The 144,179-nt window shown below is 42.2% G+C and overlaps 3 protein-coding genes and 2 long non-coding RNA genes across 12 annotated transcripts in view; 3 read left to right on the forward strand and 2 right to left on the reverse strand.

Moving 5' to 3' along the window:
* The first annotated feature begins 17,121 nt into the window (after positions 1-17,121).
* On the forward strand, positions 17,122-21,398 carry LOC144339265 (uncharacterized). Its single transcript, XR_013414102.1, has 2 exons — positions 17,122-17,349; positions 19,508-21,398. It is a non-coding gene; the product is annotated as an uncharacterized LOC144339265 (long non-coding RNA).
* Positions 21,399-45,295: 23,897 nt separating this feature from the next.
* On the reverse strand, positions 45,296-118,197 carry EIF4E3 (eukaryotic translation initiation factor 4E family member 3). 6 transcript variants are annotated; one of them, NM_001266831.1, is given in 8 exon segments: positions 45,296-49,062; positions 54,311-54,466; positions 58,172-58,238; positions 60,737-60,797; positions 63,640-63,734; positions 74,392-74,464; positions 92,533-92,680; positions 118,169-118,197. In NM_001266831.1, coding segments are annotated over 5 exon segments (357 nt in total). In that variant the 5' UTR covers positions 63,666-63,734; positions 74,392-74,464; positions 92,533-92,680; positions 118,169-118,197; the 3' UTR covers positions 45,296-49,015.
* On the forward strand, positions 88,704-95,637 carry LOC144339266 (uncharacterized). Its single transcript, XR_013414103.1, has 3 exons — positions 88,704-88,828; positions 94,946-95,040; positions 95,499-95,637. It is a non-coding gene; the product is annotated as an uncharacterized LOC144339266 (long non-coding RNA).
* On the forward strand, positions 117,862-120,465 carry GPR27 (G protein-coupled receptor 27). Its single transcript, XM_002803084.4, has one exon. It carries the CDS (start codon positions 118,004-118,006, stop codon positions 119,132-119,134), a length of 1,131 nt encoding a protein of 376 aa, XP_002803130.4. The 5' UTR covers positions 117,862-118,003; the 3' UTR covers positions 119,135-120,465.
* Positions 120,466-133,179: 12,714 nt separating this feature from the next.
* The window catches only part of PROK2 (prokineticin 2), a 15,908-nt gene continuing 4,908 nt past the window's right edge, over positions 133,180-144,179 (reverse strand). The window contains exons 3-4 of one of the 3 annotated variants that reach the window (XM_015130419.3): positions 138,095-138,157; positions 135,299-136,472 (exon numbers count right to left, since the gene is read on the reverse strand). In XM_015130419.3, the coding sequence (XP_014985905.1) occupies positions 136,368-136,472; positions 138,095-138,157 (168 nt within the window). In that variant the 3' untranslated portion in view covers positions 135,299-136,367. Of the gene's footprint in view, positions 136,473-137,145; positions 138,158-144,179 lie in introns of those variants that run through there. The other 2 variants (XM_001083022.5, XM_077993327.1) reach the window with 2 other exon arrangements.

The raw sequence follows: 144,179 nt of genomic DNA on the forward strand, positions 1-144,179 counted from the left end.
CTCGATTGATAGCAGAGTGCAAATCACAAATAATTTTTGTAAGTGGCCTGTCACAGTGTGTGCAGGCAGCTCCAACAGGTCCTGAGCCGTCACCTGCACTTGCACGTGGGCAATCAGGACCAGGTATGTGCTGTTGCGGTAAAAGCACCTGTCATTTCAGCTTGAGTGGCTGCTGACGGCCTCTTCAGCCTGAGCGGATGTTTAGCATCATAGCTGCATCTCCCTACAGCCTAGTCTGTCATATTCAAATTTTAGCTGCCTGAAATCATCTCAAGTCGGAAACTTGGTAAAATCAATCAATTGAGCAAAAGGAAGGAACTGGAAGGCAAATCATGCAAAACTCAACAAGGAAAAAGAAGGGAAGAATTATAACCTGGGGATTAATACGCATACATTCTAAATATGCTTTTTTTTTTTTTTTTTTAGACGGAATCTCGCTCTGTCGCCCAGGCTGGAATGCAGTGGCACAATCACCAAATCCTCTGCCTCCCAGGTTCAAGTGATTCTCCTGCCTCAGCCTCCCGAGTAGCTGGGATTACAGGCACCCGCCAACATGCCTGGCTAATTTTTGTATTTTTAGTAGAGACGGGGTTTCACCATGTTGGCCAGGCTGGTCTTGAACTCTTGAACTCCTGACCTCAAATGATCCGCCCACCTCAGCCTCCCAAACTGCTGGGATTACAGGCGTGAGCCACCGCACCCAGCCCTAAATGTGCTTTAAAAAGGGAAAGGAGGAGCACTTTTCCTAAATGGGCAGCCCCTGGAGGAGGACTTATCTAACTCATCCCCTCACATCTTCTCTGGGGTAGCAGAAAGACCCTTGAGTTGCAGGTAAGATCCCTTCAGCTCTGCCATGCAGAAGCTGAGTGACCCAGGATAAAAACATGCCACCATTTCCCCTCTAGAAGGTAACGTAAACTTTCATGAAATGATCAGGTTGGATTAGGTTGATGGTTTGCAAACTGTGTTCCCTGGGGTACTCTGCACTTTACAGAAAGGAGAAAGAGGGAGAGGAGGGGTAAGAGGGAGAAGGAAGGAAGGAAGGAAGGAAGGAAGGAAGGAAGGAAAGAAGGAAGGAAGGAAGGAAGGAAGGAAGGAAGGAAGGAAGGAAGGAAGGAAGGAAGGAAGGGAGGGAGGGAGGGAGGGAGGGAGGGAGGGAGGGAGGGAGGGAGGGAAGAGTTGAGAGGAAAGCCAAAATACGCCTCACTCCATATAAACAAGAGCTGCTCTGTTTATTTTTGTTTGGTCATATGGCTTTATGTAAGATTTTGTTAGAAGGGGCAGCCTAATTAGCGTCTAAGATCCTGAAGACTGGAAACAGTTTGCTTGTGTATATATCCTGGCTTCCCCTTTCTAGCTGGGTGACCCTGGACAAGTGACCTAACCTCTCTGTGCCTCAGTTTCCACACATGAGATATTGCCATAACCTATTCTAGTGAGGTGGTTATGACGACTAAATACATTCATATTTGCAGTGTACCTGGAGCAGTGCCTGGAATGCAGCAAGCACTATAGAAAAGTTTATTAAGTAAATAGAGCTGTGTGCTGCCTTTTTAAAAGTTTTATAACTACAGCTCTAAAATAGGAGTCCCTAAACTATTTTGACCTCATATTTTTGTTGGAAAAGAAATTCTGAACATACAATTCCCATGTGTGTACACTTGTATACATACACGTCCTATTGTTCTCCTGTATTGTGCATTTGAAGGCATGCAAACAATTCTGGGGTGGGCATAAGGTGGGGACATGAATAGAGAGTGAAATTAGACCTATTGCCTTGATTCTCCTGTAGTGTTCTGGGTTCCGAATGCTTTGCACCTGAATCTCGTCTCAGGCCTTCAGAGAAAAGAGTTGTGAGTTCTGATTGAGCATACTTTGCAAAGTCACGGCAAAAAGCCACTTGCTTGTCTTCGTTTCCATTCAAGATGGGATGCTCTGAGCATCACCAAGCATGAAGTGAGCACCTTCTGAGTGCCTTGGAGGCAGAAACACACACACACACACACACACACACACACACACGCTGAGTTATCTGGTCCTACACAACAGGTGAGCAATGTTATGAACCACAAATACTAAAAAACCTGGCCAGAGACCTTACACTTCAGGATCTCTCACAGAAGGTCCATTCTAGCGTGTAAATGTCACAAGGGAAAGAAAAGACTCTCATGAAGACAGAAATTGTCTTTTACATTGGTATTCTAAGATTCAAAGCAATTTCTGAAATGTCCAGGTTGGGAGTCCAGGTCCTTGTAGTCTGTGTCCAAGAGCATTTCCAAAAAGACCATGCTCAGTTGTAAAGAGCCATGGAGGTGCCATGGGACTCCCATATTTGGACTTTCTTGTTCTGGGCAGGTTTACCACTCAATCCTGTGGCCAGCTTGGGGTGCATGAATTTTCCAGACTTAATGTTTGATCAGAGAAAGCCTATTAGAAGTCTGCCACCTGCTATACGGTAGGAAAGAGAGAATCCAGGAACTATTAAGAAAGCATCACATAGATATGAAACATTTCATTTATACCATGATAAATGTCCAAGTCACTCTCCTCTATGGATGTTCTTAAGAGCTACTGTTTCTCTCCAGAAGTAGCCTCCAGAGCTGAGCATATGTGTGTTACTGCAGTAGAACTATTCGGAGCTATCTGCTCAGCTGCCATCAACCTGTAAGTGCCCACCTCATACACAGAGTGGCGGTCGGGCAGCTCTGTTGTTTCCACAGCTCTAACGTGCATACTCATGACCTGGGGATCTTGTGAAAATTGATATTCTGATTCAGTAGCTTGAGGGGCGGCCTGAGAAGTCAATATTTCCAACAAGCTCCCAGATGAGGTCGCTGTCACTGGTCCAGGGACCAGTTTGAGTGACCCAGTTGTTTGTAACTCTACACCCTGGCCCCAGTTGATTGGACTTGGAATAAATACCTGCAAACTGAGCCAATCAGCCTCACTCCCTGAATTTAGAATTGGGTCAAAGAGGTTCTTTTTCTGCCAGGATGGTCTCCCAAATGTAGAGAGATGTAAAAACTCAGGAGCTGTGGGGGTGACCATGTTCTGCTCTGTGGATTGAGAAAACGGGAAACCAGGAAGCAGAGAGGAAAAGCCAGGAAGGCGTGTGAGATAAATGACACAAGGGAACTGCTTGGGCCCCAGCTTTTAATTCCTGGATCCAGATCTTGCAATTCTGTCCTCTGGGCTCCACAGGACACCAATTCATCATTATAATAATTTTCTCTTTTTTATTTTATTTTATTTTAGAGACAGTCTCACTTTGTGGCCCAGGCTGAAGTGCAGTCGGGTGATCACTGCTCAGTGCAGTCTTGAACTCCTGGGCTCAAAGGAGATCCTCCTGCCTCAGCTGAGTAGCTGGGAATTAGTGCATGCCGCCATGCCCAGTTAATGTTTTTAAAAATTGCTGTAGAGTTGGGGTCTTGCTATGTTGCCCAGGCTGGTCTTGAACTCCTGGCTTCCAGCCTTCACCCTCCTCGGCTTCCCAAAGTCCTGTGAGAACAGGAATGAGCCACTGTGCCCAGGCTTTTTCTCTTTTTTACTTAAGCTTGTTGTAAACTGCCTTCTGTTACTTGCAACCACAGGGTCTTAACTATACAATTTTATAGACTATAAACTGTTACTGAGGATAAACCCTGATTCTTTTCATCTCAGACTTCAGCAAGAGCACATCAGAGTTGCTTGTTAGATAATTGATGATTGAATGAATGAACGTGATGCCGCAGGCGTGATGTTCTCTACAGCTTCTCTGTGCCCAGATTTAGAGAAACTCTTTTAATTCCTGTCTCACTGTCAATCCTAGAAATCCAATCGTGAACACAACACATTGACTGCTGATTTTTCTATTTATGCCTTCTATCCCCTCGACACTCTAATTTCATTCTTCATATCTGGCAAGGGAAAAAGGGACTTGGGGAAGGTGTATTTCCCCTTTAAATACCATGAAAGTTATGAATATATCTTTCCCAAACTGCCAAAATAATTGTTTCATTTACAGAACTGAAATTCTCCAGGGAGCGTCCCAGCGATGTTCGAAACTGCTAACATCAGATATGCAGAAAACAAATATGGAGTGAACCATATGCTCCCAATCCTGAATTTAGCATCTCAGTGCAACAAAAACTTACATTTCAATCACTTTCCATCAGTTTTGTGTTATGAGTATGCACAGGGTTAAGGCTGGATGGAAGCCACCGGCCTGGAACCTTCTGTAGAGAAGGGCTCTGTCTGCACAGCCTGGGGCTCCAGCACAAGTTGCCATTTGGAGAGTTCACTTTAAATTAACACGTATAGGCTGCAGATCCCCAGTCAAAGGGGAAACCTGAGAAGGCACGGCTATGTGATTGCAGAAGGGGAAGTTGCCAAATTTCTCCCTCTTCTTTTTTATTACTACTCAAAAAGTCCTGTTGCTTGGGGGGGATTGGGGCATGGCCAGGAGTTTCCATTATGAAAACAATATGTAAGAAGGAACCATAGATCCGCAGCTTGGCATGATGATGATGACGATAGCGAATATTTACAGATTCTAGGCACTATTCTCAGCACCTTACATGTGTTAACTCATTTAATCTTCAAAATAATCCTATCATTCATGTATCATTATTATCCCCACTTTACAGATGAGGAAGCTAAGGCTCAGAAAGATGGCGTAACATACTAATTAGGTGTGGTGGAACAGCTATTGCTTTTTCCTGCCAGCAGCCATTGCTCCTCTTCTGCTAATAGTGACTCAATTTTCCTTTGGAGAACCAACCCCACCCTTACCCTTTACACATTGTTCACATTGTATTTTGATTGTTTGTTTTGTTTTTTGAGACACAGTCTCACTGTCGCCCAGGCAGGAGGGCAGTAGTGCTATCTCGGCTCACTGCAACTTCTGCCTCTTGGGTTCAAGCAATTCTCCCACCTCAGTCTCCCAAGTAGCTGGGATTACAGGCATGCAACACTACGCCCGGCTAATTTTTCTATTTTTAGTAGAGACAGGGGTTTCACCATGTTGGCCAGGCTGGTCTCAAACTCCTGACCTCAAGTGATGTCACCCGCCTTGGCCTCCCAAAGTGCTGGGATTACAGGAGTGAGCCACTGCGCCCAGCCTCTGCACCTTGTTTTGATGAGACAACGGTCCCAATTTATACTCTAGGGCCAAAAGATCCTATCTAATTCAGTCATGGTTGGACTGTTAGGTACCAAGAATAGGCACTGGTCTTTTTTACCTCAGACCCTAGCACAGGGCACAATTTAGGTACCCAGTAAATATCTGAAGGGCAAACAAATGAAGGTACCATACCAGGTGTAATATACTGGTGTGCTATTTTCTGCAATGGCTGTGTGCTTAAGAGGTGTCCTGATTGGTTGATTCTGGGTCACATGTTTACCCTAGACCAATCAGGAGCTGCCCTAGGACGTGACTGGAAATGACACACGGATAGAAGTTTTCTTGAGCTGATTCATCCTGACCCTTGTGCCCTAGAGGGGTTGTCATATCTATTGTGGACCTCACTCTGGCTGCTGTGCTTTCCGGGCCCAATGTTCGGCTTTTCCTTCTGTTCTCTGAAATATCCCTTAGCTCACACAAAATTCCCTTTTTGCTTAACTAAGTCAGAGTTGGTTTCTATTACTTGCAACTGAATCGCCCTGCATTCTGGCTGGAATATTTGTACCGTTCACGACATGACTAGACCCAGAAAATTTAACTACAGGGGCACATGGCAGGGCTGAAGGCCCAGGACCTAAAATTAGGTAAAGCCACTGGCATAGTTTACTCATTTATTCAACAAACATCATTCACTGAGTGCCTCCATGAGCCTGGAACTGAATTAGGCCTCTTCTCTAGCTTTTGCCTCTCAATCATCACAATACAATGACGTAGATATTACCATGCCCACTTTTCAGTGAGGAAACTGAGGCTTGAACACAAACATAGTGACATAGCCAGGACTGGAATCATGTCTTCTTGAGACCAAAGCAAGTGCTCATACCATGATACTGCACAGTCTTTGAGGGACTGGGAGCTGGGCTCACTGGCAGGGCTGAGAAATCCAGTTCCTAGGTCTTGGGCAAAAGGGCAGAGAAGAAGTGAATGGAGGCTGAATTCTGTGCAGGTTAACCTAGTTCGAAGGATGGGGACCTTAGACCAAGTAAGTTACTATACACTCAATTATTCAATGACATTTCCTTTCCCTCCTTCCTTCCTTCCCTCCCTCCCTCCCTCCCTCTCTTCCTTCCCTCCCTCCCTCCCTCCCTCCCTTCCTTCCTTCCCTTCTGAGACAAGGTCTCTCTCTGTCACCCAGGCTGGAGTGCAGTGGCACAATCATGGCTCACTGCAGCTTCAACCCCCCAGGCTCAGGTTCCACCTGAGGTTCCCTTCCACCTCAGCCTCCTGGGTAGCTGGGATTACAGGCACGTGCCACCAGGCCAGGCTAATATTTTTGTATTTTTTTGTAGAGATGGGGCTTGGCCATGTTGCCCAGGCAGGTCTCAAACTCCTAGGCTCAAGGGATCTGCCGGCCTTGGCCTCCCGAAGTTTTGGGATTACAAGTGTGAGCCACCATACCCAGCCTCAATGACTTTTTCACTTAAATATAATACTGTCTCATTTAAGTAGAAATCTTGTCGGAGCCAATAAGGGCCCTAGGAATTTGCTGAATGTCCCAAATCTCCCTTACCTCCATGCTCCAAGTACTCCAAATCTCCTACCATCATGGTCTAACATGCATATACAATCTCTTCTGTAAGACTCTGCTCACAATCGACTTAAAACTCATTACAACTCATTAAGGATAGTTGAAAAAATTTAAGCTGAAGAGCAAGAAATGACATCACACAGCCAAGTAGAATCTTATTTCCTTGAAAGAGTGAACAGTGGATGTTTTTGCCCTCACCGCATCCATTTCACCTTCTTTTGATTTCCCTTTGAGTAAACCTGGCATTTGCTCCACAGGGCTTAGTGGGGCTGACCTTAATTCCTCCTCTCTCCTTAGGTGCAGGATGGGCATGTGATTTAGATCTGCCAAACAAATGCCTTCTATGCCCCGAGCTACAACATTTGGTTCATCTGCTGGTCTTATGTGACTCAGTCCTGGAAATTTTGCTGGGCTACTGACAAAAAGAAACTCTCTTTTCCCTGAGATTATCAGTTATAACAGCTATATGGAAGGCACAATCCTAGAGCTGCCCAGGAACAAAGCCAACACAGGAGGTGGCAGAGTTGCTGAGAAGTGGAGAGGAGAATAAAAACTCTTTGCATCTTTTGAGTGACTGAATACGGTCATACCTAAAGTCCATGCCTTGAACATGGTAGTTTCAAAGAAAGCCAGAAGTTTCCTTCTATTCTTATGTAAGCTGAGTTGGGTCTCCGAATCTCATTCTCAAAAGAGCTCATAGTAATACCATAAATTCAACCACATGTTTTGGAATTGCATTGACCTAGCCTGACTTGCTCCTATATTTTCCCAAATCTTACTCAAGTTGCCTAAGATTTACTAATTTGAATGGATAGAACTGGAGATCATTATGTTAAGTGAAATAAGTCAGGCACAGAAAGACAAACATCGCATGTTCTCACTTATTTGTGGGATCTAAAAATGAAAACAATCGAATTCGTGGACACAGAGAATAGAAGTATGGTTACTGGAGGCGGGGAAGGATAGTGGGGCATGGGAGGGTAGGGAAGATAGGGATGGTTAATGGGTACAGAAAAATAGAATGAATAAAACCTACTATTTGACAGCAAAATAGGGTGACTATAGTCAAAAATAACTATACATTTAAAAATAAAGGGTGTTATTGAATTGTTTGTAACTCAGAGGATAAATGCTTGAGGTGACAGATACCCCATTCTCCATGATGTGCTTATTTCACATTGCATGCCTATATAAAAACATCTCATTTACCCCATAAATTCTATATATGTACTATGTACCCCCCAAGAAAATTTCAAAAATTAAAAAAATAGGTTGGGCATGGTAGCTCATGTCTATAATCCCAGCACTTTGGAAGGCTGAGGTGGGCAGATCACTTGAGGTCAGGAGTTCGAGACCAGCCTGGACAACATGGTGAAACCCAGTCTCTACTAAAAAATACAAAAATTAGACAGGCACGGTGGTGCACACCTTTAGTCCCAGCTACTTGGGAGGCTGAGGCACAAGAATCACTTGAACCTCAAGTTGCAGGGAGCCAAGATCGCATCACTGTACTTCAGCCTGGGTGACAAAGCAAGACTCCCACTAAAACTAATAATAATAATAATAATTTAAAAAGTAAAAAACCCAAGGTTCACTAATTTTCTAATCTTGCTTGTTTTTACTTCATGTGCTTAACTTCATGTGCCTGGGAGTTAAATGTTTCAACATAAGAAAGGGAAAAACACAATTCATTCCAAATGGGAATTCATTAGATAACTCGATTCTCTGTAGTAAGCCCAATTAATGATGTTTAGAAAAAAATAATTATGTGCCTTGCACATTATGCAATATTTGCTAAAAACCTACTAAGCTCCAGGCTGCTGCAAATAAGGCAGTGAATAAAGCCAGGAAAATAATTCCTGCTGTCATGGAACTCAGATCCTAGTAGAGGAGAAACTGATGATAAACAAACATATAAATAAGCAAAGAAGGGCAAAGTGAGAGAAAATGGTGCAGGAGGTGATGTGATTTTAGACAGATGGCCAGGCTCTCAGATAAGGTGACATTTTTGCAGACACTGACGCGGACTGGAGAAGAGCATCCTAGGCAAAGAGAATAGCGACTTTAGAAGCCAGAGCAGGAGTGTGCTTGGCATGGAGGAGGCCAGTGTGGCTGGAATAAAGGAAGTGAGGAGAACAGTGAGCTCAGCAAGTTAGCCAGGAGCCAGATCATCTGCGGCTTTCTGGTCCTGGAAGGACTTTGGGTTTCATTTTGCTGTGATGGGAAATCATTGGTGGGTGGGGCAGAAGAATGGCCTGTGTTTATATGACAAAAGGATCACTCTAGTACCATGTGGAGAAGGAACCACAGAAGTGCAAGAGTGAAAGCAGAGAGACCAGTTAGGAGGTCTCTGTGGTCCAGGCAAGAGAGAAATGGGCCTGGGAGGTTGAGGTGGAGGTGATGAGAAGGAGCTGGATTGCAAATTTTTTTATTTTTTATTTTTTGAGATGGAGCCTCACTCTGTCGCCTAGGCTGGAGTGCAGTGGCATGATCTCAGATCACTGCAACCTCCGCCTTTCGGGTTCCAGCAATTCTCCTACCTCAGCCTCCTGAGTAGCTGGGATTACAGGCTTGCACTACTACGCCCAGCTAATTTTTGTATTTTTGGTAGAGACAGGGTTTCACTCTGTTGGTCAGGCTGGTCTTGAACTCCTGACCTCAGGTGATCTACCCGCCTTGGCCTCCCAAAGTGCTGGGATTACAAGCATGAGCTACTGCACCTGGCTGTGAATATATTTTGAACGTGGAGCTACCTAGGTTGAGGGATGGATTGGATGTTCCATGTGAGCAAAGACAAGAATCAAGTGTGAGACTCCAAGTTTTTAACATGTGTCTAAAGGTGAATGGAGGTGCCATTTCCTAAGATAAGGAAGATGGCAGGAAGAACCAGTTTGGGGGTGAGACTTAAGAATTTCATTTTGGACATTTTTTTTTTTATTGTGGTAAAATTTATACTACATAAAATTACCATATTTACCATCTTCAAGTGGACCGTTCAGTAACATTATATACATTGACAGTGTTGTCACCATGGACCGTTCAGTAGCATTATATACATTGACAGTGTTGTCACCATCGCCATCATCCATCTCCAGAACTCTTTCATCATTCCAAGCAGAAATTCTGTACTTAAACTCTAACTCCCCCTCCTCCACTCCCTGCAGACCCTGGTAACCTCTATTTCACCTCCATCTTTATTGCACGTAGAAGTTCAAGATGCCTGCTGGACATCCAAGTGAAGATGTTGAAAGGCAGTTGGTATACTGATTCCAGGGCTGAAGGGAGAGATGAGAGCTAGAGACATCGATCTGGGAATCATGAGCAGATGGAACAGTGTGCATACAATTCCCATTGATTCCATCGGATGTTTGACTTAGCTCCTCTCACTCCAGTGCAGCCCAGAAAATGAACATGGTGCAAGACACAGTACCCAGCATAGAGTAATGCTTCAGTCAATATTTATTAGGCTGAGCAACGAAACCTTTTGCCCTATAGTTTGTAGGAACCTTCACTCATCGAACACGAATTTTTAAAACTACAAGCCTTTAAAATAAATAATTTTCTTTCTTGAAAATAAAAAGTCTCAATGAATTTTAAATACACTGGCACTTCTTTTGCAATTTTCAGAAATAATGTTTGATTTGTGATCTCTTTGGCTGATGGTTGCGCCAAAATCCAGCACCACCTGATACCATGCTGTGCTACATAAACAGAATGGGAGTGACACGACCAGATGTGTTGTGTCAAGATGAGGACCAATCAGCTTGAGAAACAAGAGAAGAGCTTCTGTCTAAACCCAGGCATACAAAGTGTGTTTCAAAATTGCCAACCTCGATTCAAATTACCCTGGCGGCATTTAAAGAAAAATGTGGTCATGCAAAGAGGTAAAATTATGGCTACCAAGATGAGACTCAGACAGCAATTTATCTTCAGTCGACAAATGTTTTCTACACAGAATAATCTTCAAGTGCCAGATCCTGATCATCTCAGTTACATGCAAGTATTTAGGAACTGCTGAGCCTAAGTGGGCAGCAGCCCTTTGGCATGTCTACGTGTGTAATGCATAACTGGGGTGTGGGAGATATTGGAATTTATCTTTGGGTGATAACATTGGAATCAGCTTCTCCAGCCATGCAGCCACAAGTATGGAAATGCGGGGATATGTACTTGGTATGGGAAGATTTCAAAAGCCTCAGCTGTGTATTGCATTCCCTTGGCATCTGTCTCCTGTCACCTCTATAATTAACCATAGGTTATTAATCCACTAGTGCCATGGCTACAGACTTGAAGTTGAATGGAAACAGTCTCTTCGCCGTAAGTAGAGGCTGTGAAATTCAAAGTCGAGAGGTACAAGATGGGCAAGACTTCATATACTCCAGCTTCGGTGTTTCATTGAAAAGTGAAACCTGTTCACACTAAAATCATTAAGTGTTTTCTCTCAGTCCTCATACCTTCTCAATTCACACTGGCTGTGTTGGTGGATGCAAAAGTATCTGAATTTGGCATTAATAATACTTCAAGAAACCAAACGGTTTCTGGAAGGCATATAAGAATCTTCAATTACTTGAGTTGGAATTTGAACTTTGAAAGCTAGGATGTATTTGCCTACTTTGAAAAAAGATAACCTATCAGCTTAAAAGGCTGGTACTCCAACTCAAATTATGAGGGAAACATTTAATTTCCCTCCTCCCCTAATTGTCATCACTGAGTTTGTTCATTTCTCATTAAGTCAGAGGAGGAAGGAACCAGTATTTCCCCATATTCTTTTTTTTTTAACAGTGGAAAAATATATTCAGGATGGATTCCACAAAATACTTCCTTAACCTGGTACTATGCTGACTCACCACCCACCTCCAGATGTGAATTTCCTTGTGGTATGTGGGCCTCCACCTATCTTCAATGATGATAGGAAAAAATTATTTTAATTGCTATTGTATCATGAAAGGACTTACGAACCAAAATAAATGCGAAAATTTCTGCTTCTGAATGTTGGCAAAACACAAACTAGTCAATGAAGGAAACTAGCATGTCCTTAGTGATGCACCAACAGCATTTTCTAACAAATTCCACTGCAAAACTGAAAGCCAGAAATCTTTTCCAACACACAGAATAATTTCAATTGCCCTAGGGTTTTTGAATGAACCATATATTTGATGTAAAACCATAGTTCAGTGATGTGTTCCATTCTTTAAACTATTTTTAAGTTCTCATAGCTCCATTAGACAATGCTGATGACCACTATTAGAAGAAAATTTAACCTTGACTTTCCTGCTACCTTGGCGTGGTATATGTCATAATCCATTATCAGTTGGTGGCTCTCACCTACAGGCTTATTTAGCCAAATGCACAGCTTTTTAGCATTTGCTCAGGAAATAATTAATGCAATAAAAAGGCTTTATATCTATTTAAAGGCCATGAACTCCTCCTCTTCCATTTTATCATTGGGAATGCATTATAAGACACAACATATTCTAGGAAGTCCAAGTGGAGATTTAAAAAATCTACATGGCATAACGCTATCCATAAATTGGTCAAACTACAGCAACCGCATCTTAGCCTCTGAGTATTTAAGCAAGCCTTCAATTCAGTTAAGAAGGAATAACCTTTGGCAGGGTGCGGTGGCTCAAGCCTGTAATCCCAGCACTTTGGGAGGCCGAGACGGGCAGATCACGAGGTCACGAGATCGAGACCATCCTGGCTAACACTGTGAAACCCCGTCTCTACTACAAAATACAAAAACTAGCCGGGTGTGGTGGCGGGCGCCTGCAGTCCCAGCTACTCCGGAGGCTGAGGCAGGAGAATGGCGTAAACCCGGGAGGCGGAGCTTGCAGTGAGCTGAGATCGTGCCACTGCACTTCAGCCTGGGCAACAGAGCGAGACTCCGTCTCAAAAAAAAAAAAAAAAAAAAAAAAAAAAGAAGGAATAACCTATTTCCTGCCAGAAGATATGAAGTGGTCTCAACACATAGTCTAGGTTTATTAAACCTATAGTGTACACAAATATTTAAGAATCATGGTGGCTAAGATTGAAAATATGGTAGGTTAAGGTTCTTGATAGCTTTAAAGCTGGGTAAGGAGAATATGGAAGGCAGTGAGAAGTCATGGGACAACCTGGCACCAGCATGGTTGTTGCTGGGTTTTAGAAACTATACGTTCTTGTTGGATAGACTTGAGGGAACAGCAGTGGTAAGAGTGGGGGAGGTGCTGTCAGCAGGGGTGAAAAGGAACCATAAGTGAGATGGACCCTCACGTGCTGAGTCACGAACAACTGGTTTCAATTCACTTATCTGAAAAAGGAGGCTGGGAAAAGGAGCTGGCATTGATTAGAGAAGGGTGTAGCGGGTTGTATTTTGAAGAGCTTTAGTTTGAGGGGCCTGTGGAATATCCAGCTGGAGGCTCGGTCTAGATTGTGAAAGGGCTGCGATAGAGGCGCTAATTAGGCTCTGGGAAAGAATTAAGAAGTTGAGTCTAGAGAAAAAGAAAGCTGGGCTGGGCGCGGTGGCTCACGCCTGTAATCCCAGCACTTTGGGAGGCCGAGGCGGGCGGATCACGAGATCAGGAGATCGAGACCACCCTGGCTAACATGGTGAAACCCCGTCTCTACTAAAAATACAAAAAAATTAGCCGGGTGTGGTGGCGGGCGCCTGTAGTCCCAGCTACTCGGGAGGCTGAGGCAGGAGAATGGCGTGAACCCGGGAGGCAGAGCTTGCAGTGAGCCGAGATCGCCCCACTGCACTCTAGCCTGGGCGGCAGAGTGAGACTCCGTCTCAAAAAAAAAAAAAAAAAAAAAAAAAAAGAGAGCCGAGGCCAGAATCCAGCAGGAGGCAAATGGAGTGGGAAGGGGAAACATGGAGGGACCCCAGCACATGTTGGGGCGTGGACACCAGGGAGGAGGGCATTTCAAAAGCTCCAAATGATTTGGGTTAGTTCATGAAGAAGAACCCGGAAAGGGCGCATAGGATTTGTTAGTTAGGGGATTGGTTTATTCTGTTGAGTCAAATTAAAAGTGAATAAGGAGAGGGGTCAATATCCGGAGGCATGATTAGTTGTGGCTCTTCAGAAAGACGGGCAGGTGAAAGAAAGGAGAAGACAGGAAGACAGCATGAAGGCTTCCTGGGACTGGAGACTTCAACAGCTAAGAAGACCTATTTCTTGCCAGAAGAGGGTCTCACTCTGTTGCCTAAGCTGGAGTACAGTGGCATGATCTCAGCTCACTGCAACCTCTGCCTCTCAAGCAATCCTCTCCACAGTAGCTTGGACCACAGGCAGGCACCACCACACCCAGCTAAGTTTTTTGTATTTTTGGTAAAATACATGTTGCTCAGGCTGGTCTTGAACTCCTGGGCTCAGGCAATCTGCCTGCCTCAGCCTCCCAAGGCGCTGGGATTACAGGCGTAACCCATGGCACCTGGCCTAGTTGCTAACATTTAAAAATTGGGAATACCTCCTGTAAAAGATATTTTTTTTTCTGACTTATCTTGATAAATGAAATGACCTGGGGTACTTTCCTCCTTGGCAGCCCTCGTCAGGAGCTGCTGGTGGTGGCACCTGCCTTGGATGGTGCAGGTGCTCTCCTCTGCCCTGGTCCTCACAAGTCCCTGTCGTCTACCCCAACCCACTCCATTCACATGATCTTCTCGGCCCCTTTTAACACATGAGTTTGCAACCCGTGGGCTGGAAGTTCTAGTCAGTGAGAAGAAAAAAGTCAAATGCTAATGAGCCATGGAAGGGGTTACGATTAGACTCAAGTTTAGAGCCAAATCTCAAAGGCTATTTTCAGTAATCCATAGATTTTGAATGTAACTTCTTTATTGCATTTCTTCAAAAATATAAACCTATGTATACAATATAAATACAGATTCACAGTCCCTTATTCACAATTTTGAAATTCACAGGTTCCAAGGCACAAAGTTTTATTTTTAAAAACTAACTCAACGTTGGCAAGACCTGAGCTGATGTGGGGCTCTTTATAGAGTTTAGTTAGCCCACTTAGTGTGAATATTCACACATTTAGCTGCAGAAATATTAACGCATAGGTTATGGCATACATAATACACAGTCTATGCACCAAAGTACCTTTAGAAAATTCTAAATTCTGGCCCCAAGGCTTTCAGGTAAGAGTCTGGGGCTCTTAAACAGCAACTTTCACATACTTATAAATGCAGAGATCACTTTCGCCATTTGAGGGGGGAGAAAAAGGACCCTCTTGGGAAACAAACGAGAAGTCCAAAACAGTATTTTCAAAACAACATCTATGAAGACAATAAGCAATACTTGGTGGGGGGTGTAATTCAGTATTCTCAAACCACTAGCTGGAGGAACAAAGCATGCATGTGATTTCACAAGGGTTTTTTTTTTTTTTTTTTCCCAACAGAAAGCAGAGAACACAAACAAGTTTATTAAGAAGCAAGTCACTTCTCTTTTCCCTGTCCCCAGACAAACCTCCTCTTAATGTTCCTTACATACCAAGAAACAGACATCTCTACACCACAGTGATCTCACAAGGGGAGGTGAGAAGCTGCAACCATCCTCAAGTCTACTTGCTACAGTAAGACTGTTAAGAGACTCTGGCCTGTGGCTTGCCCAAAACACTAACCAAGCCCGCAAATTGAAGCTTAATCCACTCTGGAGATAACCTGCCTGTGTTTGTGTCAACTAGAAGTCAGGCTCTGCAGGCTTCCAACACCACGTTACCCTTGCATGGGCCTTCCAGACTACCACACCTCCAGGCCCATTTCTGATTGGACTTTGACCAGTATTCTCAGTTGCCTGATGTTCTATTTTCTTTACTAGGGTGATGGCGAGAAACATCATCCAGAAAAGGAGGCTGATGTTACTGCAGAAAGGCAGGCTCCCCAGCGTCCTCCTCTTAGCCAAGGGTAGTCATTCCGTTTGCAGGGATGCTAAGCATTTCAGAAAACCATCTCATGGATGTGCCAGCAGCATCCTCTACCTCTCCCCTGAGTGTACGCTACTGAACAGGGCCTGGATACCTGCTTGCTAAGCAGAAAAAAGCATGTACCTGGTTCTATGCCAAGCCCAAGAGAGGACCCACTTGGTATGACAATAACCTAAGATCTCCGAGAAACTGTGATATTTTAAAACGCTTTTCTATAAAGCCAGAGAATATGCTGGCGAGTTAGCTGTTTTCAACTGCACCTGAAGGTATGGAGCCCCTACAAAGGAATTTGGATGACTTTCCTCTTTAAGGAATTGCCACTAAACCAAGGCCACGTCGGCAGAGGCAGCACCAACTGAGACTTTCTCAAAGACGGTGTAGAAACAAACAAACAAAAATGCCCTGGTGCCTCAATATCCTAGAATACATTTTTCCCCCAATGCCCCTCTGTAAAAGGCAATGCTCACTTTGTGACAAACAAGGAGATAGATGTGCTGGCACTGAAATTCAGACTCCACAGCCAGGCCCTGTGGGGTTGGCCACTTTACTGAGAATATCTACAGCCCCCCTCCTGTAATAACGGGAAAGCAGGGAAGGAGAGGAGAATGGGTCCACAAGGTTTTCATTTTGTCTGTAGTTATTCTACACCTGAAACAGAACCAAGAGTGGCAAACACCTTTCCATGTTTTGCACTTGCGGTTTTGGTCTGATCTCTCTTTCTCTTAGTATTTTTTTAAACCTTTCCTTTCAGGTTAGATTTGAGTTTGTTTTCTCTGAAAATGCAAAAGGGCCTGTCCACATTGAACTCCTGGATCACCTCTCACGCATGAAAGTCCAGTGAGAATGTAACAGGCAAGTAACATGTTTCCTAGTGAATGTATCTCTCTGGGAATCATTCCTGTGTGCTCAGCCTGCAAGCCTGGCAACCTACTGGCAACGTACTGAATCTGTTCAGTCCTTATACTGGATAGCTGACTCTTTCCATAATTTATGTTACAGTGCCATCTTATGGTAGTTTATCACCACCATTTTTTAACAACTGGGCTGTCTCTTCCGCCTTTTAAAGAAATACATGGGTTTAAAAATCGTCTTTAATTAATCACACCAGATAATGTGTCAATAAGGTGGTCTGTAAATAAGAAGGCTGTTTCCACGTGGGGTCTGCTAAGATGAGATACTACAGAGAGAATTTTGAGCAGCCCTACACACCTTAAAGACAGCTGATTAATTTTTTAAAGACATTTATGTTCTCATTCAGTGACTATTACTGCATAATCCGACATTTCAGAAGCAGTGTTCTTTGTGAATGCCATGACATATTTGGGAAGAATATCAGAGGGAAAGTCTGTTCTAAGTAAATGATGTGTGGTCCAGAATTTTCGGCTCTGCATTCTCATTGTGCATCATCTCTCCCTCCTCACCTCCAAAAAAACCCACAAACCTCTCTGGGCCCATACCGGCGTGACACAAGGAAACCCAACCCCACTTTTAAGCCCAATCATTTGCAAATGTATTTCAGTCCTAGGTTTAATTCTAGGAGAAGATTCCTTGGAGAAGCCTCGTTCCGGAAGTCTGCCTGCCAATTTTTGGAGGCTTTAAGGCTTGTTTCCTCTCTCTCCTCCAGGTTTCTTTCCACCCACAAAGTTAACGTGCATCGTGAATGGGCCTGAATATAATTCCTCCAACAGAACTTGCCAGTTCTGTGGCTGCACTGCCAGTCACTCTCAGGAACACACAAGGAAAAAGATGATTTCAAGTCCAGGTTTGTTTGGGGGGTTCTGGGGAAATCAAATGAGTTTATGAGATAGAGATCTAGGAAGACCTGGGGTGTCAGGGAAGGTTTTTTTTATTTTAGTTTTTTATTTTTTTACTGAAGTAAATGCTCTAGCCTCCTCTTCAAAGATGAAACAGTCTAATAGCTAGCAGAGTGATTGACTTCTAACTCCTACACTCAAAAGTCTTCAGTTCACATTCCATCCCCTTTTCCAGATTACCCCATTTAATGTCTCATCACTCCTATAGGATCCAGATGAAAAGTTTGAGCTGAAGGAGCAAGGCAGGGAAGACACCCCTTTCCTCTTCATAAAGAAGACACAGAACACACAGTGATTCATTAGGAAGGAAGAGAAATTAATATGCATTTAACCAGATGCAAAATAGGAACTTTGGAACAAAGGCGGTTTAAAAAAAGGCATTTGAATGTCAGATATTTTTCAGGTTCTTCCTGCCCTGTCACAATCGAAATGCCTTCCTTTCTAACTGCTCCATTTTCAATAATTGTAGGGATCACAATTTCAAATTAAACACTGCTGCTAAGTCATAGTGGGTTTTGTTTACTTGGTTTTGCTTCTTTTATTCTCTCCTGTACTCCCCCCCACCTCCCCGCCCCTTTGTTTTGCTTATAAACTTACCTTTGCTGACCCTTCTTTCCTGTTTTGGGGGGCTATTCTTGCTTCCTTCCCTGCACTTAAAATGTTCTTGTCTCTTCAACTGTCATCCCCAAATCAGCAGGAGCGTGCCTGGTGCTCACATTTCCCCCATCTTTGGTTGAGTGTGTGTTTTTGTGTGTCTGTTATTGTTCCCCCCCCCCACCCCCCTTTAACTAGAAGAACATTATCAGAGACTCCAACACATTCAGCTGGGTCTGAACTGACTGTACCCATTAGGAATTCTTAAAGTGCAAATCGACTCTCCAAAATGACTCTTTACAGATGCAAAACTGACTTCATGGGTTGCCTCACCCCCACTCCATCTCCCGACGTGTATGGTTTTTCATCGCTGTTCCAATTTAAATTTCTCAGTCTACCACTCAAAAGAGATGATTTTTTTTCTAATATCCATCCTGCAAACTCCATCTGGGATCCCCCAAACAAGCTGTGTTCTTCTGTTTCTCTCACAGGCAGGAATTATAAAAAGTCTGCAATAGGAGCAGGAAGGAGGTCAGACCTTCTTGGTCCTGAACCACAAGCGTTTTAATGCCTGGAAATACACAGGGTAATTGAACAGGGAAGATAAAATAAATGTCCACTTAGAGGCGATTGCCCCACCCCCTCAATCCAGCCTGCGGATCTGGTGCACATCACCTTGGGAAAGCCCTAGTTACAGTCCTCAAAAAACCAGAAGCAAGGAGCATCTACTATAATCACAATTATCCTACGATCTTCATGCCTCGCAGGATTACTATCCTTCCAAGCTTTGGGCCTAGTGTCTTGTGTGAACAGAGAACCAGATGGGAGTTTTGGGGGCTAAAATGGATCCACCAATTATTTATAGATTCGGACTAAAAATCATGTGAACCGCCTTCTGTGGAGTTCCATCTTCCGAGAACAGACTTGAAATAGACATAGTTGTGGAAAGTCTCGGAATCATTTAGAATAATCCTGAACGTGGTATTGCAAGTAGGGAATGGTGGAGTTAAGCCTAAAGAATGTTAGAAGCCCCTTCAAAAAGAAGGGCAGAGTTTTAGAACAATCTTTTGGAGATCTCTAGAATCAGACCATGTGGTTCAATTTTATATCCTGTTGGTTTTAGTAGCATTGACCCTAGACATTTTTTTTCCCCTGCTGAAAAAACCTTTAAAGTTTGACACGACTGCTTTGCATAGCTAAGTGTGACCAGCTTTGGAGAAGAAGAAAATTGTTCTTAGTGCCTTGCATACGATAGAAAACCAACATTTATTGAAAGGATGAAACTAAAAACAGACCTTTTATCGTGCTAAGTATATGACCACGTATTGTATGAGGAAGTTTCCTTAAGCTATTTTATTTTTTTAACTTTGAGATATATATATATAAAATTCTTTTTTTTCTGGAGAGGTGGGAGTGGGGAGGCAACATTTCTTAAATAATTCCTTTGTGCTAGCTACCATACTAAATACTTTTTGTTTTTGTTTTTTGTTTTGTTTTGTTTTTTTGAGACAGGGTCTCGATCTGTTGCCCAGGATGGAGTGCAGTAGCATGATCACAGCTCACTGCAGCCGCAGCCTCAACCTTCCAGGCTCAAGCAAGCGATCCTCCCAGCTCAGCCCCCCAAGCACCTGGGATTCCAGGCACGCACCAGCAAGCCCGACTAATTTTTGTATTTTTAGTAGAGAAGGGGTTTCACCATATTGCCCAGGCTGGTCTCTTACTCCTTGGCCTCCCAAAGTGCTGGGATTACAGGTGTGAACCACCACACCCGGCCTAAATATTTTAACCTATGTTGCTTCATTTCAACCTCACGATAACCAAAAATTTTTTACTTTTTACTGTGGAATAATCATCTGGTTATTATTGGTTGAAAAAGGTTAACCAGCTTGTCCAGAGTCACCCAGCCAAGTAGAGCCCAAGCCCCAAATGCCCTATAGATGCTGCTGGGTCTGCTGTGATTCCGATTAAGAAATGCTGCCTTCCTTATTACTCATTTATCTCAATACCAAGATGGAGGGAATGTTTTGAGAACGGCTAAGGCCATAAGCATTTTTCAGGGATGGTTACATTTTCATAGCCAAAATACCATTTAAAGGAATCAGAAAAAAAGCTTTTGCCTTCACATTTAAAAATATTTCTTTTCTTTTTTCTTTTTCTTGTTTGAGGCAGAGTCTTGCTCTGTCACCCAGGCTGGAGGGCAGTGGTGCAATCTCAGCTCACTGTAGCCTCGACCTCTCGGGCTCAGGTGATCTTCCCACCTCAGCCTCGTGGGTAGCTGGGACTACCCAGTTATAGGTGCACACCATCACACTTGGCTAATTTTTGTAGTTTTTATAGAGACAAGGTCTCCCCATGTTGCCTAAACTGTTCTTGAACTCCTGGGCTCAAGTCATCCTCCCACCTCGGCCTCCCAAAGTGCTGGGATTATAGGCATGAGCCACTGCACCCAACCTTAAATTTCTTAAATAACTCTCTTCAGTCTCCTGGAAGGCATGGCCAAGGGTCAGATGCTTAGTTCCAAGCTGCTCTCCACAGGCTCTCCTGTTAACAGACTCATTTGGTCTACACGCTACCTAAAATGCTTACAAGGAAAATTTAGAAATGAACTTAGTATTTGGTGACATCCATACCTGAGTTATAATACTAATTTTAAAATAAGCTATTTATACTGATTTACTTTTCATTGATATCCATTTAAATATACATAATATCCCTAAACATACAGGAAATTAGTAACTTTAATTAGCACGTATTCTCTACTTGGAAGAAATCTTCATTCATCAGTGAGTGAGTATTTTGCCACTCTTGAAGTTGCTTGGAATCAAAACAAACTTTTGCATTTTCCTGATTACCTTTAATTCTCAGGAAATTCAGACTTTCCCAGCTAAAAGAAAACCCTGGTATTCCAGGGTACTCCCCACCACATACACACACACAGAGGTGTTAACTGGGCCTGGCATAAAGATCTTGAAAACTGATACAATTCCAGGCTCTCTGCTCCATGTGGTTTGAATGTCAGTTGAAAGAAATCAGTTTTCTAAAAGTTACGACAAAGCATGCATTGAGTTATCAATATTCACTTTCTATGGGGTCATTTTCAAGTTAATCACCTAACATTTTTAAAGCCCCCACTTTATGATGCTCAGAAAGCTGCAAAGGTAGAAACATGTCTTTCCCCTTAGTTTCACATCCTTTTGTGCCATTTTTTTCCCCACTGTCATGCCATGGAGTGTCGTGGGAGTGGGAGTGTGTATGTGTGTTCTCCGCTTATTCTTTGTACTTCAATTGAACACCACCTTAGATCATCCTTGACAAGAGAGTAAAGGTTATCATTAGCATGTTGAATAATGGATGGGGTCCATTGTATTTTCTTGTTTAGGAAAATAAACCATCCTGAAAACGTGTATTATGTTCTATGTGAAATGGAAGCACATCAGCACTTGTTATGTTTTCCTCTCCTGAGTCAGTTTGGCAGGGCGCCTGAGGCTGGAAAGAACAGCCAGGGGTTGCCAAGCAAGGGCTGGCTTGATTCCGTGCCCGTTCCTCTAGGGGATGTAAACATCCTGCCCTGGAATACTTCACCAACCTGTAGCTAGAAAACTCCCGTGTACAACGGGGCAGCTGGGAGAACTGGAAACTGTGAGTCACAGCACCCACGAGGCCCTGCTGGGTAACGAGGAGGTCAGGCGTTGAAGCTCCATCCGCCCCACCCCAGCCCCCAGCATGAGGATGGCACTCAACTCAGTGGAGAAACATACAGGCATCAAGTGTAGGGGAAGGGCAGAGGAGTCTAGGATTTCCTGAAGACCTACCGTCCACATGCCGGATACTGTGCTGGGCAGCTTCATGCACACTCACTCGTGTCAAATGGAGCAGGGCTGCCCAGCGGTTAAGGCCACATGTGTCTAGAGTGGGACACACCTGGGCCCCACCACTCACTGATTGGGCCGTGTTGGGCAATTTGCTTAATCTGTCTCATCCTCAATATATGATCAGCCAAATGGAGATGGACCAGTTAAAATACTGAAATCCTTTCACACCACAAGGGCAGGAGCAGTTGCACCGAGTCCTGAGAGCACACACACTCTCAGTGCCCTGGCAGAACCAGCCCGTTCCTGGAAACCCCCCAATTATGCAGGAGAGTAAGGGAGACTCAAGCCCAAAAGAGGCTTGAAGGCCTGTCTAGAGGCAGGGGCTGGTTCGCTGTCATTGACTGGTACCCATGTCATACCAGTCGCTAGCCAGCTTTACAGGGCTGTCACAGTCACAGAGGTGGAGTCTACAAAGACTATCATGTGACAGGCCTGAAATACATGATAATCATAGTCATGCCCATTATATAGACAGAGAAAGCTAGGCTAAACGAGGTTAAACAACAGGGTTAAAACCATGTATGGAATGAAGATATGAATCTAGGTGAGTTGGACTCGCCACCTTGCGCCTCTCAACCCTGATGTATGATTGGAAAATGGTCAGTGCCCATGTAATGACAGCGTAAAAGAGCTTCCCTCCTGGAAAGAGCCATTGCATCAAGTGGATTTCAGAGGTCCATGCTCATCTAAATGTCGCCCTTGAGGATTCGTGTAAAAGGCAAGCATGGACCCATTTGCTAAATGTTTTAATTATGGCATCAGACTTATTACATGGAAACTGCTTTTCTCAAATCTGCATAGAACATACTGGTCTCAGCCATGGCATCAATTGTGACAGGGGCACAGATCGTCTTCTTGACAGGATGTGATTCTTATGTTTGGGCACTCTGAATGGGCCATGAGTTGAGCCTCTGTGGTTCTGCATGAACTCTGAGGATAGGGGTGGAAGAAGAAAGTGTGTCAAGATCTAATTCCATAGTGAGAATGACATATTACTTTAAAACTTTTATCAGGGTAGAATACTGCCAGGATATGTTAAAAACAATAAAGGTTCACCGATTAGAAATGCAGTTCTCACATTGTGGTCACAACACAGTTCCTATACCCACAGTCTTCTGATTCTACATCCTGCTTCTCCGTCAGGTATTAATATTTGAGTACGAAATAGTCACCTGGGGGCAGGAGAATGCTTTCATGAGAACAGAACATAAGGCAGTTAAGTTTTGTTAAGAAAGTGAGGAAGAGGCAAGTATATCATTGGGAGGAGGCCCAAGTGTAGATTATTCTAGAAGTAATCTAGAACTTTGCTATTCAGCCTGTGGTTCACAGACCAACGGCATCGGTGTTGCCTGGGAGCCTGACAGATGTCAGAATCTGAGGCCCACTCCTGGCCTAAGGATCAGAGTCTGTATTTTAATCAAATGCCCAGGTAGTATGTATGCTCACTGCTGCTGGAGAAGCTCTGCTCTAAGGGGCCCAGCCTCTGCTCACACTCAGTGGGTAGGAGTTGGTGGGGGTGGTGTGAGCAGAAAATGAAGCTGTAAGAGATGGGAAGGTACCCAAGTGTTTGCCTAAGAGGTTATCCTGTCTGAATCGGCTGGAGGGGAAAAAAAATCTGTTCTCCAATGATGAGCAGGCTGCGGCTGCAGTTGCACACAGCGTGATGACCATCTGTGTATAAAAAGTGAAGTTGAAAAAAAAAAAAGAAAGAAAGAAAGCCAAGAAAAGAAACACTGTGCAGGAGTGCAGAATTGCTACAGAGGCTGAGCGTGGCCAGGTGTTTAAGCGGGAAAGCCAGTCTTGAAGATCAAAGGCAAGTCGATTGTAAAAGAGAACATCTTGCCTACCAAACCTGGGCCCTCTGAATGGAGAGAGGGCGACATCTGAATAGACCAGATGTTAACAGCCGAGGGATCCTTAGAGCCTAGAATAAACTCACCTAAATAGCTCTGTGGCATCAAAACCTCATTATCTGCCAGGCCCACCGCTAAATACAAACACAGGTTCTATCAGCAGATGTGAAAGAAATCCTTCCAGGCACCCAGCTGAGGCAGTAGGAATTTTCAGTCTCTGTGGTAAATGGGCAGTAATTAATTACAGGAGAGACGCTGAAGCCCCAAAAAATAAGTTCTGCTTTGCGGATGACAAGGAGATGTCGTTTTTGGAAAGAGCTGTGTGAGCACTTCGTGGTAACCAGTCTGGGGCCATCACAGGTGCTATCTCCTACAGGCCTGACATGGGGCAGGCTGGTTGTTTTTGTGAAGGATGAGGGGCTGGGGCTCTGAAGCTTCCATCCCCTCATGCCTGCACTTCAGTTCCAGTACCCCAACACCATCCTTCCACCAGCAGCCCAGCAGAATCGGGGGGCACTGGCAGGGATACGAGTGTTTCATCAACTTGTGAATTTTCCACAAGTACAAGCTGGTCTCCTTTTAATTGCCCCCACAGAGATTCTCATAAATACGTTTAAATATAATAATTATTATTGTTATTTTACTTTGTTCTTCTAGATGGCATTTTTCCTTCAAGCAACTCAAAAGAACGATTCTGAAGTTATCCAATTAATCTTTGCAACATTCCTGTGAGGAAGAGGGTTGGGAGGGCGGCAGTTTCTCTACGTTTCTGGAGGAGAGGGAAGGCACGGCAAGGATAAAGGGACAGAGTGAAATAAAGATGACCCTGAAATGGAAACTGGGAAGCCCCGTGCTCCCAAAGGGTCCTCAATTTCCAAGTTTATCATCATCCAAAGTGTGCAACTGCTTAGGCCAGTACCCTAAGTGAAAAGCATTAGTATTCAGATCTTGCTGTCACCTCTCAGGAAGTCATGACTTTGTGCAAGTCATTTAGCCTCCTTGAGCGTCCGTTTCCCATCCGTCAAATAAAGAGGATACCTGAATGGAATGTGGCATAGAAAAGATCCAAGCCCTCTCCTTCAGGGTAGCAAACCCTCTGGAATCCAACTCCAATGGGCTCCTTTGCAGTTTTATGCATGAGGCTGTTTTAGGCTTCACAGTAGAAATGGCACATTTTGGCAGGACATGGAGCAAGAGAGTCCAAGGACAGGCGTGATAGCCTGATTCAGATCTTAGCTCCAGCACTTTTTAAGTCGTATCACTTTGAACAGGTCACTTAACCACCCTGAGCCTCTGTTTCCTCATCTGTCAAATGGGGGATGGTGAGATAATGCTTAACACGAGTCTGGCAATGAGTAGGTCCTCAGTAAGTATATAGAAAGTGGTTAAGAGGAGGAGCCTGGGGTCAAAGTGTCCGTATTTGAATCCTGGCTCACCACTTTCCAGCTAAGTCACCTTGGACAGTCACTTTGCCTCGGTGGATAACAAAAGTTCCTAGAGGATTAAGCAAGTGAGTACATGTAATTTGTAACAGAGTGTGGCACAGGGTCTATGCTTGATAAATGTTATCATTAATCATATTATAATTATTGCTTGATTTCTTGTTTCCATTTTGTCTTAAGAAACCACAGACACTGGCCTCCACCTCCAAGGAAGGAGATTACTCCATAGTGTAAGGGCAAGGTGGAGGGGTGAGTGTCCCAGTATAGAACCACTTTCCATCAGTAAATTGAAAGAAGCATCTCTTAGCTGGAAGTATTCCCTCTGGAATCACACAGGGCTGTGGTCTGCCACTCACCAGCTAAGCGAGTGCTGGGCAAGTCCCTGCACCTTTCTTTCGGCCAACTCATATGCAAACCAGTGGTAACCAGCTCACTGCCTTGATTTGTTAGAAAGATTACATGAGCTAATGCACACAAACACACTTTGTAAACTCTTAAATGCCTCATATATTCGAAGTGCTATAAATTCTGAAAGACACACTTACACTCGAAAAGCATATAAAGCTCTGAATTTTCATTAGAACGTGGGGAAAACTCAACATGTGTGCTTCTGTGTTGCATTCTCTCGAATTACAAAATGCAATGTTAAAAATCTCTTGTCTCAGGTAGGAGAAGAAAGAAGGCACTTTAATTTCCGGTGGTGCCAGCACATGGGGTTTGGGCTTCACCACCAGCTGCTGTAAAACCAAACCAAACAAACAATATATCCACCCACGAAAAGTAACTCAAAGTAACTGGATTTCTCTTTGCTGAGTTTCCTGTGAATACTTCAAAGCCTGGAGACTTTGCAGATGTCTTGGTGGTGATTTCCCTTTAGCAAACACGTGGGAAATACTCCAATAAGAGAGAAGCCAGTTCCATGAAAGAAGACTTGGGGGCAGAAACCGAGGGAAGACGGTTTGCAAGCTGAGCATGATGAGTGCAGTAGCCTGAGCTTCATTTCTCACATGCTTAGCACACATTTGCAGCTGGGGCTAATTCTTCAGCTTACCTCCAGTGTTTACAGCAAGGAAGCATTTCTTGGGTTCTAGCCCGTGAAGAGTCAAAACTGAACTTGATTAGAAAGCATTATATTAAATACTTCACTATTGCCAAGCCTCTCCTTGCAAGCCACCATCCCCATCAGAAGAGAAGAACAGGTGGCCTCCTGCTCCTGCTTGGAGGTGCAGGAGGGGATTGGGACACTGGGCAAAGGATGGGTCTCCTCGCCTGTTGTGTTATTTTCAAATTTGTGTTTCCTTTACATTTTTGATTCTCCTTCCAAAGCAAATTTCCCTAAACATGTAGTTGGGGAAATTTTTTACCTTGAGCATCTCTAAAGCTGTAACACAGAAAGTAAATATTTGCTTTCAGGAAAGTTTGTTTGTGGATTAAAATCTGCTTCTTTGAATCAAGAATCAGCTTATCCTTTCAAAATAAGAATTTATTACAAAACTACAACGCTGTCTACAAACCTACAAAGAGTGGTAACAGTCCATGCCGTCGGCAAAATGACTGCTCCCAGGCCCTAAGGCAGGGCCCTCGGGCTTTTCCCAGGGGTGAAGACGGTGCCCAGCATGGTCTCCACAGGCATCAGCAGGATGCTTTGCAAGGCAGTGGCCTAGATATTGGGGTGAGGACCCCCAGCTGCAGAACAGAGTGAAGTTTCTTCCTCCACTGGATCACCACACTCTCATGGCCAACCAGGCCTTTACCAGGAGACGTCTCGCCTGCCTGACTGTGGTTCACCGCTCATACCTCACTGTTTTATGCAACAAAGGTCCTCGCAACACTTACTAGGAGCCAGCCATGGACGCCACCTGAGTGAACATCATGGTCTCCGCCATCATCTAGTCTAGTGTGAGGGACAGGCAAACAGCGTGCCACCTGCTATACCTGAAGTGGTGCAGGGCTGCAAGTGACAAAGGAGGGGTAGCCCCTGAGGTAGGGAGGGGCTTTCCTGAGGAAGATTGGGCAGGTAACTGGGCAGGGAGAGGAAGAGAGAAGGAGAGTGCTACAGCAGACAGGGCAGCCTGTTTGACAGCACCTGGAAAGGCCCCTCCCCTGCAGGGAGGAGCGGCAGGAGGGGTAATGGGAGTGGATCCAGAAAAGGTTGCCGACTCAGCTCCTTGTGGGCTAATGGAAGATCAGGACTTTAGCTACAGGGCAGTGGGGAGCCACTGCATCACCAAGTCCCAGTCCACTGGCTTCTTGTTTTATGTTAATTACTCAACTTGATAGAGCCTGACTGCATACAAAACTTAGGATACTACACAAAACCAGGGCAGAATCATCATCTTTACTCTCCAGTTAAAAAAAATGGAGGCTTTGGATTTAGGCAGCATGACTAAGGTCACCTAGCTATTGGAACCTGATGCTATAGTGGATTTTTTTGGGTTTTGTCACCCAGAATCAGTGCCCTTTTTTTTTTTTTTTGGTGGTGGGGGAATCATCTTCATGATTTCACCCCAGCTGTAGGGATGGGTGACTTAATCCTGGCCTGGCACAGCATTTCCATCCTTTGGCCACAGTGACTGGCTCAAACAAACAAACTAGAGGTAGAACCAATGGTACACAACCTTGGGGCTTATTGGGACTGTTGAGAGAGAGAGAGAGGCCCACTCTGTCTCTTTTGGAGTTAAAACTGCGGGCTCATGCCTGTAATCCCAGCACTCTGAGAGGCCAAGGCGGATCACTTGAGGTCAGGAGTCCGAGACCAGCCTGGCCAACATGGTGAAATCCCATCTCTATTAAAAATACAAAAAAGTAGCTGGGTGTGGTGGTGCATGCCTGTAATCCCAGCTACTCGGGAGGCTGAGGCACGAGAATTGCTTGAGCCTGGGAGGCAGAGGTTGCAGCGAGCCAAGATCACACCACTGCACTCCAGCCTGGGCGACAGAACGAGACTCCATCTCAAAAAAACAAACAAAAAAAAAAAACTAGAGGATGTACATCTATAGCTGGAGCATGAAGATGACACAAAAAAGAACTAAGAGGTTGTCTCCTGGATCAAGCTGTGCCTGAAGCCACTACTCTACAACTTTTCAATTACATCAGACATAATTTTATTTTTCCTTTTAAGAATCTTAGCTGGTTTCTCTCACTTGCAATGAGGGAGCCCTGATGCATGGTGGCCCTGATGCAATGGTGCTCATGGTGACCCTCTCCCACTTTACCTCTCATGTTATAAGCTACTAAAATTGATTTGGCGTTTTGCTATATTCTTATTTTAAAAACTTATCCCAGTGAAAATTCAAACATGGAATAAATTGGGCTCTGAAAATAAAAGCAGAGTACAAAATATAGGAAAGTGTGATTTAAACACTGATAAAATTTTAGCTGTGTAGGAAGAAGGAAAGTGGATGTAGAGTGAGGGGACTGGAGTGCAGCTCTTGCTCTGGGGCTCACCTGCTCTGTGACCTTGTGCAAGGGGCCTTTCCTCTCTAAGCCACAGCACCCTCAACTGTAAAACAAGGGAGTGTCGCTTGATGGGACCCTGACTCAGGCTCCATGACCTTTTTCTAGGCTGCTTTAGAATCAAAAGTTGGCTAATACAGCTGGGCACGGGGTAACAGTCCCAGTTACTTGGGAGGCTGAGGCAGGAGGAATGCTTGGCCCCATGAGTTCAAGGCTGCAGTGACCTATGATTGAGCCACTGTACTCCAGCCTGGGCAAAAGAGCAAGACTCTCTCTCTAAAAACAAACAAACAAATAAAACCCCAATTTTGGCTAATACAGATTTAGAAAGCCCTTTCATATTCAAACATAAATGGGGGTGTATCTCCCGTCTAAGAAAGTCCACACCTAATTGTATGTGGCAGGTGCTGCTGAAAAAGGCTCATCAGTGGGCTTGTGTTCAGTGAAGTGGAATTATGTAACTGACAAACTCCAGAGGACCCAACTTGTACTGGGTCTTGAAATCTCAATGGCAGCCCTGTGAGTGGGTGGCAGAGGGGCCCATGGGTCTCCAGCCTGGCTTGAGCCCTAGTATGCTCAAGCTAACACTTTATGACCAAGTCAACAGAGAGAGAGGACATTCCCCAGGTGCACTCTTTGTTTTTTTTGTTTGTTTGTTTTGTTTTTTTGTTGTTGTTGTTTTGAGATGGAGTCTCGCTCTGTCGCCCAGGCTGGAGAGCAGTGGCCCGATCTCGGCTCACTGTAAGCTCCGCCTTCCCGGTTCACACCATTCTCCTGCCTCAGCCTCCCAAGTAGCTGGGACTACAGGCACCTGCCACCACGCCTGGCTAATTTTGTTTTTGTATTTTTAGTAGAGACGGGGGTGTCTCCATGTTAGCCAGGATGGTCTCGATCTCCTGACCTCATGATCTGCCTGACTCAGCCTCCCAAAGTGCTGGGATTACTGGCGTGAGCCACTGCACCCAGCCCCCCAGGTGCACTCTTAACCACCACAGAACGGCTCTATAGCAAACCTTTAGTACAAGTTTCCAAGGCTCAGCTGGTCTTGGTTTTCTCTTGATGACTCCAGCCAGTGAGCTGGATGGCAGTCCACAGTGATCCCATGAAAGCCACGCTGGTTAGTTTACAAATGTTGACACTGACAGGTTGCAGATGGGTAGTGACTTTAAAAGAATCTAATGGGCTGAGTGCTTTATTTAATTATTCTACTAAAAATTAGAGAATTTCTACAACCAACTTTTAAAAAGAGATACTTTTCCCCTATTTTGAATGTCTTGCAATGAAGACACCTTAAGAATCAGAGACACGAAAGTCTGTCACTGTAACATACTTTCAACGGGAGCTGCCTTCTGGACCAAGCAGACCTAGTAGACAACTACAGAACTCTCCACCCAAAATCAACAGAATATACATTCTTCTCAGCACCACATAACACTTATTCTAAAATTGACCACATAATTGGAAGTAAAACACTCCTCAGCAAATGTAAAGGAACGGAAATCATAACAGTCTCTTGGACCACAGTGCTATCAAATTAGATCTCAGGATTAAGAAACTCACTGAAAACCACACAACTACATGGAAACTGAACAACCTGCTCCTGAATGACTACTGGGTAAACAACGAAATGAAGGCAGAAATAAGTAAGCTCTTTGAAACCAATGAGAACAAAGACACAATGTACCAGAATCTCTGGGACACAGCTAAAGCAGTGTTTAGAGGGAAATTTATAGCACTAAATGCCCACAGGAGAAAGTGGGAAAGATCTAAAATCGACACGCTAACATCACAAAAGAACTAGAGAAGCAAGAGCAAACAAATTCAAAAGCTAGCAGAAGACAAGAAATAACTAATATCAGACCTGAACTGAAGGAGATAGAGACGGGAAAAACGCTTTAAAAAATTCAATGACTCCAGAAGCTGGTTTTTTGAAAAGATTAACAAAATAGATAGTCCACTAGCCAGACTAATAAAGAAGAAAAGAGAGAAGAATCAAATAGACATAATAAAAAATGGTAAAGGGGATATCAGCACTGATCCCACACAAATACAAACTACCATCAGAGAATACTATAAACACCTCTATGCAAATAAACTAGAAAATCTAGAAGAAATGGCTAAAGTCCTGGATACATACACCCTCCCAAGACTAAATCAGGAATAAGTCAAATATCTGAATACACCAATAATAAGTTCTGAAATCAAGGCAGTAATTAACAGCCTACCACCCCAAAAAAGCCCAGGACCAGACGATTCACAGTCGAATTCTACCAGCTACAAAGAGGAGCTGGTACCATTCCTTCTGAATCTATTACAAACAATAGAAAAAGAGGGACTCCTCCCTAACTCATTTTATGAGGCCAGTATCATCCTGATACCAAAACTTGGCAGAGACACAACAAAAAAAGAAAATTTCAGCCCGCATGGTGGCTCACGCCTATAATCCCAGCACTTTGGGAGGCCAAGGTGGGCGGATTGCCTGAGGTCAGAAATTCAACACCAGCCTGGCTAACATGGTGAAACCCTGTCTCTACTAAAAATACAAAAAAATTAGCTGGGCATGGTGGTGCACACCTGTAGTCCCAACTGCTCAGGAGGCTGAGGCAGGAGAACAGCATCAACTTGGGAGGTGGAGGTTGCAGTGAGCCGAGGACACACCACTGCACTCCAGCCTGCATGACAGAGTGAGACTTGGTCTCAAAAAAAAAAAAAAGAAAGAAAGAAAGAAAAAGAAAATTTCAGGCCAATATCCCTGATGAACATCAATGTGAAAATCCTCAATAAAATACTGGCAAACCAAATCCAGCAGCACATTTAAAAGCTTACCCAACACAATCAAGTAGGCTTCATTTCTGGGATGCAAGGCTGGTTCAACATACACAAATCAATAAATGTAATCCATCACATAAACAGAACCAATGACAAAAACCACATGATTATCTCAATAGATGCAGAAAAGGCCTTCGATAAAATTCAACGCCCCTTCCTGCTAAAAACACTCAATAAACTAGGTATTGATGGAACATATCTCAAAATAATAAGAGCTATTTATGACAGACCCATAGCCAATATCATACTGAAGGGGCAAAAGCTGGAAGCATTCCCATTAAAAACTGGCACAAGACAAGGATGCCCTCTCTCACCACTCCTATTCAGCACAGTATTGGAAGCTCTGGCCAGGGCAATTAGGCAAGAGAAGGAAATAAAGGTATTTAAACAGGAAAAGAAGAAATCAAATTATCTCTGTTTGCAGATGGCATGATTGTATAGTTAGAAAACCCCATCGTCTCAGCCCAAAAAAATCCTTTAGCTGATAAGCAACTTCAGCAAAGTCTCAGGATAGAAAATCAATGTGCAAAAACCACAAGCATTCCTGTATACCAATAATAGACAAACAGAGAGCCAATCCCATTCACAACTGCCACAAAGAGAATAAAATACCTAGAAATCCAACTTACAAGGGATGTGAAGGGCCTCTTCAAGGAGAACTACAAACCACTGCTCAAGGAAATAAGAGAGGACACGAACAAATGGAAAAACATTCCATGCTCATGAATAGGAAGAATCAATATAGTGAAAATGGCTATACTGCCCAATGTAATTTATAGATTCAATGCTATTCCCATCAAGCTACCATTGACTTTCTTCACAGAATTAGAAAAAACTACTTCCTATTTCATATGGAACCAAAAAAGAGCCTGTATAGCCAAGACAATCCTAAACAAAAAGAACAAAGCTGGAGGCATCATGCTACCTGACTTCAAACTATACTACAAGTCTACAGCAACCAAAACAGCATGGTACTAGTACCAAAACAGATATATAGACCAATGGAACAGAACAGAGGCCTCAGAAATAACACCACACATCTACAGCTATCTGATCTTTGACAAACCTGACAAAAACAAGCAATGGGGAAATGATTCTTTACTTAATAAATGGTGTTGCGAAAACTGGCTAGCCATATGCAGAAAACTGAAACTAGACCCCTTCCTTATACCTTATACAGAAATTAACTCAAGATGGATTAAAGATTTACATGTAAGACCTAAAACCACAAAAACCCTAGAAGAAAATCTAGGCAATACCATTCAGGACATAAGCATGGGCAAAGACTTCATGACTAAAACACCAAAAGCAATTGCAATAAAAGCCAAAATGGGATCTAATCAAACTAAAGAGCTTCTGCATAGCAAAAGAAACTATCATCAGAGTGAACAGGCAACCTACAGAATGGGAGGACATTTTAAAATCTATCCATCTGACAAAGGGCTGATATCCAGAATCTACAAGGAACTTAAACAAATTTACAAGAAAAAAAAAATCTCATCAAAAAATGGGCAAAGGATATGAACAGGCACTTCTCAAAAGAAGACTTTTATGCAGCCAACAAACATATGAAAAAAAGCTCATCATCACCAGTCATTAGAGAAATGCAAATCAAAACCATAATGAGATACCATCTCATGCCAGTTAGAATGGTGATCATTAAAAGGTCAGGAAACAACAGATGCTGGAGAGGGTGTGGAGAAATAGAAATGCTTTTACACTGTTGGTGGGAGTGTAAATTAGTTCAACCATTGTGGAAGACAGTGTGGCGATTCCTCAAGGATCTAGAACTAGAAATACCATTTGACCCAGCAATCCCATTACTGGGTATATAGCCAAAGGATTATAAATCACTCTGCTATAAAGACACATGCACATGTATGTTTATTGCAGCACTGTTCACAATAGCAAAGACTTGGTACCAACCCAAATGCCCATCAGTGATAGACTGGATTAAGAAAATGTGGCACATATGCACCATGGAATACTATGCAGCCATAAAAAAAAGAATTAGTTCATGTCCTTTGCAGGGACATGGATGAAGCTGGAAACCATCATTCTCAGCAAACTAACACAGGAACAGAAAACCAAACACCACATGTTCTCACTTATAAGTGGGAGTTGAACAATGAGAACATATGGGCACAGGGAGGGACTATCACACAATGGGGCCTGTTGGGGGCTGGAGGGCAAGGAGAGGGATAGCATTAGGAGAAATACCTAATGTGGATGACGGGTTGATGGGTGTAGCAAACCACCATGGCACATATATACGTATGTAACAAACCTGCATGTTCTGCACATGTATCCCAGAACTTGAAGTATAATATTAATAATAATAAGAGCAGGAGCTGCTTTTAAAACCTGTATTGTTATGGATAAATAAATACATTTTGTCCCCCAACAACTGAATTTTTGAACTAAGTATTTTTGTCTGCAACATATGAGATTTTAAAATTGTGTTTAGAATGAAATATACAAATGGATATGTTAAATGGCTATTGAGATTTGTTAGAAGTGGGGGCATGTTATAATCACAAGTCACTGATGCGTTTTTACGGGCAGAAGTCTTCTTCCCAGCCTCTGGTAACACAAGGGAACACTCTCAACTACTCGACATCCCGATGAAGGCCTAAACATGACTTCAACCTTTGCTGTTTTATTTTGAATGACATTCTAGGGCTGCTCTGTCTGAAGTCTCCACATGGGCAAAGAGACATAGATTATTTAGCAGAACAAAAAAAGGGGAAGATCAAAGTAATCAACTTTCATGTTTGAACTCTTAGAATCTGACACATACATTGTAGCAAAATGTCCAGTAGAAACTATTCATAGTGCACAGCTCCTGTCCTGGAGACTGTAATTCTGCTACATAAACACAAGAGGTATAAACCATCCTTGAGGACAAGACACAACACTGACAAGAACAACTGGATTTAAAACCACAAACCTTCAGTGAAGTTTCTACAGGCCCACCTGTTTCTGCTTTATTGTGTGAAGATAAGGAGTCTATCAGCGTGACTAGTGACTTACTTAACTACCTATAGGTGGGTTTCTAAACTGTAGAACATCAGGGGGCTCTTGAAGATTTTACCTGTCCTCAAACCTCACCTCCTGGTACAGTCTTCCAGGTGTTGGAGATACACGAATGAAACATGGTGGCTACATTTCCTTCAGACAATTTCCTAAACATGAGAAGGAGACAGCTTTTGCAAGTAAGTATCTGTTGTACCACTTGAGGTAAGACAGGTGCCTCTTCACAAGGTTCCCTGCATTTCTTTTGCCCCTCCTTTTCCTATTTAGTATCCTTCCTTCCTAAATCTCGTCCATTGCACCCCCCCCAGCCCCCGTGGCCCCAGCCACGGCCCTGGGCTCAGCCCCAAGCAGCCCAACTTTCTTCCATGTCTTTAGATATCTGTAAGCACTGTATTTCCTGCAAGTATGACTTAGGAACAAAAAAAAAAGTTTTTGGTGGGGAGAGGAAGTTTGCTATTGGTATTGTTTTTGTTAAAATGAGCAGGTATTACTTTTGTCCTTAACAATGGGGGGCTCTGTGGAAATTGAAAGGTTTCCGGATTCTACTGTAGAATGTAATTTTAAAACAACTGGCCATGTATCTGAAGAACAGGCCCACCTTGGTCAGATCACTGTGGTACCATGAAGCATCAATATCAAGATCTACCCATGAGAAACACTGAATAGCATGGAAAGAGGCTTCGCGTGCATTTTCCCATTTAATCTTCACACTCTGTGATGGGAGAATTCATTATTCCTGTGACTCAGATGAAGAAACTGAGACTCAGAAGTCAGGTGGCTCACTTAAGGTCACAAGACTAGCAAGTTGGGGTGTAAGACCGAGGAAGCCAGTCTTCTTACTTAACAAAGCAAAACAGCAATCCCCCAAGAGTGGAGAATGGGTTTCCTAAGATGGGATCATGGATGAGCTGGTGGAGATGTTTCTCCTTCATGTCATCCAACAGCTGAGCCTCTCTGTGCAGAGCTCTGTATGACGTAGAGGTGGGAGAAGGCCTGGGAACCCTCATCCTAGTGTCACACTTACAATGGCCACACACAGTATATGTGGAATGAGTCGAAGGCCACAGAGGAGCCTAAAAGAAAACTCATGTGCCCTCTATGTTGCAGGAAAGGAGGCTCTTCTCTGCTGGAGAGCTGAGAACAGGCTTTGTGGAGGAGCGGGCCTTGGCTCATCCTCAGAGCATCCCTAAGGGGTGAGCAGGAGGGGGCCCAGCAGAGGGCTGCAGAGAGACAAGGGGCTTGGCTGGCCGCGGCTTGGTGCACACGTGTTGGAGAAGAGTGAGACAGCATGGCAGCATCTGGAGCCGCTCGTGGGGGTATTGTGCTCATTGCTGGAATCTAAAATACAGCTTTAAATTATTAAGCGTCCTGGAATGCCACAAACATTTAAAAATCTGCCTGTCAGGATCAGAAAGACACTTGAAGGAAGGATCTTCAAACTGAGTGTCAGAAATGAGAGATGGGCCCGTGTGACCCAACTTCACTCCGCATACTTAACCATCCGTCGCCTCACTCCCTACTCTCCGGGTGGCGGGGTGGCTGCGTGGAAGCAGATCCCACAAACTTACAAAATAAGATCCCACGGTATATAGATTTGTGCATTCTGCCCACATATTAAAGGAAACACTCATCAGGGCCTTCTTTTAAAAATTGTGCTATAAAGGTATAAACCCTCCATTTTTTTTTTGGAAGCCTTTTTGGGAAGGGCATGAAGCACCCCCAGAACAGTCAGGGGACCATATTTTGTGCAACAGTAATTCTTCTAAATATAGACCGTAGAGCAATCACAAGAAGGATGCAAGCGATGTCCTTGGATGCTCCGCAGAACAGGAGGATGACAAAGCTGCTAAGAGGGTTTTGCATTGAAATCCTGCGCTCCCCGATTTAGCAGAAGGCTTATTTCCCTCTCTCACATGAGTGGGCTGCCGGAGTGGCCCCACAGCAGTTGCACTTTGAAGTCATTCCTTTACCTTGTCCTAGTCCTGCCTTAACAGGTACATAAATTCCCTGGACTCGGGGAGTTTCATTTTTAACCCAGCAGAAGTAAATTTACTTAACCAAACGTGGGCTCTCTCTAACATTTGCCAGATATCACCGGGCGATTTCTTTTTTTTAACCTCATCTTCACAGCAGAAACATAAAAGGGGAGATCTATAAACATTTCAGATTCATAATATACTACTTCCTCTAGGTCTTTCTAAGTGGAAACTTTGCTCTCGAGAGAAGGTGAGCATCTACTAAAAAGTAATTTTCTCTTGTCAGGAGGGCTCGCCGTGCACTTGGTTGCAGCTGAAATGTGTTTTAATAAGGCCTTTCTCCTTTACAAGCCCGGCTTGCTTTTAGTTCCATCCCACAGCCTGAGCAGGGAGGAAGATGGCTCTCAGATATCCTTTTGTTACCCTAATCAGAGCCAGAAGGACTGTATTGACTTTCGGGCCTTGGGGAGTTGTAGTTCTTTTGTATCCATCTCATCCAAGAAATCAAGTTTGATTAATTTGTCATCAAGGAAAACGTGTGATCCACTCAGAGCCCGGCCTTTGAAGTGGAAGGATGAACTTGGGCTGCAAAGTCCAGGTCAGCGGGCGAAACAGCAGTGGTGCCGAATCGAACAAGTTCTTCTCCGCAGAGCTGCCTGTTCTCATTTAAAACACTTTTTTTTTCTTTTTCTTTTTTTTTTAAACCTTTTCCACACATGTCTTCTGGGTTGGACTGCTCCCTGGCTAGGGCCCTCTTTTGTTTACTTTAATTTAAAAAATAGAGTTATCAGGGCTACAAAGCAAGTAAGACCCAGAAAACATTTAGCCACTCCGCGAGGCATGGGGGTGGGAGGATTTGACCTCTCTACAATCTTAAAAGACCACTGTGAGTGAGAGAGCCACGAGGGCTGAACCTGGTGTCAGCACGTGCTTCTGGAATGAATAATCGGAAGGGGTCTCCAGCTGGGTCATGGGACAGATGCTCATTTATGATGCTCTGCGCTTGTTGACCTGCACTTAGTGGAGTTCCCAAACTGCTGAAAATGCATAAGGTAGTGGCCCCAAGATATTATTTAATCCTAGACTTAGTGTCATATTTCTTGTTCAGATGCTATATATGCTTTATAGTTACGGGGCTTTTAAAAATTACAGAGTAAGCAATCTTTATACATTCCACAGTGTAAGGATCCCCATATTTCACATGCTGGTGCATAGGCCTTTTGATGACTGCTACCCCTCAAGTATATACATAAAGACGCAGTGAATTATTGGCCAGAAGTCAAGGGCTTGTTTGGCTTTCAAAGATGTTTAAAAAGCACCAACAAATTATAAACAGCCTCTGTGGTTATTAAATTCAGTGTCTAGGCTATTATTATTATTATTAGAGAATTTGAAAACAATAATGAGATTAGCAAAAACACTCAGCTTTAGAAATCTAAGGGGTTTTTGACTTTTAAAAAAACACTGCTTATGACAACATTCAAACATGTCTTCATTCAAACATGCATTGCATTCATACTTATAATGCAGGTATGTGCAACTCAAAAATGTCTAAGATATACTTCCTGCATTTCTTATGGTCTAGTAGTTCAGTTTTAATATTTAGCAATCCACTAAATTGTCAGCTCCATGAAATAGGAATGATGTCATATCTTGTTTTTGTATTCCTAGTGCTTAACACATCAGTTCTTCAAGAAATATTTGCTGAATGAATAAGTCAATATTGTATATGGTCTATATCTCAGCTATACTAAGGCCTATTAACTTTCCTTTAAGGTAGGCAGGATTAAAATAATATAATTATAATACATACATAAAACATAATATACACATCATACAGGGAACTCTCGGGAGCTTCTAATTGTCCCCTCAGTGACAAGTTTGAGTGTCTGCAAGTTTGAGATGGACAATAGATTTATGCTTCAGTGAGAATTTGTTCAGCCTCTAAAACATTTTCATCAACTGCACTTTTTTTTTTTTTTGGAGGCAGGGCCTCACTGTGTCGCCCAGGCTGGAGTGCAGTGGCATAATCCCGACTCACTGCAACCTCTGCCTCCTAGGTTCAAGTGATTCTTATGCCTCAGCCTCCTGAGTAGCTGGAATTACAGGCATGCACCACCATGCCCAACTAATTTTTGTATTTTTAGTATTGATGGGGTTTCACCATGTTGGCCAGGCTGGTCTTGAACTTCTGGCCTCAGGTGATCCACCCACCTCAGCCTCCCAAAGTACTGAGATTATAGGCGTAAGCCACCGTGTCCGATCCTGAACTTCCTTCTTATGTTATGATGGCAATAATGCTCTTAGAAAATAATTGGAAAGTTCATTTAGGTTTTAAGTTGGTTTGTGGCAAATTAACTCAGAAGTCAAGTGCACAGAACTCAAGTAAATGGGGAAGATTTGTTTTTACCCAATATGGTACAATGAGGTAGAAAGATCATAAACAAGCAGTTAGAAGACGAATGGGTTTGGCCATAGTGTTGCCACCAAAGACTTGTAGGACCTCAAACAAGTTAAGCTGGGCCAACACCTGAAGAGGAAAGCGGGAAAGTTTCCTTGAAGCAGTTCATTCCCTTCACTGTATGGATAAATTGATACAGCCAACCAACGGAAATACCATTTACTAACTCTTTACCGCATCCAAAGGGCTGAGCTGGGTGCTTCATATGTTACTGGCTTTGAAGAAGCTCTACCTTGCCCTTCTAAAAAGGAGGAAACTGGGGCTCAGATAAGTTGAGGGACTTACTCAAGGCACAAGTGAATAGAATTTCAACCCAATAAAGCAAATTCCAAACTAAGCTCTTTCCATTGCATTAGTTTGCTTTCTTTCTGATTGTTCATATTTCAAGGCTAAATTGGGCATCCCAGACAAGTTCAAATCCCGAGAGAATCCTACGGTCTCCCTGTTCTCTTAAGTGGCAAAACCACCAAACCTTTTACCAGGACACCTAACATTCTGGTCAAGAAACCAAATTCCATCTTCTCCGCTCTTCTCCTTTCCAATCCCTGGTAGAAGCATTTGCAAACACAAATAGTTAAAGGTCACCAGTAAGAAGTAGAAGAGGGATTTTGCATGATCCATCTGTGCTAGGATAATCCGGAATTGGCCGTGAATATGTTGAAGGGCCTACACACTACATCAGTAATTCTTTTTCACCTGCCATCCACACCAGCAAATGTGTTATTCTTGTACATTCTTTGGAGAAGAGTGTTAGGCATGTGTGTCTGCAGATTGGGCACTCAATAAGTGAGACAGAAAAGCAAGCTTCAGATAGAAATTTTTTAATTCCCAGTTAAAACCTTGAGAAAATAAACAAGTAGATGGTGTGTTCTAGCTACAAACTGGTTTCAAGACAAATCTGCTTACATGGAGTTGATGCAAAGAAGCAGGTTAGAAAACATGCATATTTTTCTGCATAATGTATGGAATGAAGAAAAGATCATTGATTTTAACAGCCAGCAGATGTGGGATACAGCTGCAACTTTGCCACCAACTGCTTGTATGACCTTGAACAAATTCTTTATACTTTCTGGGTCATTTCTTCATCTGTAAAATGAAAAGTCTGAACTAGGCCAATGATTTTTCCATCTTTTTCTTAAAGCCGTAAAGCCTTTTCTTTGTAAATGAACTCTCATAAGGAATCTCAAAATTCTTGCACAACATAGCTTCAACTTCCATCAAGGCAGCCTCATCATAGAACAGGCTGGAGCCACAGTACCCTAGATGTATCGTGGTTCTGCAACCGACTACTGGTATGACCTTCGGCAAGTTATTTCACCTCTCTGAACCTCATGCATATGTTTCCACATACACAAACTGGGGACAACAATGACAGCATCTACGTCATAGGGTGTTGGGGAAAACTAATCTCTATGTTTAGATGACATGGAACTCCATACATGCTATTGTTATTGTGGACATTATAGCTATGGACAGAGTCACACACTACAGCAAAAGCACATTAAATTCTGCCCAGTCACTAACTTACAGGGGTGTCAATTGCTTATAGTGTGTCACTTTGCACTTATCATTTAAAAGACTCACAAATAAGTTTTCTGAACCAACATTCATAGAGAAGATTCTATATGTAAAATGATGTTTATCACCTGTGATAAAACCAGAGAAAAATGCAAGTGCCTCCTGTAGGTCAGGATAATGGTTATTTTAGTGGAGAGGGCAGGGACATATGAAGAGCCCCTGGGGTGACTGGTAAAGTTCTATTTCTTGGCCTGCTGTTATAGGGTGTTCTCCTTGTAACAATTCAGTAAGTTACACATTGGTTTTGTGTGGTTTTCTGTACCTTTCTTTTATTTTACAATAAAAAGGTTTATTAAACCTTTGTTTTGTTTCATAAAACAAAATCAATGAGTACGTAAGTTACGCTTACTGGTTTCCAAAATGTTAAAATTTGGCCATGTGATGCATGTCAGTGTTGTGTTATTGCTTTATTACACTTTTAAAAATACTTCTTAAAACATATTTTACAATGAAAACTTTGTTTGCCATATCCGAAAGTGTTTCTGTAGAACCACTCTTCTAGGGAACACTCTTTGAAAGCTGATGGACCTCTGTTAAAATGTGGATTCCAAGATGTTTGTTAAAAAAAAAAAAAAAAATTCTGAAAAACAGTTTTGTCCTTTATAACTTGACTATCTTCATGAAACACGAATTATTTTCCCCTTAAAAAGGGGACACGGCTTTAGTATTTAACCTTCACTTCCATCATTCTTTCCCAGTAAGAGTGAAATCACAAAACTCAAATGTTTCCTAAGATCTGAAACCTTTCTCTAGGTCTATACTTTATAGAATCCTCTATGTGCAAAAAACAAATGATTTAAGTTTCCTGAATTAAAGAGGAAGTTGGGCAGTAAGAGCCTGTCCACATCTTTAATGCTTAGAGGAGCACACACATTTAGCCCTGCTATCTGTACAAATGATACCAGAGTTCAAAATGCTTATGATTATAAAGAATTTATGATTTATGCTTGCTAGTTAAATATGCTTATGATTTAAACTTATTTTCTCTGGCAAGAAATAAGTTAGTCAGCACCACAGCCTAGCCAGATGATGGGAAATAGAAACATATTTTAATGACATATATTTTAACTTGCTGGCCCTTGTAAATGCTACTGTTTTTTCTTTTCTTTATATAACAAAAGACCATCGTCCTGTAGGATTCCAGAGATTGTTTTATACATTCATTAATGAAAAGCAGTTAAAAGTTATTTAACAGCAGTTACTGCAGTAAAAGGATCACTGAGGAAGAAAAGGCATGCATGGTCATGGCTTCCAGGAAAACGACGTTAGGTGACAATGCAGAGGAACCTATGCTAATAGAACAACCAAGAACACATTCCAAAAAGTGCATCAATAATGACTAGATGATGAAGTACACACAGAATGCATGGTGGCAGTAATCAGATGCAAATATGAGCGGGAAATATTATGAAATTGTAAAGCCTTCCCAGTGTTATGCCCTGCTCTTCAGCGATTTCATTAAATTCGCTGTGTTAAAATTAACTAGGCATCACACACGAAATCCTGAATTGCTTGTTTCTGCAGGGAGAGATAGGAAAGTCTGCAGATGAAAGGAAGAAGAGTTTGTTGGTACGCGTTGTTTGTTTTTAAAGGAATATATGAGACAGCCAGAAAGGAGGAGTAAACTCACTTTACTTGCCGAAACAGGGGACAACTGAATCTCACGGGCAAATTGCAGCACAAAAGAGCAACGAGCGTAATTGACTTATTCTAAAACAAAACCATTCTTAGTAGAGGGTAAAGAAAAAGAATTAAAATAAGCAGGATGTGTTTTCTGAAAGACCCAGATGAGCCCTATTATCAATGTGTTCAACAAGGTAGTGTAAAAATAAAAATAGTTACTCCCCATCAGAATACCAGATAACCTACTAAGCGCCAGACTCCATGCTAGCAGCATCATACATATCAGAGTTGTTGGACAGAAACTTTTAATATGTGTTGGAATAAACAGGGTTATCCTAATCACCACACACACACACTGGGGATCTAATAATGATTAAGTGATGTGGTGGATTAAACTGCATGAAACTTTTAAACTGGAGGATGAAAATGACATTTCTATACTATAAGAACCTCAATACAGAACAAGAATTAGTAGCAACAGATTACAAAAGATCTCAAAATAAAGTTCTACAGACTAACACTTAAACAAACCCTGTGAACTACTACCTTGAAAAATGAAGAAGCACAAATTCATAGCAATATAGTCCCAAATTAGAAAATTCCAACAGTCTAAACATTTGCACTAAACACATAAATCACTACCTTTTCAAGTAAGAAAAGTATAGTCTAGTCTTACCTTATTGCTGCAAAAGGCTGGAATAAAAAATACTGACTTATAGAAGCAACTTTCACATGTATCTGAATATCAAACACAACACACAATATAAAATCAAAAATAACTAGAACAGAAAAGTTTTCAGTCTGACCTTAAAAATACTGAGCAAATCACTAGATGAAGCCAGATCAAAAGGAAGGGCATTACACCAGCTTGTAGCCAGATGTGAAAGGGTCCCCAACTGCACAGGGCACAGATGGTATAAAATAGGGGGGTGGGGGCACAAGCAGATCCAAAACATAATGAAACAAACCTGGTTCAACTTACACAGGTAAGACTATTCTAAAGAATTAATAACTTTCAATGCAACTGATAAGATTTTAAATTTGGGACAAATAATGTTAGCTGTCTAAAGCTAAAGTATGCTCACTAGTTTAAATTCTGAAATTCTTTTGTATAATCATTGAAATAAATTCTCCATGAGAATATATTCAAAGTCATGGTGACTTGTTTTAAATGAATACTGAAAAGATAATGTTAAAACTTAAAAACAAAAACGATGGTTGTAAGCCACATTATCTGATTCAAGTCTGAGAATTTTGGGGAGAATTTAATGTATACCCACAAAATTAATACCTCTATTTGAAAACAGAAACACTGTAAGTTTATTAAAATGTTCAAAGTCCTTTAATATTCTCCATTCATCATGTAATGCAAAATGCTAAAATTAAAATTTTCACCTCAAGTCTTCATTAAAAGTTGCTTCTTTGTATGTGAAGAGATGAGAGGTAGCATAAATTTTCTATAGAAAACTCAGAAACTCTCAATTTACGTCATGTTCAATTCTATAATGCAAAGTTGACACTTTAATAAATCCGAAATAAACATCTGTTCCAAAATAAAAGTTCAAGAAAAATTATCTGACTTCGATATTAGAAATTGAAATTTTTATAAAGAAATCGTACATTTTACTAAATGAGTTGGTAACTTTTTTCAGGCAGCAACCAAAACAAAAACATTTAACACAGATTCCTTCAATCTCATGATTTCTGAAGGACACAAAAGCATAGAATATCCAAAAGCTATTGTATTGGATATTCTAATAAGGTACACTCAAGACACACATACACAATGGAACTCTAAATTTCAGTAGCAATGATGAACAAAAAAATACTGACTTCGCAATGACTTTTGCTTATCACTCACATCGTTTAGGGAATACTTATTTGATTTTTTTTGACATTTCTATGTATTAACGGATCTCTCCCGTTTAGTAACAGCTTTGCTAAGCTACGTTTTGAAAGTGACAATTAATTTTAGTGGAAATTCATTCCCAGGCTACTTTGATAGTCATTTGAACAGTTTTGCGTTATTTTACATGCAATTTTATAGCTCTATAACGTTCATTTAATCTTGTTCAATGATGCTGAACCCCAGATGCCATAAGACATTATAGAAAAGTAGTTACTGCACATATGGAGTAACTACTTTTCTGAACATTAATTTCTTTTCTCTTAACAGGCTGAAATGGTATTTAGAAAAGAGAAAAACCACCACTCTGTATTAAAGGCTTTATATTATGGACTGCCAGGGATGGGCTCCTATGACTGCTGTGGTCCCAGCCATAAAGTTCTTATTTACGAGCATCATCTACTCAAGTCTCAGTATTAATGGCTTTCTCCAGCCTTCATAAGATTGTTGGTATCATATATTGGAATCAGGCCACCTGACAGAGCTTAGGGTTGGGAGGCTTTCCTCATTTGTCATATGTGGGAGTTGGATAAAATCAGAGGTTCTCCAAGAGTGATCTGAGCACCATCAGCATTAGAATCACTAGGGTACTTGTTAAATATGCAGATATCCTCCCAGATTTCTAGTGCTGGGGTCAAGAATTGTGCACAATAAGTAAGTATCTGAGTGATTTTGCTGAATGCTAAGGGGTGAGAAGCACTGGTAGATGATCTCAAAGGTCCCTTCCACTCTAAAATTCTAAGAGTCCCTGAGTTTTCTTTTAAAAATGGATTCATGTCAGCAACATGAAAGAATTTCTAGAACACAAGACAGTGACTTTTGGTCTCAGTGGGTCAATCTGAATAAGTATTATTAGATTTGGATGTATATGTAAAAATAATAGAAAATAAAATCAGAACAGTATAATCTGACATGAAAGGAATCTATATGGGATTTCTTCTTGGGAGAAGTAGAAGGGCAACCCACTCTAATTGCTATACATGACCACAGGTTCAAAGGGACTTTTCATTGCCCCTCAGTCCCTATTTTTTTTCCACGTCACCCTCTGACTCCTCCCAGCTGTTGAGATCCAGGCTTTTTACAATCCTGAGTCACCAAACTCTTGAGTAATTTTAACTGATCTCAATATATTCTTTTCAGAAATAAACAATTCACAGGCAGTCCTCTACTTTCATTTGTAATGAGTAAAATCTTACAGAAACATACAGTGTGGGGAAGGTGAAGGGTAGAATTACATTTTTAAAGGGAACTTCCATGTTCAGAGAGCTAAAAAAAAAAAAAAAATCAACTCCTAATTTTCTCTCTTTGGGCATAATATTTGATGAAATATTTTCCATATCTCCTATATGTAAGTTTATTTTATTCTTTTTCTTCCCAACCACTTATAAGCCCAATGAGAGCCTAGGATTTGAGATATTTTAAGCACATCTGGAGCGATCTAGCTTTGACACATTTTTATTAGGTGCATGAAAGCTAAATGTCTTATTGCCAAGTATCATTTTTACATTTTCTCGTCAAATTTTTATAAAAGCATAGGAGCAAAATGCAGTAGGATCGTAAAAGAATTCCACAAACATAGCTGGATAAATTCTGCAGCTGAGCCAGAACTGTTGGCTGGAAGGCAGCGCCACCATGTGATCGTTCCAAGGGCTGTCAGTTTTGTCTAAAGACACAAGTTGGGATCCTCTAAGAGTTGGGCAACTAACAGCAAAAGCCCACTTCCTGTCATAGGAAGGTTATTTTCAAACTCCAAACCCCAGCACTACTTCTGTCTCTGAGAGGGAGAGGGAGAGGAGGAGGAGCTGTTTACAAAGAAGATGTCTGATTACGGAGTCACATCAGTGGCCAGATTGGATCAGATATTTAGTGCTTGATTAGGGTGGCCAGTGGGCAGGTTAAGGCTGGCAGATCCTGAGTACTCTCCATTTAAGGGTGCTTGCACCAGGATACACTTTGCCGACTTCAATGCCCAGCTCTATGGCTGGCTAGCCCTACGTCTTTAACAGGGGACAAGTTCAGCCAAGGCTCAGTTGGTGGATTGCATGTTATGTCTATAGGACCCAATTATATCTAAAGTTTCTAAGCCATAAAGTCCTGTGCCTGTGTACATGGTGTAGACGTGGGCTAAATTCGAGAAGAGGGGTGAGAGAGAGTCAATCTGTAATTTAAAGTTTATTAGAGTTGTGTTTTCCTTTTCATGTTTTTGCTTCATAAAGTGTACCATGAATCTAACAGCAATATTATATTAAATGTACATGTTTGCAGTAAATTGTACCCTCATTTAAGAAATGTGGAAAAGCTGGGGGGAAAGAGGAAATCTTAAAACTGAGTTAAGTCAGCAGTTCAGCAAGTGCTTACAAAAGACAGTCAAAATACAGGCAAGTTACATTAAATGGGCATTATTTGTTCTTACTTTCCCAGTGTAGGCAAGTGCCTGTGATATAACAATTTAGGCAATAATGGGAGAATAAAAAGCATATTAGTTTCAATCAGATTTCCTGGCATATATCACAGACCCTAAGGAATTACAAAGACAAAAAAGCGAGCTCTTTGGTTTCTGTATGGTTCCTTGCAGAGCACAACGCTGCACCTGCAAGCACTTGGATGAAAAGACCGGGATTCTACTGAAGTTTGCACTTTCTCCACATCGGCCAAGATGGGTAAACTGCCTTAACACAAAAGTCACATGTCCCACAAAATATTTCCTTCTATCTCAAAAGAGTATTAGCTTCTTTAATCTAAGAAGGTAATGAGAGGTTTTTAAACTGATTAAATCAGCTTAGTTCATAAAGTCTATTATGACTAAATATTCAATTAAAACGATTTCCAAACCAAAATCTGACAAAATCCTCCCTGAAAGTAATTTAGATGATAGGTTTTTAACATTAGGCAAATTAAATCCTTCTCACAGTTGGTATTTTCTAAAGGGTCAGAAACAGTTGCAGAAGTTCACTGGGGCAAAAATCTACTTTGTGTGCTAGTCATGTTCCATGATCATAAACAGAAACTAGAAATATTAACGTGAGCCTGACATTCCTATTTATTTTATTTTTACTTCAAAGGCTACATACATGCAAAAGTTGAACATGTCATCACACATGCTTTAAATAAAGTTCAAAAAATAAAAATACTTCAAAATCCATTTACTTATGGAAATATATACGACAATTATAGTGAAGTCAATTATATCCTTTTTTCTAATCTATCAGAAAAATACTTATATTATAAAAAAGAGTTTTAATTCATGTCCAGAATAATTTTTTAAAATTCTTGAGTCACAATTTTAAAACAAGTTGAATGTTAGTACAATGTCTGGAGAAACAAGTCCCAGGCTTTTGCTAATGGGATCTGATATTCTCATACTTCATTTTGAAATCACTAAGGAAACTCAAGTTTAGGGGAAAAAAAAAAGCATTTTAAAAAACCTATGATGATAAGTATTACGGCTGAGGTGGTTACTAACCAAGTGAAGGGCACGACTTCTATAAACAGATAATGTTCAAAGTCCTTTAAAATGTTTGAATGGAGATTTTTATCTACAAACACATAGTGGAGGCTTAAAGTAGCCTCGAGTCTCTCTGCTGGTCAACACTGCAAGAGGAATTAAAAATCCCAGGTACAGTGAAGTTCTGAGTATACTGCCCTTTTGAAAAATGTGTGAGCAGACACTACCTCCTGTGACTCCACAAACAAGCCGACTGGGGGAAGTGTCTTTGAATGGCCCTGCCTTTTATCAGGCAAAAGCAGCCCAAGGCTTGGCAAAGTCAGGAGAGGGAAATCGGCATATTCTGAGCACGTCTCCATGGTCCAGAGGATGACCATTTCCTTCTAATAAAACCAATATTTCTTTGGTAGCATAATACAATATATATCAACAATCCCAATAACTAATATGAGCTGAATGCACTCAAAGTTCAACTTTGTAAATGTTCACATGCATCCTGGAAATGAGATGTAACTTCCTGCACCTACATGAGAAAGGGTGGGGACAGCTGCCCAGGCTGGAGGACTACTGATGATGAGAAATGACACACAACGTGAGCAGGGAAAGGGATCATTTAACAAAATGTGTTAGCGTTCACTGGGAAAGCCCTAAGTGGGTAAACACATCCGAACTTTGCAAGGAGCTTAATCCAAACAATTAAAATATCACCTTCTCTTTAAATCAGAAACATCAGGTTTCCTAGTGGGAGAAATCCCTTGCTACCACTCTAAGCCTTTGGTTGAAAAGGCCAAATTAAAATTCGGGTTAGAAATGTTTCTACGAAGGGTCCAAAGACTTAGAGCTTGATTTATATCCTGATACTGAATTGTGATTATAGTTTTCATGTTAGGCAATCCAACTATTATTTTCCTTTTATCACTAAAAAAAAGTTTTAAAAAGGAAAATTAAAGATTTGAGTGCAGTCAGTGCAAAATCAGATTAAGTATGGTTTTTCTTTTCCCTGGGACAGAAAAAAACAATGCCCAGCTCACAGCACATAGGAATGTGTCACAACACATAATCAGAAGACAGGTTTCTCCAAGCTAGTATTCCTCCTTGTACAGTGTGGTATTCAAAAGCAGTATTGTCACGATTATGCATATTCTCATTAACTAGGTACAGCAGAGCTACTTAAAGGGAAACCAATTTCTTGTGCCTCAATGAAAGGGGAGTGTAGAAAACAATAATTAGGCTGAACAAGGAATTTTAAAGGGCACAAAAAAAAAATTCAGAGTGAAAAGAACAGAATTTAGAAAGCCAAAAAAAATGGTTTTTTTGTTGTTTTTTTGTTTTTAAAAAAGCAAGTAACGTGACGGTAGAAACCCACACAATCTCCCCCCACCCCACCTGCCACTTTGAGTCCTAATTGCCCATCTGCAAGGACAGAAACCCACTCTAAATTGACCAGCATCGGCTTCGGCAAGTCTTCTCTTCACTCTCCCTCCTGTTAAGACCGTTTCCAAAACCAATCAGCAAAGGACAAAGAATTCTTTACAGAGTGCAATTAGTGTTTTCCACGTCCACCTTCAAAAGCATGATGCTCTTCATGGGCTAAAGGACAGAAAAAAAACAAAAAAGAAAAAAAGGAAAGAAAACTTTAAGCAAAGGATGGGCCAACCCTCCTCTAGGCATCTCATTCAGCTTCCCCAAATGTTGGCAAGAACTCAAACACCTTATTTTTTATTTATTTATTTTTTTGCCAGTAACTGTTAGCTAAGGCGTGCATTTCCTGAGAAACGTAATAATGAAAATTAAAACAAGGAATAAACAAGCAATGGGCATGCAGCCTGTTTCTTCTTGCTGTGCCCGGGAGGATGAGTCATCTCGACAAGCCGATGAAGAGAGTATGTTGGGCTGCAAGCAAATGCCGCAGGGGAAAATGTGCCCCACAAAATGCATTGCGGGGGGTGGCGGGGAGTGCCTGACACAACCCGAGACAGAGCCACTCACAAGCCTATCTTGAACAATAAACTAAAAATAAAACAAAACAAAGAACCATACCAGGGTGACAGCAATTATACCTAGGTGCCCCTGCTCCCTACCTCTCAGCACTCTCCATGGGAAATGAAGTTTCACAAAATTGTTAAGTCTTATTTTTCCAAATCATGTTTCCCCCTGCCAATAGATATTCAGCCCTATCATCTGGTTCGCAAAATTACTAATTTTAAATAGGAACTCTAGAATTTTTTTTTTTTTTTTTTTTTTGAGATGGAGTTCTGCTCTGTAGCCCAGGCTGGAATGCAGTGGTGCAATCTCGGCTCACTGCAACCTCCTCTGCCTCCCGGGGTTCAAGCAATTCTCCTGCCTCAGCCTCCCGAGTAGCTGGCATACAGGTGCATGCCACCATGCCCAGCTAATTTTTGTATTTTTTGTAGAAACGGGGTCTCACCATGTTGGACAGGCTGGTCTCGAACTCCTGACCTCAAGTGAACCACCTGCCTCGGCCTCCCAAAGTACTGGGATTACAGGCGTGAGCCACCAGGCCCAGTCGGAATTCAGGAATTGAAAAAAATTATGCTATCAAAAATACTTTCAAACACTTAACGTTGTTTAAAGTAGAAGATGGCACAGGGAAACCTACGAAATACATAACATTTTCTCTAAGGCAAAAGACCGAGTGTGACAATCTACCTCCTGGATCTGGCTAACCATTACCAGGAAGCAAGGTCTGATAAAGGTGGGGTAATTCAGGACTCTGGGTGCTTTGATCCCCAACACGCTACCCACACTAGCAGTGAATGGGGTTCCAGGGAGGCAGATGGGCTGCCCCATTTCACCTTTTAAGCCCCTTCCAATTCTGTTTTTCTTTTTCTTTTCTTTTTTTTTTTTTAAGACAAGGTCTTGCTGCTCTGTCACCCAGGCTGGAGTACAGTAGCATCACGCTACTCAGCTCACTGCAGCCTCGACTTCCCGGGCTCAAGCAATCCTCCCACCTCAGCCTCCTGAGTAGCTGGGATTACAGGTGTATGCCACCATGCCCAGCTAAATTTTGTCTTTTTGACAGAGACGGGGTTTTGCCATGTTGCCCAGGCAGGTCTTGAACTCCTGAGCTCAAGTGATCCACCCGCCTCAGCCGCCCAAAGTGCTGGGATTACAGTCATGAACCACTGTACCTGGCCTCTGTGTTTTTCATAAGGACTAAATTCTTCAGACTATTGCTGAAGAGGTGGGTGGAACGGGTCTATTTTCCCTGCAACATCATCTTGGACATTCACCCCAACCTACTCCGCACTTGGAAAAAACTTTGGGAGAGACGCACTTTATACTTCCCAGGTCACCTCAGGTTGGCCATACTCCTAAGGGCAGCCTGAAATCTGAACTAATTTAATAGAACATTTCTCACAGCTTTAACTTTACAAATATTTCACATTGTGTGAGTGTGTTTTCTTTTTAAGAAAGATATTTAAGGAAGACACCAAAGAAAACATGGTTTGATCTGCAAAGAAATTATACTATACTTCAGGGTCAAACAGAGGTACTATAGAACTATAGTGACCTGGTTTCCAAAAAATAAATCCAGATATACAGGCTATCCAAAGATCCGTGTTACTTCCAGGTGTGAGGGGCAGTCTGGGGTGGTCATAGTTGCATACTACAATGTTGATGGGTTAAGGAGACAGTAAAACAGAACATTCAGAACTGGGAGTGCCTAGTGAACAGGAGTTCTGTCAGCCTTAGGTTACTTTGGGTAGAAAGGGATTATAGAATTGCTCTAAGCCTGGAGTTGGCAAACTTTTTCAGGAAAAGGAAGAGAATAAATGTTTGTCTTTATGGGCCATACAGTCTCTGTCCCAATTATTATTATTTATTGTTGTTGTTTTTGAGATGGAGTTTCTCTCTTGTCACCCAGGGTAGAGTGCAATGGTGTGATCTTGGTTCACTGCAACCTTCACCTCCTGGGTTCAAGCAATTCTCCTGCCTCAGCCTCCTAAGTAGCTGGGATTACAGGCGCGTACCACCACGCCCGGCTAACTTTTTATATTTTTAGTAGAGATGGGGTTTCGCCATGTTGGCCAGCCTGGTCTTGAACTCCTGACCTCAGATGATCTGCCTGCCTTGGCCTCCCAAAGTGCTGCAATTACAGGCGTGAGCCACCAGGTCTGACCTCTGTCTCAATTATTAACTCTGCCACTGTAGCACTAAAGCAGCTATAGGTAACACGGAAACAAATGGGTATTGCTCTATGCTGATAAAACTTTATTTATGGACACTAAAATTTGTATTCATATAATTTTCATGTGTCACAAAATATACTTTTTCTTTTGATTTTTCCCAACCACTGAAGAATGTAAAAAGCATTCTCAGCTACACCTATACAGAAACAGGAGAGGGGAGGGGAAGACGGGGGGCAGATTTGGGCTCCAGCTTCCTGCTCTAAACAATTCTCACAGCAGAAAAGACCTTTGTCACTCAGCTGCTCTGAAGAACTTAGCAGAATTGGCCAGGGTGGGGCTAGTCAGGGAGTGGAGTCTGTGCATTGTGAATTTCTCAGTCAAATAATGTGTATCCATATCAAATGTAAGTTATCAATGGCCCAATGCCCATCTACCCACTAGAGGCCATGACTGAATATGCTTGGGTTCTTTCTACATGGAAAATTTACAGTCACCTGGCTTCTGTAAACTTGGGAATACTTACACTAGGATCCTATTAACTAAACCAGAGTAAACGCATAAATTGGCCATTTCTAACTTAGCTCACCCTGCTGTGAAAAAGATTTCAGCCCAAACCTCATTTTTCCAAATCACTTCTGCAGCAAGTGGTATATACCCTGCTGAGTAAAGGACTGCCTGCTTTGTTTACAATAAAGAAAACTGCTTGTTTTTTCAAATTCACACTTTTATTTGAACGATCTTTGAGTTTTTAAATGTTAATTTATGACCTTAAAATATGGATTTCTGCTGAGACCCTTCCTCAGTCGTGTATCACACACTTTGCAATGGCCTCTACCTTTAGGTATCTATTCGATTTAACTGGCCAAGTCGCAGTTTTCTTTCCCCTTGTTTGGCTTTTTTCTTTCCCAGAGCCATCACAACAGCTAACCAGTGAATCATCCTGCCCTTTGTCAATCTTACTTGATTATTGCCATGGCCCTAAAAAGTGACCTGACCACTCTGTGGCCTTATTATCTGACAAAACAGGTATCTTATTATCTGTGTTGAGCCTGCTGCTAACCAATGTGTTACCTGGAAACTTAAATCATAGAACTTTGAAGTAGAAGGAACCTTGGAGATCATCTAAGACCAACCTCCTCGATACTCAGATGAGAAAGTAAAAGAATGAGAAGTTGTGACTTGCTCAAGGTCACACTGGTGAAGCTGGACAAAAATCCAAAGTGCCTGACTTAATGACCCCAAATTGGTGTTCTCCTCTTTAGAGTCAAGTGTGGAGCTGGTTCATGGGAAAAAATGTTTTAGCCCCATACGTAAATGCCAATGAAATACACTTCCATCTACAGAGTTTCTGCTGGTCTTGTGAAATAAAAAAAAAGAAAAAACTCTTGATGACCTTTCAATTAATATCTGGGGTGAAAATACAATTGAAGTATCCTTAAAGAATAAAAATAGCATCGGCAAATTTGCAACTTCTACACTGCACAGCCAATAAGCAACTTCTGCAGTGACATTTTTCTGTCTCTTTTAAACTTCCATTTAAAATTCAGAATATCTGTAGTGCCAGATCAGCCCCACTGCTTAACATCTAAGTCATTTGGCCTGTAATTATATGATTCCTTACAGGGAGGCCTTAGTGTTAATATCCCCAGTTATACTAGGATACTCACAAAATTTGATTTTTTTATCCTTTTTGGCAAAGAGTTGGAAAAAGTGAAGCACTAATGAACTGTATTTCAGCAATTCTAAGATGCACTCCTCACAACTACCACACATATATTTGAAGACTTCTGGTACCAATAATGTGTTACAGTTTAATTAGGAGCCTTTTATTTTTCTTTTTTAGTAATACTAAAAATAATGGAGCATTTTATCTTCAAGAGCATCTTAGATTCAATGAAATACAGTAGTTAAAAAATGGGTTATTGACTCTAGGAAGAGTTTTGGATATAGGAAATTTATCATGCATGTGTAGGGCTGTCGTCCTTTTCTCTAACTCTTTGTTAAATGTGTGACCTGCAGTTTGATCTACCAAACATTGGTTTAATAGCACTAAGATGTTTCATTATGAAAAAGAAGACTTTTTCAAAAGAGCACACAAAAGCAATGAACATGAATCATGATGGAAACAATGGGTCCACACACCTATTCATACCGTTAACATTTCACTACTAGGCATGAATTCTCTCTCGGTTCTGTGTCACAGTCATTCATAATGAGGAAGTATTAGCATTTCAGTAGAACATTCAATCATGCCTGTGCTCAGAATGCATTTCTTCCACAAATACAGATGTTATACATTATAAATTCCTATTTATGAAGGGATGATTGAATATCTACCTGCCAGTTCATATAATGACATTTTTGTTACTGTTGTTTCCAATAGAATGTAAATTTTTTTCTGAGAATTAAAAATTTGAGTTCAGGTAAAAATTTTTGAAATAACAAACACGGTATTTGTTATTTCCTTTTCTGATCCACACAGTTAGGCAAAAATAAAATATCATTTTAATTTCTGAGACTATGTTTGGTGTTTTTTTTAAACACTTAAATGTATTTTGTTGAATTCTTTTCTGAATTATCAAATTTCAAGTGAGTCTGCCTTCATCGCATTTGCAAAACAGTTTTTATCTTTAAAAGTATGATAGAGTAAGCTACAAAGTAATAACTGGAAATGAGGCACTTACGTTTATAAAATACTGCTTTAAAAGTTATGTGGGGCAGAAGTTCATAGATCTTTTCTAAAACAGTCGCTTCACCCACTAAAGAGGCATTTACATTCCAGACTTGGACGACGTCTTCTCGGTCCCGAACACTGACACTAACTCCTATTACTTCATCATCTGAGGGGAAGACAGGAAAAAAAAAAAAATGAGTGATACTTTCAAGTCAGTCTGTTTCTAAGAACTTAGTCTTTTTATCTGAAAATTAAGGATAAGATGGAAAAAAGGTGGCACAAGACAACTTGTAAGAAATAATTGTTTCTACGGGGAATCACTGGAGGAAAGCAAGTCAGTGCACAAAAGGTGTAGCAGTCACATCACATTTATCCAGGGACTCAGATAAAGTGTTCCAGCCGAATGCATTTTCCAGATAAGTAATTTACCCTTTTTAACTTTAGGAAAGCTTTGTGACTATTTCTTACTCTGTTTTGATGAGACTTTTTCTAAAATGGGTTGCATAATTCCTTGCCCTCTGAAAGCCAAGTGAACTGAAATGAACTTTTCCTTGATGCCTTGCTGTCTTTGGTAAGGAGAGCAAGAATTTCTCCTGACTTCCTGCCAAGCTTTCAGGCACCTTGGAGTGGTCAGTGCTATCTGCCCCAACACTAACTGGACCCAGATTGTGCATTCGCTGCTGCTCATCTGCTTTCTGCGGTTTGCTTGTCTGCTTCTTTCCTACGAATTCTTCCTGCTTCCTGATGCCTCCCTCTAGAAATCCCTTTTCTGGTTTTGGGCATTATATACTGTGGGCTAGTGAGCCAATGACCATCTGTTAGCCCTGTGTATAGAGTGAGAGTAAATCTTCTGAGTACAGCTCTGCTATTACAGGATTGTCCTTCAATGAATGAACGTTAAGGCATTTATCTACATTGATTAAGGTGGACTTTTTCAAAAAAACAAAATTCCAGATTAGGGCTGTCTTGTACACAGTTGAGAACAGCGGATGGATAGTAGGGGGTTATACTGTTTTATCCTCCCTTGCAGCCACTTTGTTTACACAAATTTGCAGCAAAATGAAAAGAATACAAACTTTTGATTCTTGGTTTTCCTTGTTCATGACACAGTAATGCAATACGGTCAGCTCTCTGCACTTTCATAAACAGCATCAATATGTAATAGGTGAGAGATAAGCATTATCAATATAAGAAAACTTTGCTTTAGTTAGTATGCTTTACCTAATTTGCTGGCCTCTGTAAATCTAAATATTCATGCCATCAGTTTTTCCAATTGTCTTCTGGAAGTTAAAACGTTTTAGTATTAGGATATAATTTAAATAAAAACATATCCAATTTACTAAAAGAAATAATTGGCAGTAAAGTAATTCCTTTCTTTTCTCCATTCTTCCCTTCTCTTTCTCCCCCTCTTCCTTCTTTTCTTTTTTAAAATGAATTTGATCCTGGCTAAATGTGTATGACTTGACACTAAATGAGTCCATTTATATAAATACTCAAAACCAGCGAAAATTGGCCTATGATGTTAGAAGTTAGACTGCAGGTTACCTTTGAAGGAAGGAAAGACAGCAGAGAGGGATCCTGGAGGGCTGGTAATATCCTGCTTATATATCTGGATGCTAGTTACAGTTATATGCTTACTTTGTGAATATTTATCAAACTGTACACATATGACATGTGCACTCTTCTGTATATATGCCACATTTAAACAAAAGAGTCAAAAAACATAGTACCTTATCATGGCCATTCACAGAAACTTATTATTCCATCAAGAAAATATTCTTAGATACAGATTCTTTACTTTTTAATTTACACTTTAAAAATAGTCTTGCCAGAGCTCAATGTTATATTTTATATGAAAATAAAAATCATCAACTACAAAGGGGAGCTTTGCAGTTTACCAGTTTCAAGAGTGGCCATGAAGTCACAAGGTCACCCTTTTGAGGAAATGTTCATGTTTCCTGTCTTTTGGTGTTGCCAATTTCTACCCTATTGGTCAAAGTGTGACGTAACGGACGGATGCCGAACTGTCAATATTTCAGTTTGGTTTTGCTCTTGGTAACCAGGCATAGTTACTAGCACAGCACTTTCACAAATGGTTTGGTAAAAAAAGGCTGCAACTCTTATCCAAAGGCAGATCCATCAGCAAACATGTAATATTCATAAGTAGAATCAACCAGCAAAACCTTGATTATTTTAGGGTACTGGCAGCATAAGACATTAGAGCTGGGAGGAGCCACTGCTTAAAGATGAGGGGAGTGAGGCCCAGAGAGATTAGTTGACTTGCTAAAAGTGGCATAGCTGGTTAATGGAAGAGCTAATGGTTAATAGCTAATGGTGCTCTCATGTCTCAAGTCAACCACAAAACAATTGGTCTTCTTTATTCAATCCTGGCTATTACTACTTAGACTATTTTTCCCTGGTTCTGGAAACAGGAATAATTCATGCAGAAAACTTCCTCTCCCAGGGATTTATGTGTTTATAATTATACACAGGATACATTTTTGGCTGTATATTATCAAGTTGCTAAATACTCCCTATTAAAACAGAAGGAATCTGTACTTACAGACAATTTTATCTTAACCGGGGTCTCTGTTTTTTCTTTTTTTGAAAGAGGGTCTCACTCTGTTACCCAGGCTGCAGTGCAGTAGTGATCACAGCTCATTGCAGCCTCTACCTCCTGGGCTCAAGTGATCCTCCCACTGCAGCCTCCAAAGATGCTGGGGCTATGGGTGTATGCCACTATGCCCAGCTAATTTTTGCATTTTTTATAGAAAGGGTCTCTCTATGTTACATAGGGTGGTTTCGAACTTCTGGCCTCGAGTGATCCTTCCATCTTGGCCTTCCAAAGTGCTGGGATTACAGTCATGGGCCACCATGCCCAGCGCAGGTTTTGTCTTACGTGAATAAAAAGTGGTGTAAGAAGTAAGCAAAACAAAAGTGGAATGATAGGAACTGCTCATGAGATGAATCCGAAACATGCCCCGGGACTGGCAAGGCCTACAGGGCTCTCAAACACGGCTCCATCTAAGACATCGGAGCGACAACTCATCATTGTCATTAGCTAAAAAGAAAATCTTAACTGAAAGCTGGGTAGGAAAAATAGTATTCTAAATGTTACTTCAGGACCATTCAGAAGGAACTACCCCCAAAAGAAAACAAAACTTTAAACAAGCAATTAAATTCTGCTCTCTGAGTGGGTTCATGATAAACACAAAGCAAAACAAAAGCTTTTTGTTTTGCTCTCAGAAATACCCTGAGTATCTGAAAATGGTCTCCAAAGAAAAGCCCCGAAGAACTTCTGTCTTATCCTCCACCGTGTGATCCCGGGACATAACAGTGAGCATGTCCCCACCTACTACTCTAGTCCTCTTTGAGCAGGTGACAGAGAGAACAAGAGGAAGGGGCTAGGGGTTGAGAGGGACAGAGAGGATTGTGCCTGCCCACCTACAAACTTCACTAGACACCGAAAGCACTTTCCCCTTCTGGAAAAACTGGAAGAGATAAAGGGAACCTACTACCAACTGCATTAAGGGCCCAGTTAATGTCAGATTTTTCTCTTCTGCCTATTTATTTTGGACAGATGATTACAGATACTATTAAGTTAAGCTAAGAGGGAAACACATACATGAATATATACATACATATATAAATATAATATGCACATACGTAAATACACGTATGGACATAGACACACATATCTAACACTAAACACCAAAATCACATGAAAAAAAACTGAGTAACTTTGTAGTTCCAAAATAAACAACTTCAAAACATGTAAAAAGTCAAACACGTGGTAACAAACTGCTGCAAGAAACAAGCACAAGCCAGGAGCACAAGAGGCAGGGCCGGCCAGAGCCGTGGGCTGCTTTACCTGCTGCAGCACAGTCTGTGAACTGTTCCCCGATGGTTGCTAACAGCAACTCTTTCCAAACTGTGGACTGATATGGGAAAATAATAAAAAACAAAACAAAATACACATATTTTTAGAACATTATCCTCAGGAGCTAAACAAATTATGTTTTCTTCAACTTCACATGTACTTTCTGTGCCCATATTTGGAGTCCACAGACACCTCCAAAGCCTAGGTGCAAACATTTATCACCGTGGCATATTTTTCAGTGGTTTACAAATAACTTTACACAGATACAAGTGAGCCAAAGTCTAGTAAAAGCTAATCTCTAGTGAAACTCCTGGTGAAATTCAGAAGAACTTCTAGGCAAAACGCATTCAAACGACTAAAAAATTTCCAATTTCTTTACCTCTCACTGATTCAAAACACAGAAGCTAATTATATGTGGATGCTATTAGTAAAATCTTTCTCTTCAAAATCCTTTCTCTGTTTTTCTTACTACTTATAAGGTACTTCAAAGGTTACACAAGTAAAGAACACTTAAGGACATTTCTTGTTTATTTAATACTAGAGTCTTGGGAAATTCCATTCACTTGAGGCAGACTGTTTATGGCAGGCGATAGAACTTTATGTAAGAATGTATGTAATTTCCCTGGAAGATTCAGTGCCTGCTGTGGTCTGCCTCCTACCAATGAGAAACACTGGAGTTTCTTTCTCCTCATAATCTACTAGTGGCATCCAATAGACAGCCAGATTATTTCCACTCACATTACTTCCTTTGAAAAGTTCTTGGTCCTATTTATCCTCCTTCCTGTGATTCACAGGCTCCAAATTGCCCCCAAACTAGGTTTGAATCCTGAGAGGCTGCTTGCTATCTGCAAACCAGGTGGGTTAACAACCTCTCTGATCATCAGTTTCTTTAGGTGAACAAGGAAATAATAATAGGTCTGACCTTCCAGGGCTGTTGTGGGTATGAAATTAGTCAACAAATGTGCTCAGAGGGCTTAGTACAATGACTGCAATAAAAGGGCTTAACATTTAAGATCCATGCCATAAACAGCTGTGTGTTTGCTATATTCCAAGTGCTCAATGCATATTAACTATAATAATAGTGTTTATTATTATGTCCTCACAAGCTTAAAGCAGTCTCGCTGAATCTTTAACCAAGGCCATGGCAGTTAGCCAGGGAACTGAGAAGTGACCTTTCATCCTTTTCTTTTGTCTTTCCTAGCCAGTCCCTTCTGGTCTATGAGTCTCCCACCTAGGAATCATTGCTTCCATTTTCTCTGTCCAGCTACAGTCCTTCAAGCTGTTAGTGATGAAGTTGAGAGCTGGGAGATGCCATTAGGGGAAGGGAGACTTCACCCTTCTGCTTTGAATTCAGACAAGGTTGGCCCACAAGACTCCCACTGGCTGATGACGAAAAGTAGGCTAAACTGCCTGGGATGAAGGCATTTGCACGGATATGAAAGAGTTATTATTTGTAACCCAACGCAGCCAAGTGAGCTAACAAGGAGAGGACAAAACTGCCTTTCAGCTGCTTTTCAAGGAATGTTGACATCATGATTACTTCTACTAGAGTTCAAAGTCTAGTGCGAGTAAATAACACGGAAAGGCAAAAAGTGTTCATAATGAAATTTTAAAAACACCTTATATTCCCTCATTCTCTTATATTCTCTGCTCCCCTGATAGTTTTCATTATGTACACCAAACAACAGGAAAACGCTGGAGCTTCACATCTTGACGAATAGTTTGCACCTTTGACAAATAAATCTGGTCATATCTTTGGGTATGTGCTTATAGGAAAATGACTCCAGCTCAAGCATATGGGTCCCTGGAGACATTTCAGTTCTTTGAGCTTATCCACATGAAAGAAATCATGAAAAGGTGAAACTGGGTAGCATTTCCCCTTTTGTCCATTTTCAAAGAAGTTTTTGGTTTCCCAGGGCTTAAGATAACCGATTTTAATGTTCACGTTCATTTCCAGTCAATATGATTAATTAGAGCTCGCTCTGGGAAATCTGGGTTTCTGAGACTTGATCACTGCAAACCAGCATCCCACTAGGTCGTCACATCATCCAGGTTCTCATCAGCCCCAGAGGGGGATGGAGCATACTCTCTCATGAAACCCCAAAGGATGGTGAAATGCCAAGCCTCCCTATTCTCTGTGCCATGGACATTCTCAGAACTGCTTTTGTTCCCCCTGTAGAGGAGGGATGAGCCTTTGGAAACAAAGATCCTACTTCCGACTTTGTAAAACCATATGCCACATGTTAGTCATGGCTGTCAAAGGAATGACTACCATAAAGACATTCACCCAGCTTTTCTGTGAAGTTCACAGGCATTTACTCCTGCAGACTGCATCATACAGTCACATATTACACCATGTCTATGGAGAAGCACAATTATACACTTTCAAGGTGACAGTGTAAGGCAGAAAATCAAGGTCAGAACAGAATTTCTCACCCCTAGCCTGTTTGGGGACTGCCACGTAAACAGGCTGTCTGCAAAGCACAACATGTTGATGACAGGCAGTCAACAACCCCAAGCCTTGTCGGTTCTAGAAGAGGATCAGAAGGAACCTACCGTGCTGTCCTTGGGGACTTTCATCTTCCATACGCCGCCCTTTGCATTACTCTCCTCTTCCCTGGGCCAAAGACCAATGTTTAAAGTTACACTCAGGACTAAGTGATTCTACATACATTTAGATTAAATATCTCTACAGACATTTAGTTTAACAATAGACGACCTTAAAAACAAAATAGTTGGGCATTTTTCTTGTTTTTGTTTTTTATTTTTTATTATGGATACATAATAGTTGCACCTATTTATGGGGTATATCTGAATTTTTTTTTTAAAGACTAGGTCTCACTCTGTCACCCAGGCTGGAGTGCAGTGGCATGATCATAGTTCACTGTAGCCTTGAATTGAACTCCTCGGCTCAAGCAATCCTCCCCACTCAGCCTCCCAAGCAACTGGGATTACAGGCATGTGCCATCACACCTGGCTAATTTTTAAAATTTTTTTTTAGAGACAGGGTCTCCCTCACTTTGCTGCTCAGGCTCGTCTTGAACTCCTGGCCTCAAGCAATCCTCCCACCTTTGTCTCCCAAAGTGCTGGGATTACAGGCATGAGCCACCACATCTGGCCTACATGTGATATTTGGATACATGCATACAAGGTATAATGACTGAATCAGGGTATTTAGGATATCTATCCAACACCTCAAGTCTTTATCATTTCCTTGTGTTAGGAACATTCCAATTCCACTCTTAGTTATTTTGAAATACAAAACAAATTATTGTTAACTATAGTTACCCTGTTGTGCTCCAAGACCTCATTTATTCTAACTGTATTTTTGTACCCATTAACGATCCTCTCTTTATCACCCCCGCAACTTCCCAGCCTCTGGTAACCATCATTCTACTCTCTTTCTCCATCAGTTCAGCTGTTTTTTTTGTTTTGTTTTGTTTTGTTCTTTTAGCTCCGACATATGAATGAGAGCATGAGATATTTGTCTTTCCATGCCTGGTTTATCTCACTTAATATAATGTTCTCCAATTCCATCCATGTTGTTGCAAATGGCGGAATTTCATTTTTTTGATGGTTGAATACTGTTCCATGGTATACATGTACCATATTTTCTTTAGTCATTCATCTGTTGATGGACACTTGGGCTGATTCCATATCTTGGCTCTTGTGAATGGCACTGCAATAAACATGGAAGTGTAGATATCTCTTCGACATACTGATTTCCTTTCTTTGGGGTATATATCTGGCAGTGGGACTGCTGGATCATGTGACAATTCTACGTTTAGTCTTTTGAGGAACCTCCATACTGTTCTCCATAGTTGACTGTGCTAATCAACAGTGTACGAGGGCTCCCCTTTCTCCACATCCTCACCAGCATTGCTGTCTTTTGGATAAAAGCCATTTTAACAGGGGTAAGATTGGGCATTTTTCAATAAACTCTTCCTCAGTCCTTTTGTTGGAAACAGAAGCAGATGAATGCAAAAGGAAGGAGCTAGGGATGGAGAGGCAAGAAAGTGGCATTCAGTGGCTCCATGGGCAGGGAAGGTGATAGGACTTGAGATCCTCATCCTCAAAGGGCTGGTGCAGACAGGCCTGCTTGACTCTGGGGATGGACAACGAATACAACCGCTTCATACAAGGGAAGGCCCTGACACTTCAAAGTCATAGTCATGACATTGTCTCATGTGATTCTCCTATCAACCATGTATCAAGGCCTCATAGGTATCCCTGTGAAGGACACCTGCTGTGTGTCACTGTTTAGTATCTGCTCCCTTTCTGGTAAGAGCATCCCAGTTTCCCCCTAAAGAGCCACCTGCCCCCTACTCTTCTGTGAGATCCACTCACGCAGGGTTGACTCCACGTCCTAGCTTCAAAGATGGGCTTCTGACTCAGGCTAGCCTATGAGAGTACTGCCTCTTCCTAGTCTTTGTGATTGGCCAGAAATTGAAAGGGGATCCAAAGTGAGACAATGAGAGCCAGCCCTGAGATTTTATCTGGGCTGCTGAGTACTGACATTAGTAAACTTGCAGGGTGTAAGACCACAGCATACGAAGGCCACTTTGCCACCTCAGATGGGAGAAAATAAAACCGAAAATTAAACCAATGTAGAATAAAGCAGAATAATTCTGGTGGGGACCATCAGATTCCTGATAACACTGGAGCCGGATCTGCCAGAAATTACCCCTACCAGTGAACTTCCCAGTCACAGGTTAAAAACATATTCAATTTTTTTTTGCTCAAATTAGGTTTCTGGTGGCTGGGCCTGGCGGCTCATGCCTGTAATCCCAGCACTTTGGAAGGCTGAGACGCACAGATCGCTTGAGCCCAGGAGTTCAAGACCAGCCTGGGCAACAAGGTGAAACCCCATCTCGACCCAAAATAAAAAATTAGTTGGGGGTGGTGGCATGCACCTGTAGTCTCAGCTACTTGGGAGGCTGAGGCGGGAGGTTCACCTGAGCCTGGGAGGTCAAGGCTGTGGTGAGCTGTGATGGTGCCACTGTGCTCCAGCCTAGGTGATAGAGTAAAACCTGGTCTCAAAAAAAAAAAAAAAAAAAAAAAAGAAAAGAAAAAAAAAAAAAAAGAAACCAACCGAACAACAACAGTAACAAAAAACCCACACAAAAAAATTAGGTTTCTGTCATTTGCCACTACTCAAGATGAGACACATTTACATTTTATTAATGAGTAAATAATGCAGAAAGACTGAATGACAGGACATAAGGATTTATTACTAATTGGGACTCCAGCTTGGGCAAACTAACTTACTGTCCATCTTCATCACTACATCAAGCTATTAAAGAAGGAGGACACTTAGCCCCAGACCCTGGGTCATGATTGGTATCATAGACTTTCTATGTTGTCCATGTGAGACACGCATCTCAGGTGATATGATATTTTATGAGGTTCACAAACATTTCCCTCCCACCTTGACCTTAAATTACACGTTAGACACTTACCAAAGTGGTCGCCTCTCTCCTCTCATTAAATGATAACTGCATCTCAAAGGCAGGCTAGTCACAGGAGGGATATTATTGTATACACTCCAGAATATCTTTAAAAGAAAAACAAACACTTTGTTTAATATACCCAGTATCGATTTATTATGCTGCTAGATTATCAAATTAGTGCATTAAAGAAAAATTTTGATTCTCATTGTTTTATCCATTCAAAATAGGTTTTTCTCAGTATCCCTTCTAATTCTCTGCTAGAAAATGTAATATAACATTAAAGAATGCTAGGTTTGGTGGCTCACACTTGTAATCCCAGCACTTTGGGAGGCTGAGGCAGGTGGATCACTTGAGCCCAGGAGTTCGAGACCAGCCTGGGCAATGTGGCGAGATCCCATCTCTACAAAAAATACAAAAAATTAGCTTGGCATGGTGGCACACACCTGTAGTCCCAGCTACCCAGGAGGTTGAGGTGGGAGGATAGCTTGAGCCTGGGAAGTCAAGGCTGCAGGTGAGCTAAGATGGCACCACTGCATTCCAACTTGGGCAACAGGAGTGAGACTCTGCCTCAAAAAAACAAAAACAAAAACACAACAAGAAGCAGAAAAGATGTTCCTTGCTGATGCTGTGCCAAGTTCTATGTTTCAAGAAGCTATGGTTATTAAGCTAACATTCCTAAGCAACATGTCTACACATAAAACTGGAAAGCACTTTGCTAATGATTTTTCTGACAGCTAGGTAGTATCTACTAAAGTCTTTAGTACTGAATATATGTACTGAACATATTTGTAACTATCTTGTTATAACAGACCCTGTCTTCAACATGGTGAAACCCCATCTCTACTAAAAATACAAAAAAGTAGCCAGGCGTGGTGGCAGACGCCTGTAATCCCAGCTACTCGGGAGGCTGAGGCAGGAGAATCACTTGAACCCGGGAGGCGGAGGTTGCAGTGAGCCGAGGTCACACTATTGTACTCCAGCCTGGCCAACAGGGCAAGACTCCGTTTAAAAAAAAAAAATAGACCCTGTCTTCTCTCTAAGTCTGTGATGCTACGGCTTGGGAGTTGAGGGATAAAGGAGATGGCAAAGAGAAACCACCTTAGACACTCTGTTTGCCCCTTATCTCTCCCCTGCTAAAGGAACAGGGAACAGCTCAGATGCTGAAGCAACAAGCTGCGCAAGATACACAGTGTTATGGACTGCACGTCTGTGTCTTCCCCAAATTCATATGCTGAAACTCTAACTACCAATAGGATGGTGTTAGCAGATGGAGCCTCTGGGAGGTAATCAGGTCATGAGGGTATAGCCACCATGACAGGCTTGGGTTCCCTGTGAGAAGATGAAGAGAGCCGGCCCTCCCTCTGCCGTGTGAAGACACAAGGAAAGGATGGCCATGCACAAACCAGGAAGAGGGCCCTCACCTTGGTGTGCCCATGCTCACACCCTAATTTCAGACTTCCAGACTCTAGAACTGTGAGAAAAAAGGGTTTGTTGTATAAATTTAAAAAACTGCCCAGTCTATGGTATTTGGTTATAGTAGCCTGAACTAAGACACAGGGCAACTGGTAAACAGAAATAGATTATACAAAAATAATAAAGTAATAGAAAAACAGGAAGTCTTGGCAAAGACTGGAGCTGTTCTCTGTGCCAGGCTTTGTTCTATGAACATTTACATGTTTATGCAATTTATCCTAATGACAGTCTTAGGAGGAGGTATGATTATTATCCTTTTTTTTAAAGATAAGGACATCAGGCAGAGATGAACCTGCCCAAGAGTCACTGTTTGGTATGACCATTAGGATTAGGACAAGGATTGAGGCTATGAAGAAGAAAATGCTTCCCCATTTGTTTGGAGTAGGTCATAGAATTACTATGCTATGAATGCTATGCACCGAATTACTGTGCAAATAAGAAATATTGTTCTGTGTGGTGAGGTAAGCATAGGGTGATCATCTGGGTCTCCCAGTAGGTCTGAGGAAAGCAGCACAAGTAAAAGAGCAATTAGAAAAATCAATCCTAGGGCTCATGAATTGAGTCACATGGGTGGAATGGAATTTTATCTATGTTGAATGATAATCCTGCTGGGTTGTTCAAGCCTGTTTTGCATTAAAAAAATAATAACACTGAATTAACTGCAAAGGTGGCAATGATGAACTCTAAGATCAAACTGAAGACAAAAACTACAGGATGATAGATGTATTAACTGAGAATCCACCTTGGCTCCCTCCTACTAAAACGGTGCTAGTGTAGGGAGGAGCTAAAAGCTACTGTAACAACAGTAGCTCCTCAAACACACATCTCTCTTTATGGAGGTACCTATCCCATAAATGCTTTGCTATTTGTACAAATAAGACTATTCCAATATTTCAGACTGTCTGCGGTATGAGGGTGGGTAGGTAGGGCTGGAATCTGAATCCAGACAATTTGATTCCCAAACCTCTGTTCCTAACTACTCAGCTATTTTCTTTTAAGATATTACTATATGTTTTTGACACATCTTTCTCCAATCTTAGCAGCCAGGAATGAGGTCATGAAGCCACAGAAAGAGGGACACATGTTGAAGATGTTTTCCCATCAGTAAGATGACCATAATTCCCAAGAGGCTGGTGGTTGTCAACTCCAGCCTGAGAACCCAGTTATGATGTGGCAATGTCCTCTGTAGAATTTATGCACAAAATAACATTAAGATGAAAACTCCTGCCTAAGGTAAAAACCAAGAGGACTTTGGTGCTGGCAAACTTCAAGTCTCCTCAAAGGCATCACAAACCAAAGTTCCTGCCGTCATGCCCCTGTCAAAAGTTGTCAAAGCTTGACTTTTTAACCTAGTACTTGAAGCGCATTGAAAAAATACAACAAAACACCTCTTCCATTTCAAAGATCAGAAAAACACTAAAGATCGTGCTAAGGATTGGAGCTTTAGAAGCTTCTCTTGAAAACAAAAACAGACAACTGATTCTGCTCGGCTTGGCAAATTTGACAGGAAGAGATTACAGCCCAAGAAGATCAGTGATAGACTTAACATATTCATTAAAGCACGTATTTGTACATTTGTGCTGAGCGTAAAATAGGAGCAAAATATCCGGTCACACCATTAAAAAAAAAAAAAAAAAAAAAAAGCCCTTTTTAAAAAACATGTGTCATTGAACTGGTCTGTTTCCCTGTTGCAAACCTCATCCAATGTGTAGAATATTTGTGAAGTATGTCTGCTGGTGAAATACCTACAGGAAGGAATCTACCATTATTCAGCTGCTGAAAATCTCTTCCACCCTTGCAGAAGTGAAAGGTCTGCTACAGTGGAAGCCTGGTAATTCGAGATTATACTCTCTGTAACACATCTTGAAAATGGAAACACTTAAATTTGACTATACATAAAATCTTGCAAATAGATTTCAAAAGCCATTAGGCTTATAATTAATTTTGTTGGACTTCCAAATCGAAGATTGCAGTAAAAGTAAAACTAAGCACAATGTTTATTAATGATGGTTAAATGCTTTTTTTCCCCAAAAGCCTTGAGAATCACCCTAGGACTAGGAGAGGTATAAAAGTTGAACATCTTTCATTCAGTCAACATCTGTGACCATCAGTTGTGAACAGGGCACAGTGAAGAGTCCTTGGGGAACTGAGCTGAATGCAGGAGGGTCAGCTTTTGACCACAGCAATCCACTCCTTGGGAGGTATGTTCTAGAACACCAATCTGGCACCTCTCCTTGAGAAACTGAGGCAAGGAAGACACCTGTCCAATGGAGTCTAATACCTGGATTTAAGACCTAGGTTCTCAGGATAACCTTCACAGGTCATGTAGCCCTTGAAACCCAAGTTGCCTCCTCTGTATAAGGATACAGCTACTTCATTGGAAAATGTAATGACGAAATACAAAGTGAAAGCACTTGCAAGGCCTAAGGAAGGAAGCAAAGTATGGTTAGACCCATTAATATGCTGACCACTTGATAAATCCCCAATCTATTAGTACTGGATTGGAGCAACTATGTCCCACCTGACAGTCTTCTGCCAAATAGATAATCATTCATTACCAAGAAAACTGGCAAATTTCCTCCTCAATTTCCTACTGGAATGTTCTGAAGAAAAATAATGCACTTGGAAATTCCTCAGAAGAAAAAATGTCATGTGTTGACAGACAACAAAGTGGTATGTCTGTTTTGTAAAACAAACCAGAAACAAAACCACCCAGCCAACACACCTCAAAAAAAAAAAAAAAAAAAAAAAAATACAGGATTTATTCCAGGTTGTGGCATGTGTAGCAGGAGAGTATTTTCAAAAAAATAAAACAAATATTTTTGCTCATTAGGTATTACTAGTTGCCTGGGGTTTCCCACCAACTGAATCAGTGGTATTTATGGGCAGGGCCAATAGGCATCTGAACCAAATAGGCAACTGAAGAGTTTAATGAATATTTTTAACTCACAGCAGACACAAAGGCTCAAAGCAGAGTGCTTCTGATTTACAAGAGCTAGGTACCTGAGAGAGAAATGGGTTTTCCTTTGAATTCCAAAAAGGACTTGATTTAAAGAGATAGCCCAAGTGTGGAGTTGTGATCATAGAGTAAACGAGAAGTGATAGGATGTAAGGGTAATTTCCCACCACATAGAAAGTCAGTTAGTAAAAAACCAACTCTGAGTTGGGGAGTTAAAAGCTTGGAGTGAGAGGAGAGTGAGGTTAAAACCCTGAAAGGATGGGAGAGAGCCCCACGCAAAGTTTGGGGATGCCTAGAGCAGAGCAGTGTGGAACCCGCTTTCTGGTACAGCCCAAGAGGCTCCAAGACTCCCAGAAAAGGCCCTCATTCCTACAGTGCTGAGCAACATGGCGGTCAGGTCTGAGAACAGCTGTGAAGGCAGGAGGGGTTATTTTTGCCGGGAGGGCCTGCCACAACCTTATAGGTTCCCCTCATTCTGGTGGGGTAGGGGGAAGGCAGACAACATTTCCTAAATCTCCAATCTGGAACTTGAAATTGCTAGAAAGCCTACAGACAGCAGGGCCTGGGGTCTGGACGTGCGTGTACATAGCAGGGGTCTTCATGACATGAGGTTACAGCAGGGCCAGAGGCGGTGGGCATGGCCCAAGGTCAGGAGGGGTCAGGGATATTTCTGCCTATGCCTGTTCATTTGGAGAAGGAGAAGAGGGTGGTCATTTTCCCCAAAAGAGACTTAAATTGGAAGAGACCCAGTTTCACAGTTGAAGTGACTAAATTACTTTTAATTAACAAGGTCAAATCTCGCCCCACCCCAATACACAGACACAATGGCCTCCACTGAGAATGTGGAGGAACACGAGCAATTTAACTTCAGTTATATTTCTTCATAACTGGATTGTAGCTATAGATGTTGATCCTATTATGCATATAATGAATAAACTAAATGATGGATAAAGAATCTTGTTATACTTGATTCGAAGTCTGCGCTAGACAGAACTATGAAGTGGACCTGGCTGCAGGTCCTTCTCTTTCTCTCTTTTCAGTGTTGGCTTTCTTCCTCTCTCCCCTCAGGCCCCTCCCTTCTTCCAAGGGGTTCACTCCAGGTCAATTCTATTGCAAGACACCACCCACCATGGGCTGTCCTGCTGTGTCCAGGGCAGTAAGTACTGGGAATCAATCTTTCCATCATCCTCCATGATCAATACTGACCTAGAAAACCTCTTCTTCTGAACGAAGAGCCCTCATTTCCCAAGGGTTTGGAAAGCAAGCTGCAGCCCTAACTTAACGATCCATAACTGCACAACTCCACAGTCAGGAGGCTTGAAATGAAATGAAGTCTTGATATGATCGACAGTACACAGGATAAGTTTGGCATATGCAGGGGAAACATTTTCTTAATTTCAATAGGTTATATATACCCTTTATGAAGACTTTGTTTATGATAAACGATGCTGAATTTCCACTTAGAGAGGAAATATGGTTTCTGTTTTATGCAAATTTAAATGAGAAGTCAATTTATAAGAAATACCGGGTAGAATATACAAGTGAGATTAAGTGTGGCAAAATCTTGAAGGTGATAACTTCAAATAACTGAGGTTCGAGACAGAGTGCTGTACAGGAATGAGTTTTCAGGGGTGGGATTTTTAGTCTTATAGCAGGTAAGGCCGAAATAAACTGGACAAGGGAGACTTCTCTTGCAAATCACATCTGGCAGGTAGCTCTTCATTCTCCAACAGGTAAAATAAGGCTTGGTCAAAAGCCGTGTTCTATTATTTTTTCCCTCTAGAGATGTGGGTCTTGTCATGTTGCCCAGGCTGAACTCGAACTCCTAGGCTCACGCAATCCTCCCACCTCAGCTTCCTGAGTAGCTGGGATCACAGGCATGAGCCAATGCACCTGGCTAAAAGCCATTTTCTATTCTGCACTGCAACCCCTGAGGATGCAAAACCACATGAGAACTGTGGAAAATTTGGACAGGTTCACAAAAGAGTAAGAGAATCAATAAGCATCTGGAAAACATGCCTAGATGTAAAATGGAATTTTCCAAGAAAGGCAGGAAAGTAGAAATGAATTTAACTCCAGGCAGAGAGAATTATTGTTGGGTATGATCAAAGTGTCCTCAGCAGGGGTTCCCAGGTCCTTTGGAGGCTGAGCCTCCCTGACTCCTCAATCAGGGGGAGTAAAAGAAAGAGAACTGAACTGGAAGTGGAGAGAGTTCCAGTCCTAGAGACATGGCATGATTGGCTCTTTCCACTGAATATTTGGGCCACTTATCTCCAGCCTCAGGCTCCTCAGCTAATAGATGGGGTGACAATTCCTCTCCCAAACCCATCTACTTTGATTTGCTAAAGGGCCTCAAAGTGTAAAAAGACACATATGTCTTTAATAAGGCAATCATTAATATCACATGATTTTTACCATCTAAACACATGTGGGAGGAAAATATAGACATAATTGGAGAAGCGGATTTTTTAGTGCTAATGGAGTGAGAATAATCTCAGCACTTTGAGAGGTCAAGGAAGGAACACAGCTTGAGGTCAGAAATTCGAGACTAGACTGAGCAACATAGCAAGACCCCATCTCTACAAAAAAATAACATAATTTAGCTGGGTGTGGTAGCACATGGCTGTAGTCCTAGATACTTGGGAGGAAGATGGGGTGGGAGGATCTCTTGAGAGCAGGAGTTTGAGGCTGCAGTGAGCTATGATTGCACCACTGCACTCCTGCCTGGGTGACAGAGTGAGACCCTGCTTCTGAAGAAAAAATAATTAATATACAATCCTAGAATAAATTAAAAAAACAGTGGGACAAAAGCATATCCTCAAATGACTTGCAAGATAATATCCTGGCCAGCTCTTAAATACTAAGGACAATTGATTAGATATTAAGGACACTCGCAGGCTGAAATCTCAAAAGTTATTGATAAGTTAAGTATCTTCACATACACCTGTTAGTGGTGGTGCAATCCAGAGTATAATCACTTGAAATAAATAATCTAGAAGCAGTGGTGTATAGTTTTCTGATATAAAATATGACTGAAGAAAGCATAAAAAGATATCTCAGTAGAAGTAGACAAATTATGGCAGATGATTGGGTACTTAACTATGGCTTTTTACGTCATTGTGTCATTTAAGTCTCATGACAGCATGATAAAATTACCATCACAATTATTCCCATCTTACAGATGAGTAAAATGAGATTCAGACAGGTTATATAACTTGTCCAAGCTAGAAAGTGTCACATATGAGATATCAACCAAGGCACTGTGACTACCCTAACCAGATAACTGATAGAGCTGAGGGACAGAATCCAGTAACACTTAAGTAAAAGCCGGCCACATCTGAGGACTAAGTGCCAAGCATCACTAAGAACTATATACCTATCTTATCTAACTTTCATTCAACCTTAGGGAGTAGGCACTAATATTACCTCAGTTTTACAGATGAGAAACCGAGGGAGCACAGACAGCTGAGAGAGAAAGGACTTTCCTGATCCTTAAGGCAGTGTTTATCAGCCATTTTTTCACTGTTGCTCCCTTAGGCCCTAAAAGAGCCCTTTATCCTAATCACCTATGACAAAATTTTAATATCACAGAGATACCATATATGTTTATGGACTGCACGGACATCTATGCTTTGCACATAAAAAGAGCGAGATTTGTTCACTGATGTACTTCCTCTGCAAGAATCAACTTTGGCCCCCGCTGAGAATGTGCAGCCTACAGAATCCTTACAGGAAAGTGGTTCATTTATTAACTTCTAATTCATTCTTTTTTTTTTTTTGAGAGTGTGTACATGTAAGAGACAGAGTCTCACTCTGTCACCCAGGCTAGAGGGCAGCACAATCTCAGCTCACTGCAACCTCCACCTCCCGGGTTAAAGCGATTCTCCTGTCTCGGCCTCCCCAGTAGCTGGGACTACGGGCCTGTGTCACCACTCCAGGCTAATTTTTGTATTTTTAGTAGAAACAGGGTTTCACCATGTTGCTCAGGCTGGTCTTGAACTCCTGAACTCAAGTGATCCGCCCGCCTCGGCCTCCGAAAGTGTGGGGATTACAGGCGTAAGCCACCATGCTCAGCCTCATTCATTCATTCAATTCTTCAATATTCATTGAGTGCAAAGGACCAGACACAATAATATGGTACTGCATGATTCCATTCACATAAAGTTCAATAACAGAATGAATGTAATGTGGTAGAAATGAGAACAGTGGTTGCTTTGGGGGATGGAGGCTGGAAAGGGCACAAAGAGACTTTCTGGTGTATGGGAAAGATTTTTTTTTTGTCTTGATCTGCATGATGGTTGTACATACGTACCCTTGTCAAAAGTTATACTTAAGAAATCTACATTTACTGTATACAAATTATATCCCAATAAAGTAGTTTTAAAGAAAGCATTTCCTAGTATGTGCCTGCCCGGGTGCTTTAAATTGCTCCCTGAAGACCCTAAAATGCTGTGGATTCAAGGGCTCTATCAAATACTCTGGGTTATCTCGCAGGGTCAGGAAAACCAAACCAATCCCCTCATCTGACTAGTGTCAGCCCTGGAATCTCTTACATAGCCCTGATGATCTAATGTCATGTGGATTGGGAAAAGTCTAATGAGACTCTGAGAGCCTTTACATGAGGACAGGCCTTCAAATCAAGCGCTCTGAGGATTATAAAATAGCTGCTGGGAAAAGGTCACAGAAGTCCCTAAATCCACAGAAGAGGAGACGTGCAGGGAGGCCTCCCAGATTCTGAACACGTTGATGTCTCTGGACAGTGGTCCTCGCGCTGCCTTGCGGTGCCGTCTGTACTTGGCACTGCACAGCAGCACTGCTGCTCTGCTTCCCACACGTTTATGTCACTTCCCCAACTACACCAGAAATGGCCCACAGTCAGGACAGTGTCTTCACACCCGGCTCACTGCCCTTGGTAGCCACACACAGCACCTTACAATCAGATTTCTGGGACTTCGTAATTATGCATGCCAACTTTTTTGAACCAGTTTGAACCAGATACTGGGACCACAGCCTGAAAAAAAATGGATCTCTGTGCTACTTCTGCATGTAAGAGGCTGCCTAAGAGACACAATTTAGATGCTGATCTATTGGAATTTCTAAGACATTAAAAGATTTAGGGATACAACAGGAAAGCTATTTAAAATCTGGCCCTTCTAGAAAATTCATGGACATACGGTCAATGCAACTCTGAAGCAGCCTCAGAAGCCTTATTCTACCTGCACCAACCCATTAAACTAGAAGATAGGAGAAACTGGATAGAATCTGCTATTGAAGAAAATAGAAATGGGATCAATTAAATCAATCAGGTTTTGTCTTTTTTGAGACAAGGTCTTGCTCTGTTGCCCAGGCTGGAGTGCAGTGGTGTGAATATAGCTCACTGCAGTGTTGAAATCCTGGGCTCAAGTGATCACTGTGCCTCAGCCTCCCAAGCAGCTGGGACCACAGGTGTGTGCCACCACGCCCAGTTAATTCTGAAGGAAATTATTTGTAGAGATGGGGGTCTATGTTGCCCAGGCTGCTCTGGAACTCCTAGGCTCAAGCAATCCTCCCACCTCAGCCTCCCAAACTCCTGGGATTTCAGGCGTGAGCCACTGTGCCTGGCCAGTTGTGTTTTTTCAGTTGTGTTTTTCCAACTCCACCATCAGAGTTAGATAGAGAAAGAACTAATAGAACTAAGAGCTTGCACTCATTAAGAATCTGCTACGTATTAGGTATTCCACTAAGCATGGCATAAACATAATCTTATTCAGTCTTCACAGTAACCCATGGAGGTAGGTGCTACCATTAGACCAATTTTACAGAGATGAAAGGGGTTGATCCATGCCTAATTTAGGATGATGGAACTGTGAAGTGAAGTAGGAAACCAAGCAGAGACTCTCCATCTTCATGCTCCACACTATCCTGCTCTCCCTATGTGACCTCTAAACCTTTAATAGCCCTGCAGGGAAGGCGCCACTGCCTCTCACTGATGGGGAACAGAGGCACAGCAAGGCAGTGGCAGAACTGGAGTTTGAACAGGAACACAGATAAAGATCTTAAAAACCTTTCCTCTTAACCACACTGCAGTCTGCCTTTTGTGTGGGTCTATGAAAGGTTTAGGTAGTAAAGGTTCAGCAGGTGGCCAAGAGAAGAGCAGGCCACCTGACTGTGTGCTCAGCTGGCCCTGGGGTGGACTTGGTCAAGGGCAGTTGTGCCAACCTGGACCCGAGAGTCAACTCCAGAGCAGAACCCTGGACAGGGGCTGCCAGCACAGCAACAGATTTCAAGGTGGGTGATTAGGTGTCCGATGTGTGCCGTGTTAATCCAGTTAGTCCCTCTCTTGCTCTTACCTGTACTGTCTGTACTGTGTAGATTTTCTTCAGATTTGATGCGCACTCAGCTGCTGTGGCACCAGGGAGGGATCTAGGCAAGCAGGAGCAGGACAAAGACAAAACAAGCAGTCAGTGCTCACAAAACAGCCCACAGTAGAATCTTTCAGGTCTTCCTAAAAATCAGGTCTCAAACCACAGGACTGGACATTTTGGGGATGCTAGTTAGAATTTAAAATGTGAAATCCCTACTTTGTGAAGTCATGTGTTTGCTTCTCCTAAAAATCAGCAGATTTATTCTTGGAAATTTAATAGAAAAAAAGGATAAGTATGTATTAATAAGAAAGGGAATGGACATCTTAAAATCACATTTTAAAACATACCAAAATAACCTACTGATAACCAAGCATTTTCTCCAGGACTTTAGAAGAGAAACTGTATATTGTACAGATGACAATGAAAATGCAGTGTCCTGGCCTGGTGATATGTTTGAAAACTTGTTAGTAACTGGGTGGTATGCAAGCACTCTTGAGAAACAGAGTGACCATTTGCCTACTTTAAGAAAAGTCAACTCTGGTTTCATATGAATTTGCATGTTACCAAAACACTTGCCTTTAGAAAATACTTTCAGTTCTTTTCTCTGGCTGATTTAATTAGCTCAGGGGAACTTTATGGTCAGACTGCATTAATCTTTAGTTTGCTGTATGTTCCACTAGATGGCAACATACTACAGGTTTAGTCACCAGAAACACTGCAATTTAACTGGTTTTATCAAGCACCGTTGCCTGGGATGGTAAAATGACCGGTCCCATCAAACCTTAGGAGTTCAAGACTCTCAATTCTTGCCACCTTTTCTTTCTCTCTACATTGAATTAGCAGTTCAGGCTAAAAAATGTTGGGGTACAATTATATCAGCCTAAGATTATGTTTCATCACACAAATAATGCATGAAAGCCCACATCTGGTTGTTGGTGAGAAGTAAGAAGCTTGCTGAGAGGATAAAGTACCTCAAAATCACAGCTGACCCACTGGGATCTGGAATCTATAAAAGCAATGCTCTTTACCAGACATTGACCCCAGAGACACTGTCCCCAAGGACCCTCAGTATGTTGTACTTCCTGGACAGTTGCTAAACCGCTGCACACTAGAGACAAAACTCACATGTGCTCAGAGGTGGAGGCAAAGCCAAAGGTCCATGCCTGGGTTGGGATAAGCACAGCAAGGACTACAGTCCTTGAACTATGAACCAGTGAATGCTCCCTAAGAGTCGAACCTCAATATCAAAAATGCATTTATGGCCAGCCGCAGTGGCTCATGACTATAATCCAAGTACTTTCGGAGGCTGAGGCAGGTAAATCACTTGAGGACAGGAGTTGAGACCAGCAAGGCCAACATGGTAAAAGTCCACCTCTACTAACAATATTAATACAAAAATTAGCCGGGAGTGGTGATGCTCACCTGCAGTCCCAGCTACTTGGGAGGCTGAGACACGAGAATCGCTTGAACCCAGGAGATGGAGGTCGCAGTGCACCGAGGTTGGGCCACTGCACTCCAGCCTGGGTGACAGAGTGAGGCTCTGTCTGAAAAAAACAAAAAATGCAATTCTGAATACCGCTTCCTTATCAGAAGGTCACTAAGGACGCACAATCACGGACTAGTTTAGGGGAAAACAAGGGACTTCCACCAAAAACAAAAAATGCAATTCTGAATACCGCTTCCTTATCAGAAGGTCACTAAGGACGCACAATCACGGACTAGTTTAGGGGAAAACAAGGGACTTCCACTGTGCAGGTGTGGTCCCATAAAGAAATCTACCGTAAAGCACTGAATTTACAACTCAATTTGTTGGACATTGTTTTAGAAAAGCAAATCCACATTAAACACCATGACTGCATTTTGTTGTTGTCAGACTTTAAGCCTAAAATAACTATGTCTAAGAGTGTGGCAAAGAATGAAGTACTCAATCAATACCTTGCTAATGACAGTTCATGCCTGGGACCCTGATGAAATACATCAGTCCACATGGATTGACTGGGCTGTAGTTACTGAAGTATCAACTTGGATAGATATTAAGTTGGCTATTTAACATAGATTTTATGTCTTTTTCAGCTTTATTTTTTAAATGAGGGGAAAAAATTTTTAAACTCTTAACTTTTTCTGAATAGACTGTTAGCATGAAAAATCTATCATTTTAACATTAAAATACAACTTTTCTTCCTTTAACTGACTGCTCTGCTACATATGCTCAGTAAACACATTCCTGGATCCCCCAAAGCACACAGGAGAGTATACACAAGGCTTCTTCCCTCTGTGTGTGTTGGGGGGTGGGATTCTAGCGCCCAAAGGGAGGAAATATACTTTGTATTTTTTTTTTCATTCAAAAAACTGTATATTCAAAAAAAAAATTTTTTAACTAATTTTTAAAGTTCACTTCAATTTGAAACGGTTTAGAATGAGTATAATTTGAATGTTGCTTCATATAGTATGATGTCAATTTTAACCAAATAAAATGTGAGGATAATACCATTTAACCTAGACAAAAAAATAAAAATCACAGATGAAAATTTACTATATATGGTTCTTTTTAAATGCCTCTGTCTCCACAGTCTGGTCTTTTACTCGTATTCCAGTGCAGGAGATAATTGTAGCAAGTTACATAGGTCCCCTCAGTTTCATTATCCAGGTTTTTTGAAGAAATCATGTTTCCAGAGACCCTAAAAGGACTCTAGAATAAAATAACAACTAGGAAGTGCTTATTAGTGTAACACAACAGTGTCAATGACTAACATGTAAGTGCCGAATTTTTGCTAGTGTGCTGAGCCTCTGACCTCCGTTGAAGCACTGAATCCCTGCAATCCTATTTATGAAGCTGTCGATATTATTCATCACCATTACAGGTGAGCAGGCTGGTGCTTAGAGAGGTTTGGGAACTTGTCTGTGGCCACTAACATGTGATTTGAAGACAGGTGCCCCATCTGTGATTTCCTGCTCTTCACCCATCACTGCTGAGCTGCCCATTCAAGCCATATATACACTTGCCTTTTTAAATGGAGTTTTACAGTTGACTCTTTTGGTATGTTTTCATCAAGGCCATCATTTTTGCTGAATCCCCCTTTTTTTTTTTTTTTTTTTTTGTTTATGGGACAAGGTCTCACTCTGTTGCCCAAGCTGGAGTGCAGTGGCACAATCATAGTTCACTGCATTCTTGACCTCCTGGGCTCAAGCGATCCTTCTGCCTCAGCCTCTCAAGTAGCTGGGACTACAGGTGCATGTCACCTGTGGTCAGCTAATTTTTGTATTTTTTTTGTAGAGGGAGGGTCTCACTATGTTGCCCAGGCTGGTCTCAAACTCTTGGCCTTAAGTGATCCCACTGCTTTAGCCTCCCAAAGTACTGGGATTACAGGAGTGACCCATCACCTCTAGGCCTGAACACCATTTTTAATACAAGATTGTATCCAGGTAATATTCTGAGAAGAAACAATATTAAAATAGTCTTTCCAATGGAGCAGGGTAGGGAAGATCTTCACAAAAACCAAAAGGATTATACTCAACAAAAGCTCTATTTTAACAGACTAACACCTGATGATACTGATGTACTGGGATTTGAAAGGAGATATGGGCTGGGCACAGTGGTTCATGCCTGTAATCCCCACACTCTGGGAGGTTGAGGCAGTTGGATCACTTGAGGTCAGGAATTTGAGATCAGCTTGGCCAACACGATGAAACGCCATCTCTACCAAAAATACAAAAAATAGCTGGACGTGGTGGTGCACGCCTGTAATCCCAGCTACTCAGGAGTCTGAGGCAGGAGAATCATTTGAACCTGGGAGGTGGAGGTTGCAGTGAGCCAAGATTGTGCCACTGAACTCCAGCCTTGGCAACAAGAGCAAAACTCCATCTCAAAAAAAAAAAAAGAAAGGAGATATATTAGGCTCCAAAGAAACTCAGTTTCCTAATTTCTTCATGGGGGAGGGTGATTCTGTGATCTTAAAGATTCTTTCCAGCTGCTGGGCACCTTTCTGAATATTCAGGCTTCAAAGTAATAAAACAGTATTGTCGAAAGTACTAATGGGAGTAAGTACTTGGCTGGCCAGTAGAAGGCAAGGCGTCCTATTGTGAGTCAAATGTGATTCCAACAGTCACCGAAAAACACCAATGTGCCTAAACCTCATGCCTGAACTTCATACTTGTTTAACAAGCAAAATTGGGCCATATCCACAGAATCAATTTCAGAAGAGCAAATAACCCGAGATTTTTAAACGATCTGCCCTGTAAACAGGTCAGTCTGTACTGGACTTGCTGATTCAAAATTGAACTGCAGCTGTATCATCTACGGTTACTGTTTCTTTTTTTTTTTTTTTTTTTTTGAGATGGAGTCTCGCTCTGTCGCCCAGGCTGGAGTGCAGTGGCACTCGGCTCACTGCAAGCTCCGCCTCCCGGGTTCATGCCATTCTCCTGCCTCAGTCTCCCGAGTAGCTGGGACTACAGGCTCCCGCCACTACGCCTGGCTATTTTTTTTTGTATTTTTAGTAGAGACGGGGTTTCACCATATCGACCAGGATGGTCTCGGTCTCCTGACCTCCTGATCCACCCGTCTCAGCCTCCCAAAGTGCTAGGATTACAGGCGTGAGCCACTGCACCAGGCCTACGGTTACTGTTTCTTAAAGTAGCAGTGCAAGCTGTTCATGGCAACGCTGCAGCCTGGGCAGCCAGCAGCCACACCTCTCTTCCCTGTCACCTGAGTAGACACTTGTAGCAGCTGAAGGTAAATGTTTGTAATGGATGTCAAGGAAGGAAACATTTTTACTGGTATCACATATACAGTATATTCTCATAGATTTAAAAATCTTTTTCTTTCATTCATGTTATAAACCTTCCCTTCCCAATAGACTCCTGGTCCAAACCCTGTCTCCACAGACCAGGGGTGCTCATCTGAGGGGGATGTTGCACCCCAGAAGAGATTTGGCAATATCTGAAGACATTTTTGGTTGTCACAACTGAGGATGTGCTACTGGCATGTGGTGGGTAGAAGCCAACGCTGCTGCTGAACATCCTACAGTGCACGGGACAGCCCTCACAAGAGAGAATCGCCCTGGCCAGAAAGTCCATGGTGCCCACGTAAAGAAACTCTCCTGGCAATGTATAACAAATAGTCTCTGGAGCTTTAACATTTATTTAATCAACAAAAATGTTTTGCACACCTTTTATGGCCGCTGGGGATACAATGGTGAATATTGTAGAAAAAGGCCTTTTCCCATAGAGTTTATGTTTTAGAACCAACACCCCTCCTCTCGGAATTCCCCAGGCTCCCAAAGGCAAAGAAACAATGTTCAAATGTTTTTATTCTCCTGGGAGGGAGGAGGTGGGAAAGAAAGCTGAGAGAGGAATATACATGCTGATAATGACCATTCCTAGTAGAAGATATAGGCAGAGCTGTGGAAAATCACAGAACCCAGGAATCAGGACCCTGGCTTGGAATTTTCTGAATCATACGCCGCCCTCCCATGGTATACAGCTAGAGCTGAGAACACAGCAATGGAACAATAAATGCCCCTTGATGGATCAGGTTAAAGAATTTGAATAGTTCCACCAGGGGTTTCCTGTTTATTTAATAATATTAATGTAATAATGGCTCCCTTTTATTAAGCATGTATTATATGAATGGGTTTTGCAGATATTATCTCTAATTCTTACAGCAATCCTGTCAGGTTGGTTTCATTATCCCCACTTCACAGATTAGGAAACTGAGGCTCAGTAAACTTGTTTTTAAGTAGCAGGACTAGGTTCTTCTCCTGGTCTATCTGGCTCTGAGGCCCATGACCTTCTCCTTAAACTAGGCTGACTCCCAATAATAACTGAGCAGTCATTGTCAGCATAGGTGTCCCATAGCACATCTTATGTCATATCCCTCCTTAGGCCCACCAACTGTTCCTGCCTGTCATTCTCGCCTGCCCACCATACATCTAGCCACACTGCTGGCAAAGCACAGAGGCAGAGGTGCAGGAGAGGGCTAGATGCCACTAGAATCCCTGGCAATAAAAATATCCCCAAATGTAACATAAATAACACAATTCAGGAAGAAGTGAAGTGCTTGAAAGCATTTTATCCTTTTTCTTATTCCAGAAATGCTGGGCCGCCAATAACTGAAAGACCACATATCATGCTGTACATGCATACCTGATCTCCTTTTATCCTCATTAAAACACCTTAGGTAAATAATAGTTGCAACGCCACTTTAAAGCTAAGCAAACTAAGTCTGAAGGTGGTAAGGTAACTTGCCCAAATATACACCATTGGTTAGTGGCAGATCTGGGACTTGCACCAAAGGTTACCTGACAACCATGCCCTTAGTCATTAGCCTAAACTAAAAAGCTCCTACATGACCAATATTCAGCCTGGCACCCTCATAAACACACTGCACCAAGCATGGCCCCCGCTGTCTGCAGCTTACAATCCTCCATTCAGACTTCCCAAATATGCCTTCCCCATTAAACTCCACTTTTAAAGATATAATTGCTGCAGCCTAAGCTCATTAAGAAAGTTCATGGGGACAGATGCCTCTGTAAATACCTAAGGAAATTATCTTAATCATTACCTGGCTATCTTTTATCAGGCCATAGCACCACTTGCAATCCATATGTATATCCAGAGATGCTTCTTAAAAAGCAAAGAAGCTAAAAAGGTTTCTTCGAACCCTGCCTGCATCTTTGCCACTCAAAGTGCAACCAGGCAATGGGTAGCATCACCTGGGAGCTTATTAGAGTGGCAGTCTTCAGGTCCCCATGAGACCTGCTAAATCCTAGGTGATCTGTATGTACATTAGAGTTTGAGACATGCTGGCCTATGTCATCTAAATCAAGTTACCATAAGAAATGCTAACTTGGAAAGTAAAATCTAAAGAACTACAGCATCACAAGACAAACGTAAAATCACTATTGTCACAAACGCATTTGTCATCACCCAAAGACATCAAGAAGAAGTTATCCTTAAATGTGAAGGACAGTTCTGTAAAAGCACTTAAATACGGGTTTTCAGGCAAGGGCTCTCTTCTTTTCTCAGCAAATTCTGAAGCAGGGAGTCCTTGGCTTAATCATCTCCCATGAAACTGGCTCTTGGTTTCCTTATTTGTAAAATTAAGAGGTAGAGCCAGATAACCTCTTAAGTCCTGTCCAGCTCCCATATTTTAGGATATGAGAGAATTGTGTCCCATCTGCGTTCACGTTCACAAGAAAGCAGTGTGCAGTGGGGTTAGGGACACCAGGGCTTGGAGTCATACAGCCCTAATTCAAATCCTGTTTCTGTTCTATATTGCTGTGTGACCTCAGGCAAGTTACTTCTCTGGGCCTCATTTTTCTCACCTGTAAAATGTTGCTGATATATCCTACTTCAATAATGTGAACATTTTGTGGATAATTATGTACAGTATCCAGTCCAGTGCTTAACACAAATGAGTAAATTGTAGTTCATATTAACAAGTTAAAGTGGGAAAAAATGTCTGAAACAGTATGTGGTATAGTATATCCAATTACTGGATACACATGCCCAATACACAGGCACACAACAAATGTTTGCTGAAAAAACCAATGATGACCATATTTCATCTCACGTGAGAGATAATTTCGTTTCAGCCAAGAGAACCCACCTTAAAGGGGAAGACTTTAAAGGCAGAGCTATAACTTCTAAATGCTAGTCTTCCTGTTGGATTTACAATATCGGGCTCAGCTGTCAGAGGGAAAATTTGCACAGCCCAGTTACATGATTAAGTATGCCCCTCGTATGCCATTCACTCCATTAAAGATGATTTCATTTTAATCACTTTTAGATAGATCTGTGGCTTGTGGCTACACCAGCTTCCTGTCTGATCAAGAGTCGCATACAAAAATGGCCCAAGCCCTATTACTGATAGTTAATAATGCATTTACTGAAAATATCTACATCATTTAAAGGTTTTATTTCTCTACGTTTATTTGATTTTGATTTCTCCCTGCTTTCCTATCGTCATTCCTAGTCTATCTTACAGCTCTCTGACAGTAGCAACTGGGGCTCTTTCTTGAGATATATTAATCCTTTAGTACACAGAGGATGGTTGGAGAAGTACAACAGTGTTAGAGTTTACAACAAAATTCAGAAAGACCAAGCTGTGAACCATTCCCATGACAGATCACTAAATGGTTGCCACGTGCCCTGGGTTTGGAAGTAAGTTAATGGTCTCTGTAATATTAAAAGCAGAAATGTTTTTGAGCAGCTAGTGCCAGGTAAGGACCAGAAATTTTTCTGAGTGTCGATGTGAAAGGTCCTCACACCTTTCTGCAAGAAGCAACCACTGACCTGAGGTGAAAATGCTGGAAGTACTCTTACGTCAGCGCCTTGCCCTGCCAGATTTCTCAGAGGACCTTTACTCCTCACAAAAAATAAAATCTTGGGCCATTTAGAGCCTACAGGTTCAGGAGGGCAAGAGTGGGAAAAAGACAAGAAGAGTTCAGATGCCAGCCACTCTCCACCTGTCAGTCATGGCCCTTCCATCCAGTCTCCTCCCCAACCTAGTCCCAGGAGGCAACTCAATGAATAAGGATGACTTTGGGGTCCCTTTTGTCAAGCTAGGCCCTACCTTCCCATATCATTTGTTATTATGGACCACACCACTGAAATGTATTTTGAAGTACTGCACCCTTTGGTCCCTCTAGAACTCAACACCTCTCAGAATTCTTCATTGATACTACTGAAACATTCAGCATGTGAGATATCCCTCCTGCGATGACAAGGCCCAAGGTGTAGTCATGTTTGCAATCTTATAACCTGGAATGGTGACTGGTAAATAATACACTCAATTGATATGATCAATACATAGAGCGGTAACTCTCAAGTTTGGATATCTATATAGCATTTGTTACAAATCTACCTTTCACCACTGAGGTCTGAATAAGTAGGTCTGGGGGAGGGTGGGAAGCCTGTACTGTAACAAGCACAGCCAGGTGATTCTGATGGGTGGATAAGGGAATATACTTTGAGAAACACAGACTTGGTGGAGCTAAACCATGATCGGGTGGAGTTGGTGCCAGTTGTATATGATGGTTCACCTTTCTAATGAGAAAAAAAAAAAAAAAGTCTGCAAATACTCACTCAGCACCTACTGTGTACCAGGCACCGTAATGTGCACTCCCCAGAGTCACAGACATGAGGCAGTTAGATACATCCAAGGAAAGGGCCAGTAGTCTGATGTGACCAGGAAGAGTGAACAGACTGAGTGGTACTGCAGAGCTGAAGAGTGGTAGGTGATACGGTTAAAGAAGAGGTGGGTTTGGGCAGGGCGCCTCTAATCCCAGCACTTTGGGAGGCTGAGGTGGGATAATTATGTGAGCCCAAGAGTTTGAGACCAGTCTGGGCAACATAGTGAGATCCTGTCTCTACAAAAAATACAAAAATTAGCTGGGTGTAGTGGCACATGCCTGTTGTCCCAGCTACTTGGGAGGCTGAGGTGGAGCGATTGCTTGAGCCCGGGAGATAGAAGCTACAGTGAGCCATACTTGCACCACTGCACTCCAGCCTCGGGAACAGAGAAAGCCTATCTCAAAAAAAAAAAAAAAAAAAATATATATATATATATATACATACACACACACACACATTTTTATATATACATATTTATATATATTTATACATATATTAATATATTTTAAGAGGTGGGTTCCACTTTTAAAAAGCAATATATGAATGTATACCATAATCTGTAAGTCCACAGTTTTCCTTAAAAAAAAAAAGGCAGGGAATCTTTTACTGAAACTAAAGGGGTCTTTTTATATATATATGTATGTATATATGTATGTATTTGTAAAGGCCAGGTCTCACTCTGTCAACTAGGCTGGAGTGTAGTGATGTGACCATAGTTCACCAAATCCTCGAATTCAGGCTCAAGCAAATGCCTAGGCTCAAAGGATCCTCCAGCCTCAGCCTCCCAAGTAGCTGGGACTACAGGTTCTTGCCACCAAGCCTGGCTAAATTTTTTTTAAATAGAGACAAGGTATTGCTTGTCTCTATTGTTGCCTAGGCTGGTCTCAAACTCTGTGTTGCCCAGGCTGGTCTCAAACTCCTGGCCTCAGGAGATCCTCCCTCCTCAGCCTCCTACAGTGCTGCAATTGCACGGATGAACTACCACATCCAGCCTAAAGGGGCCCACTTCTAAAACAAACCAACCACCACTTCACCACCTCTCACAGCTGCTCTGGTAGAAGTGGTGGTGGAGATCCAGAATCCCTATTGTCTGGATCACATAACCTCACAACAGAGGCCCTCTTAGGTGGTAAGAGACATAAAGTAAAAATCCGCTGCTATGGCAGAGGCACGGGGCAAAGGAGTTTTGGAATAAGACAAGGTGTATGTTTAGAAGGCTAACCATGCCAGCCCAAGTGGGGGATGCCTGGAGAGGGGCAGAGCTTGGGAGCAGGCAGGAAGCTAAGAGCCGGCTAGGAGGTAACTGGAACTAGACACAACCAGAACCTGCAGAGAGAGGGCACGGAGAGGGGAAAATGGCTCACACTTGGAGCAAGTTTTCCCAGGGGAATTAACAGTATGCGATACACAACTGGGTGGAGTAGGGTGCTTGAGAGAAAGAAGATTCAAGGATCAAATGGAAATTCCAGTTCTGAAAAACTGAATGGTGGGATGGTTAACCAACACGCGGTCAGCAGAAGAGAAAGAGAATGGAGAGAAATCGGCTCAGTCACTGAAGAATCAGTACTGCATTTAAAGTGCCTGTGGACTTCCTGAGCTTTCAGATATGTGTCCAGAACTCAGAAGAGAGCTGAAGGCTGGAGATGGAGACTTGCAAATGATTAGCAGAGTAATGGAGCCACCACAGGAAGTCACTGCGGGTAGAATTCAACAGCACCCTGTTCATGGTATTCAGTGCAGGCTGACTTGTGCTAGGCTCCAACCCAGGAGCTAAGGATAAGGCATCTAGGACGAAAACTCTACCCTCATGAAGTTTACATTCTAGTGGGAGAAGATAAGCCAATGGTGGTAATGCTATGGAGAAAATAAAACAGGGTCAGGGGCTCGGGGTGTGTGAGTCAGGTCGCTTGTGCCATTTCATAACAGTGGTCAGGGAACATAAGATGGTTTGGCTGTGTCTCCACCCAAAATCTCATCTTGAATTGTGATCTCCATAATCCCCATATATGTCAAGGGCAGGACCAGGTGGAGGTAACTGGATCATAGGGGTGGCTTCCCCCACACTGTTTTCATAATAGTGAGTGAGTCTCATGAGATCTGATGACTTTATAAGCTTCTGGCATATCCCCTGCTTGCACTCACTTGGTCCTGCTGCCCTGTGAAGAAGGTGCCTGCTTCTCCTTTGGCTTCTACTATGATTGTAAGTTTCCTGAGGCCTCCACTGCAATGTGGAACTGTGAGTCAACTAAACCTCTTTCCTTTATAAGTTACCAAGTCTTGGGTAACTCTTCGTAGCAGTGTGAGAACGGACTAATATGGAAGGTCTGAGAATGTGACATGTGAGCAGAGGCCTGAAGGACAGCAAAGAGCAGGGCAAGCACTGATGGAGGCGAGAGCACTCCATGCAGTAGGGGGCGTCAGTGGCTAAGGTCCCTGCTTGGGATGATGGCGAAAGAGCAAGGGGACTGATGAGCAGAAAGGGCATGGTAGGAGGGAGAGTAACAAGGGAGAAAAGGATCCTGGGTGGGGCAGGAAGAGCTGCAAAGCTTTATGGGTTACTTGTAAGCCCTCTGGCTTTTGCTCTGGGGACGGGGGTGGGAGGTGGTTACAGATGACTCCAAGATTTTTGGGCCGGGCAACTGGAAGGATAGACTTGCTCTTAACTGCTCTTATCTGAGACACAGATAGAAGGAAGCAAGTTTGGGAAGGCAGTTGAGGAGGTAGTTCAGTACACGTTGAGTCTGGTTGTGTATTACACTGGACATCCATGGAGACAAAGGGGAAGGAGCACTGGATCTAAGAATGTAAGATTTTGGGAGCCACCAAAATTCAGGTGGACGTGAAAGCACTGTGACTGGATGAGACCCCTGGTGTAAATGGAGCAAAGAAGAGGCCTGAGGCCTGAGTCTTGTGGGAAAAAAACTCAGAGGGAAGGGGGTCACCATAAGATCAAAAGGAAGCAGTTAGAGACATATAACCCAGAGTGGCTTCCAAGAATCAAGACAGGATAGTTTTAAATATCCAGAAAAGGGGAGAAAAACTCTTCAGCCTGTACCCCCAATCTAAAATTACCTCCCTCAAATGCTGAAATCCTTAGCCATACAGTCTAATTTTTTAACCAAATAAGGACTTATTGGAGTTAACTATTAAAAATACTAATAACTTTACTGAGTAGTTCTCCAACTCATCCAGTGGGGGGAATGAATTTAGGTTTCTGGCTTCCCAACATGGAATTCAGACAAGCTGCTCCAGAGACTGTTTGTTGGGGTGTGGGAATGGGGAGGGGTTGGTAGCTGGGGAGCATGGTAATGACAGTATTAGTAGTTTACACTTAGGAAGCTCCTTATACCAGCTGGCACCTGTTAGGTGTTGCACATCATGTCTCTCATTTAATCCTCAGAACCACCCCGTGAGATATAGCCTATGACTATCCCATTTTACAACGAAAGTGAGGCTTGGCGCAGCTAGGTGACTTGCTCATCAGCACACAGTAGGCTGGAAGGTAGGACAGGCCAGGAGGTAGGACGCCAAAGGAGAGTTTTAAGTAGCAGGAGGCCTTTGCATGCTATGGAACTCAAAAACGGATGTCATCTTGCCAGGTGGACACTGGCTATGCTGCAGGGAAGGCTGCGTTGGAGGGCTCTCCTGACAACCTCACCAGTCTCTAGAATGTTGCTTACCTGGGGGGAAAAGTTACTAATGAACTTCTAGAACACAATGTGTTCATAACCTCAAGGGAGAGAGGGGCACCTTACATAAAGGTAATGGATTCCCAGAGAAGTAGAAAAAGTTCAATAAAAATTATGAGATGATTGATCGGGCAAAATGAATTCATATGTACAATATTGGAACTCATTATAATTTCTAAATTAACAGCCATTTCTATTAAAGATCTGGACACTGTGGCAATAATGTGTTTCATTTGATGATCGACCTTCAGAGAACAAAAATGTGTAAATCAATAGTAAGATATAGTTTGTGTCTTCATTAAAGTTACTATAATCTTAAGCTACTAGTCTTAAAAGACTGCGTTATCTGTAGTATTGACATTTTAGACGAGTCCTTAAAAGTGTTGTTCCTAAATGTAAACTAATTTTAGACCTGTTAAAAAGAAACTGTCTTGATACTGTTTCCACCAGTCTGCAGTATTCACAATTTAGACCACAGGTCCAGGTTTAACACCTTGAAAACAGATACCAGGTAACAATAGCACAGTTGCAGCACACCTATGAAAACAGACACATGATTTCATTCTGCTAAGGTCTGCCAAAAGCACTCTTGTTATGACAGTATAACGCTCTCTTCACATCCCATAATGAAAGTGAAAATGTTTTGAAAGACTCACTCCATCTCCCCCACCCCCAACTTTTTTGGGTCTCCGGCAAAGAAAATGGCAGCAAGTGACAATTCTTATAGACGGGTGCTATAAGAACCCAAAAGGAAAAAAGAAACGAGATTGTCTTCACCAAAAAAAGATACCACTTTTAAAAAAAAATCTTGCAATCATTTTACGCAAACCCTTTTCAAACCAGGTTTGTGTGTACCAAGCAAACTTCTCAGAACAGTCACACATTTCTTCCTAACACTTAGCCAGAGCAGACACGGTTTCATCAAAATTTCCAAATGCTCTTGGGACAACCTTGAGGTGTCATCATTGGGCACCCACTGCAGGGCAGACACTAAGAAGGGGCTTTGCATTCATTCGTGTATTCATTCATCAACAATTTCTGGTATTCTTACCAGAGACCAGGCACAGTTCTAGGTCCAAAATGTCCAAACACAAAAAGCCACTGCTCTTTTATCCTTAACTGAGGGAAGTGTTGAGGAGCTGGGGAGACAGACGGAAAGTAAACAAATTCATATATAATAGAATCCGGCTGCATTAAGCATTAGGAAGAAAAAGAAGGAAGGACAAGAGAATACAAAACGATGGAGCAAGGTTTCTATCTTAGATACGGTAGTCAGGGGGCCTTTCTGAAAAGATGGCACCTGGGTTGTACCCTGGGAAAGCCATAATTCACCCCCTTCCTGACAAGGTGAGCTGCTGTTCATTACTGAATCTCCACCGCATAGCAGGTGTGTGGCTCCACCGTACGTGTTCAGGAAATACCTGCCCAGTGGATGAGGAATAACTGGAAGAGGAGTCCACGGCAGAAGCGGCCGGACACGGGGTGGGGGCGCCCGACGTGCAGTAATCATTGCACCACCGCACACCTCCCAAGGGATGGGCAACTTTTCCGAGCGCTGTCACAGCTGAGGTCGTGTCCTGAGCTCCCAGGCGCCCCGCGGGGTAAGCAGGACAGCCCTCTCCCTGCAGTGGGGACGCGGCCACCCCCACCCAGCTCGCCCACCCTCTCCCACGGCCCGGCCAGCACGCCGCGTTCCGCTCGGAAGGGAACAAGAGGTAGAAAGTGTTGCCGAAACTTTTCGGGCTGCGCGGTCCTCCCCCGGCCCGGAGGCGAGGCCGCCCAACAGCCGCCCGGCGCGGCCCGAAGCTGGCTTCCGACCCGGCGGGGCGAGTCCCGGGACGCGCAGGCGGACGCGCGGCGGGGCCGGAGTCTGCGCCGCAGCGGAGCGGGGCCGGGGCGAAGGGCCGCGCCGAGACAAAGCGGCGGTGGCAGCAGGACCCGGGTCGGGGCCGTGCGCAGCAAGCCCCGCGCCCCCTCACCTGTCGAGCCAGAAGGTCCAGGGCGAGTGCAGCGGGACCGCGCCCGGCTCGGGGTGCAGCGCCGACAGCTGCTGCAAGCCGAGCGGCGGCTCGGGGGCGGCGGCGGCGGCGGCTGCGCGGGACCCCGGCGGCTCCCGGGCCCCGGCGGGGGGCGCGGCGGCCGGGGGCAGCGCCATTTTCTCCGCCCCGCCTGCCAGGCCGGCGGACGCGCGGACCGCGGGGCGAGCGCGGCTGAGTCACCCCCGGCCCCCTCCCCGCCCCTCCCCTCCCCGCCCCTCCCCTCCCCGCCCCGCCCCGCGCGCCCCGCCCCGCCCCGCCCCGCCCCGGGCCCGCTGCCTGCTGCCAGCCGCTCGCAGTCTTCAGGGCCTGGGAGCCGCGGGTAGGGGCCGTGGGAGGCACCACCGGGCCGGGTCCGCCGAACAAAGACAGGCCCACGAAGGGATGGAGGGCCGATCCCGTACAGGCGCGGGACCCGCGTGGGGGGACCGACGGCCCGGCCTGGAGTGGAGGCCGGGGACGGACTAGAGGGCCCACGGGGGTGAGAGGGACCTGGGAACGGTCTGCAGGCGGGCTCTGCAGCCATGCAGAAGGGCAGCGGGATGGAGCGGCAGGCTAGGGACAGATGGAGGGATGGATGGGCCAGGGGATGGAGCCCCAGACCCACGTGGTGCAAGGGAAGGAGGGATGGACAGACATACCAGCAGTCAAAAGGATGGAGGGAAGGCTGGCAGATGGCGGGAGGAGGGAAGGAGGGATGGAGGGCAGATGGAAGCACAGTTGGGTGTGACAGATAGATGGAGAGGGGAACCGATGGCCAAATGGATAAAGAGCCTCCAGTGCCCGCGAGTACAGAACAAAGGGCGAGACAGAAGAATGAACAGGAGAACCACTGACTGGGGCATGAGGCTGGAGCAGGTGGGCTTTGCATTCCTTTTAGTGAGAGCATACTTCCGAACTCCGCTGATTTGAAGGGGCCAGAGCCCCCATCCCAACCTCTGGAGCTACCATGTGACCACAGTGAGGGCCTCAAGCCGGCGTAACGTGTGGCTAACTTCAGAGAACATTTCCCAAAATCAGCCGAAGTATCCAGATCTGCCCTAAAGCACCTGCGAGTAGGAAGGAGGAAAGTGGGCAGCTCTGAACACAGCGCTCTGCTTCCTGTACCTCTGAGCACTCAGGAAGTCCCTTAGGCGGTGAGATTCCTGAACCCAAAGTAGGAGGGACCCTCCTAACACTGCTTCTCCCCAGGTCTCTGTCACTTTCTTTTTCAAAAGAAAAGCAAAGGCATGAGGCATGTGAACACACATGTCGCAACCAACATGGACATCCTCTTTACACTTGAATTTCTAGATAGTTCCTCTCTGGCCTTGAGCAGTGAAGGGCATGGGGTTCCATCTCCTCACTGATTTTCTACCTGGCCTAGCATGTGTTCTGTTCATGCCTTGAGCATTCGCTGGGATGGAAGAGCTACAAAACAAGACGAGTTCAGGGACTTCAGAGCATCATCATAGACTGTCATGAATCCCAGAGTAGATGCCCTCCCTAAAAGGTAATCAAGGTCACATAAAGTGACAATAAAAAAAATAAGACTGCTACTTTGTGACCCCTGCTTTAAATTTAGCTTCTATATAACATACAATGTTGGAAGCAATGACAGATTTTATAAAATCTGTCCAACACTAAAACGGAGGAGAGTGCTTTTGGTTAGATGCATTTATCTTGTTGCTTAATATCTCCTTTCATTTTTCCAAGAAGGGTGGTATATGGCATTGTTTAAACTGCTCTGAGCACTTTACCCTTAATAACTCATTTAATCCTTACAATAAGCCAATGAGGAAGATACTATTAACCCATTTTACAGATGAGGAACAGAGATAAGATTAAGATAACCCCAAGGTCACAGAGCTAGTAAGTGGGAGAGCTGGGATTTGAACATAGGTATTCCCACTCCAGAGTCTAGACTTTCAACTGCCAGACTCTCCTGCCTCTCTACATGGAACACTAACAAGTCCACATAGTAAAAACAAGCTGTGACTGGTAGGTCTCCTTCCCTCCCGAGACTATCAATCTTCATTCCCAGAGGAAACCACTGGCAACAGTTTCCTTCCAGAAAAATGCAAGTATGCACATGCAAGCATATATCTAGATTAATTAAGTTATAAATCTGTATTTTTTTATAACTGAAATAGAAGCATTCAATACCAATACTGCACCTTATTTTACTTAACATTATATCCTTGAAGATTTTTCCATATCAAAACATATAGATCTACTTTATCTTAAGGGCTGCAAAGTAATTCATTGTAAAGAAGTAATATAATTTAATTCACTAGCCTCCAACATTTATGTGGTTTCTAGACATTTTCTTATATAAATAATCCTACCATAAGTATTTTTATATTTATGTCTTTCTTCATCTGCACAAGCTAATCTCAGAATAAGTTTGGAGAAGAATTGTTGGCTGCATTTAAAAATTTGATACACATTGCCAAATTGCTTTGCAAAGTGGTTACATGAATTTATATATAGCTGATTTATAAATAATGGTTGATTCTGAAAATTTATATTTACGAAGTGACACATATCTATATAAAATTCCAAGGCATGGGTAGAGAGGAAGTTTTGCTTTCTAATGATTAAAACTAGTCAAACTGTCAAGTTTAGCTCCTTCCTTATGTCCTTTAACAATATCCTCAGCAAAAAAAGGGCTAGTCAAGAATTTTTATCTGCAGTTTCTGTAAAAGGAATGTGTACCACATGAAAAAAATCCCTCCAGAATTTAGAACTAGGAACAGTCTGGCAGTTTTTCTTTACTGAATAGCAATTATATACCTTTCTCTCTTTTTGCTTTGGCTTCCAGGCCGCTCATAATTACATTTGGTGCTCAATCACACCACCAATATTAGCCAATGAAGAAGCATCACTATTTTTATATTTATTCCTACTTCTATTTTAAAGACCTAATAGCATATATGCACCTTACACTGAATCCCTCAAATTTCTTTTGGAAGTAAGTGGTATATATGAATAGATAAAATTTAAATGACCTTAAGATTAATAAAAGAGATAATACAAAATGGCTAAGGAGGGAACAATGGGCACAATTTTCATTCCTTTCCTATTTGAAATATGTAAGAGACTTAATTATTTTTATTGCTCTTCAGAGTCATTCTTAGAAGATAATAAATTAGGGAAATTTCCCTCATCTGGGAACTGGACGGCAGGAACTAGAATTTCAAGGTAGAAAGGGGATTCAGCAATCATCTAAGCAAACACATCACTTTACAAATGAGGAAACTGAGGCCCAGAGAGGTGAGGTGACTTACCCGAGGCCACAGCTCTAGGAAATGACAGAGGCGGGACTAGAACGTGGGTAGCTTGAGGTCCGGACCAACGTGCTCTCCCACTGCATGACACGCAACACAGACGACTTGGGGTGGCAGAAGAGAGGAAGAGAAGGTGACCCCACAGCCCCTAGCAATGAAAACAACAAGAAGGACTTGAGGCACTCATAAATAATTAAGCAATTAGCTGCAGCAGCTACTCCCCTCCCCTCCAGCATCCAGTCACCAAGGCAACTTGGGCAGGGTGCCTGCTGGTTGCCTAGTAACAGTGTGGTCTGCTCCCCTGACATGCTCCCTAGGCATCAAAGGATTTGAGAGCGGGGAAGAACCTTAGACAGGGATCACTGTTCCAACACCTTCATTTTCCAAATGAGAAAAGAAAGGCCCAGAGAAGCTGGGTAACCTGCCCAAGGTCACACAGCTATTCAGACACACAGACAGGCTCCATTCCCAGTTGCTTTCCATTGCACTAAGGCTGCCTCAGGGAGGCTGCAGATGGAGGAGAGGGGGAAATCTCTCTACAGTTCCTAGAAGAATGAGAAAGTCAGAGCAAGGAAGCAGGCAAGAAAGAGACAGAAACCTGAGCGCTCATATGCAATTAGCAGGAGCTGGTAATCCCATCAGCCCAACTTTCATCATCACCATGGCAACATGGGTGAGGTGGGTGCTGGTTGCCTAGCAACAAGTGGTCCTCTCTCTTCTACTCACATCCGCTCCCTGGGAGTCACAGGAACAGCAGAATGATGACGCTGGAAGGGAAGGCAGGGGTCCTAACTCAGTCTCCTCCTTTACTCAACAAGGAATCTGGGGTTCAGGGACACTGGAAGTCACACAGCCAGAGTTAGCTAGTGCCATTCTCTCCATTGATGGCCTCTGTCTCAACACTTTGGGAAGGGAGCCTTCCATTCAATAAAGGCAGAACATGGGAGGGAACTGGCCAGTGGTTCCCTCGAAAGGAGGGAACACACGGTCTCTAATGTCAGAAAACCTGGATCAAAGCTAGTTCTCCCTAAAGCTGGCAAGCTTCCTATTCTCTCTGTGCCTCAGTCTCCACATCTGAGGACTGGACATGCTAATGGTCTCTATCTCTTGAGTTATCATTAGGACTAAATGAGAAAATGTACATGTCAAGTGTCTGGTATATAGTAAAGATATACTAAATGTCAGACATTCATTCATTCCACACTCAATAAATATTTGTTGCATGTCTGCTATGCAAATGCCACTGCTCTAAGCTCTCCAGGTTCATTAGCAATACAGACAAAAGAAATTCCCGTCTCAGGGAGCCTACATTCCAATAGAATGTGTGTGTGTGTATTTAAGTGTTTGTTGAATGGATGGGGGAACTCATTGGCAATATGCTGTTTATGTTGCTGGGCTCCTTCTCTAAGACTGAGAAGTTTCCTGTTTACAGGGTGTGATTCTATAAATATGCAGGCCTGTCTTTTATGTGGGAACTCCGTTTTCCTTTCTTTTAACAGCAAAAGAAAAAAGAAGGCAATGGCCACTAGATGGCAGTCTTCAGTTCCCGTAGGTACAGGGCACAGGAAGGGTCTGGCCTGGGGCACAGGCCCTGACTGAAGCTTCCAACAAAGGTGTGTTGCAGCTGGTCAATCCTAGAGCAATGGCTTCGAGAGGTAGGGGAGACTTGAAACTATTCTGGGATACTCACGGGTCAGGGGAGGCTGCGGTGTGGTTCAAGATGATTGCTTCTGAGTGAGACTGATCCCTGCTCTAACCAAGATCCTGCCATGGGTAAACCCTGTGACTCTGGGAAGTTATTAACCTTGCTGAGCTCCAGATTCCTCATCTGGGGTACAAAGATAACAAGAGCGCCCTCAAGGGACTGCTCTAAGCCATGTATAAGAAAACATTGTCTATAAAGCACCTTGCAAGTTGCACATAGAAAAAGCTCAACTAGTGTTATTAATCTCTAGATTCCAAAAGACCTCTGAAGGTCTTTTAGGGGCCAGGCCAGGCCTCTCTTGTTCAGAGCTGCTAATGGAAGAGAAAGGAGTAAAGGAAATGGCATGTGCTAAGCATTTGCAGTGAGGACACTGAGGTCCATGTGGTCGCTAAGCCTGGAAAATGTGGCCTTGAGGTTTGGTTGTCCCACTCTCCACATCCATCCACCTATCAGACATTGAGTTCTCTCGTCCTGATCTGCCTGCACTCCGCGTGTTGGTCTTCCTTCTTCTTTTCTTGTTCTCTATTATCATTATTGCTATTTTTTTGAGACAGAGTCTTGCTCTGTTGCCCAGGCTGGAGTGGAGTAGCACAATCTTGGCTCACTGCAGCCTCGACCTCCCAGGCTCAAGCGATCCTCCCATCTCGGCTTCCCCAGTAGCTACAGGCACATGCCACCATGCCCTGCTAATTTTAAAATTTTTTGTAGAGACAGAGTTTCGCCATGTTGCTCAGGCTGGTCTTGAACTCCTGGCCTCAAGTGATCCTCCCGCATCAGCCTCCCGAAGTGCTGGAATTACAGACGTGAGCCACCGTGCCCAGCCTGCTCTTCCTTCTTTATTCCCACTGGTGCCAGCCACTCCCAGTCCTTACTCCTGAGTCAGCCAAGCATGGTCTGGAGGACTGCAACAACCTCCTAACAGGTCTCCCTGCTTCTAACACCTGACCCTCTCATCTCCTGCCAGACAGCAGCCTGACCAACAGCCCTCAAACACTGGTTTGCTTCTGCCTGCTCTCAGAAAAAAACCCAGACTTTCTGGTGACCAACAGTACTCGGCATCTTCTGGACCCTTCCTGCCTTTCCAAACCCGTGGCTGAGCTCTCCCCCTGCCTCAAAGCTTCTCTGTGGCCACAGGGCATCTGCACATGCTGTTCTTTCTCCTGAACTGCTAGTCCCTCTGCTTGGCATGGCTGACTCCTTCTCCTGCCTTAGGCCTCCACTCTAAAGCAGGTCTTCTCCCCTTTCTCATTATTTTTTTCAGGGCATGTGTCAGCTGCACACATCTACTGCCGATCTTCCGAACCAGAATATCCAGTCCAAGTGGAGACGGCCAGGCCTCTCTTGTCCACGTTTGTCCACCCAGTGCCTAGTGCAGGGACTGTCCAAGGCTGGCACACCAGCAACATCTATTAAGGAAACAAAGTCTGTGGCTTTGTCTCCTAATTTCTTGTCTTTCTCCTCTGCCAGTGTATCTTTCTTATGGACAGCATGTTGGTCTTCCTAAAAAGCACTTTTGTCCTATTACTTCTTTGTTCAAAAGCCATAAAGCGCTGCCTGTTTCTCATAGGCTGAGGTCTGAAATCTGGAATCTAGCCTTTGAAATCGTCTACACCTTGACCCCCTTTTCCAAATGCATTTGCAAGTATATTTCCAAATATATTTAAAGAGATATAATTATACACTCTATTTACATATACTTGGAATATATATGTTAAATCTATATATTTGGAGATATAGCTATACATGGAAATACATATATTCCAAACAGATTTGTCCCTATCTCTTGGTGCATTTTCAGCTCTGCCACAACATGAGCTCCCGAAGACAGGCCTGGGCCCACCCCCTCCACCACTGTCTTCTGGGTTCCTAGCACAGTGTCTGGCACATGGGAGATCCAGCTTTACTGAATCAATGACGGTCTTACTTCCCACTTGGTAAACACACCGTATATACTCATATCTTCACACTTTTGCCTTAGACCTTTCTTCTCTCCTCTGACCATCTAAATTGTCTAACCATCCTTCAAGGGCCAGGCCAAGTTCCCTCACAGGAAGTAAGTCACCAAACACACTCCAGATAGGGACATTCACAGAGTCCCAGAGATACAGCTGGGCGGTGCCCAAACTACTTTACCAGGAGGAAATCCCTTATCCTGGCAAAAAGAGCACTGGGAAGTAACCAAGCTCTTCCGTGATTTAAAAAAAGTCTCAATGATTTCAAATATATAGGATTTGTGGCCAGTCTAAGAGCTCTGATTAAAGGACCTTTGTTGTAGTCACACAGAATTCTGCTGATTGGAGGAGTAATGATTCGTATAACCAACTCCTCCTGTTGGGCACTTAGATTATTACCAATGATTGTGGCTATCATGTGCAACCCTGTAATAAACACTGTCAATCACTGGCTTCTTATCAAAGAGTTGTTCTGAATATTACTGGCCAGCCAATCAATCAGAGATACAAAGATGGCTTACATCAGAAACTGTACTGAAGGGGTGAACTGGCAGGCCTCAAATTTGTCTTCAGCAATTTTTAAGAGAGGAAACAATGAGCAGTAGAGAGGCGAGTGATCAGAGGAAAGTCCAAAAACATATGCTTGAATGTGCGCGTGGTAGATACGCAAGGAGCAGGTCCTGCAGCACTGCCTGTTCCACAGGATTTCAGCAACCATCCTGGAGGCCTGTAATCCCCACTGTGGGCTGATAACAGCTAGCCTAGTGGGACAAATCAACAGCAAGCAAGTCATTTCTTTACGTCTAAGAAGCTGCTTTAAGGATAAAATATTGTTTGGGGCTTTCAGTTATGGTTCATAGATCATTTAGGGGAACATTTTGTAAGCCAGTTCTCTGAGGAAGTGTATTGTGCTTTCCAAAGCTTTATTTTAAGCTGAAATAATCATATTTATGACATAAGAAATCCTGATACAGAAAATATAAGCTGACTTGGCAAAATATTAGGACGTGATAATTCAGGCTGCAAAAAGACCACCTGTACCATCTTTCCCTGTACCATATTTAACCCAAGCTTCCTGAGGGGTCGGGAGCTCACCTTTGAGGTCCTCAGAGACTGTTATAAAGTACTGCTCATGTGCTGGAAACTCAATAAATATCTGAATAATGAATCCTTCTGTGATTTAAAAACATTCATTAAAGTATAGCCTGAAATATTTTATAAGTCATTTACTTCTTAAGAGCTAAGTACACTAAAGTTTGAGAAGCCATTATCAACTGATGAACAATTAGTAAAGGAAAATAAAGCAATTTTTGAAATGAAGCTGCATTATTTGTTTTCTAAAAAAAATCATAATTGCATGACATTTTTAGAACTGTAACTACTGTGCAAAATGATCCATTAGGAAACATGAGGACACGTGCAGTGTTTAGGCCAGTGAGATCCCTTCAGTTACCGAATCTCTTTTCTTTTACCATCAGCAGGAATTGCATACTTACAATACAGAAAGATCCTGTTAATTTTTCAGTCTTTTCCTGTTCTTTCTTATTAGTTACATATTATCTACATAATGGCATGTTGCACCTTATGGTATTTGCTTTAAAATTTTCTTAGTGTTTGTGGTAAGATAGTATCTTATTCCCAGAGGCTAAAAATATTCACACATTGATCATACTACATCATCATTACAAAAGACGAGCTCTCATGAAGGCTATGATGAACATGGTACCCCTCAGATGACTTTATGCAAGTATTTGATGTCACAAATATATACTGTGGTTGACAATTATCTTGGAGATAGCTGAGTCACTTTTGTCCTTTCAAAACCTACCAGGTCACTCAAAAATACACTGTGAATTATCCTAAATTTGGGATGAGTCCCTATCATTCCTAAAGTGCCTAAGGGTCATGTCTGCTTGCCTTATTGGACTAAAATATTTTATAACATATGAAACATAAGTTTGTCAATTAAACATAGTATCGTGTTTTTCATAGTTTGCAAAAGCACAGTTAATGATGCAAATAATTTCCTATTTTTCATTCTGAGGGAAAATCATTAATAAAACCATACTCCTTATTAGAATTGAAATTCAGCAGTAAGAGGGCACAAGCCACCCATAATGGCAAGATATAAATTAGCAGTGAAAAAAACAAGCCAACTGATTATAACGTCCGGATGGAAATGAGTAACTGAATCATTCTTTGTCAAATCAAATAGCATCTTCATAAGTTGTTGCATCATCTCTGTTGATTCAATTTAACTGGAAGATATCAGAACATGACTATGACCTGCACAAGTATCTTCATTTCTCGTGCTCATTAGTATTCGGCCTATGAGTCCTCTCCTTTTATTTTGAAGATGAATTCACCTCTAAAATCGTTTTTGGTTTCTAATCCTCAACATCAACCCATGTTAAAAAGAAAACTGGCCCCAGGCTGGAATGAAATTATTGGAATTAAGAAACTGGGGCCCCAGTGTTTGGTCGAATCTTTTATCAAAGGAAGAATTCAAGCACTTCTTTTACCAGGCAAGCTGGTAAGTACAAGTTGTCATGGAAACAGGATGTATTCAAATTATATGAGGAATGATGTTCCTCATCTAACTAGGTGTTCATCTCATCTAAATGGGGAGAAATTGGTGTAGCTGAAATCCATTATATTTCTTTCAAATCTGCATTAAAAACAATCATTTCCTTTATTTTATATAGGAGTACACCGGCACAGAGCCTCACTCTCATAAAATGAAGAATTAAAATTACTTGCAAAAGAATTGGTGCGTAAATAAAAAGACATAAAATGAAAATGAATCCCATGATATAAATCTATTGACGCACAGTGAAGGGTGGGAGAATGGAAATCAGATAATATAATACCTCCATCTATCATGGGACATATTTTTCTTCAATAGCATTAGTAACTAGTTTTTCTACAGAATGATCCAGGCCAGAGCAGTTCTCTGCAAGTTGAGGAGACTTGCTAATAGGTGTAATGTCACCACCCTGATAACAGCAGAGCACCCTGTGAATCCACAGATTCCTAACAAAGAAAGGCAATACTGTGCTAAGCAGGTACTTCCCACTCCTCAGTAAGGCAACCATTGAAAAACACATGGCACAAACTAATTTTGTGGGGAGGCTATTACAGCATGGAGGGCCCATGAAGTCACAGCTCTACTTAAGAGGCAGCCTAAAGTTCTTTCTGGATCAAAGTAACCTAGGAGAACATCTTTTCATTTTTATTTTTTCAAGTGAAGATCATTTCTCCACCTCCCTCCAAAAAATGAGAAGAAAACATTTTCATGTTTTGCTGGTTAAAATGCTGAGGTTTCAATGAAACTCTTGTCCAAGCACTTAAGATAATAATAATTCAAATAAAAATACCAATAGCTCCAAAATCTACAAAGAAATTTTTAAATTCAACAATAAGAAAATGAACACCGTGATTTTAAAATTGGACAAAAGACCTGAGCAAACATCTTGCTGATGATATACAGATGGCAAATAAGCACCACGAAAAGATGATTAATATCATATGTCACCAGAGACTGCAAATTAAAACAATGAGATGCCACTATACACCTATTAGAATGTCTGAATCCTAAAACGTTGGCAACACCAAATGCTGGTGAGGATGTGGAGCAACAGGAACTCTCATTCATTGCTAATAAAAATGCAAAATGGTACAGCCACTTTGAAAGACAGTTTGGCAGTTTATTACAAAACTAAACATATTTTACCATACAATCCAGCAATTATACTCCTTGATATTTACCCAATTGAGTTGAAAACTTATGTCCACAAAAAAAAAAATCCACAGAGATGGTTATGGCAGCTCCATTCATAAATGCCATAACTTGAAAGGAGACCAGATGTCCTTTAGCAGTGAGTAGATCAGTAAACCATGGTACCTCCAGACAATGGAATATTATTCACTGCTAAAAAGCAATGAGCTATTATGCCACGAAAAGACATCGGGGAAACTTTAATGCATATTACTATGTGAAAGAAGCCAATCTGAAAAGCTACATACTGTACGATTCCAACTAATACAACATTCTAGAAAAAGGCAAAACTATGGAGTCAGTTAAAGGATCAGTGGTTGTCAGGGGTTCAGGTGTAGAAGAGGAAGGAATGAATAGGCAGAGCAAAGATTTTTATGAAAATAAAACTATTCTGAATGATACTCTAATGGCAGATACATGTCATTGGACACCCGTCAAAACCCATAGAATGTACAAATCCAAGAGTGAGCCCTAATGTAAACTACGGACTTTGGTTGATAATGATGTGTCAATGTAGGCTCCTTGATTATAAAAAATGCACCCATCTGGTGTGGGATGTTGATAATGGAGAAGGCTATGCATACGTGAGGATGGGATACATGGAAAACTCCTTGTACCCTCCACTCAATTTTGCTGTGAACTTGAAACTGCTCTACAAAAGAAAGTCTATTAAAGAAAAATATCAACAGCAACAACAGCTACCATTCTGTGAATCCTTAACTATTCTCATCTAATCCACATATCAACCTGATGAGGTATTAATAAGTATGATTATCATCTCCCACTTTACACACTGGAGGCTCAAAATGGTTAAGTAACATTCCCATCATCACCCAGCAAGAGGTATGGAGTTCAAACCCTAAGTCTGCCTGTGCTCCTAATAGTTGCAACTTCAGGAAACTTTAGGAAATGTTTCACTTCTCTGAAGTCATCTCTATCATCTGGAAAATGAGGTGAGTCTCTGACTTATGAAAATATTCAAGTTATGCCCTAAATGTTCAAAACAGAGCACTGTGGCAGAAGGTGCTTGAATATCTGGTGTACAAAACATATGACCACCTACTAAATAAACAATTTAGAACGTGGAAAATATCATAGTTCAACTACAAATTAATAGCTCTCTAATTTTTACCATAAAGTTGGTTGAGTCACCTGCTTTTGGAGAGTGGCTGTTCAAGAGGAATACACCCTTGGATTCAAGAATCTCAATGAACTCTAATCACAAAAAACATGAAGAAAATCACACCAAGGCAAGGCATAATCAAACTGCTACAGTGCAGAAAAAAAGATACATTATATACAGAGGAACAAAGTAAGAATTAGGCTGGGTGTGGCGGCTCACATCTATAAACCCAGCACTTTGGGAGGCTAAGGCAGGGGGATTGCTTGAGGCCAGGAGTTCAAGACCAGCCTGAGTAGCATAGCGATAACTCTCATCTCTACCAAAACACACACACACACACACACACACACACACACACACACACACACACAAAACAGAGATATTTTTTCATAGGAAATGATACAACCAAGATGATAACAGAACAAACTCTTTAAAGTACTGAAAGAAGAAAACCTGTCAACCTAGAATTCTATACTCAGTGAAATATCTATTCAAAAATGATGGAGAAGATTCTCTGCCAGGAAGATGGAATAAGACATGCTTTCTCAATTCCTCCCACAAAGTATAGTGAAAAACCCTGAACATTATGTAAAACAAACATAAGAAGACTCTGAAAGAGGCCAAAAGGCGGCATAGCAGTTAGGTTAAGGAACAACACAGCAGTAAGTTCCCTGGGTTTTCTTTTTGTCTCATATATCTTAGACTCAGAGATGGAGAAGCTGGCAACCTGAAAATGCTAACAAGCATAGACAAGAAAAGTCTGGTTTCTCTAGCCAAAAGAGCAGCCTTGCAAGACAGAAAACTCTTAGACATAACTATGCCAGCCAAATGCAACAGAAAAAACTGTGATCCTTCCCCTACCTAAGCCAGCAAGGCCAAGTGAGAAGCTTAGACTTTTACCTTCACCAGGTAGAGTGGATTAAACAACAAGCAAATACACAACAGCAAAAAAAACCATGATGCAACAAAACGCTATTTATAAAAACTCACTTCAAATACAACAATGTGGGTAAGTTGAAAGGGAAAAAAATGAAAAAAGAGATATAACGTAACAATAACCCAACAAAGTTAAGAGTAGCTATATTAATATCAAATAAAGCAGATTTTAGAGTAAATCAGAGACAGAAAAGGACATTACATAATTACAAAAGAACCCTCCAGGAAGACATAATGATCCTACATATGTGTGCACCAAACAACAGAGCCTCAAAATACACGAAGCAAAACTTCACAGACTTGAAAGGAGATAGGCAATAGAAAATTATAGCTGGGAACTTCAACAGCCCACTCTCAACAATGGATAGAACTGCTAGATAAAACATCAGCAAGGGTACACAAGAAATGAACAACAAAATCAGACTACAGGATCTATTTGTCATATATAGCACTTTAGCAGAGCACAATTTTTTTTCAGGAGTTCATGGAATATTCACCATTCTGAACCATAAAACAAAACTTAACAAATGTAAAATAAATCAATACCAGAAAAAGAACCAGAAAATTTCCAAATGCCTGAAAATTAAACAGTATATATATGAGTTAAAAAGGAAGTCTCAAAGAAAATTCAAAGATACATAGACCTGGAATGAAAAGTAAAATACAACATATTAAAGCATGTCAGATGCAGCTAAAGCACTACTGAGAGGGAAACTTACAGCACTAAATGCTTACATTAGAAAAGTGGAAATCAACAGCCGAAATTCCTACATTAAGGAACTAGGAAAAGAAATGCAAAGTAAACCCAAAGCAAGCATAAGGAAGAGAAAAATAAAGAGCAGAAATCAATAAAATCAAAACAGAAAAATAATAGAGAAAATCAATGAAACAAACAAACAAAAAACAGAAATATAGATGTTTTCAGATATGCAAGAGCTGAAAGTATCCACTACCAGGAAATCAACACTATAAGAAATGTCACAGGCTGGGAGTAGTTGCTTATGCCTGTAATCCCAGTACTTTGGGATGCCAAGGCCAGAGGATCGCCTAAGGCCATGAGCCCCAGACCAGTATCGGCAACATGGTGAAACCCTGTCTCTACCAAAAAATTAAAAAATTAGCCAGGTATGGTGGCGCATGGCTGTAGTCCCAGCTACTCAAGAGGCTGAGGTGGAAGGATCACCTGAGCCTGGGAGGCTGAGGCTGCAGTGAGCCATGATGGCACCACTACACTCTAGCCTGGGTGACAGAGTGAGACCCTGTCTGAAAAAAAAAAAGAAATGTCACGGGAATTCCTTCAAGAAGAAGGAACATGATGCCAGAAGGGAACGTAGATTTACAGAAAGAAAGAAAGGGCACTGGACATGATAACCACATGGGTAAAACATAAGATAATTTTAGTATTTTTAAAATGTCTTTAAAAAATAATGGACTGTTTAAATAAAAATAACAATGTACTATGGACTTTATAACATGAATAAAAGAAAAATCTATGACAATACTAGCACAGAAGTTGGGAGGGAGAAGTGAGAATATGCCACTGTAAATTGTTAGACTGTATATGAAGAGGTATAATATCACTTGAAGGTAGACTGTGATAAGTTAAAAATGTACACTGCAAATCCTAAATAAAGCACTAAAATAACAAAGCAAAGAATTATAGCTAATAATCCAACAAAAGAGATAAAAAGAAATCATAAGTAATATTTAATTAATCTAAAAGAAAGCATAAAAATAGGAAAAAGGAAGCAAAGAGCAGTTAAGACAAATAGAAAACAAATAGCAAGATGACAGATTTAAATCTTACCATATTAATATTCACATTAAATGTACAGTTTAAATATTCCCAATTGAATTTCAGCCATTATTTGGTTGAATATAAAAGCAAGAATCAACAATAATGCTGCCTACAAGAAATGCACTTTAAATATAAAGGCAACAACAGATTAAAGGACAGAGTGTGCATTTTTCTTTCTGCATGTAGTAGACACAAACATTCCATTTAACAGATATTGGCCAGTCATGGTGGCTCCCGCCTGCAATCCTAGCACTTTGGGAGGCCAAGGCAGGTGGATCGCTTGAGTCCAGGAGTTTGCGATCAGCCTGGGCAACATGGCAAAACACCGTCTCCACAAAAAATACAAAAATTAGCCGGGCATGGTGGTGCGCACCTGTAGCCACAGCTACTTGGGAAGCTAAGGTGGGAGGATCACCTGAGCCCAGGAGGCGGAGGTTACAATGAGCTGAGATCGTGCCACTGCACTCCAGCCTGGATGATAGAGCAAGACACTGTCTCAAAAAACAACAAAACAAAACAACCAAATATTTACTGAGCACCTACTATTATCCAGGAATATACGAGAAAACTTGTTAAAGGAACAAAAGAATTGTGAAAATTCATTAAAAACCACACATCCCTGCCAGACGCGGTGGCTCACGCCTGTAATCCCAGCACTATGGGAGACTGAGCTGGGCGGATCATGAGGTCAGGAGATCAAGACCATCCTGGCTAACATGGTGAAACCCCATCTCTACTAAAAATATAAAAAATTAGCTGGGTGTGGTGGCATTCACCTGTAGTCCCAGCTACTTGGGAGGCTGAGGCAGGAGAATGGCTTGAAACCAGGAGGCGGAAGTTGCAGTGGGTATGATTGTGCCACTGCACTCAAGCCTGGGTGAGACTCTATCTCAAATAAAATAAAATAAAAACAAAAAAACACATCCATGCACATGCACATGCACATGTGCGTGCACGCGCGCGCACACACACACACACACACATCCTAGAATCCCAGGCACAGATTGTAAGCAAAATTAGAAGTTACATGGATCCTTAGCTTGATATTATGAGCATATCCTACAATGAAATAATTTTTAAAGTAAAAAAAGAAGGTACATTTTGCTAATTCTAATCAAAAGAAAGCTGGAGAGGCTATATTAATATCACACTAAGTAAATTCCAGAGCAAAGAATATTATTTGGAATGAAGAAGGTCCATTAGTAATATAAATGAGTCAATTCATCAAGAGGATATAATCATTCTAAATATTTTTTTACTCCTGATAACAGAGCCTCAAGATACATGAAACAAAAACTGTTAGAAGGGCAAGGAGAAATACAAATCCAGAATTTTAGTCAAGAGATTTCAACACTCATCTCTCAATAATAGCTAAAACAAGCAGACAGAAATTTAGTAAGAATATAAAAGATTTCAACAACACTATCAACCATCTTGACCCAACTGACATTTATAAAACATTTCACCCAACAACCATACAAAACACATTCTTTTCAAGGGTACACGGAATGTTTACCGAGATAGACCATATTCTGGGTCAAAAAGTCTTAATAAACATAACAGAATTCAAGTCATACCAGTATGTTCTCTGATACAGTGGAATTTAATTAGAAATTAATAATAGCAAGATCTCTGGGAATCCCCCAAATACTTATAAACTAAATAACACACTTCTCTATAACTCATGGATCAAAAAAGAAATCAAAAGGAACATTAGGAAGTATTCTGAAATGAATGAATATAAAAAAACATCTATCAAATTCATGGAATTTTACCAAAACAGTTCTTAGGAGAAAATTTCTAACACAAATGCCCAAATAAAGATCTCAAATAGATGGACTCAGCTTCTGTGTTAAGAAACTAGAAAAAAAAAAGCAAATAGGATGCAAATTAAATAGATCAAAGGAGATAATAAATATCGGAGCAGAAACCAATGAAATAGAAAACAGAAAAACAGTAGAGAACATCAATGAAAGTAAAAATCTGGTTATTTGAGACTGAAAAAAAATGATAAACTTCTGGCACGACTATTCAGGGAAAAATGTACCAATATCAGAAATGACACAGAAGATATCAATACTGATTTTATATTATAGCTATGTAGAAGATAACAAGGGAATGCTATTAACAACTTATGCCAATGAACTTGTAACACAGATGAGATGGACAAATTCCTTTAAAGACATAAACCACCAAAATGTACTTGGTAAAATATATAACTTGAACAGCCATATATCTATAAAAGAAATGAAATATATAGTTAAAAACCTTCCCCCAAAGAAAACTCCATGCTCAAATAGTTTTACTAGTAAATTCCACCAAACATTAAAGAAAAAAATTCTACATAAACTTTTAAAAAACAATTGAAAAGGAGAGAATACATTCCAAGTCATTCTTTTAGATCACCTTCGTCCTGAAGTAAAAACCAGACAAAGCCAGTACAAGAAAAAAAGAAGAACAGCTAGAGATCAATAACCCTCATGAATATAGATGTAAAAATTCAAAACAAAATTTTAGCAAGTATAATACAAGAATATACAAAAAGGATAGTAGTTCATGACCAAGTCATATTTATCTAAGGAATGCAAGGTTGGCTTAATACGTGAAAGTCAATCAATATAATTTTCTATTTAACAAACTAAAAATGTAAATCAGTGTGGTTATCTTATCAATAGATGCATGGAAAGCATTTGTCAAAATCCAACATTCACTGCTGATTTTAAAACAAGCAAACAAACAAAAACCTCTCGGTAAAACAGGAATGGAAGGGAACTTCCTCATCTATGGGCACCTATAAAAATCCACAGCTAACATCACGCTTCATGGTGAAAAACTGAATAAAAACTGAATGCTTTCCTTTTAATATGAGAGAAGAGACCGATAAGGTTAGCTCTTGTCACTTCTATTTAACATTGTATTAAAGGTTCTAGCCAGTGCAACAAGGCAAGAAAAAGAAATAAAAAAGCATCTAGACTGAAAAAAAGGTAACATTGTCTATTCTAGACAAGATGCACATCTATGTAGAAAACCTGATGGAATTTACCCCCAAAAAACTGAAATAAGTGAGTTTAGCAAAGTTTCAAAATATGAGGTCAATACAAAAATCAATTATATTCTTTTTATGGTCGTAGTGAACAATTAAAAATTTTAAAAATACCATTCATAAAAGTATCAAAAATAAAAAATATTGACAGATAATTCTGACACCAGATATACAAGAACTATACACTGGGAAGTACAAAAGACTGCTGAGGGAAATAAAAGAAGAGCTAAAGAAATGAAGAGATACACCTTGTTTTTGTATAGGAAGATGCAGTATTGTTAAGACGTCAATTCTCCCCAAACTGATCTAGACACAACCCCAATTAATATCCCAGTAGGCCTTATTGTAGAATTAGATAACTTGATTCTAAAACACATATCTATATGCTCATGACTGAGACCAGCCAAAACAACTAGAAAAAGAAGAATAATTTGGAAGAATAATGCTCCCTGATTTTAAGGCTTATTATAAAGCCACAATAATGAATACAGTGTAACATCAAGATAGACAAACACATAAATTCAACAGAATAAAGAGTCCATGAAGAGACCCACACGTATGTGGACAATTCGTTTTTGACAAAGGTGCAATAAGTTTTTCAACAAGGGGTGCAGGAATAGTTGAATATCCATATATTAAAAAAATGAATTTCAATCCATTGAAATTCAATCCACCTCATACCATTTACAGTATTAATATGGAACATAAAACTAACTATAAAAACCTAAAATCATAAAACTTCTAGAAGAAAACATAGGAGAAAATTTTCATGACCATGGTTTAGGCAAGAATTTCTCAGATATGACCTAAAAGCATTATTCATAAAATAATTCAAATTGATAAACTGAACTTCATCAAAATTAAAATCTCTGCTCTTCAAAAGACACTATTAAAAGAATAAAAAGACAAACCACAAACCAGGGGCAAATGGGATTCCCAAATCTTATATCTGAAAAAGAACTTCTTTCCAGGATGCATAAAGAACTCCCAAAAGTCAGTAATAAGAAAAATAAATGATTTATTGAAAAAATATGGCAGGTTCATCAGCAAAGAAGATAGGTGGATGGCAAATAAGCACATGAAAAAATGTCCAATATCATTGGTCATAATTGCCAAATCAGTAGAATTCTATTCCCAGCCAAACTATCAAGTACGAAGAAGGTAAAGTAAGAGCATTTTCAGATATGTAAAAAGTCTTAAAATACTCATCTCTGACTGGGCACGGTGGCTCATGCTTGTAATCCCAGCCCTTTGGGAGGCCAAGGCGGGTGGATCACGAGGTCAGGAGTTTGAGGCCAGCCTGACAAACATGGTGAAACCCCATCTGTACTAAAAGTAGAAAAATTAGTTGGTCATGGTGTCACGCACCTGTAGTCCCAGCTACTCAGTAGGCTGAGGCAGGAGAATTGCTTGAACCTGAGAGGCGGAGGTTGCAGTGAGCCGAGATTGTGCCACTGCACTCCAGTCTGGGTGACAGAGCGAGACTCCATCTCAAAAAATATATATATAAATAAAAATAAAAAATTTATGTCCAAAGCAGCTTTCTCAGGAAGCTACTGATGTATGTACACCACTTGAAATGAAACAAAAGAATAAAACGAGAAAGAGAAAGATGTGGGTTCATTCCAGGAAACAGGAAGTCTCATAGGGAGAGAAGAGAAGAGCATGCTTTGGAAGCTGTGCAGGGAGCTGTCCAGACCAGATGAAGTAAGAGAATGAAGGAAGGGTGGTGGCAGGGGTTTTTCTGAGAAATGCAGCTGTTTATCCCAAATGTTTGAGATATGGAAATCAGACCTCTGCAAGTTCACATGGGAGTCTAAGGAGAATCGAGTCCAAGTCTTACTTTTTATATGATTTGTTTTATCATAAAAATCTGTCTGCCTTATCTCTAAGATTTATTTTTACAGATGCTCTCCTCAACAACTGTTACAATTCTGCAAATGAAAGAGTATCTACCTCATCTAAATAAAAACCCAATGCAAAGCTTGGTGCTGGTGGCATAGGAAGAATTTATATGCGTGTGAGAGGTGGGAGGTGTTTGTATATAGAGGGTGAGCGTTTAAAAGAGCCAAACATTCATATTTTATTACAAGGAAGTCATTGCATAATAGGTAAACTAGCAATTCAAGAAACAGTAGGTACATCCTTAAAGATGTGTCTTACAGGCCCCTGTTTCATAGTTCAGAACATTTTATATGGACATACCCCCAAAATCTCCACCTTATAAAGTATATTCACTGTAATTCTCTAGAGTAGAAAGTATCAATAATCGATGCACTATTTGATTTTCGATCAAATAAGAGAGAAAGGAGATGAAGGTAAGGATTATAGCAGTAGTAGCTTTGATATACAATATTTATACCATGATTCCATGCACATGAAAAGAATGCTTAAGGAATAGGTTTGATCCTGTTATCTTTGGTACTCCCAGTAGCACCCTAGTCCTGGTGGCTGCATTGAGTCTGTCAATGCAAAATTTAGGATCACAACATGACTTAACCACTAGAGGGAGTTTAAACAGCTAGTAAATATAATGCAAAAGAGAGGGGCCCACATTTTTTAAAAAGGCCTTTTCTCACTTGGAGCCGTTGCTATGACTTGCTTAGAAAACCATTATAGAAATATCAACAATGGCATTTTAAATAGTGATAACATATTAGTGTAGACTCCTTGTTTCTTTTCAATATCGAAAGTGTTTATTTTCAGGTGGTTAAAATACTGCCACCTATGCCGTTAGCATAATGGTTTTCTTCAATTCTGTACTAGCAGATACAATCCCACTTTAATACTTCTATCATCCCGATAGGTTTTCCTTCAATTATATATTAGTTGACAAAGCCCTCTGTACATATTTATTAAGAATTCAGCCAGGCGCGGTGGCTCAAGCCTGTAATCCCAGCACTTTGGGAGGCCAAGGTGGGCGGATCACAAGGTCAGGAGATCGAGACCATCCTGGCTAACATGGTGAAACCCCGTCTCTACTAAAAAATACAAAATATTAGCCGGGCGTAGTGGCGGGTGCCTGTAGTCCCAGCTACTTGGGAGGCTGAGGCAGGAGAATGGTGTGAACCCAGAAGGCGGAGCTTGCAGCGAGCTGAGATCTGGCCACTGCACTCCAGCCTGGGCGACAGAGCGAGACTCCGTCTCAAAGAAAAAAAAAAGAATTCAGGCTTTCGGTCCAGACAGACTGGAATTTTATCTTGCTCTTCTACTTTGTGCCGTGTGACCACAGACTATGGTTAACTGCTTTAAAACTCAAGGCTCCTCATCTATAAAACTAGGGTAAGGGATTTTGTAGGAGTAAATCAGTAATCATATATGCAAAATAGCTTAGTGCATTTTTTGATCTAAAAAATGACAGCTTTTCCAGAGGCTATGCTGCAATATAAAGCTATTGATTAAATAAAACTTTCTTAGTCTCTCTTCCCAGGTTTACCTAAACACCAAAGCCCCAAAGCACATAAATGCTAAGGCCCACCAAAGGGGGCAATCCTTGTGCACATGATCATATGGCAAGGCATGACTTATTTCTGTGGCCAGCCTCAGGTAAGAGCACAAGAAATCACACCTTAAGAATCTGCACTTACTCAGAAAGCTAGTTCATGTTACTTGCTAGGAGTTCATAACTAGGAGTTCATGTTACTTGCCAGGTTCCTATCCATCTTTTAATAAAGACACCTCCAGAGGTCACAGAGGTGACCTCACTTTCATATGAATTTCTTTTTATAATTCTGTTTTCTTAGGATATCCAGAGTTGTGGAACTATCACTATTACCTAAATTTAGAACATTTTCATCACCCCAAAAAAACTCTGGACCCATTAGCGGACACTCTCCAATCCTTCCCCCCAGTTCCCAGCAACTACTAACCAACTTTCTATCACTATGGATTTACCTGTTCTGGGCATTTCACATAAATGGATTTGTACAATACGTAGTCTTTTGTATTTGGCTTCTTTCATTGAGTACGGTGTTTTCAAGGTTCATCCGTGTTGGAGCATCACGTACCAGTACTTGTTATTATGAGTGAATAGCATTCCACTGTAGGGATATGTGACTTTTATTTATCCATCCATTCATTCATGGACCTTTGTGTTGCTTTCTCCTTTTGGTTATTAGGAATGATGCTGTTATGAACATTTACATATGGGTTTTCATGTGGACATGTTTTCATTTCTCTTGGGTAAATGCCTAGGTGTGAAATGGCTAGGTCATAAGGTAACTCTATGTTTAACTTTTTGAGGAGTTGCCAAATGATTTTCCAAAGCAGCTGTATCACTTCCCATTCCCAACAGCATCATCTGAGGGTTCCAATTCCTCCATGTCATCACCAACACTTGTTACCGTCTACATTTTTGTAATAGCCACCACAGTAGATATGAAGTGGTATCTCAGATGGTTGGAATTGCATTATCCTATTGACTAATGATGCAAAGTATCTTTCCATGTGCTTATTGGCCATTTACATATCTTTTTAGAGAAATGTGTATTTAAAGTCTTTGCCCGTTTTTAAAATTAGGTTGTCTCTTTTGAGTTATGAGTTCTTTATATATTCTGGATACAAGCCCCCCATCAGACACATTATCTGAAGACATTTTCTCCCATTCTGAGGGCGAGCCTTTCATTTTCTTGATGGTGTCTATTGAAGCACAAACTTTAAAAATTTTAATGAAATCTAATTTATGTATTTTTTTTTCTTTTGTCACCTGTCCTTTTGGGAACATATCCAAGAAACTACTTCCTAATGTAAAGTCATGAAAATTTACTCCTATATTTTCTTCTAAGAGTTGTTACAGTTTTAGCCCTGACTCTTAGGTCTATCATCCATTTTGAATTTTTTTAAATATATGGTGTAGGGTTGGGGCGCAACTTCCTTCTCTTGCACGTGGAGAAAGAAAACCAACTGTTAAAAGAGTTTTCACTAAACATATTTTGCTTAAATGAAGTGTGACAATATGCTATACATATACACATAAAGATATTCAGTTATTCATTCAACAAATACAGATAGCAAGCACAATATTTTGAGATATGCAGTGATAATTTTTCTTCCTCTATTTTTCCCTTTCCTTCTCAACATTCAAGTGGATAGCAGGCTCCGAGCTTCCTTGACTAGGAGAGGTTTATGGCAAGGTGGCTTCCTGGCTTTTGTTTTTTCCAAACACCTGAATTTGGGGAACACAGCTTCCCAGGGAAATTGATTCCAGTTGACCCTTGAACAACATGGGTTTGAACTGCATGGGTTGGTTTACATGTGATTTTTTTTCAATCAAAATAGGATGGAAAATACAGTATTTGAGAGATGTGAAACCTGCACATATGAAGAGCTGACTTCTCATATATGTAGGTTCTGTAGGGCTGGCTATAGGACTTGAGTATACATGGATTCAGGTGCACACAGAGGCCCTGGAACGAATTCCCTGTTTATCCTGAGGGATGACTGTAATTACATGGTCCAGAAGAACAAGAAAGAACTAGGTTTTCACCTTCTTCCAGAATAGATAGGGAGTCCTTGGAGATGAAGGTAGAAGAAGACAAGAAAAGGGTACTCAGAGAGAGGGGAGCTGCACCCAGTTTCTCAGACATACTGCTGAGAATTCCTGTGGATGCATCTAATATCAAATGCATCCTCAGCCCAGATTCTCACACCACAAGTATGGCACAAGGCAGCTAAGAGTCACCAAACCACAATGGCTTGGAAGAACAGGAACAATATGCCAACAACTGATGAAATATCAGAAGGGATACCCACCACACACATGCACGCACTATCCTGAATGACCATATACTAGGCAATTTAGGCACTTGCCTGAAACTACAGTATATTCCAAGAAAGCAAGGACCCATGACGAAACCCAAGATGCACTAAGGCTACCTTTTTTTTCCCCACCAGCAAGACAAAATGGCAACACAGAGTCCGAAATTAGGTTTCTAGAAAGCAGCTGCACTTTTTGCACTCTTTATTATGCAGACTGACACTCATACGTGCCACATACATATTGAGAACCTACTGTGTACAGGGCATCCTGCTAGGTTAAGCTGAGGTGGGAAACATAAAAGTCAATTAAATCATGGTTAGCCAAGACATTTATATAGTTAGGTAAGCACAAATATGCATAAGTGTAGTTAACCATTTATTGCACACGACCTGTGTGCACACCTTGTGCTACACTCTTTGTAAATGAATCTCATTTAATTGAGTCTTCCCACAATGAGCTTTTGATATTCAGATGTACAGAGTAGGCAAGAGACTTGCCCAATGAGCCAAAGTCTAGGCTCTTTACAGTTAGGTACAATCTGATTCATGTACCACTACCACCAATGCACAGCTAGTCATTGGTGGAACTTTGACATGAACCAGAGTGGTCCTCACCACAAGGCCCATTTTCATCATCATAGTTATGACTTTGTCCCATGAAGAGGTCAACTTGAGTGCTGCCCTTTGATAATCCAACAACCACTAGGCCTAGACTTTGGCTCATTTTTTCTAAGAGTTGGGATGGAGTTAAGTCACACCAACCTTCTCTAACTTGGTGTTTAATGTACCTATTGGCAGGTGACTGGCCAGAAGCCTGAGGTTAAACAGGATACACTGACCAGACTGGACCTCATGATTGGGGAACCCAAGACCTTGACTGTATCTACCAAAGGGTGCCAACCAGTTTCTCTGAACAGTCAGGATTTCTAGTACCAATCACACCATCTATATGTACATCAAAGAAGGGACATAAATGGTTTGGAGAGTGGGGGTGGGAAATACTTATGTTTCTATCTATGTCCAAAAGGAATAATTTGATTATATAAGAATAATGGAAATTTTCTTACAGGAAAAAATCTCGTAGAGCTGTTTTGCTTTGAGATGAAGGCATGCAATTTGGTGCCTAAGAAGGTATTTAAAATTCTTGCCTGTAGCTTCCTAGAAACAGTAAAAGGAAAATACATTGATCCTGGCCAATGAAATGTTACTAGTTTTTCCTTAAGTATTAATCTACTGAACAAATGTTGATAATGAAAGAAGTAGGCATATAAATGCTGCGAGAGAACCATGATTTATATATTTTCTACTGTTGCTTCTGCCATTCGAGCCTGGGAAAATGACTAAATCAAATCTGAAGAGCAGCATTTTCAACTGTAGATAGAAACAGAAAACACAGAAAATTTTAAATTATAATGAACTAATACTGTCTCTTCTTTTGTGTCCTTTTCTGAAAAATAAATCTCTCCCCATTTGGGAGACATAATCACTTAACTTCCATTTCCTTATACCAAAACTCAACTTCAGAGCCCAGGACTCTCAGAAATCATTTGGTCCAATGTCCCATTTCGTATATGGGCACAATTGAGATTCCAAGAGGTTAAGTGACTTGTCGAACATCATGTGCTCATTAGAACAAAAAATATGAAGATTTTAAGTGGAAGGTAGTGACCTAGGAGTGGGAGGACCTGGGTTTTCCCTCCCACTCAGCTATTCATGAGCATCTCTGTTAGTAAAATTCAAGAGTTAGGATTAGATGGTTTTGAAAAATCCTTCCCTCTTGAAAGGGGTTATAATTCTGTGCACGGGAGCATCAGTATTTTGTGTATGTTAGTTTACTGCTTTTATAAACTCAAAAGCCTTCTTCACAGTTATAACAAAGAGGTAGTGTTTGTGGAGATCACGAGGGTGGATTCTAAACACAGAGTTCCTCAGCTGGGTGTGGTAGCTCACGCCTGTAATGCCAGCACTTTGGGAGGCTGAGGTGGGAGGATCACTTGAGCCCAGGAGTTCTAGACCAGCCTGGGCAACATAAGGAGACCCCATCTCTACAAATTTTTTTTTTTTTTTTTTTTTTTTGAGACAGAGTCTCGCTCTGTCACTCAAGCTGGAGTGCAGTGGCGCGATCTCGGCTCACTGCAAGCTCCGTGTCCCGGGTTCATGCCATTCTCCTGCCTCAGCCTCCCAAGTAGCTGGGACTAGAGGCGCCTGCCACCATGCCCGGCTAATTTTTTGTTTTTTAATAGAGACGGGGTTTCACTGTGTTAGCCAGGATAGTCTTGATCTCCTGACCTCGTGATCCGCCCGCCTTGGCCTCCCAAAGTGCTGGGATTACAGGCGTGAGCCACCGGCCCAGCCTCTACAAATAATTTTTTAAAAATTAGCGGGGCATGGAGGTATAAGCCTGTGGTCCCAGCTACTCAGGAGTCTGAGGTAGGAGGACTGCCTGAGCCTGGGAGGTTGAGGCTGCAGTGAGCCATGATGATGCCACTGACTCCAGTCTAGGTGACAGAGTGAGACCCTGTCTCAAAATAAAAAAATAAATAAAATTAAGTCAGACTTCCAGCTCTTACACTTACTTTCAAGTAAGTGTAAAGTAAGTGTAAGTGGTGAAAGCCCAAACAAATTAACTCCTCTGTGCCTCCTCTGCAAAATGAAGATAGTAACAGTACATACTACATCTGGCCATTACACTGATTACATTAAATAACACATGTCGAGAATTTAGCACAATGCTTGGCACATAGCAAATGCTCAGTAAAAGGTGGCTGCCATCAGTATTACCATAAAGCAACCAGAGTTGGTGAATTTGTGTGGGTTATTAAGAAGGCATTCCCTCCTCTAGGCAGAGGCAGCCCAAGCGCTAAGGGCCACAGCAAGGCAGGATCCAATTCTCTACAGCTGTGGGTCTAACTTTAAAGAAATAAGAAACCATTTTCTACCCTCCCTTGCTCAAGTGCTCACTCTCAAATGATAGCCAATGATATGTTTAAGTGTTTGTTTATAATGTAGGGCTTCTAGAAAGCTCTTCTTTGGAGAGGCCTACTTAGATGGCTGGAATATTTCTGCTCTTTCCCTTCTCTTCTTTCTGCCTGGAATGAAGAAATGATGGTTGGGGTGTCAGCAGCCTACTGTGATCACGAGGGAAGGGCTAAAAGACTTTCAGAGATTCAGTCCTTGAGCCAATAAATCAGTATCAGCAACCACTGACCTCCAGACTTCTTCTTTCATGAGGAAAATAAACTCATGTACACGTTTTTTGCTACTAATATCAAACTGCAATTCCTAACCCATACACCCTCCAAAATCTATTTTCTATCAATATACATTTACAGATGTGCCTGGTCAGCCACTTGCTGCTGGCTACTTAGGAGTCCCAAGTCAGGTGCTCAATAGCTGATTTTCTTGAAAAATCACTTACATTTTTAAAAAAAATTTCCAAACTGTCCCCAAGGCTTTACTATTCAAAGCAAGGTCAGCAGACCAACAGCATTAGTCTCACCCAGGAGCTTGTTAGAAATGCAGAACCTCTGGCCTCATTCCAGAACTACTAAATCAGAATCTTCATTTTAACAGGGTCCCCAGTGATTTCTGCACATAGTAAAGTTTGAGGCTCTGTATTAGGTTTACCGGCTCTGCTCTGTCATCCCTCCTAAACACTGCTGCCAGAATAATGTTCCTGGAGCACACCTAGTCATATCGCTCCCCTTCTCAAAAGCTTTCAAGGGCTCCTGACTGCCTGCAGACTAAAGTTTTGACTCCTCAGCCTGATCATTAAGGCCCTCTATGATCTTGCACTACCCTGAAAATGCCCATCAAGGTGCCTGCCTTGCATGTAATCAGTAGGCAATAAATAATTTTCCACACAGAAGAAAAAAAATATGAGTGTGGGTGAGAAACAACACGTTGCCTAATTCTGGCTTTACCATGCTAAGCACTGGGGACACAGTGGTACCAAAAACGAGGCATGATCCCTTGCCTTCAAAGAGCTTAGAGACTAGTTAGAAGGGCATGATTTTTAAAAAGAAATGAAAGTATATAATGACAAATTATAAGTGCTAAGAAGGAAATGACTAGAGGGCAGCGATACAGAATAAGACAGACTGGTCAGAAGGAGGCCCTAAGGAGAGGAAGCCTGTTGTGGGGTTGGTCCAGGCAGAGGCACAAGCATGTGCAAGGTCCTGCGAGACAAATGCAGTGTGTCTGAGAATCACAACAGGGGCTGCCCTTTCAGGCTTACCCAGAAAATAGATATCCTGGGAGGAAGGTGGTATACGGTTCACCTTCCAAAACACTTAAAGATGAAATGCTACATTTCTTTTCCCTGATATAGGTCCTTCACCGGGATCACTGATGAGTTAGCGAGTAGGGGATGCTGCAGAGTCGCTGTGAGTCCAGCACTGGAAATCAGACCAAGCGAAATTTGAATCCCAGCTCTGCCACTTCCCGGCTCTCAACTCCCTTGACCTCCAAGCCTCTGCTTCCTGAGGTACAAAGTGGGGTTAAGGATGGAACCAACTTCGTTATTACTGTTGAGGGAGATAATGCTTGCCAAGCTCCCCAGCACACTGCCACCCAGATCAGTGCGCACCTGAGTATCAGCGGTTTTAGGACTACGATGACTATTACTATCGTAAATTACTCCTAGCCTTCGGGCAGAAGGCTCATTCCAGATATTCCTGTCCCCTCTGAGGCCTCCCGACCCTGCCAGCCCAGGCAACCTCCCCCGCGCACGGCCGCCGTGACCCCAGCGCGGGCGCCGCCGCCGGACCCCCGTTACCTGGGGCCAAACGCGACTTGTCGCCACCTTGCGTCCTGGGCCCTGCCTCCCTCCCGGCCGCCTCCCGACCCCGCGGCTGCTGCGGCGACGCCCCCAGCCCAGCCGGGCCCAGGCGGTGCGGGATGCCTCGGCGGGGCTGGCGGCGGCGGCCGCGCTGCGCGCTCCGGCGGAGGGGAGGGGGCTCCGCGGCGGCGGCGGCGGCGGCGGCGGCGGCAGCGGCGGCGGCGGCGGCGGCGGCGGCGGGCCCGGCGGGGGGCAGAGCCAAGAGGCGCGGCGGCGGCAGCGGAGAAGTAGGAGGAGACGGAGGAGGATGCGGGGGGCTGCGGGCGGCGGCGCGGCCCTGTCCGCAGTGAAGCCCGCGGCGCCCAGGGCGCAGGGAGTGGCCGCCTCCTCCTGCGCGCACCATTCCTGAGATGGCGGCGGCGGCGGCGCAGCGGAGGCTCGGGGAGCCCAGGAGGGGCCGGCCGGGAGCGGGCTGAGCCCCGCAGGACGGGGAGCTCGCCCAGGGCCGGCGGGGCGGCGGAGCGCCGGCCGGGCGGCCTGCGGGAGCGGCGAGGCCGGGGACGGCCCCGGGGCGGAGCGCACGGCCTGGTGAGGCCGCGATGGCGAACGCGAGCGAGCCGGGTGGCGGCGGCGGCGGCGAGGCGGCCGCCCTGGGCCTCAAGCTGGCCACGCTCAGCCTGCTGCTGTGCGTGAGCCTAGCGGGCAACGTGCTGTTTGCGCTGCTGATCGTGCGGGAGCGCAGCCTACACCGCGCCCCGTACTACCTGCTGCTCGACCTGTGCCTGGCCGACGGGCTGCGCGCGCTCGCCTGCCTCCCGGCCGTCATGCTGGCTGCGCGGCGTGCGGCGGCCGCGGCGGGGGCGCCGCCGGGCGCGCTGGGCTGCAAGCTGCTCGCCTTCCTGGCCGCGCTCTTCTGTTTCCACGCCGCCTTCCTGCTGCTGGGCGTGGGCGTCACCCGCTACCTGGCCATCGCGCACCACCGTTTCTACGCCGAGCGCCTGGCCGGCTGGCCGTGCGCCGCCATGCTGGTGTGTGCCGCCTGGGCGCTGGCGCTGGCAGCGGCCTTCCCGCCCGTGCTGGACGGCGGCGGCGGCGACGACGAGGACGCGCCGTGCGCCCTGGAGCAGCGGCCCGACGGCGCCCCCGGCGCGCTGGGCTTCCTGCTGCTGCTGGCTGTGGTGGTGGGCGCCACGCACCTCGTCTACCTCCGCCTGCTCTTCTTCATCCACGACCGCCGCAAGATGCGGCCCGCGCGCCTGGTGCCCGCCGTCAGCCACGACTGGACCTTCCACGGCCCGGGCGCCACCGGCCAGGCGGCCGCCAACTGGACGGCGGGCTTCGGCCGCGGGCCCACGCCGCCCGCGCTTGTGGGCATCCGGCCTGCAGGGCCGGGCCGTGGCGCGCGCCGCCTCCTCGTGTTGGAAGAATTCAAGACAGAGAAGAGGCTGTGCAAGATGTTCTACGCCGTCACGCTGCTCTTTCTGCTCCTCTGGGGGCCCTACGTCGTGGCCAGCTACCTGCGGGTCCTGGTGCGGCCCGGCGCCGTCCCCCAGGCCTACCTGACGGCTTCCGTGTGGCTGACCTTCGCGCAGGCCGGCATCAACCCCGTCGTGTGCTTCCTCTTCAACAGGGAGCTGAGGGACTGCTTCAGGGCCCAGTTCCCCTGCTGCCAGAGCCCCCGGACCACCCAGGCGACCCATCCCTGCGACCTGAAAGGCATTGGTTTATGAGGGAGGCCCCGCCACATAGACCCCCAACCCAGCCTTTCCCTTTGGCTTGGACGGTGACGTCGTTTCTTTTCCTTCTGGCCCCTGTTTAATTTTCTAAGCTGCCTTCAAAATGACTCGAAGTGGACAGACACTTGGATTGTACTGACTCCTTTTGGGGGTTTGGGGGTGGGGTGGGTGGGGTGGGTGAGGAGTGGAATGCTCAGCCCACTCCAGCTCCGCACATTCGTCCTCCTAACTCGACTTTCTTCCTGACAATAGGCCCTGCAGTCTTTTTGTACCGGTACTGACGTCTTTTATTCCATGCGTGGTTCCTTTTTTTTTTTCTTTTTCTATAAAGGCTATACTAATTTTCTTCATGCAACGTTTCCTAAAGACCATGGCCAGTTTTCTACAGAAGCTATTTTTGACAACCTCAAGTGGCATTACATTTTGCAGTGAAGTAGAGGAACCTAGGGGGACTTCTTCACAAGTTAGATTTCTTGAGGATCTTCTGTTGGAAGCAGGAGAAAGTGGGGGGAAAGTTGTCTGAAATGCCCTCTGAATTGCCGGCTGCAGGGTCCTTGTGCTGCGCCGATTCTTTGAAAGTGTCAGTGTTGATATTGAACTTAAAGAGCAGAGATGGAGGTCAGTAGCAAGGCAGTCATTTTTTAAAAGCAGTAAGTAACAAGATTTGATTCCCAGTTTACTTTCTACTGCTGAAAACCAAGTCAGTGACAACTGCTCTCTGTATTATAGCAATCTTGAATGGAAACATTTCTGTCAAGTTGTAAGTTTTAAAAGAGTAAAGTGTTTTGGTTAGTAATGATGTGGAGAAAAATACAGTATTGCATGTGTTCGTGTGTACAGATTGTGGTTCGAGGATTGGGAGGGCTCTGAGAAGCAGAGTACTACATCAAAATTGTTTTAAGTATTTTTTGCCAATAAAAAATTAATTTTATGGAAATGGCTTGTGCTTTGAGAAGCCCAGTTTTATTCTGTCTTATGAAACTAATTTCCACTTTGAAAATTGTTCTTCTGTTGTTCATGGTATAAATGAATGGAATATAATGATACCCTCCTTCTAGGAAACAAAGCATTTCCTTAAAACGTTTGCTAGGTTAAGCTGTGCTGTTCTACTGATGGTTGTTTTAAATTAATAATGAGAACTATAATTTAAATAATATTTCTTTGTTAGACATTATAATGCTAAACTGAAAGACTAAATTCTGCAAGTACTATATAATATTTTTGGCTTATAATGCTACATTTTTATTAATGTACCTTCCGTTTTGAGGATTTATATCTGTATTTCTCTTTGCATTATACAAATATACCAGTATTTTCATTCTGGAGTGGTTGTTTTGTTGTGGTGGTGGTGGTGTTTGAGGCTGTAATGATACATGCGTCGAAGTATGTTACATGCCTCTTAAGTATGCTACCTTAGGATAACATGCTCTATGATCCTTTTGGCACGTGTTCTTTAGTTACAGGTTTCATAGTTTGACCATCAGCATATCCAAGACTTGTGGAGGCTTAATTTAAAATGCAAGATAAAATCTGCTAATCTTTTCTTACAGGGGAGAAGCAGTAGACATATATACTGCTTTAAAACTGTTTTTTTATTTGGATGGCAGAACATTTTAATGACTATTCGTTAAATGACATAAAAAAAGCTTTTAAATAAACATATCAAATTCGAGTACAAGAAATCATTTTGATAAAAGCACTAAGTAAAAGTGGGGGTGGTAGATATATTGAAACTATTAAATGTTCAGTCAAGTGGGGGTGGTAGATACTGAAATTTAACTGAGCATAATATAAACTATTAAATGTTCAGTCCAATGGGGATAAGTTATAAAAAGAGTGTGGCCAATTTAATTGATCTCTGGTAAATAGGCTGCATGATTTCATTTTGTTGTGGAAGTTAGTCTGTGAAGACAGTCTGATACTTGGAAAATATGAGACAGTTACCCTATTTCTCCCCACATCATGAGTCCAGGTTGGCCTCAATCATCCAAGGGCCACTGATCAGAAACCTCAGCCAACCCAAAGACAGAGGAGCCCAGAAGTACCTCTCTCCTCATCTAATCCTCCACCTGCCCAAGTGATCTCAGTTCAAAAAACAGAAGTTGGACCAGACCATGATGGCTCATGCCTGTAACCCCAGAACTTTGGGAGGCCGAGGCAGGAGAATTGCTTGAGACCAGGAGTTTGAGGCCAGCCTAAGCTGAGTTTGAGGCCAGCCTAAGAAATAACAGCCAGCTAAAGGAAACGAGAACCAAAAGGGCCAGAGAAAATAATCTATGTAGGAGAAAGTGGGGAGGTGCAAAGGGCCACCCCAACAGCTTTTAGGATCGGTGAATCTATTAATATGTACTTTGATTGTTAATTACATTAATCAAAAATTATCAAAAAAAAAAAAAAAAAGGTTAGTTGTGTCCAGAGTACTCTACTTACTGTACCAGCACAGGCACCATGTATTTAGGGAAGATTTCATTAAAATTGCTCATTTTATTTATTTGGGAAATTAATTTAGCACAACTTCCCCACCCTCCCACGCAGTTGTCACTATACTTGAAGCAACAGAAAATAGACTTCCTGTACATACGTCTTTGTATGTTCTAGCATGGAATTATTAGGTCAAAAAAAGCATTTTTGATATCTTGTCAAATAGTTTTGTAGAAGGACCATATATCTATATATCTGTTTAAATGTACACCTGACATACTCTTTTTTTTTTCTTTTGAGACAGAGTCTCACTCTGTCGCCCAGCCTGGATTGCAGTGGCGTGATCTCAGCTCACTGCAACCTCCACCTTTGGGTTCAAGTAGCTGGGATTACAGCTCAGCCTCCCAAGTAGCTGGGGTTACAGGCACCTGCCACCAGGCCCAACTAATTTTTGTATTTTTAGCAGAGTCAAGGTTTCTCTATGTTGGCCAGACTGGTCTCTAACTCTTGGTCTCAAGTGGTTTACCAGCCTTGGCATCCCAAAGTGCTGAGATTACAGGTGTGACGTATTCATTTCTTAAATGAAATATTTTAAGCAAAGTGGGGAAGCATGTAACAAATCAGTAACAACAATAATAATCTCTGTGTCCACTATTAAGCCTTACCAAATGCCATATTGGTTTCTACTGTTCCTGTTCTGTTTTCCCTTCCTTCTTCCCTCCTTCCCTCCCTCTCTTTCTTCTCTTTCTTTTTTAAAAAGAAATAAAACGGCACAATTATTTCTCTCGAGTCTTTGGTCTCACCATCAGCCCTCTATATTCTCAAATGCCCTGCTCCCTAACAGGTGACAGGGTCCCAGGGCCTAGGGCTGACTCAGGGTTATCCTTTTACAGATGGATCACTGGGTCGATGGGCTACAGGATGGAGGAGAAACCTCTGTCTGCCACAGACCTTTCACAGTCAGGCCCTTTACCACCCTGGCCTCATCCTTCCCTTGGATTCTCATCTCTCCCTTCTTGGATTACTTATACCAGCTCTCCACTCTTCCTGGAAAGCCCATTCCCACTTTTCTGCCTGACAATTCGTCACCAACTCCTCTAGAGCAGGGGGGTAAATTCACAATATTTAACAACTGGAATGGCACAGGCATAACTAATCTGTACCACTGTACCTCCAGGTCCTGGCTGAACGTCGGATCTTGGATCCAGGTCCAAGGCTTTTGGAAGCCCTTCTTGGCTCAGTCACGCCTCCTCTGGGCTCCCAGAGTGCATGCTTTACCTCCCTGCAGTCTGCACTCCTGCGTCTGGGTGCACCCCATCAGCTGCTGCTCCTTCTCCAGTCTCACTTCTTCCCACTCTCTCCTCAGGCCCTGCGACGTGCTTTAGTCACTCCTAGTTGCCAGCAGTGCCTAAACAGACCAAGCCGTGTCACACCACCACTCCTTTGCATACAGTGTTCCTCAGGGCCAAAGCCATTGTTCCTTGTCCCCCCTCAACTGCCTCTTAAACTTTCAGACATAAAGAGATAACTAGACATAAAGAATGAATTCCTAGCCTCTACAGAAAGAGGGTGATGGGCCTGGCGCAGGCCCTGCAAGATTTTCAAGGCTCCAAACTAAGTCATTAGATCCAAGCACACGGCTAGCTAAGTGGCAGACTTATTGTCTTACTGGTATTTTAGGTTTGCTGTGTGCACCGAGATGGCTGGGGTTATAAAATGCAGCTGACCCAAGGTACTGTTCTTCAGATGTGCACCCTGTGTGGGCTGCCAAGACCACTGAACTTCAGGACCCTCTCTCCCTGAGGGGCAAGGAAGGCGATGGGAAACCACCTCCACCCACCCACATCTGAGTCCCATTAGCTGCTTCAGGAGTAAATATAAGTAAAAGCAAACTTCATCCGACCCCAGGGGGTTCCTTATGCTTTTCCCCCAACTTGGACAAGACTTTTGAGGCCTAACTCAGCCCATGAAGAGAACTCTTTTCCCTTCCCTCTTTATTCCTTTTGGGGTGTTAGGATGTGATGCTTGGAGCCACAACAGCCATCCTTCAACCACGAGGGGAGACACTGTCAAGACAATGAAGATAGCAGAACAGAAAGATAAAAAGTGCAAGCACCCATTTTAACATTCTTGAGTTGCTTAATTAGATTAGCAACCTCCTATCTCTAGACTTCTGGTTTTGAAATTAAAACTACTATTGTTTTAGCCATTAATAGTCAGGAAGCTTGTTAGTTGGAGTGACAAGAAACTGCAACAATACTTGAAACTACTGCATCCCCTTCGCGCCTTTGCTAGGTATGCCTGATATTCTAGAGCTGGATCCACAAATTTTTAAAAAATTAGGCTTATTAATATTTTTCAACTATCTGATTGTTCTTCCTGCTGCTGTTAAATTAACCTGGTTCTAGAAAAATGAGATATATTTGACATGATTTCTTAAACTGAAATAAATCCAGAAGATTAAAAAGATACCTATTACTAGGCCAGTTCTGTTTAATTGCACTTTATGATCTTTTTTTTTGTTTTTTTTGAGATGAAGTTTCACTCTTGTCGCCCAGGCTGGAGTGCAATGGTGCGATTTTGGCTCACTGCAACCTTCGCCTCCCAGGTTCAAGTGATTCTCCCGCCTCAGCCTCCCAAGTAGCTGGGATTATAGGCATCCGCAATGACACCCAGCTAATTTTTATATTTTTAGTAGAGACGGGGTTTCACCATTTTGGCTAGGCTGGTCTCCAACTCCTGACCTCAGGTGATCCCGCCTCAGTCTCCCAAAGTGCTGGGATTACAGGTGTGAGCCACTGTGCCAGGCCTTTTTTTTTTTTTTTTTTTTTTCTGGGACAGACTCTTGCTCTGTCGCCCAGGCTAGAGTACAGCGGCATGATCTTGGCTCACTGCAACCTCCACCTCCTGGGCTTAATTGATCCTCCCACCTCAGCTTCCCAAGTAGCTGGGACTACAGGCGTGTGCCACCACACCCAGCTAATTTTTGTATTTTTAGTAGAGACAGGGTTTCGCCATGTTGGCCAGGCTGGTCTTAAATTCCTGGCCTCAAGTGATCTGCCTGCCTCAGCTTCCCAAAGTGCTGGGATTACAGGCATGAGCCACCATGCCTGGTCTATGATACCTTTTTGATCCATGCACGTTTATTTGTTTATTTATTTATTTGAGACCAGATCTCACTCTGTGTCTGAGGCTGGAATGCAGTGGCACCATCGTAGCTCAATGCAGCCTCCAATTCCTGGACTCAAGTGATCCTCCTGCTTCAGCCTCCTGAGTAGCTGGGCCCACAGGCATGTGCTACCACACCTGGATAATTAAAAACTTTTTTTTTGTAGAGATGGTGTATATGTTTCCCAGACTGGGCTCTAACTTCTGGCGTTAAGTGATCTTCCTGCTTTGACCTCCCAACGTGCTAGGATTATAGGTGTGAGCCATCACACGTAGCCCAAACTTTTTTGATATCATAAATCTAATTACAGGAATCTAGAAAACCATCTGAATGAATCCATCTAACCAATAGATATTGAAAGCTAATAAGAAGCCAGTTTCTGTGTTGGACAGTGGAGGACACAGGGATAAGGAAGGGGACACACTCTTGCTAAAGAGAGAGCAGGTGCGTTGGCTCACGCCTGTAATCCCAGCACTTTGGGAGGCCGAGGCAGGCAGATCACTTGAGGCCAGGAGTTTGAGACCAACCTGGCCAACATGGCGAAACCCCATCTCTACTAGAAATATAAAAATTAGTTGGGCATGGTGGTGCATGCCTGTAGTCCCAGCTGCTCAGGAGGCTGATGTGGGAGGATCAATTAAGCCCAGGAGGTGGAGGTTGTAGTGAGCTGAGATCATACCACTGTACTCTAGCCTGGGTGACAGAGTGAGACTCCATTTCAAACCAACAACAACAAAAAAAGAGTTAGCAGGCTAATTGGGAAAACTTGGCAAATATACCCAAAACCATAAAGCAAGGCAGAACATAGTAGATGCCAAAAGAGGGATCTAGATGAAGAGCTCGGGAATACTGAAGAGATCAGACATCATCATCGATTGTCCAGAAAGAGCCCTAGGCATTCTATCTCTGGTTACTCAATGGAGGGAAAAAGAAACACCCGAAGACTGAAACAGAAATTGTACAGGTTCCATCTCTCCCTCCTCCCGGGTTCTTACATTTCTTTCCGACTCCTTCTGTACTCTCCACATTCTGGAATCCATTTTCCAAAATACATTTCTCTAAGCAAAATGAAAACACATAATTCCCTCTTCAAAGGTTTTTCTTCCAATTCTATCGAAATGTTTAAGTGCTGGTAAGGAATGTGGCCATTTTATTGGAGGAAGTTTGTTACATAAAATCATGCTGTGAGGAGAGCCAGCAAAGATGCCATTGACCAGAAATGTCAGAAGTGAGTAAAAATCAAACAGGTAGCCCTGAAAAGTGCCACTCCAACCCCTTCCCAAAGGAGGGGTGGGGGAAATGGCAGGTTTACACTACAGGGAAGGGTATTTTGTGCTTTGGTTTAGGAGAAAAGAGGGCAGGGAAAAGGCTCAGTAGGTACCCAACCAACTCTGTATCCTAGTCGGAGAATATAAGATAAATAAACAGCTCAAATTTTATATCTGAAAGCCTGAAGTTTTGATGTCATTTCAAATTACATAGAGAAATCATGCAAAAACATTTTAACTTGCAACGTCAAGGCATAAATGCAATATTTGTATTTCTCAGTTACATTGAGGAGACAGATAAATGAAAGCTATCACTACTTGGCTTCTAGGAGAAATAATTTAGTCATTTATAAATTAAGTTTTAAGTGGCCAGCTCACTCTATGTGGAAAGCATGTAAACTGTTGGAAAAGTGTATATTTAAACATTTCCCTGATAAATGTATATTATCTAAACTATGCCAATCTGCCTAGCTTTGTGGGATGGAAATCTTATTTTCTGCCAGAAAATGATATCTGAGAAGCATACATTGTTTTTTGCTTTGAACCTGAAGGGAACAGTAAAGGGTTTCGTTTTCTTGAAGATACAGAAGTGCTATAATTTTGAAGGACTTTGAAAAAGCATTTACATTTCAATGCCACCTAATACATGTCTTATTTAAAAATTATATCGGAATCATTAAGCTTAAAATGCATGAGATGAAACTTTTTCTTGTCTTTTCATTTAACAGATTTATTTTCCCTTTTATTCCTTGTAAATTCTCCATATATATCCTTAATATTGACCAATAAGCATGGCAATGTCCTACACAGAAGAGAAAGAGAAGAGACAGGAAAAAACCTGTCACAGGAACTCATTCTGCAAAGTGACAGAAGGAGTGTAAATGTACAGTGTGTAATTCTTTTAACCCACAGTCACGATCAGTTTAATTTGCATATCTGTGTTGAGGAATTATGGGATACCCAGAGCTATTTCTAGAACTTAATTTGCATAATTGCTCTAATCCTTTATGAGTATAGTGACACGTGGTCTAACAAAGGATTTTTTTCTTACTCTGTAAGTTACCTCATAAGTTTTATAAATATATTAGAATTTAATACCTTTGGATACACATTTAATGACCTGCCTGTATTGAAAGAAACACAATTATATAAAGACATAATTAGTTTTCTGTTAATTGTATATTAATTTGCTTTTGCTAGTTTGAAAAGCAGCTTTGTTCACTCTAAATTTGTCATTTAAAGTTTGGTCTTTTTCTTTCTTTCTTTCCTGGTATCTTTTGGCCAGATTAAAATTCATTTCAGCATCACAAGAAAATTTACAGTTGTGATGGGCCTCAGTGACTTTCCCTGTCTCTGAAATGTCTTAATCCATGGACAGGCGACAGCTTTCAGAGTTTAAAACATCGGCTGCAAGAAGATGGATTCACACATTTTCTTAGGGTTTGGAATATGAAGCTCTCGTTACTTTTTAAGTAAGTTTAACCATTTCTCATTTGAAGATTCTCTATTTGGTTAGCAAGTTCTCATTAAGATATCAGGACCATAGTTAAGAAGAAAATTCATTTTGACATTGGAACACTGACAGCTCTCAAACCCCATAATTCTCTCTCTCTTTCTCTCTCTCTCCTTTGCCCTACACCTGAGCTAGCCCACCCTGCTAACAACCCCCAGCTCAGCTCTGCTTCCTAGTCACAATAAAACTGAAAATCAACCTCAGTGCCTTGCCATTGCCACCTGGGCCAACCTGTGCTTGCCCTGTTCTCACCAGAACATTCCATTATGTGAGTAATAAGTGTTGTCACATCCTCCTGTCATCAGTCCCAACATCCAAACCGGTTTTGGATGGGTGAGTGTGCCGGCTGATCCCACTCTTTGCATGGCAACCACTGAACGGGAACACAAAAACGATGTTTAAAACATAACAAAGGCCAGGGGTGGTGGCTCACACCTGTAATCCCAGCACTTTGGGATGCCAAGGCGGGCAGATCACGAGGTCAGATCGAGACCACCCTGGCTAACACAGTGAAACTCCGTCTCGACTAAAAACACAAAAAATTAGCCGGGCATGGTGGCGGGCGCCTGTATTCCCAGCTACTCGGGAGGCTGAGGCAGGAGAATGGGGTGAACCTGGGAGGCGGAGCTTGCAGTGAGCCGAGATCGCGCCACTGCACTCCAGCCTGGGCGACAGAGCGAGACTCCGTCTCAAAATAATAGTAATAATAATAATAATAATAATAATAAAATGGGCTGGGAGCGGTGGGTCACACGCCTGTAATCTCAGAACTTTGGGAGGCTGAGGAGGGCGGATCATGAGGTCAAGAGATCGAGACCATCCTAGCTAACAGGGTGAAACATCATCTCTATTAAAAATACAAAAATTAGCTGGGCACCGCAGTGTGTGCCTGTAGTCCCAGCTACTCGGGAGGCTGAGGCAGGAGAATCACTTGAACCCAGGGGGCAGAGGTTGCAGTGAGCCTAGATTGCACCACTGCACTCCAGCCTGGCAACAGAGCAAGACTCAATCTCAAAAAAAATAAATAAAAAATAACAAAATGAAGTATAAAGTATAACAACATGATGCACTTTTGAAGAGAATGATCCCACTTATTGGTTACAGTAAAGGTGGGAGTGCTTTAACAAAGCCACAACGGTGACATAATTGTCTCTCTCTGATATGGGGTGACTGCCGTTTGGTTATCCAGGGACCCACGTTGGTGGGTCAGCTCTACTATCTTCCCCAATTGCCTTTATACTCTGCAAAGCAGACAGAATCATTATTGCATCTCCTCATTGGAGAGGAAGTGGAGTTTCCTTTTAAGAAAATGTGGCAGATCACTTCTGTTCACGTTTCATCACTAAGAATTTACGTACATGGCCACACTTGGGCAGCTGGTAAATGCAGTCTTCAGTCTCTAGATGTCTAGATGGGTGGTCATGTACCCTGCCAAAACAGAGAGAGAGAGAGAGAGAGAGAGAGAGAGAGAGAGAGAGAGACAGACAGAGACAGAGAATATGAGAAGTAATTAATAAATGTGAGAATAAATGAACTGTGGAAGACATTAAAAGTCTACTACTTTTATTAAATATCTTCCATGTAGAAATTTTTCCTCTTCTAACCACATTCAAAGAAATTAATACAGAATATTCACATTTGATGTTTAAAGGACTAATAATTTCAGACACCATTCAGCTCCTATAAACCAATCACAGCACCACAGTTAGACATACACTTCTCTAGGTCTCTTATTTTTTGAGTCACAAAATATTTTCTTCTAAATTTCTACACAGGAGCAAACGTTCATTCACATACACATTCTGGGCCTGAAATATTTTGCTCCTGCATTGCAAACACCTACTTTGGATCTCAAAAATATACCTCGAACAAATATTTAAGAGTACTGGCTGAAGATGTTATTGATAACACACAGAATGTGACTGGCTGTCTTTTCCATATGAAATAGTGACCAGTGGATCTTGTCAAGAAAGGACAAAACTGATTTGCTTCAACACAAGAGGTGGAGGTAGGTGGGGCAGTAGAGGTAGAAGAAGCTTAGCATCAAGATGATAAATGCTGATGAGACACTGGATGATGGATATATGAGACTTCTTTACACTTCCTTTAATGTTTAAAATTTTCAATAATACAAAGTTTTTGTTGGTTTGCTTGTTTGTTTTTAAGAATGAACCAAATGCATTCCTGCCAGCCTCAATCTTGTTTGTAGGGAAACTCTATTTGTGAACTTCTCAGAGTTATTCAACTGTTTAACTTAATAAAGCACAATTTCCCCCAATTTTTCTTGTAAAGCTTATACATTTCTGCAAAAAAATTTTCCATTAGTTATATCACATTTTAATCAAGATGATTAAAATTTAGATTTAAACAATGTGGAAATGTGTTAGAAGTGTACTCTGAAGATGTGAAGTTGGCCGGGTGTGGTGGCTCACATCTGTAATCTCAGGACTTTGGGAGGCCAAGGTGGGAGGATCACTTGAGCCGAGAAGTTCAAGACAAGGCTGGGTGACACTGAGACACATTTCCTAAAAAAAAAAAAAAAAAAAAAAAAAAAGATGAAGGTCTCAGGTTTTTTTTTTTTTTTTTTTTTTTTTTTGAGACGGAGTCTCGCTCTGTCGCCCAGGCTGGAGTGCAGTGGCCAGATCTCAGCTCACTGCAAGCTCTGCCTCCCGGGTTCCCGCCATTCTCCTGCCTCAGCCTCCCGAGTAGCTGGGACCACAGGCGCCGCCACCTCGCCCGGCTAATTTTTTGTGTTTTTAGTAGAGACGGGGTTTCGCCGTGTTAGCCAGGATGGTCTCGATCTCCTGACCTTGTGATCCGCCCGTGCCTCCCAAAGTGCTGGGATTACAGGCTTGAGCCACCGCGCCCGGCCATTTTTTTTTTTTTTTTTTTTTGAGACGGAGTCTCGCTCTGTCGCCCAGGCTGGAGTGCAGTGGCTGGATCTCAGCTCACTGCAAGCCCCGCCTCCCCCATTCTCCTGCCTCAGCCTCCCGAGTAGCTAGGACTACAGGCGCCCGCCACCTCGCCCGGCTAGTTTTTTTTTTTTTGTATTTTTAGTAGAGACGGGGTTTCACCGTGTTAGCCAGGATGGTCTCGATCTCCTGACCTTGTGATCCACCCGTCTCGGCCTCCCAAAGTGCTGGGATTACAGGCTTGAGCCACCGCGCCCGGCCGAAGGTCTCAGGTTAATTCAATCATAGAAAAATTAGATGAATATTAGATGAATTATATAGCATCTTTTTTTTTGTTTTTTTTTTTTTTTTGAGACAGAGTCTCACCCTGTCACCCAGGCTGGAGTGCAGTGGTGCGATCTTGGCTCACTGCAACCTCTGCCTCCTGGATTCAAGCAGTTCTCCTGCCTCAGCCTCCCGAGTAGCTGGGATTACAGGTGCCCGCCACCAAGCCCGGCTAATTTTTGTATTTAGTATTTTTGTATTTAGTAGAGATGGGGTTTCCACTATCTTGGCCAGGCTGGTCTTGAACTGCTGACCTTGTGATCCACCCACCTTGGCCTTCCAAAGAACCCTTCATCTTAAACTTTAAAGAGTGGTTCTAAAAATTTCTTCCTTGAAACACAGTAAACTATAGAGCTGACAGATAACTGATTTTTTATTGAATATGTAAATTATATCAAATGTTTACCATTCCACTACTTTTTTTTTGTTTTTTTTGAGACACAGTCTTGCTGTCACCCAAACTGGAGTGCAGTGGCTTGATCTTGGCTCAAGGCAACCTCCACCTCCTGGCTTTAAGCAAATCTTGTGCCTCAGCCTCCTGAGTAGCTGGGATTATAGGCATGCACCAGTACACCTGTAATCCCAGCTACCTGTTTTGCCATGTTGGCCAGGCTGGTCTTGAACTCCTGGCCTCAAGTGATGAGCCTCCCAAAGTGCTGGGATTACAGGTGTAAGCCACTGGCATGCCCGGCCCCATTCCACTATTTTGGATACAAAATATTTTGTTTGTTTTTTAGGATACTTATTTTGTAATGTCACATTTGGAGGTTTAACTTTTCAAATACCGTCTTTTCAACTTTTTATACTGAAATAAAAACATATTATTATTAAGTGAAGTCAAGCAGACACAAAATAGCTTCAGACTAAAGCAGTAGTTTTCAAAGGGGACAATTTATCCCCACCTGCAACCGCAGAGGACACTTGGCAATGTCTAGAGACATTTTTGGTTGTCAAAACTTGGAGAGTGTTACTGGAACTAGTAGCCAGGGATGCTACTAAACATCCTACAATGCACAGGACAGTCCTCCACAACAATAAATGATGTGGACCAGGGCCAGGAGCAGTGGCTCATGCCTGTAATCCCAGCACATTGGGAGGCTGAGGTGGGCAGATCCTTTGAGGCCAGGAGTTCAAGACCAACCATGGCCAATATGGTGAAACACTGTCTCCACTAAAAACACAAAAATTAGCCGGGCGTGGTGGCAGGCGCCTGTAGTCCCAGCTACTCGGGAGACTGAGGCAGGCGAACCGCTTGAACTCAGGAGGCAGAGGTTGCAGTGAGCAGAGATCGTGCCACTGCATTCCAGCCTAGGTGACAGAGCAAAATTCTGTCTCAAAAAAAAAAAAAAAAAAAGTGGCTCAGAAAGTCACTAGTGTTGAGATGGAGAAACTCTGAAGTAACATGAGAGTGCCTGGAACTATTCACTATGGTTGTCACTCCATGGAGAAGGCCATCGTTTTGCCCAGCTGGCACAACTGCATGAGTCGGTGTTCCAGGCTTTATGATGAGGGAATCCCCACAGGGGCACAAGAATGCATACCCTGTAAGCACGTAATATGCATTAGCCTCTGCATGTTGTTGCCAGCAATCGTGTCGCCTATAGCACAATTTTCTACTCTTTTGCTTTTAATCTTTTGTGACAAATATGTATTTTATTGAAATGCTTACCATTCTGATTTATTCAGTTACAGTGCAGTACAATATTGGGCTCTCTAAAGCAGTTAGATGATTTATGGACCCAGTAAAATAGAATGAAATAGTGAGATGTATGGGGAAGGGGCTGGGAAAGGGGTGTGCCTGCTGGGGAGTTTTGAAGCTGGGTCACCCGGGAGGATGCACTAAAGGATGTGAGAGGGTGCACTAAAGGATGTGAGAGCTTATGAAACCCAGGGAGCTGTGAGGCTAGCCAGGTTGGACTGGGGCCTGCTTCCCTGGGGAACTTCACGTGAATTCTTCAAATGGGCTAATTGCTGCTGGGAATTCTCCAGTGGGACCCCTCTGTGTGTTTCCCTCTAGAATGAAAGGGAACTGGTGCTGAGGACCACAGGAACTTTCGAGGGTGGTAAGAAAATCAAAGCCACCCAGCTACTATCCTCATTTCTAATTCAACTAGAAAGGTGTCTCATCAAATAGTGTCACTGGGTACCAGTAACCTTTCTATAGGAGTACAGTCCTCTACTGGTTCTCAGCGGCACTCAACTATGGATGCACCTTGAAATTAATTAGGGAGCTTTAAAAAAAATCCCAACACTTAGGCCTCATCCTATAAAAATCAAATCAAAATTTTTCAGAGTGGTGGGTGATGGAAAAAATGGGAACCGTACTTCAAGAACAGCATCATAATTGCATCTCTAATTTTGGGAAATGTGTACTCTGAAAGTACACTAAAAATATATATACATATGCATATATATATATATATATATATATAGTGGGGGATAATAAAGTTTATTTAAAGATCATGTTGTTACAGACTGTCATCTTTGAAATACATTAAAAAATCCTGGAACGAAGATCCATCATACAACACAGTGACTGTAGTTAATATTGTATACTTGAAAATCACTAAGAGAGATATTAACTGTTCTCAACGCAAAAAAAAAAAAAAAAAAAAAGATGTGTGAGGTAGTCCATACATTAATTAGCTCAATTTAGCATTCCACAATGCATCCATATTTCAAAACATCATGTTGTATACCACAAATAAATACAATTTTTGTCAATTAAAATTTGTGAAAATGCTGGAAGAAACTGAGTTCTCTTTAACACAAAAGGAAGTACTGAGAATTGACAACTTTGGGGAAGATATCAGAAGATGAAATACTAATTCCGAGGATATTATCAGAAAGACATAGCAACACGGAGATGGAAACACCATAAAAGGTTGTCGGTGAATTGCACAGGGACCCTTACTGAATACCAGAAGTGTCCGGCTTTTAAAATTAAAATGGCCCCCACCTTTAACCTTCTAAAAATGAAGCTAGAAAAGGGTGATGAGATTTCTAATATTGAAACCAATGAAGAGGAAAACCAGGTTATGTGTTTGATCTATCACTGAACTGACTTCATAAAAGGCTCTAACAAAAGAACTACATGGAAATACTGAGAAGAATGAAGGTTCTCAGCGAGATAGGAGGGTTTACAGGAAATAGTTTTGGCATAAGCTTTTCTATGGTTAAAAAAAATGTTGCTTTTGATAAAAGGCAGAATAAAGTCAGAAATGATAGTTTTCACGAAAGTCAATGTTCGCAAAGAAATCCGAAGGTCCAATAGGGTTTGGGCATCATATTCTAGCACAAGATTTCTGTCTACCTTAGAATGAAGGGAATTCATATTTTCAAAGTAGACGGCGGATTTAGGTTTTCTCGTGTAAATTTTCATCTTGCCTTACTTTGTGGAAATTCTGGTCTATGAAGTCCCAGCAAGTGTGTGAGATGATCCTAGGAACTGGAAGAAACAACATTATAGCCTTTTTTTTTTTTTTTTTTTTTTTTTAATACAGGGTCTTGCTCTGCTACCCAGGCTGGAGTGCAGTAACACAATATCACGGTTCACTGCAGCCTTGATCTCCCAGGCTCAGGTGATCCTCCCACCTCAGCCTCCGGGGTAGCTGGGACTAATGGTGCATGCCACTGTGCCCAGCCAATTTTTCTTTTTTTCTTTTTTTTTTGTAGAGATGGGGTTTCTCCATGTTGCCCAAGCTGGTTTCAAACTCCTGAGTTCAAACGATCCTCTCGCCTTGGCCTCCCAAAGTGCTGGGATTACAGGTGTGAGCCACTGCACCTGGCCAATGTAGCCTCGAAAGTCTTGAATATTATATGAAAACAAAGAACAAAATTGCCAGAGTGCGTTTCTTTACTCATAATTCCCCTTGTTGAAGTTGAATTTTCTTCAGCAAACTTGCAGAGGAATGTTTCTTGAACACAAACTAAACAACCAAAAATAATACTTTTCTGATCAAGTTTGGTAATTAGCACAGCAAAATCCCATACATTTATGGGACACATTAGCTCAAGGGGTAAAATTACATACAATGTGCAATCATAAGCCCTGGCTGAGTCAATAACTACAAAACGGACAGTTTCTGTGTTTGGAAATGGTTGGTGGGTTGGCATGGGCAAGTTTAGTCAGTTGAACACATTTCATAAACTGTTTACTTGCAACGTTGAAACCATTTACAATACTTGGTGGGTTTTCAAGGCCAGCCTACATTGGCATCACCATGTGGTAGCACCTAGCACCCTGCCTAACCACCCGAGACACACACTCCCATCACTCTTTGCCAAGTCAATACACTTAAGTCCCATGAGTCCATTCCTGATTACCATCAGTTTTGCATGGCATCCTTTTCCTTCACGCTCCAAAACCCCACTGATTTACACATTGTTTATTTTTTGAACTACCTTAAAATCCATGCAAACAGAATTCTGCTGTATGTAAGATGAAAATGCACATATCTCTGGGGCTATTTTACCAACCTTGGGGTCTTTCTCCATGTTGGGACATAGCCTATTTAGAAATCTGCTTATAATAAAAACTGACAACACTCGTGACAAAAATAAGGATATACTATTAAAATAAAATGATATACAGTACTGTCATTATTCTGATAAAGAATTTTCACACAGCAATATTGATACAGGTACAAACGGCAATCCATTACAATCGACCTTTCGGTTACAAACAACGTTTAAATTACAACTTAATACCGATTTTAAAATGGTAATCAGTGTTGTGCCAGATTAAAATAAATACTTCCTCTTCAAGTGACATTTTCTAGAATATCTCTAAGTAGGAGACTAAGAAAAAAAACTTTATAAAAAGAAAAAGAAGTAAACGTAATCTTTCATTTTTAGAAAAACCCAAACCTAGAAATCTGGACTAAATTAATTTAGCTTTCCATTCCTTCTGTCCACACACCAGCCCAACAGCAGAGCCGAAGTCCTCTTGAGTGACAGGTTTAGGAAGGGTCCGGCAGCACTCCCAGCGTCCACGCCATGAGAGGAGTTTGGAGTGTCAAGTTCACATATAAACTCTTTTCACTATTTAAATAGCCGGCAAAAAGCTGGATTCCCATCAGCGATTCTGCCATCAAACTCAAAGAGATAAACCTACCACTTTAAAATGCAAGAGCAGGGAAGAGAAATGGAGAAAAATAAAGTAAGGTAAGGGCCTTGAAATTCTTTGAGGTGGAAGAGGCAAGGGACCAAAAGTTGTATGTATGTATGTATGTATGTATGTATGTGTGGCGGGGCACAAATGGGGCTTGGGATGGTGAGGAAAAAAAAAGTTTCTCTAACAAAATATCAAATTCCTATTTTCCTCATTTTTGTGAAAATGGGTATGTTTTTGACATTTAAGAAAAAAGCCAAACCAAACCAAAACACAAACAGGGAAATGAGAACCAGTTCCACAATGCCTTACACTTTATATTTCTATCCAAAAGTAAAATTCCCGATTAAAAAAAAAATCATTTAAAACTCAAAGATAAAAAAGTTACTTGGAAAGTTGAGGAAGCAAAAGCATTTCTTTCTGGCACATTTTTTGTTTGGCACAATCACAAGTAAGACTTTACAGATAAGATGTGGCTATTCACATTTGGTTTCTACTTTAAAGCGATTACTTTCGGGCTAAACAAATAAATCGGTTAAATGAAGTCCGTAAACAGGCCAAGCCTGGCAGACATGGGCAAGTGTGATGCATCCTCCGCCCAACAAATGGAACCTAAATAAAAAAGAAAATGGAGTCAGAGCTGGAAAGGTTTCAAAAACAAACACACCAAACCATTCTTGAGATAGCTATTTAAATAACAACTAGTGTTTACTGAGCGTTAACTACCCATTAGGCAATACGCTCAGTACTTTTTATTTATTTATTATTTATTACTTTTGAGACAGAGTCTTGCTCTGTCACCCAGGCTGGAGGGCAGTGGCACAATTTTGGCTCACTGCAACCTCTGCCTCCCGTGCTCAAGTGATTCTTCTGCCTCAGGCTCCCGAGTAGCTGGGACTACAGGTGCATGCCACCACGGCCAGCTAATTTTTGTAGTCTTTAGTAGAAACAGGGTTTCACCATGTTGGCCAGGCGGGTCTCGAACTACCAACTTCAAGTGAGCTGCCTGCCTCAGCCTCTCAAACTGCTGGGATTACAGGTGTGAGTTACCACACCCGGCCTGCTCAGTCTTTTTATATGTTATCCTTTCCCATTCTTACAATCACCTTGTAAAGATGGCAAGCACTTTAATTGTACCCATTTTACAGATGAGAGAATGAGGCAAAGAGAGACTGGTATATTGGCCAAAGGCACTTATCTAAAACTTGAAGCTTGGCCAGCAGTGAGTGGGCCCAAGAGACCAAGCTTTTAGTCCTCAAGCTGTACTGCCTTTCACTTTTTCTCATTTATTTCTTTTTACGGTATCCTATCACTGAAGCTCCTTAAGCTTGAAGCTGGTATCATGGGCATGACCATGTCTATGCAATAAGCAAATATAAACTCACCATCAATGAGCAATATATAAATTCATACATGTGCACACAGATGCCAGGAGTCAAAATGCTGGGAAAATCTTTAAAAGGAACAGAGGAAAATCAGGGAAGAAGGCAAGCTCAATTTGCATAAATGGAACAAACCACGTAGCAGTGAAAGGTCTGCTTCATTTGAGAGTTACTCTAAGAACCCAGCCCATGTCACCAGCCAAGCTGGGTTGAGGAGGGTCAACCGACAGCGAGCATGGTGGTTGTCTGTGTCAGTGGCAAATGGTGTACACTCCAAATATGTATGCTTTCTAGAATAAAGACAGCAAATGTCATTTTCCCTCCCCTAAGGAATAGCACCTTCCTGAGAATCTGCCTGTCTTACAAGTTATATGGAGAAAGTTTAATCCCAGGCCTGGAGCGTCTGTGAAATCAGATGGCAAGTGACTCTGATTCAGGCTAAAGTGAGAGAGACGAGTGACTACAGACTCATATCTCAGAGATGTTTCCATAGTTTAAACATGGCAGAGGATGTGTTCTTCCTGCTTCCAAACTCAAATGCTTTATTCAACATCATTCTAGTGTATTTCTCATTCTGTTCCACCAAAACGGGCCACCCCACATCAATGATCTGTCCTTATGAGAAAAGCTGAAATGCATTGTTTAGATGCCTTCCAGATAGATTTCTTTGTATATATCATATAGATATCGACATAGATTACCAAAGCTGTCTACAGACAGTGGCAGAACCATTCCAACCTTATATCGGCGCTGAACTGATAGGACAGACCCAACTCTATGGTAGTGCAACAATATAAAGGCTAATTCTTCTGGGCATGTCTTTCGGTGGTACCACACTCGCATTCTTCTTACCTCCTTTTTCCTTTTTCTTCTCTTCCTCTTTCTTCTTTCCTGCCTTCCATTTCCAAAATTGTTCTGGAAGGGCCAGGGAGATGATTGAGATCAATAAATACAAAGGGAAGAAAAAGAGGCAATGGGAGGGCAGGGTATGTATGTAGTGAACTGGTGGAGCAAGATACAGCCAAGCCATCCCAGTTCCTCTGTCCTTCTGCTGTGTCATGACTTCCCAGGTTCTAATGACAGCATCTACATGCAGACATGTTCGCCACTGGATTAATATAGACTTGTGCTCAGAATGGTTCTGTCACTGTGTGTCAAAGGGAACACTGAGGGCTGGCTCTTTTGCTGCCACCAAGAACACATCAGAGGAGGTGAGTACAGCTGGACTGGCTTAGACAATTACAAGTGGATAGCATGAGAAGTGATCATCAATTACCTTTATAGCCCATTCTGACGCTGAGACCTTAAGTTTCCTTTCTGCCAAGCCTAAAACTGGTACATGGGCCAGTGATTCTCAACTAGGGATGACTGTGTCCCCAGGGGACATTTGGCAATGTCTGCAAATGTCTTCATTTGTCACAACTAAGGGCAGGGAGGGGGATGCTCTAGGCATCTAGTGGGTAGAGGCCAAGGATGTTGCTAAACATTTTACAATGCACAGGACAACCCCTATAACAAAGAATTATCTGGCACAAGATGTCAATAGTGCTGAGGCTGAGAAAAACAGACACAGAGAGCAATATCCAAGTAAAAGGAGCCTGAAGTGTGTCAGTGAAATACACCTATAATGAGCATGTTAAACTGTTATAAATGGAGATCACCAAGTATGTTTCTTTCATTTACCCATTCGACAGATACTGAGCGCCACCTTCATACCAGGCCCTATCTTAAGTGCTGAGCATACAACGATGAGCAAAACAGGTGAGGGTGCACATCATCGTGGCGCTTCCCTCTTAATGATACAAGACAGAACACCAGTAAAATTGTTTCAGCTGCTTACGGGTGCTCACAGCCTTCTGCTTTCTGCATCGTGACACTATGATCACTCTCTGGACTGTCACATGGGGTGGGCAGTACCTTGGGCCTGGTAGAAAAGAAAAATCACGTGGATTGTGTGCCATGGGTCAGTTCTCAGAAGGCATCATTTATGAATGTCATCCCAAACCTCAGCACCAGATTTTTGCTTTGTCTGAGACAGAGGTAAGTGACTTCCTTTTGAGGTGAAGCAAAGGTCCTGGACTGAGATTACTCAGCTAGGAGGGAATAATGCTCATAGTCAAACACAGTCCTGCTTTCTTCCAGATATTGCTCTCTTCTCAAATACCACCAAGCCCAGACACCAGACTCTCTAAAGAGGGGACCATATCCGTTTTACTCATGAGCATATAGCTCTTAGTCTTGTACACAGAAAACACTCAGGAAATACTAGTTATGTGCCAATCACATGCCCTGCAATGCCCCACAGAGACTAGAAGCTCCCCAAAGGGCAGAAGTGAGATGACCGTCTCAGATCCCGAGGCTCCCCTCACTACCCTGCCCAGCTCCGAGCAGGCAAAATGTAACTCACACCACCAAACTTAGAGATGGACTCACCATGAAGCCCAAGAGGCCAAAGCCCCTCTCTAGTCCAGGACCTAGAGGAGGGACCCTGGTAGTGTGTTCACGAGGTCATCTGTTTTTGTGAAACTTTCAAAAAATACTTTGTAATCTTTAAATCAAGGACACCGAGACCGTATGAACATCAATCTGGATCTGCCTGAACTGCAGGGTCCTTGATACTGAGGTGCTTTTTTCTCATTCAAACCCAGTTCACTCAGATCTGTGAGCTCCTAATGACAAAAACCATGATTCCTTTTCTCTTTTCTTTTCTCTCTTCTCTTCTTTTCTTCTTTCTTTCTTTCTTTCTTTCTTTCTTTTTTTTTTTTTGTGAGTCAGAGTCTTGCTCTGTTGTTGCACTTAGACTGGAGTGCAATGGCGTGATCTCAGCTCACTGTAGCCTCCGCCTCCCAGGTTCCAGAGATTCTCCCACCTCAGCCTTCCGAGTAGCTGGGACTACAGGAACGTGCACCCACGCCCAGCTAATTTTTGTATTTTTAGTCGAGAACGGGTTTTGCCATGTTGCCCAGGTTGGTCTTGAACTCCTGGCCTCGAGTGATCCGCCCATCTCGGCCTCCCAAAGTCTGGGGGTTACAGGCATAAGCCACTGTGCCTGGCCAAAAGCCATGATTTCTGATATTATACACTCAGTAGATGCTTGTCAATTTCTTGACTGGCCCATTCACTTCTAGATTTACAGACACTGAGTGACAAAGCTAACAGGCGTGTCTCATAATCACAAATGCATGAGAAAGTGCTTACGGAAGATGCACACCGGAACCCCTTAGTCCAAACTTCATGGTTTACTTTAGAATCAACCAACACTCAATGCAAAGTTTCCAATAGCCTAGAATTCCAAACAGCAAATTCTAGAAGTTACCGAGGCAGATCATCCAGCACTTTGAGAAAGCATGATTTTTACTCTTTTACAGCACTTTTAAAGAGAAATTAGCACTTATAAAAGGGCAACATGAGGGATCGTTATGGCGTGGAAATGTTTTGTGCCTTAACTGTATCAATGTCAATATCCTGCTTGTAATATTGTACTATAGTTTTGCAAGATGTCACCACTGGGAGAAACTGGGCAAAGAGTATGTAGTACCAAAGTTGAGAAAAACCTGTATTAGACTAAAGCCTATTTCTGTCTTGTAAGCTCTTTTGCTGAATTGAACCTATAAAACACAGCTATGATGCTATCCCAAGAAATAATAATAGACAGTAGCTCTTGACATCATGAGAGGAAAGATGAGAAAATTAGCATATTATGCTTTCTTCCCCATCTGTTGCAAATTTTTAGTTGCATTAGTTATATTTTCATGTTTTAAATTTTTTTACTTAAAAATATATTAAAATTTTAATAACTTCACATTCTGAAATTATAATTATGTTTACAATGTTTTGTTATAGGCTGGTTCTAAAATAGAAACCACTAATAATTTTTAAAATATTAAGTTAAAAAAACAAAAGTACCAGATTTTTATTTGAATTTTCTTCCTTCAGAAAAGGAAAATATATTGGTCAACTTTTAAAGTGAAGTTTTTAAAAAATCCTGGTGCTAAAAATGTTCACATAAAAAGTGCAGCAAAATTTAAAACAAGATTGTTTGAAGGAAACATAGTTGTTTAAACTGAACAAATTCAGAAAACAACATGCAGTAAAAATTAAAGTATTAGTCACATAATTATTGAACACTAAAAAGTGTTTAAAGCTTTCAAACCTAAACATTAGTCAAAATGGGAAGGAAATGGCTAATCTTCTATGTAAACTTTGGAAAGTAGAGGCATTAATAGAAACGTTGTTGTTTTGTTTTGTTTTTTAAACAGAAAGTTTCTTCTATAGGCATGATTCAGTAAGTCATTCTTAACTGTTAAAAATGCACCTGTAATCCCAGCACTTTGGGAGGCCGAGGCGAGTGGATCACAAGGTCAGGAGATCGAAACCATCCTGGCTAATACAGTGAAACCCTGTCTCTACTAAAAATACAAAAAAAAAAAAAAAAAATTAGCCGGGCATGGTGGCAGGCACCTGTAGTCCCAGGTACTCGGGAGGCTGAGGTGAGAGAATGGTGTGAACCCGGGAGGCAAAGCTTGCAGTGAGCTGAGATCACGCCACTGTACTCCAGCGCAGGTGACAGAGTGAGACTCCATCTCAAAAAAAAAAAAATTGAGAAAAATGAACACCTGTTAAAGCTATTATTTGCTTTAAAATGTGTTTAGAAAATATGCATACTGTGTTTCCTGGGTGAACTCATATATTTTATTCTATCTTAAAATTATCAAATATAAAGTTCAAAACTATACAATTATAAAACAATAGCCTGTCAGGGACTGTAAACTCTACAAGTTAATTGGTACATCTTAAATAAAACAGTAAACTGACCTCGGTAGCTATCAACTCCTACCTATGGTTCTCAGTTTCATTCATCAAATACTGTTCACTTGACCCAAATAAACAGATTTTTGGTGGCTAATGACTAAGCTGAAACAAAATGAAAAAAAAAATCTATATAGTGTCTGCATTTTTACTGTCTACTAATGAGCCATTAAACTTGAGAGCATAATTGAATACTGTATATAATGTTCATCAGAATGTACTGAGGAAAGACTTTTTCTTTCTTGAGTTGTTTTGAAAAGACTACACAGCTGAGAGATATTCTGGAAGAAACTAGATTTTTTTTCTACAATAGGTAAATTTCATCTGGAACAAGTAGCAACTCTGGGACCTACTCTTAAAATAGGTCATCAAAATAACCTTTGAAAATGTATTTGAAGACAAAAAAGCAACCAATATGAAAAGTTAGAAAATAAAATTCCAGAAATACATTTCAAGTGAGCATCTGAAAACCATACTCTGTTATTTAAAGATTTCATTATTGGATCCCTGATAAAAACAAAATCAAAGAGATGTAGCCAGGCTTATGAAAGAAGACTGCATTTGTTTACTTTCCAAATTAATCTTGGACTAAACCTGAAATTGAAGTTATCTAGGAACTGGGGAAAAAGAATTCGGTTCTCTTTTAAATATTGCAGAGGACTGGAACACTCAAAACTATCGGATGGCACAAACTCCCAGTCTGAACTGTTATCACTCATTCCAGTGATCATTTTGTCCCTATTATCCAAACAAACCAGTTTTGGTTAATTGGACTAAAAAGTGTTCAAATGAAACCCAACAACTACTTTCATGGAGGTAGAGGCGTGTAATGATTAAGACCACATAAACAATAGAGTGTCACAAAGAATAAAGTTGAGTATCTCTTGTTTACTCACGGCCTGTGTTGCTGAACCCCTCTGAGGCTTAATGTTGTGTATAGGCTTGTTGTATTAAATAAGAAGTATATATACAACATTTAATATAGAGGATCCGGTATGTCACAGTATTTAACAAGGTGCAATTATGATTGCTATTAACACAAACATAGTTCCACGGGAAGTGTCACTTTTCCCTTGTTTTAGTAAACAGGCTACGTGATTCTAACATCTAGGGCATGTGAAACTATACTAATACTGTATAAAAACAACACAATTTTTCTTTTTCCAGACAGAGTCTTGCTGGAGTGTAGTGATACAATTATGCTCACTGCAGCCTGAAAATCCTGGACTCAACTGATCCCCCCCGGCCCGCCATCTCAGCCTTCCTGGTAACTAGGACTACAGCTATGTGCCACCATGCCCAGCTAATTTTAAAAAATGTTTCTATAGAGACAGGGTCTCACTATGTTGCCCAGGCTGGTCTCAAATTCCTGGGCTCAAGCAAACTGCCTGCCTCAGACTCCCAAATTGCTGGGATTACAGTGTGAGCCACTATGCAAGCCAAAAACAACGTAATTCTTAAAGGAGAAAGTTAAGACAAAGCGAGACTCCGTCTCAAAAAAAAAAAAAAAAAAGAGTAAGTGTTTCAGAGACAATGACTTAAGTGTACAAAAGATAACTCATAATTCAATAAGGGTGTTGAAAATAACAAGATCAATACTAAAGGCAGCTGGGCCAGTGGCCCCTCTTCTAGGGAAGTTTGGCATTGAGACACACAACTAACACTTTAAACCTCTTCTGTCCAAGAATAAACAATGCATGTCATGTTTTTTAATGACAGTGCAGTCTTGCATGGTAAAACCACAGGAGGGATGGTTTAAACGTAACAGGAAGCATTTCACAAGGCAACCACAGGAAAGCCAAAAGCAAATTCAGTCTTTAGATAGGCCCAAACTACTGGAATCCACATTACGGCTTGCAGAGCTAGACCTGGGTCAAGGGGCCACAATTTCTTTCATTCTGTTCACTCCGAGGAGGTCAAAATATTAACTATTCTCTGGGACTGTCGAGTACAGGAAAGATGTTTGGCTGTATTACATTTTAAAACCCTAAATCACATGTGAAAAAATAAGACAGAAAACGGAATTTGGTTTGCTTTGAAAACATTCTACTTGTTTTTAAAAGAAAGTATACAATGTGTAGAAAGAACACTCTGAAGAGACTGAGCTCAACCTCTCGCAAACCACCTG

The sequence above is a fragment of the Macaca mulatta genome, chromosome 2 (assembly GCF_049350105.2).
Source record: "Macaca mulatta isolate MMU2019108-1 chromosome 2, T2T-MMU8v2.0, whole genome shotgun sequence".
NCBI classification, from domain to species: domain Eukaryota; kingdom Metazoa; phylum Chordata; class Mammalia; order Primates; family Cercopithecidae; genus Macaca; species Macaca mulatta.

Bases quoted from the DNA above. Each gene is read 5' to 3' on its own strand.
- GPR27 (XM_002803084.4), top strand. From the start codon at position 118,004: ATGGCGAACGCGAGCGAGCCGGGTGGCGGCGGCGGCGGCGAGGCGGCC.
- EIF4E3 (XM_028843118.2), bottom strand. From the start codon at position 89,382: ATGGCGCTGCCCCCGGCCGCCGCGCCCCCCGCCGGGGCCCGGGAGCCG. The intron at 74,465-89,206 runs GTGAGGGGGCGC...CTGCTTGCCTAG, and splicing joins TGGACCTTCTGGCTCGACAG to ATCCCTCCCTGGTGCCACAG. The intron at 54,467-58,171 runs GTAAAGCAGCCC...TCTTCCCCTCAG, and splicing joins CACAGACTGTGCTGCAGCAG to ATGATGAAGTAATAGGAGTT.